This window comes from Falco peregrinus, chromosome 14 (genome assembly GCF_023634155.1).
Source record: "Falco peregrinus isolate bFalPer1 chromosome 14, bFalPer1.pri, whole genome shotgun sequence".
NCBI classification, from domain to species: Eukaryota; Metazoa; Chordata; class Aves; order Falconiformes; family Falconidae; genus Falco; species Falco peregrinus.
This window is the reverse complement of record NC_073734.1, coordinates 866,236-982,026: the sequence shown is the minus strand read 5'-3', so window position 1 is coordinate 982,026 and position 115,791 is coordinate 866,236. Positions and strand designations below refer to the sequence as shown.

At 51.4% G+C, this 115,791-nt stretch overlaps 2 protein-coding genes, 1 long non-coding RNA gene and 1 pseudogene across 3 annotated transcripts in view; 3 read left to right on the top strand and 1 right to left on the bottom strand.

Annotated features, from left to right (window-relative positions):
• LOC129785686 (E3 ubiquitin-protein ligase RBBP6-like) overlaps window positions 1-204 on the bottom strand; it is a 5,151-nt gene extending 4,947 nt beyond the window's left edge. The window contains exon 1 of the mRNA XM_055818986.1: window positions 1-204. This exon is cut by the window's left edge and continues 15 nt beyond it. Coding sequence (XP_055674961.1) covers window positions 1-151 — 151 coding nt within the window. The 5' untranslated portion in view covers window positions 152-204.
• A 6,970-nt stretch (window positions 205-7,174) lies between these two features.
• LOC129785685 (hydrocephalus-inducing protein homolog) lies at window positions 7,175-87,745 on the top strand (annotated as a pseudogene).
• Window positions 87,746-104,171: 16,426 nt separating this feature from the next.
• LOC129785684 (E3 ubiquitin-protein ligase RBBP6-like) lies at window positions 104,172-109,323 on the top strand. The gene is made up of 3 exons (XM_055818985.1): window positions 104,172-104,390; window positions 106,622-106,721; window positions 109,266-109,323. Exons 1-3 carry the CDS (start codon window positions 104,225-104,227, stop codon window positions 109,321-109,323), a joined length of 324 nt encoding a protein of 107 aa, XP_055674960.1. The 5' UTR covers window positions 104,172-104,224.
• Window positions 109,324-114,989: 5,666 nt separating this feature from the next.
• LOC129785661 (uncharacterized) overlaps window positions 114,990-115,791 on the top strand; it is a 1,627-nt gene continuing 825 nt past the window's right edge. The window contains exon 1 of the long non-coding RNA XR_008749830.1: window positions 114,990-115,155. This is a non-coding gene — a long non-coding RNA (uncharacterized LOC129785661). The remainder of the gene's footprint in view (window positions 115,156-115,791) is intronic.

Below are 115,791 nucleotides of genomic sequence, written 5' to 3'. Positions count from 1 at the left end.
CGTTGGTGACCTGCAGGTCGCAGTGGGTCGCCTTCAGCCTCTCGCGGCCCATGATCTGGCGCCTGAGGTCGCGCAGGGAGATGTGGGGGCCGTGAAAGGTGACCACATCGGAGTTCAGCCTGGAGGAGAACTTGTAGTGGACACACGACATGGCCGGGGCCAGGCGGTGCCCGCTCCGCGATGGCACCTCACGCAGCAGCTGGCCTCGCGGCCCCCACAGCAGGTCAGGGCCCACCGAGGGGCTGGGGCCAGCAGCGCGGGCTGAGCCCGCCGGCTCCTCCTCGCAGCCCCGGTGGGAGGACGATGGGGACAGGCCCTGGCTCGGCCTCCGCTCCCTCCTCGCACCAGCGCTGCCAGGCCAAGCTGCTCGCTATGGCAACCCAGGCGGCTCCGCATTGTGACAGAGGGGCTCAGGGGGCCACTCAGCGCCCCTGGGGGAGGGGCCTTCATCAGCCCCGCCTGGGCCGCCGGTGTCCCTGCTGTCCCCCAGCCTGTCACCGCCCCGTGCCCTGTCACCCCCCAGGGCTGCGGTGTCCCTGCTGTCACCCCCTGGGGCCTTCACCATCCTGCGTCACCTGACAGCCCTTGCGCCTGTGGGGGCTCTCCCAACAGCCCTGGGCACATCACTGCCCCGTGCCCTGTCACCCCCCAGGCTGTCACGGCCTGCTGTCCCCTCCTGTCACCCCCCAGGCTGTCACTGCCTGTTGTCCCCTCCTGTCACCCCCAGGCTGTCACGGCCTGCTGTCCCCTCCTGTCACCCTCGATGCTGCCACTGCCTGCTGTCCCCTCCTGTCACCACGCAGGCTGTCATGGCCTGCTGTCCCCTCCTGTCACCCCCATGCTGTCCCAATCTGCTGTCCCCTCCTGTCATCCCCAGGTTTTCACGGCCTGCTGTCCCCTCCTGTCACCTCCCAGGCTGTCATGGCCTGCTGTCCCCTCCTGTCACCACCCAGGCTGTCACTGCCTGCTGTCCCCTCCGGTAACCCCCAGGCCTGTCCCTGCCTACTGGCCCCTCTGGTCACACTCCACACTGCCACTGCCTGCTGTCCCCTCCTGTCATCCCCAGGCTGTCACTACCTGGTGACATAAGCTACATAAGATAAATAAGAGAAAAGAAAAAAACCAAAACGAAAACCTGCTTAGGTGAACACCAAAACACCCATGACTTTCTCAGACTCTTCACTACCCCACATGTGAGTCAAGGGACAGGATCTCCCAAAGGCTCTTTTGCAGGCACTTCCTGAAGACACCCCCACCCCCCACCCCACCCTGCTTTTCTACAAGTGCACAAAGAGGTGAAGAAGAGTTTCATGTTTAAGTTAAAGGAGGCAGTTTCTGAAATTAGCTTAGGTGAAAAAAACAAGGTGGTGTACTCATGGATTTTCTCCTCTGCAAGGCCATGAAGAAAACATGAACCGCAGTCCCCAAAGGCAAAGGAGCAAACTGAGGGAGAGCAGCTCATCGGCGCCTTTCAGAGCTTCAGCAGTCTGGGGAAATGGGAAAAAAACCCCATACAAAGATAAACAGCAGCCAAGAAGCACTTTTATAAAATGCATATTGGGGCCTGTTCCAGACCTCAGAATGACTTTCAATATTGCTTTGCATGACTATTAGACCAAGGCCTAAAGTGGCGTGATAGCTTCTGCTTGCCGGGGCATGAGAAGATCACTCAAATGAGCGACACAGTAACAAGTAAACACCAAAGGCAACAGCGGAGCTTACCATTTCCCTCCACTGGCGACCAGCTGTGCAGTAAACCAGCTTAACCAGCCTCCCTAAGGATGGCTCTAAAGTCACTGAAAAGGAAAAAAAGAAGGTAAGTTCCTAGCCTGGAATGCAAAGGCACCATCTTGGCTCCCAGGCAGGTGGCACTGATGGCCCAGCAGGGTCATGTCCCCACGTTCCAGGAAAGATAAAAAAAGTGCAGGACGTGTTTGTGGGGTGGGTTTGATGCATCCTTTCCGTTTGGTGAAAGCCTGAGGAAGGATGTACCCCACGGTGGGACCGGTGGCACTTTAGACCTGAGGTTAAAAAAGTGCTGCACATCAGTGACACTGCCCAAGCTGCTTTCACCACCAAACAATAAAAGATTTGCTTTCTCCAGTATGGTGGGAATGATGCCATAAAGTCGGTCATGGAGAGAAACCCTCTAAGCCTTGCTTGCAAGTTTCAGAAGGCAGGCATTCTTTATGGCAGTGCTGGGAGCACGGGGGAATGTTTCCTCTGAGCGTGCTCACCCAGTTACTCGAGGGCACGCACTATGGACAGCAGAGCACTTGCACACTCATAGCGCATTACACATGCATTTTCAGTCAGGCACGGGGTGGGTTACAAGTTTCTTGCTTTAATACAAATGAGCACACACCCTCAGACAGCACTGCTGAGGTTTTTTACTAGCTCCCCATGCTCCCCAAGCGGGGCCTTGCCCTCTCTCGGGGGGCTATCTGAGTCAGAGGTCGTGATCTCCCCCCACAACAATTACCTCTGCCCGACTTCCAACCAACATTCTGCGGATTGCAGCACTCTATCGGCTTGTCTCCTCCTGTGGCCACAACGTCCTCACCCAGAGGCTCTTTCTGCATCACTGAAGAGAATGGAGTTCTTTTCCCCATCCATTCTTTATTCCCCATCCTTCCCAAGGCTGACTCCCTGGATGCAAAGTCCCTTAATTTGTCACTTCTAACAGCTTTAGAGAGTCAGCTTGGCCTAACCTTTGTGCGCAGGTGTGTTTAACGTAGAGCTAAACACCAAATCAGTGTGGTAACTGGGGAGCTCAGACATCTTGTCCCTTTGCCGAGCCAGCAGCCTTCCCTTAACAGAATCCCTGGACAGAAACGTATATACAGTGGAATCTATACGGTGGCATCAAACGTCCGCCCAGACACCACATCCGTCCCTAAAATCCTTCCCCCCAAACAACCCTGAAAGACTTCCCTTGACCCCCTCCTCCACCCTGGCTGTTCCTGAAATCATCCCCCACCTCCACCTCCCCGCCCTGTCCCTAAAACCTTTTCCCCCAGACCCTGGTCCAGCCCTCCCCCACCCTCGGCCCGTCCCTAAAATCCTTCCCCCAGGCCCCCAGTTCTTCCCTAAAGGCCTCCATTAACCCCCCGTCCGTCCCTAAAACCCTTCCCCCAGGCCCCCCAATCTGTTCTCTAAATAACGCACACACCCTCAACCCCCCCCACGCCCCCACCCCCGGTGTATCAATACACACACACCCACCTCCCCCCAACCCCCACCCCCCCCACACCCACTCCCACAAACACACATCCTTGCCCCACCCCCACACACCCCGCTCCATCCCTAAACACCTTCATCCATTCCCACCCGTCCGTCCCTAAACCCCTTCCCCCCCGCCCCCTCCCCTGCCCCCGTCCCTCTGTCCCTGGCACGGCCCAACTGCCCAGCACCACCAGACCACTCTGGCCCAAACACCGTAAGGCAATGGTTCCCACCTGCCAATAGCAAGTCGAGGAACATTTTTTTTTCTTAAATAGAGAGAGTTTTACTTCATACGATGCCGACTACGCCAAATTATGTTTTGCTGACTGACTGGATACACAGCAAAGCTGAACTCTACATCAAATATAATCAAATCTATCAAATCTATCAAATGATGGAATATATCAAACGCAGTTTCTTATATTACAATAAAAGAAAATAGCATGCAATATGATAAAAGGAACCAGTAGCAGTTACTGTGAGCAATATGATAAAAGAGCAACAGAAGCGAAGCATCCAATTGTTATTCCAAAGTGTTAACATGCCTAAGGAAAGGAGACATCACCAATTCCCACCCCAATTCCCTTCGGCTGGGAGCCCCCTTGCAGCTGGTGCCAGGAGTCTCTCGGGAACTGGGAAATTCCCCTGGAGAAGGTGCCAGGAAGGAATTCTCTTGCTGCTTCCCACCGTGCATGGTAGCCATGTGAGGCACAGCGCAAGGGTACTGCTCCCTGCTTTCTGTGGTGAGAAAATTGACACAGCACTTTAGAACTCATACAGAAGCAAAAAACATGGCTTGGGAAAGTGCAGGGCTGCTCCCCTGGAGAGGGTGCCAGGCAGGAATTCTCTTGCTGCTTCTCACTCTGCCCTGGCAGCCATGTGAGGCACAGCACAAATGTGCTGCTCCCTGCTTTCTGTGCTGAGAAAACTGACCTCTTTTCAGTGGCAATAATGCACAGCCCAAAAAACTCACCTTGACAAAGTGCAGCAGTGCTCCCTGGAGAAGGTGCCAGGCAGGAATTCTCTTGCTGCTTCTCACCGTGCCCGGGCAGCCATGTGAGGCACAGCACAAGAGTTCTGCTCCCTGCTTTCTGTGGTGAGAACATTGACCAAAACCTTGTGCACTCATGCAGAACCAGAGCTCACCCTGTCAAAGTGCAGCACAGCTCCCCTGGAGAAGGTGTCATGAAGGAATTCTCTTGCTGTTTCTCACCGTCCCCGCGCAGCCATGTGAGGCACAGCAGAAAAGTGCTGCTCCCTGCTTTCTGTGGTGAGAACATTGACCCTTCAGAGTTGCAGTCGTTAAGAGCCAATAAAAATCATCTTGGGAAAGTGCAGCCCTGCCCCCCTGGAGAACATGCCAGAAAGGAATTCTCTTGCTGTTTCTCACCGTGCCTGGGCAGCCATGTGAGGCGCAGCACAAAAGTTCTGCTCCCTGCTTTCTGTGGTGACAAAACTGACCTCTCACATTTGCAATCATGAAGAGCCAAAAAAACCCTCACTATGGGTAAAGTGCAGCACAGTTCCCCTGGAGAAGATGCCAGGCAGGAATTCTCTTGCTGCTTCTCACTCTGTCCTTGCAGCCATGTGAGGCACAGCACAAATGTTCTGCTCCCTAATTTCTGTGATCTGAAAATTAACCCCTCACATTTTCAATCATATAGAGCCAAAAAACCCCTCACCTTGACAAGTGCAGCACGGCTCCCCTGGAGAAGGTGCCAGGAAGGAATTCTCTTGCTGTTTCTCACCCTGCCCTGGCAGCCATGTGAGGCACAGCACAAAAGTGCTACTCCCTGCTTTCTAAAGTCAGCAAAATTGACTGTCCACAGTTGTACTCATGTAGAGACAAGACTTTCTTACTCAAAAGCAAAACCCAAGAAGCCACGTAGCCTTGGGAACCCCCTTGTCCTTCCGTGTGGCTGGTGACTTCCCATGGCTCTTCCACAAGGCAGGACAGATAACCACGAATTTGGAAGCCCACGTTAGTTCAAGTACACTGAGTCCTCTGACAGTCACTACTTAGGGGCCAGCGGTCCTCTCACCCCTCCACAGATCTGCCTGTTAGTCCTCTAGCAGTCATTCTCCATGGAGGGACCACAAGTCCTCCACACCTACCTACCAGCTCACCAGAAATGAGTCAGACCACGCCAGAAGTGACACTGCCTGACCTGCAGGAGATCTATTAGGCCAGTAACGATGGTTTCAAGACAGAAAAGCCCACCACCATCCACCAGCACAGCAGAAAAACAACCAGAAGAAACATCATACACAAACCAAAGGCACCCATCCAAACCCCACAAAGGCAAAACAGCTGAAAAAGGCACTCTCCGCAAAAAAAACCCACCACACAGATCACAAGATAAGATAAAAATGCCATAACCCCAGGAACACAGGGCCAACAAACACAGATTCTGTCCATAACAGTAACACACTTTGACACTAACTCGCTTGACCTCTGACATACTTGACCTTGTTGCCCCCAAACCACAGCACATCGTAGCCCTAAGGCAACACAAAACGGAGCACAAAGCCCCTGAAGATCTCCGCCAGGGCAAAAGCAAAGCACAGAGCCACACAGGAGGGTGGGGTTGGAAGGGACCCGTGGAGGTCCTCTGGGCCAAGCCCTCTGCTCCAGCACGCTCGCCTCGAGCAGGTTGCTGAGAACTGTGTGCCCTTGGCCTTTGAAGATCCCCAAGGACAGAGACTGCACAACCTCCTTGGGCAACCTCTGCCAGCATTTGATCGCCCCGAGGGGGAAAATTTGCCATTTCTATCTCTCCTTTCACTGTACCGCATTCCAGAACAGCCATGAGATGACAAGCTCAGGCTTGAAAGCCAGTGCTGTGGCTGGCCTGAAATTCTGTCCCCCTTTTTTTCATCCACTAGTAGCTAAAGGAGGACAAAGAAGGATTTCTTTCAAAGGAGAACTTCTCTTTTCCTCTGTCCTTCTTCTCTACCAGTGATCTGGATTCTGAGTGCTGTGCCACTGTCCTAATGGCTGGGATAGGGATACTTCTTGTAGGACAGGGAGGAGGTGACAGTGGAGATGATCAGGCTGGGGAAGCTGAAGGAAAACGCAAGCAACTGGAGTTGCCTGGAGCAAGAGTGGCCAGCTTCCGAGCTAGGTCACCTCGTGTCCTCAGCTCCCATGCAGGAGCTGAACCACACACATGGACTGCAAAGCAGTGTGACCCATAGAAAAAAGTTTGCTTGGCTCGGGATCGCCCAGGGGCATTTAACTGCAATTCCGCCCTTGTCAGCAGGAAGGAAACATGCCCTGCAAGCACACACTGAGGCACGACACCTTGCCCGGGGCTAAAGGGTACCTCAGGAGACCTACATGGGACCCCCCAGCACCTGGATTGCTGGCTGGAGGATGGGTAGGTCAAAGGACCCTGATGGGAGCCCTGCAGGCTCTCATACATTGGACCAACGGGCACCTTCCCTTGTCATACAGAGCATCCTCTCGGATGCTCTGGACAGTTTCTGGTAGATCTCTGGAGAAGAGCTTCTCCCCAGGCCTCTCCCATGGGCTTGCTCACCCCCGGAGCCCTTCCCAAGCACAGCCCCAGCAGGTGGATGCAACCGGCGTTGCAGGGAAGAACAAGCAGCACGCACCACAGTCAGCACTGCGGGAAAGCTGGGACCCCAGACACCCACCCAGGCTCTCCAATCCCAGCCTGGCCCACAAGAGTGCCTTTATCTCCCTTTCCCAGAAGTGCTGAATTCCCCTTCCAGCATTAGCCACTGGACCCACGCTGCTTCTTGCTGCAGTGTACAACAGCCACAAGAGAATTTTCTAGATGTCTCTGATTTCCTGCATTTTTCCTGAACAGGGCGGGTGTGTAACTCTCTGAATCACTTCTATTTGAAGCAAGGCATTGCTTAGGGTCAACAGTGAAACGAGACACGGGCCATCAAAAGCTGACTACTTTTCCCCTTCTTTGCCATGGTCACGGCCTACCCCACAGACTCGCCCCTGGCCGTGTCGGCCACCGGCTGGGTGAAGGTCATGGCTAACAGGGCAGGGGCTCCTGTGTGGCGCTCACCCAGCCCTGATTGCCAAGGGTGAAGCCTTAGCACCCAGGTGGAATAAAGCCTTCCCAAGCAAGGGTGGTGCTCCAGGGGCACCACAATTCCTGCCGAAGCTCACCACACATTTCATTTCCCTGTGGCGCCTGGCAGGACACGAGCGGCTCTTGACTGCTGCTAGTCCCCCCGTCTTTTGGTAAAAATGGAAGTTTTTCCTCCTGCTGGGCCTGCTCCAGTTCCAGCGCCTTGGGGCCTGAGGCCTGGCACGGCCTGTGTGCCAGAGGCCTTCCGACCGCTAGGCCGGCCTCCACCAAGAGGAGTCTGCCTCAGGCCACAACGGTCACCTCTAGGAAAAACGGCTTCTTTTATCGAGCAGGGCCCTGCCCAAACCCCAGGGCAAAGCGCTGGCCGCAGGCGCAGGGAGGTGGCCCTTGCCCCCTGCCCTGTCCTGCGCGGGGCTCCCCGGGGCGAGGCAGGCCCGGCCATACTGGAGAGGGCCCCAGCCCCGCCCCGCAGGCCCCGCCCACTTTCCGTTGGGCTCAGACCGTTGGTCACGGGGAGCCCACGGCCACCACAGGCAGCAGGGCAGAGCCGTGCTGGCACGCAGCGGCGCTGGCAGGAGGCAGCCTCTGGCCCAGCAGCGCTGCCACAGCACCAGCACCCCGCTTCCCAGCCTCGCCGTCGCCGGCTGGGCCCCCTCCTCGCTGCACGGCCAGGGCCCTCCTCTCCCGGGCAGGATGGGCCAGGCCAGCTGCTGCTGCGGCTCCAGGTGGGCTCCCCCCGGGCTCGGGGACACGCGGGCACAGCTGGGCCACGCAGCACTGGCGTTGCTCATGCCCGCCGCTCTCTGCTCTGCAGGGAGGCTCTCAGCGACGCCGAGCCGGTGCTGAGCGCGGACGTGCGGCTGACCCGGGGCCGCAAGAGGAGCGAGAGGCGCCTTCTGCTCCTCCACGAGGAACTGGTGGTCGCCAAGTTGCGGTAAGACCCTCAGAGCCCAGATCCTTGCCCCCAGCCCCGGCCCAGGGACACCCTGGCACCAGCCCCAGGCCCCGGCCCCTCGGTGCTGGAGGCACCAATGTCCGTCCCAAGGGCAGGTGGGGGACAGGGCTCTGCGCGTGGGGACCCAGCCCAAGGAGCCCCCCTCCAGCTCAGTGCCCGCCTCTGCTCTCTGCAGACATGGCACCAGCCTGCGCCCACAGCTCCGCCTGGCGCTGGACCAGCTGTGGGTGCTCAGCAGCGGGAAGGAGGCTGCGGGGCAGGATGGACAGGAGGAGGAGGAAGGCACCGATGAGGACAGCACCTCTGTCATCCTCGCCTGGCCCACCGGCTCCTGCATCGCCACTTTTGGGTGAGTCGTGGTCGGGCAGCAGAGGTTCCCAGCCGTGCCCACGCCATCCCATGAACACAGGCCTCTGCCTTGCGTGCAGAGCTGGGCAGGGAGCAGGCAGCTCGCTGGCAGGGAGGGAGGGATGTGGGATGTTTCCCCATCCTGCATCCCCTGGTCACCTTTTGGTCCCCAGAAGGGAAGGGCAAATGCAGCCGCTCAGGCAGGACAGAGCGACCCAGGGCTTGGACAGCGCCTCTGTCCTGCCCCACAGCACAGGGCTGTGCAGGCACCCACCTTTGCCCAGGGCTGGGGGCAGCAGGGCCTGACGCTCTCTCTCCTCTCTATCTGCAGATCCCAGGCACTGAAGGAGCTGTGGGTGGCCACGCTGCTGGGGTAAGCCGGGGGGATGCTCCAGGAGAAGCTGGATGGACGGGGGAACACAGCCCCCAGCTGGGGAAGGTGCCCCCGTGGCTGGGAGCAGCTCTCGGGCACAGCTGCCTGACAAGAGACAAGAGACGGCTTGGGGCTCACCCAGCTCTCTCCCTCTCCCTTCCCGGTGCACAGGACACCAGAAGGACGCACGGGAGCCCGCGTCACCCATCTGACATCCATCAAGCTCCTGGAGAAGGAGCTGAGCCGCCGCCACGCCGTGAGTGTCTCTCTGCTCTGGCCCTGTCCCCAAGCACTGCTCCTGCAGCCGAGCAGCAGAGCCATGGCTGCTCACCTTCTTCCCCTCCTTCTCTCCTGCCCAGTGGAGGACACTGCGCACCAGGAGCCTGGAGAGGCTGATGGAGGCACAGGCAGAGGTGAGAATGGCTGCCTTGCACCTGCCTCTGGCTGCGCCGGGATGCGCAGGGATTGGGGTGACCTTGTGCGGGAGGGACAGAGGGTCTGATGGTGCCACTCAGGGAGCAGAGAGTTTTGGGAAGCCAGCAGCACGCCAGCACGTTCTGACTGGTGACACTGGGAGGAACCCTGCCACATGGGGAAGAGAGCCCGGGAGGGCAGAGGGTCCCAGCTCTGCCACGCTCAGGCTGCTGGTGGCCCTTTCTGCTGCGGGGCTGCTCTCCAAGCACAGCCCGATTCTTGGTTCTTGCAGGCTCATCCCAAGCAAGGGCCTGCGACGGCCCCATCTGCAAACGCAGGGGGACTTTGCCCCGCACCAGGTGAGTTTGGGAAAGCAAGGCAACCTCCTGCAATGCTGTGCTCACTTGTCCCGAGTGTCGCCATGCAGGTTGGGCAGCCCACGGAAGGATGTCACCTGGACGGACAAGGACAACTGCTGGGCAGTGCCTGCTGGATATGCTTCTGCGGGGACACGGAGCCTCTGCTGCTGCCCGCAGCTTGCAGGAGGGCAGGGCGAAGGCTGGCACAGGCTGACCCCGTGGCACGATGGCTCTCAAGAGCCTCTAAGTCAACACCTCCGAGCCACAGCCGCGGTTCCAGCTGCTGCCTCCCTGCCCATCCTGCCGCACCACACAGCACCGTGCTGCCGGCAGGGCAGCGCAGGGCAGGGCAGGCGCTGGGACCGCTGGCCTGGGGTCTCCATTGGTGGTGTCTTACTCTGTTTTCCTCTGCAGCAGGAGGGAGCAGCAGCGGGAGCAGCACCAGCAGGAGGAGGATGGGGCTGCCCTGGCCCTTTGCCCTGCGGCGCACCCCGGCCGCTGCCCAGGCGCCAGGGCAGGCGGGCTCCAGCTGCAGCAGGGCGCTCTTTGGGCAGCCCCTGGCAGCCCTCTGTGGGGAGGACAACATGCTGCCCCGGCCCATCCAGGTAAGCCAGCCTGGACAGACGGGGTCCCCAGCCATCCCTCTGGCTGCTCTGGAGAGGGCCTGCGTGTCCCCAGCAGCTGCGGGGACAGGGCACTGGGCTCTGCACCCCCAGAACCTGCTTCTGGTCCCAGACCCTTTGTGGCGCTTAGGCAACCACGTCTGGGGCAGAGCTCTGGTCCTTGCCACCGCTTGGTTCTTCAGCCAAGCAAGTGGCCTCCTGCCTCTCCTGCAGGAGCTGCTGGCTGTCCTGCACCAGCAAGGACCAGCAACGGAGGGGATATTCCGCAGAGCTGCCGGTGGGACAGAACTTCGGCAGCTGCGCGAGGCCCTGGACCGCGGCAAGGACATCGATGTAGGAAGCCAGCCTGCGCTGCTGCTGGCCGTCATCTTGAAGGTGAGCACTTCTGACGTGCAGCTGGAGGAGCTCCTGGCTGGCCTGCAGCGTTCAAAGGCTCACCTGCAGCCCTTGGCATTGCAGGACTTCCTGCGAAGCATCCCCACCAAGCTCCTCGTCGTCGACCTCTACGAGGACTGGATGGCAGCCATGGAGAGGGCCAGCAAGCAGGCCAAGGTGGAGGAGCTGAAAGCGTAAGTGTGGGCAGCAGCCTGCCTGGTGAGCAGGGACCGGGAGAGTTCTGGGACCTGCCTGCAAAGGCACGGGCTCCTCAGAAAGCTGTCTTTTCGGGCAGCTGCAAAGCTGTGCAACATGGCCGCTGGCTCCCACCCGCCTGGGGCCAGCTGCGGGGACGGCTGTGGGCACCCTCTGCTTCATCAGCCTTGTCTTCCTCTTCCCTCAGGGTGGCCAACAAGTTGCCTGCGGCCAACCTCCTCCTCCTGAAGCGGCTGATGGCCCTGCTGCAGCACATCGGCCACAACGCAGCCACCAGCAGAATGAGCTGCAGCAACCTGGCCATCTGCGTCGGGCCCAACCTGCTGAGCCCACCCAACGAGGACCTGCTCCCGCTGCAGGCCATGCTGGCGGTGACCGAGAAGGTACGCCCTACCCAGCAGCCAGTGCTGCCTTCCCGGCCCATCGGAGCTTGGCTGTTGCGAGGTCCCTGGCTGCCTCCTCCCTTGGGCCAGTGCTGGTGGGCTGGGTGCCTGGAAGAGCAACCCCCAGCCGCAGCCGCCTGCGCAGGCGAAGGGTCAGCAGTGGGAAAGGCTGCTTGACACGTCTGCAGGCACCTGGCTTGAGACCAAGGCTTTGATGTCTGCAGGTGAACGTGCTGGTGGAGTTCCTCATTGAAAACTGCGGGGACATCTTTGGGGAGGAGGTGGCCGGCCTCTCCCCTCCATCAGCCGAGGAGGTGCCAGCACCCATGGACAGGGGCACAGGTAGGAGGCGGGACTGAGGCTTGTCACAGACACTGGGGCTTGGGATGCCAGAAACCTCAACGCTGACGAGACAAGTGGTGTAGGGCTCGGCTGGGCTTTGCTTAGGTGTTCTTGACTTCCAAGAAGTCGCGCTGCTGCACGTGCTTTTGCTTTCCAGAGCTGCGGTGCGAAGAGCAAAGTGGCCCTGCAGGCACAGCAGAGACCCAGCGTCCGGCAAAAGCCTTTCTGGATGCAGCCGCCTCTGTGCTGGACATCGACAGCGGAGCTGGGGGAGACACAGGGGCAGGGCCCAAAGCGGCAGAGGTACGGCAGCTCCACAGACGCTGGGGCAACATGTCTCAGGTGGGACAGTAATTTCCCAGGAGGCCAAGCAGCCGCTGGGCCTCCTCCTGGCAGCCGCTCTCTTGTGCCTTTGGGGTTCCTCCTCTCCCCCCAGAGTGGTGCGTGCTAAGGAAAACTGGAAAGGCTGTTTCTGGAATGCACTTCATTAAGTGTGATCTGCTTCATCAAACAAAACATACCTACAAAATACCCACAAAAGGACAGAAAGGAGTAGCTGCCACCTTGAGAGGGCTTTTGCTCAAATCCTACTCCGTCGCAGCTTCATCAAGTCTAGGCTGCGTTGCCTGGACTGTGCAAAATGTGCACGATGCAAAGCAGCATCTCCTCTGTAGAGCTCATACAGCAATTTGGCAGTCAGGCCCTCACTACCCCAGGCTGTCACTTGCCACCCGTTACCTCCCAAGTTTCTGGTTTAGGCACCTCCAGATTTGCCTCCAGGCACCCCCGAGGGCACGGCAGAGTCCCTGGCACGCCTGCCACAACTGACCAGCCTGCCCCAGGAAACCAGGTAGGAAGAGCTCCCCTTGCCTGACCTGAGAGCTCGCTGCAGGGGCTTGGGGCTTTCCCCATCTCATCACGCTGTGGGATGGAAAGGTTTGCAGGCTCCCACCAGGAGAAGGAAAAGTCAAGGAAAAGGAAGAGAAAAGAAGCCTGGGCAGAGGAGAGGGACAGCCAAGCACAAATAAAAAGGAGAAGAGAGGAAGCGATTTTGGGGACCCAAACCTGAGAAAATGCAGGAAGCTGCAGCACGTCAGGAAGGCCAGGTGCGTACCACGCGCTGCTGCCCATCTTTCCCAGCCCTGAACACGGCCCTAAGTCAGCCCAGCTGGCTGGCAAGGGCCGGCGAGGGCTGGTGCTGAGCAGGGTTTGGGATGAGCCCCACGGCAGCTCCCCGGGGGCTCCCCGTCGAGCCCTGCTGCGCGGCACAGGGGCACTGTCAGCATCCCTGCGCACGCACAGCTCCCTAGGGACATCACCCCTGGGGAGAAGGCACCGGAGCCGGCCTCGAGTGGAGGCCAGCAAGAGCTGTCCCTTCTGGGCCATGAGGAATTCCTCGGAAACAGCGTCCCCCAAAGAGGGGGGAACCAAATCCTGCCTCTTCCTGCCTCTGGGGGCTTATCAGAGCTTTCTGACTCTGTCGTTGCAGGTGCCGACTGATTTTCACCGGCTGAACCGCTGTGACTCCTGGGCCCCTGCAGCTGCTGTTGACAATAAAAGAATCTTTTCCCTCTCCTGACTGTGTCTGCCATAGGGTCTTGTGGAGTGGGGAGCGCTTGTGCTGGGGTGGACCCTCGGGGAGGAGATTGGGATGGTCCCTTGCTCCAGCACCCTTTCCAGCGGGCATCGGGGCTGAGCTGAGGGGCTTTAGGAGGAAAAGCAAAGCACAGAGCCACACAGGAGGGGGGGTTGGAAGGGACCCGTGGAGGTCTCTGGGCCAAGCCCTCTGCTCCAGCACGCTCGCCTCGAGCAGGTTGCTGAGAACTGTGTGCCCTTGGCCTTTGAAGATCTCCAAGGACAGAGACTGCACAACCTCCTTGGGCAACCTCTGCCAGCATTTGACCGCCCTGGGGGGAAAAATTTGCCATTTCTATCTCTCCTTTCACTGTACCACATTCCAGAACAGCCATGACATGACCAGCTCAGGCTTGAAACCAAGTGCTGTGGCCAGCCTTCAGGGCCAGCAGGGACCGGGGGCGAGGGGAAGTGTTTTAGGGACGGACCGTGGGGGCCGGAGGGAGGGATTTGAGGGACGGACGCCGAGGAAGGCCTCATCCCTGCAGCGATGGCTCAGGCTCAGGGCAGGGCTCTTCTCTGGGTGCCACGGGGTCGATTGCAAAGGACCAGGCCGCCCCACGCAGGGAGCAGGTGCGTGCCGGGCTGCCAGGGGCCCTGCCTGGCTGTTCCCAGCCCAGCCCCGGCTGGGGCCAGCCCTGCGCTGCAGCCCTGGGGCCGAGGCGCAAGGAGCCGGGCATTGCTGAGGGTGCTGCACCCTGCCGGGCCCCGCCGCCGGCTGCCGGCTGCCCTGGGCTGCCCCTCGCTCTCCCCAGCTCTGCCTGCTGCCAGCGCCGGGGGCACCGCCACGGGGCCTGCCCCCTGCCCACAGCTGCCCTGACCCACAGCTGCAGCTGTACGTGGTGCCCACATCGCACAGCTGGGGCGGGGGGTGGCAGGTCTCTCTGGGGGCAGCCTGGGACTGGGGGCAAAGCCAAGCCCATCCCTCGCTTGTGATCTTTGTCCCCAGGGAGAGCCAGTGCAGACGTGTGCTGCGCTGGGGAGTGTCCCGCGGGGAGGTGACGGCCGACTGCAGAGCAGCACTGAGACCCGCGCGACAGCAACGGCAGCCGGTGGCCGCAGAGCAGCCCAGGGGAGCTGGTTCCCTCGACGGGCCCCAAAGCAGCCTTCCTCAGCCCCTGCTTTTGGTGACATGTGGAGCAGCGCGGGGATGTCTCTCAGGCTTCCAGGCCTGAGGAGGCTTTCCTCCTCAGGGGCACTGTCAGAAATCCTGCTCCCAGGATTAAAGCACCCCTCCCCCCATGGATCCGAGGCTGTGTGTCCAGCCCCCTGGAGCTGGGTACAGGTGCCCTGAGCGGTCTCTCAGGGAGGATGGGGCCACCTGCCTGGTGGCTCTGACACAGAAATGATGAGCTGAAGCCCTGTGGTGGTGGAGGGCTGGCTCAAAGCCTCCGAGTGCCTCAGCCTCTCTGCCCAGGAGCGTTTATCTCAGGCCCTTTTCCAGGGTGTGAAGACGCATGGCGGTGTTGTCCTGGTGCCTCCATCTTGTTCTCTCTTGAAGGTTGTGATACTTGAGGTCAGGGAGCACCTGAAAGCCCTGGCGGAGATCTCCAGGGACTTTGTGTTCCATTTTGTGTTGCCTTAGGGCTACAGTGTGCTGGGGTTTGGTGGCAACAAGGTTATGGTATGCCAGAGGTCAAGCGAGTTAGTGTCAAAGTGTGTTATTGTTATGGACAGAATCTGTGTTTGTTGGCCCTGCGTTCCTGGGGTTATGGCATTTTTATCTTATCTTGTGATCTGTGTGGTGGTTTCTTTTGTGGAGAGTGCCTTTTTCAGCTTTTTTTTCCTTTGTACAGTACGGATGGGTGCCTTTGGTTTGTGTACGAAGTTTCTTCTGGTGGTTTTTCTGCTGTGCTGGTGGATGGTGGTGTTTTTTCTGTCTTGAAACCATCGATACTGGTCTAATAGATCTCCTGCAGGTCAGGCAGTGTCACTTCTGGCGTGGTCTGACTCATTTCTGGTGAGCTGGTGGGTAGGTGTGGAGGACTTGTGGTCCCTCCATGGGGAATGACTGCTAGAGGACTAACAGGCAGATCTGTGGAGGGGTGAGAGGACCGCTGGCCCCTAAGTAGTGACTGTCAGAGGACTCAGTGTACTTGAACTAACGTGGGCTTCCAAATTCGTGGTTATCTGTCCTGCCTTGTGGAAGAGCCATGGGAAGTCACCAGCCACACGGAAGGACAAGGGGGTTCCCAGGGGTACGTGGTTTCTTGGGTTTTGCTTTTGAGTAAGAAAGTCTTATCTCTACATCAGTGCAATGGTGGACAGTCAATTTTGCTGACTTTAGAAAGCAGGGAGCAGCTCTTTTGTGCTGTGCTTCACATGGCTGCCAGGGCAGGGTGAGAAGCAGCAAGAGAATTCCTGCCTGGCACCTTCTCCAGGGGAGCAGCGCTGCACTTTGCTGAGGTGAGCTCTGGTTCTGCATGAGTGCAGAAGATTTTGGTCAATTTTCTCACCACAGAAAGCAGGGAGCAGAACTTTTGTGCTGACTCACATGGCTGCCAGGGCAGGGTGAGAAGCAGCAAGAGAATTCCTTTCTGGCATGTTCTCCAGGGGGGCAGGGCTGCACGTTCCCAAGATGATTTTTATTGGCTCTTAACGACTGCAACTCTGAAGGGTCAATGTTCTCACCACAGAAAGCAGGGAGCAGCACTTTTCTGCTGTGCCTCACATGGCTGCCCGGGCAGGGTGAGAAGCAGCAAGAGAATTCCTGCCTGACACCTTCTCCAGGGGAGCAGCGCTGCACTTTGCTGAGGTCAGCTCTGGTTCTGCATGAGTGCAAAATGCTTGGGTCAAATTTCTTACCACTGAAAGCAGGGAGCAGAGCTCTTGTGCTGTGCCTCACGTGGCTGCCAGGGCAGGGTGAGAAGCAGCAAGAGAATTCCTGCCTGGCACCTTCTCCAGGGGAGCTGTGCTGCACTTTCCCAAGATATATTTTTTCTTTTGGCTCTGCATGAGTGCAAAAACTTTGGGTCCATTTCCTCATCACAGAAAGCAGGGAGAAGAACTTTTGTGCTGTTCCTCACATGGCTGCAAGTGCAGGGTAGAGAACAGCAAGAGAATTTTTTCCTGGTACCTTCTTTATGGGAGGAGTGCTGTACTTTCCCAAGGTGATTTTTTGGGCTTTTAACCATTGCAACTCTGAAGGATCAATTTTATCACCACAGGAAGCAGAGATCAGAACTTTTGTGCTGTGCCTCACATGGCTGCCAGGGCAGGGTGAGAAGCAGCAAGAGAATTCCTGCCTGGCATCTTCTCCAGGTAAGCAGCGCTGCGCTTTAAGGTGATTATTTTTTTTCTGTGCATGATTGCCAATGAGAAGAGGTCAGTTTTCTCACCACAGGAAGCAGGGAGCAGAACTTTTGTGCTGTGCCTCACATGGCTGCCAGGGCAGGGCGAGAAGCAGCAAGAGAATTCCTGCCTGGCACCTTCTCCAGGGGAGCTGTGCTGCACTTTCCCAAGATATATTTTTTTCTTTTGGCTCTACAGGAGTGCACAAACTTTGGTTCCATTTTCTCACCACAGAAAGCAGGGAGCAGAACTTTTGTGCTGTGCCTCGCATGGCTGCCAGGGCAGGGTGAGAACAGCAAGAAAATTTTGTCCTGGTACCTTCTTTATGGGAGGAGTGCTGCACTTTCCCAAGGTGCCTTTTTTGGGCTCTTAACGGTTGCAGCTTTGAAGGGTCAGTTTTGCTCACCACAGGAAGCAGGGAGCAGAACTTTTGTGCTGTGCCTCACATGGCTGCCAGGGCAGGGTGAGAAGCAGCAAGAGAATTCCTGCCTGGCACCTTCTCCAGGGGGACAGTGCAGCACTTTGCCAAGGTGACTCTTTGGGGCTCTGCATGATTGGCAATGTAAAGGCGTCCAGTTTCTCACCACAGAGAGAAGGGTGCCAAACTTTTCTGCTGTGCCTGACGTGGCTGCAAGGACATGGTGAGAAGATCCCAGGTAGGAATTCTCTTGCTGTTTCCCACCGTGCCCTGGCAGCCATGAGAGGAACAGCACAAAAGTTCTGCTCCATGCATTCTGTTCTGAGAAATTTGACCTCTCATACTTGGAATCATTCACAGAACAAAAAAATCACCTTGGGAAGGCGCAGCGCTGCTCCCCTGGAGAAGATGCTAGGAAGGAATTGTTTTGCTGTTTCTCACCGTGCTCTGGCAGCCATGTGAGGTACAGCACAATATTTCTGCTCCCTGCTTTCTGTGGTGAGAAAACAGACCCCTCACATTTGAAATCATGCAGAGCCAAAAAACCTCACCTTGGCAAAGTGCAGCGCTGCTCCCCTGGAGAAGGTGCCAGGCAGGAATTCTCTTGCTGCTTCTCACCCTGCCCTGGCAGCCATGTGAGGCACAGCACAAAAGCAGAGCAGTACGTAATAGTAGGTACTGGAGTAAAGGGAGCGTGGGGGAGGAGGCTGGAGCTTGGCACCCTGCTCTGGCACATGTGGGTTTCCTGAGACACGTCAGGAATTGTACCCCAGCCCTGGGTATATTTCCTCATTGCTTTTCTGAGGTGATGGTAGCTGTTGTGTCCTGGCGCAGCTGGTTCCCCTGCCCAGGGTTGGGGCGTTCATGCTCTGAACCCACAGTCGAGGTGCCCGAGGCGTCTGTGCCCTGAGCCTGGAGCAGAGGGGCAGTTGCAGTCTGTCCTTAATTTCTGGGGGGGGTGAAGGGCTCTCTGAGGTGGGGAAGATGGAGCTCCCCGTGCAGCAGCCAGGGGTGGTGGCTGGAGGTGGGCTGTGTTGCGGTTGCTGTTTTGTCCTGCCCCCGCAGGAGAATGTGGCTGCTTTCTTAGTTCTGCTGCTTTCCTCCTAATGCAGGAGGCTGGTCCCTGCAGGCTCCAGGGAAGTGGGGCTGTGGAAGTGCCTAACTCTGGGGCTAGAGGGTAGGGGAAGCTGCTGGACTGGTATGGGGGCATGCAGACTGGAAGCCCTCTGGAAATAACTGGTGTGGGCATGATGAGCAGGATTAGTTTCAAGTGAAGTGAAATTATAGTTAGAAAATTGAAACAAATAATCCAGTTACTCTCAAGACCCAGTAATAAAGCACTGATACCCAGATTAGTGTTGTATCATCCCCATTAGATTTCTCTCTTAACGAATAGTTATTTCTGGCTTTCAATCCGAGCTCCAGCTGCAGCATGCCCTTGTGTCCGTAGGACCGTGCTGTTCTCTCATGTTCCCGGCAAGGACAAAAGGAAATGGCAACCCTGTTGTTCCCTGAAACTATGAAGGGCCTGGTACCGTGAACATGCGCAATGCTGTAGCTGTTTCGGGAGTAATGAGCTGAAAGTATTGCCTCGTTTGCAGGATGTGGGTCAAACTTGAGGGGAAGGGAATGGTGGTCTTTGCATAGAATGGTGTCTAGCTGTGTACAGCAAGTCCACATGAAGAAAAATGATGTGGAACAGGAGGAAGCAGGAGGGGGTAGGATCTGTGATTTTTTACTTATTGTCAGGATGTAAAATAATTTTAGGGTAGAGCTGGGTTTGAGGCCACTGGTCTTTCAAGTCCCAGAAAAAAAAAGAGGTGGGGACATCCATCTGTTCCTTGGTCCAGTTAGCCAGAAAGGGAGGGGAAACGATTTCTCGTCCAAAGTAGTGCTTAGTAAATGCTGTACATACTCACCTTTGACTTTTGTCGGTGCTTGAGACCCACTTTCTGGGGGTGTTTTCTTTCCCTTTCTTGCACACCCACTTTTTGAGAGACAGATGGGGAGGTTGTCAGCAGGCTGGTGATAGAAGAAGGATGGCCCATGGACCTGTCAAGCCGTGCTGCCTGCAGGATAAGGATGCTTGAGAGGAACTGCCATTAGGATAGCCTGAAGTGGCCAAGCTGTCACATCTGTTGTATTTCTATTTGAGCTAATTGCTCATGCGACTTTAATGGTTTCATGCTTTTATTTCTGCTGCTACAGCTTTTCATGCCTGTAGGGAGCCTAGAGTTTGGGTGTTAGTAAGTGAAAAATAAGGCCCTCATTCTCCATGGAGAAAGGCTCTTGGGCATGGTAATTTCATGCCTGGAAGGAGTCATATTTGCTGGATAAGTTTTGTAACCTAACCAAATTAGCTTTGAGAAACCATAGTTGTTAATCAGAGTATTGAACTCTATGGTCCCTTAGTTAAAAACATCACCAAGCTCCTTGCACAAAGGATGGGCGTTTGGTTTGCAAAGTAGGAGAGCAGTCTGATTTTGATGCTTGGGGCAGCAGCGATCCCTGGGTTTAAGGTTGTTCATAATAGTCTGAGCACTTAGTAGGGTCAGGCACAAAGTCACATCGGGTCAGCTGTTTTTGCAAAATGAAGCAGTGAAGTGACATTGTTCCCACCAAAAAACTTTTAAAGAGTAATAAAGGACAGTTTGGGTATTAATAGAGATTTGGATAATAATTCCAGCAAATAGTTCCAAAATACATGGAAGAGGGGGAGAAGATGAGAAGTGGCAGCAGTCTTTGATGTGTGTTTGTGGCTTGTGGGACTGCGCCCACAGCAAAAGGCTGTTTTGGAGTGTTTGTTCTGGGCTTTTACTTCTATCAGTCTTAACTCTGCCACTGAAATAGGGTCTAGTTATGAAACAGGGTGGGGATGCCGGCTGCCCTCCAGTTATGAAGGAGCCACAGCCCGGAGACACAGCTGTCTCCTTTGGGTCTGCCATGGAAGGGGATGCTGGGTTTTCCAAGTCCCGTTGCTGTTCCTTGCAGGTCAGCTGAGGCATGGCCACTGGAAAGCCCCGCTGGTTCACGGGGTCCTCCAGGATGGCTGGTAGATTCCCGAGCCAAGTGGTAGTGCCTCGTAAGCCGAAGCTAGCCAGAGGGACAGAGAAGCCTGCAACTGTAAGTACCTGCTGCGGCCAGGTAGGAGCTGTGTAAGGCTGGAAACTGCCCCCGCGTCCTTCCTCTACCTGCCCCTCCTGTTGTCTGGCAGCACTGTGAAGCTGGACACCACCTCCCCGTCTCTCTGCTGCCATGCTTCTGTCGGAGGTGGTGACCATGGTGCGCTAGGGGATGGACTGTGTGCTGCTTCAGGGGAAGTCCAGAGTTGTGTCTGGATGTGCCACTGGAGCCATTTAAATGAACGTGCCGGGCATTGCACCGGAATAGCTGAAGCGTGAGCGTGTGCTTCTCTCCGCCCCCTTTGTGTGGGCAGTAACGTTTTGTCACCTCGGGATGCTTGCCAGCGCTGCTCTGACCATACCTGCCCTCCAGGCAGCTGGGCACGTGGTGGGCTGCTCAAACTCTGCTTGAAGGTTTCGAGAGGTATGGCTGGTCCCAGATGGAACAGGTTCCAAAACAGCTGTTCTGTCCCGTATCCTGTGTGGAGCACAGATCCAGCGCTGCAGACAGCAGCGGAGTCAGGGCAATTCCTCCTCCCCATCCTCAGACAGCCCTTTGCTGACCAGAGCTCACTTGGCTGAAGATGACCTGGTGCTGAAGCTCTGTCGAGGAGATACCTTTGCATACTTCTGTGGAGGGGTCTCGGAGGCCCAAACAGAGAAAACAAGTGCTAATTCAAAAGAGATAACTAAAACTTGGAGCCATTCCTCTCCACCTCAGTCTTGGCACAACACTGATTTTCTGCTTTCCTGACTCACCCAGCAGTGACATCTCCACATGTGTGGTGGTTGTGAGCGTTGTGCAAGGGTGGAGTTAAGGGATTTCTGGTAACTCCTCCCAACCTTTTTCAAAGGTCACTGGCTCACTCCGGCCAAACTGGAAAGGAAACAAATGCCCGAAGAGCAAAACCCCCAACATGTCACATCAAATCACGAAGGAGAAGCTAACGGGACAAAGCTACTTGTTTGGAGCATGTGTATTGCACTCTCTATCATTAATTTACTAATGGTAAATATTTCAACAGGTAATTATGGGACTTCCAGGACTATCCTAGCGGCTATGATCACAAATTATTCATCGGTGGCTCTTGAAGGAGAAAAGCCTTTCTGAATAAAGGCAGTTCTGTAGCTCTTGCTGGTGTTTTGCATTTCAGCTGACTCCCTCTGCCCTCCTGAAGGAGATGTCTCTTACCACCAAGCAGAGGCTGGCCAGCACTCGGGAGATGCGGCGACCCCAGATTATCCAGATTCTAGACATGAGCGAAGCCTCCCATCGTAAGGTAGCCTTTTCTTGCCCTTTTCCTTGCTGTTTGATGTGACGTTTGAAGAGAGCGCGTGCTTGTGACAGGCTTGCCTCCAGCTTATCTAAATGCCTTGGTGACTAAGTCCTGTTGTTGTTTCAGACTGCTGCTGGTGTGGAGTTCCTTCTGCTGGGGGAAAGGTAAAACATTTTTCCCCAGTGAGATGTTGAAGTCCTGACCTGCGCTAAGCCCATATAAACAACCTCTGTTGAAGTTGGTGGCTTTTGCTGGAGGTGAGCTACTGCGGCTAAAGCATGATACTGGGGGAAGGCTGGGGCGGGCCACAAGGATGCAAGCTTGCAATTTCCCACCTTCCTGCTGAAATAGCCAGCCCTTGGTTTGGTGTAGTCTCTGTCGAACACTTGGGGTCATAGGATGCCCTCAGTGGTGGCAGCGTTGGCCTTTGAGGGCTGAGGGCCTACGGTAACTACTCAAGGTGTAGCTAAAGCAATTGCATGAATGCTTTGGGTTGGAACAACGAGTGGGACCCGTACAGGGTGTTAGATTTTTCAGGCTGCCAGGTACACAGGGGAATGGCCCTGGGCAGAGGGGAGTGGGTGTGCTTTATCTGGATCAATGTTTATTTACACGTGTGTTTAAAGCTGCTTTTCTTACAGATCTGCTTAGTATAACACACGTTCCAAAGGGGTAGATGACTGAGGTAGGCTGTTGAGTGGAAAACTGCCAGCGAGAGACCTGTAGCAAATTGGTTAAGGATTGCCCTAGACAGCGCGTGAGGTTGGGAACGCCTCGGACGAGCGCACACAGAACTGGCCGTGTGCTGTGGCCGCTGGCTTCAGCACGACCCTGACTCCTGTGGAGAAGCAGGAGACGTGCCTGTGTCTTGTGAGTGTGAAGAGTTCAGCTGGAAGGGGGGAGGCAGAGCAGGGAGGAGTTTTCTCAAAGTAACGCCTCGGCGCTGTAAGCATTTGCTGTTTCTGTATGTTTTCAGACCTGCTTCTGTAGTGGTATTAAAGAAAATGGCAATAATAGAATATAATGAAGCATCCATTGAAAGCTCGTGGGAAAAGGAGATGCCAAGTCCAGCTTTACTCAGATTGCCCAGTGATGCTGGGAAAGTACCTGGAACTTACCACCTCATCTGTCGCTTTCTTAACGGCGGTGTTCCTTTCTGGCCTGTCTTCTCTTCTTCCTGGTTTCTGGGCTGTGTGTCAAAAAAGAGATTTGAGGATGTGTTGGGCTCGGTCTCTGTGTCTCAATGTAAAGATGATCCCCAAATTGTTTCCCATGGGGTCTCCTGTAAATTCTTGGCTTTCCCTTGCTCCACGAGTGCTTACAGCTCTTGCAGTGAGTGCTCTGGAGCTGTGTGACCGTGTTAGCCCAGGGCTCTGCCGGAGGTAAGTGCTGCCTTGCCTGTTGGAGAAGGCGACCCGGAGAAACACCTGCCAAAAGAGCTGCTCGCTTGAGCCTGCTCTAGTGTGGCCCAGAAACTTTTGATCTGCTCAGAACACAGGTGGGTGAGCTTCTGTTCCCCTAGCGTGAGCTGGGCAGGCGTACTCACCAAGGGACTGTCCTTCACTGGAGGCCAGTGTTGTATTCTCTCACCGATGAGTCTTTCTCCCCGCGGCTGAATCTCTCTGCTCTCTTTTGCATCTCCAGTTCTCGGCAGTTGCCCTGGAACAGAGCTTGTTCCGGCCTTTCCCATCAGAGGTGGTATTTCAGAGCTACGTCCCCGATGAGGTCTATGAAGTGCCACTGATTCTGAGGAACGTGGACAAGGTAAGTGCTGGGATGTGGAAGTTTAACCCTGTGCTGGAACTGGAGAGCAGTGTCATCCGTGCGGTGCACAGCACAGCCAGTCGCCTGCTGCAGCACAGCGCATCCAGAATAAAACGTCTCACCGCCTTTATTTTGCAAGACGGTGGAAATCTTGCCATGCTGAGGTTTCTCCCCCTGGTTTTGGCTGTGTGTTGGTGGTACCTAGCTGAAAGGAGCTTTTCTGGTCAGCACCTTTCCCCGTGGAAGCCCTGCACGGGTGGGAATGTTGGGGGCTGTACAGTTCTTCCCTGCCCTCGTGCTTTCCCTCGAGTGTGCACCGCGTCCTGGTGGCTCCGTGGTTAATCTCAGTTTCCACAGGGCCCCTCTGCCTCTGGGTGAGCTGCACAGAGAGCTGAACGGGCTGTCAGAGCTCGGGGTGGGGTCTTCTCCACTTTATGCTGGAGTAAGTTATAATTAGTGGTAACAGCGCTTCAGGAAAGGTGTTTTGAAACAGCAGTGGAAGCAGGCTGATTTAGCAGCAGCAGCGGGAGGCCTTTAGGTGCCCCTTCAGGCTCCTGCTAAGCTTAATTGGGTTCTGCTCAGGTTTTCCTGAGACAAGGTGATGCTCTGCTTCCCCTTTGGAGAGCCACGGCCTGTTTGGAGTAAAGTGCCCTCAAAGGTCTCCACCTTTACTTGAAAAGAACGATCATTTTGAGACTTCCCAAGAAAGTTGAGAATGGAAAAGTTGAAAAATGTCAGCAGTTTTGTTCCACTGTCAGGAGGGAAATTGGGACCTTTTGAACTTCAGCTGGGGAAACGTTTGCTGGAATGAGGCATGTGCCAAGGGCAAGCTGGTGGGAAAAGGCAGGAGGGAGGAAAGGAGCTGAGCTTGGTGTTCTCTCCCTGCGCACTTTCATACACGCAGGGGTTTCTCTTGATACATAGCAGTAAGTGCACGGGCAGTAGAGACAGGTCAGAAAGAGGGGTGTAATTAAGGATACTCTTCTGTAATGAAGAAGAAGGGGTATGCCTGAGGGCAGGGTGGGATGGGAAGATGGAAGTGTGCACAAGAGACGGTGAATTCGCCTCCTTTCCAAATTTCCCTGTTGGGGAGGGCAAACAGGTGGACAACAAAAAAAAGCTGTCGAGGCATATTGCAGGTGGAAGAACAGCAAGTCCAAGTATCTCCTGAGATAACAGGTTGTGACAGGGATATGGGTGAAAATGGAAGACCCTTTGGCAAGGAAGGATGCGGGTGTGCTCCCTCAGTTATTCCGGGAGAGTACTGCACCATTCCTGGTCTGGCATTTAACTTGGGAACATTGATAAGATGCAGCATGTGTGCCTGCACCCGGGGGATGCCACTGGTGTGATCTGCGCTGAATTTTGGGCAGTCTTTGCTGTAGGTATCCTCGTCCCTGATTAAAATGTGCCTCAGTCCTCACTTTCTCTCTTCCTACTCTCTGCTTCATTCCCACTGAGTCTTTGGCTTCACCTGCTCCATTATCCATGCAGCACTTCAAAATGTTTATCTTTGCCAAGTACCAGCCAACAGGCAAACAGTTAATTTGCTCTATTCATGCTTCCTCAAGTGGAAAAGATCATCTTCATTAACATTTCTGCCATTCCCAGTAAATGATAATAAACTTGTACTGTGTAAAGCTGCACCTTGGGATTTACGTGCCCTGTGAAGGGGGAGGCAATGTGTGAACTGTGGTTTTTTTCCCCAAACAGTGTAGTTTTGAAGCTAGTTAGAGCTCAACCACTGGAGAGCATGGGTGTAAAAGTGAGATAAGCTCCAGGAAAATCTTTGGTATGTTTTAAATACAGAAAGACAGAGAGGATAATCCTGCGAGGGTGTTATATTCTGAATTGGTTGGCTTTTGGCGATGTCCTGGAGAAAAGCAACGTTGTGCTCCGTCTCAAGTTTTTCGTGCCAGTTTCCCACATTCCTCTGAATCATACTGAGTTACACTGCATGGTAGCCTGAAGTTGTCTGCCCCATAAAAATCCAGCTGACAGCAAAATATATTCCGCATAGAGGCTCTGTAATCATGCAACTACAGAAGTGCTGTACTATATACTTCCTGCTCTTACCTGTGTTGTAAAATTGCTTTTCTATTTTCAGGCTGTTCCTCAGCACCCTCAGATGTTCTGGGTGGCTTTTGCTGAAGGTCTGAGCCACACGTGCTCCCCTTCTAAGGGACATGGTGACCAAAATGCTTGTCTGCACTGTGAAGTTGGCTCCTGGAACTCGCTGCCCCAGGACATTGCTGGGTTCCAAGGGCGTTTGGAGAGTTCAGGACTGCCTTGGCCACGGGTTACCAGGCTCGGGTGGGTGGTGCAGAGTGAGCCTCCATTTTTTCCAAGCCTCATGTGGGGTTGTTGTTGATCCGTGAAGCTGCCCACCAGTCCAAATCACCTGCTTCAGACTTTGAGATTTGGCGCTCAGGGGTTGCTCTCTATGTGCTAGGAAAATGCCTGTGTGCTGTCTGTGTGCTGGTGGTGCCCCAGAGGGCAGAACCGTGCAGCAGGGTGCCTGCAGGGACTGCTGGGGGTGGGCAGGGGTCCCCAGGGATCTGGCTTGCCTGCGCTGGCAGCTGCCTGGCTACAGTCACAGGCAGCAGGAGCCTCCGGAGAGCAGAGGTTGGCTTTTAATAATGAAACCACCACCAGGCAGTGCCAGTCATGTATCTCGGGGCAGAAAATGCCTTTGAAGCCCCTAGTTGATAGGCACAGCCTGGGGGGTCGCCTGGCTTTCCATCACTTGGCCAGGTTGCTGGCTCTCATCCTCTGCATCAGCCTTTCCTTGTAGCATATTGTGCTTCTCCCTTGCTTCTTTCCAGCTCCCTTTGGATTTTCCCAGCCATCTCTCTGTTTCTGGGGTTGTCTCTTTGTCTTCCTGTGTTTCCTCCTTTTGCTCTTCATTTGCTGCTTTTATTCCCAGTAAGGCCACAGTATCTGTGGTCCCCTCTTGCTGGTCTGCCTACATGACTGTAGCACCGCAGCTTGACTGCCCCGCTCAAACCCAGCACGTTAAAGTGAATTTCTTCTTTCCGCCAGGATTAACACGTACTGTTTGGCGTTCAGATAATACATGCCCCTTCTAGGGGCATGTCTGCCTGGATGTGTACGGGCAGAAGCCAGCAGATTCTCTGGGCTTATTGAATACACGGGTGACTTGATTCAGATATTATACCGCCGTGCTGCTGGTGTCTTCCCTGCTTGGCCCTTCCTTCATCGCCCTGCTGCCTCTGGCCTCGAGCTGTTTTGCCCAGGCAGAAGGGATTAATGTTCACTCTTATGTGTTACGTGCATGTACCTCCAGAGCTAAAAGTGCTTTGTGAAGGTGGTATCACCAGGCCTCTTCTCCTCCTGTTTCCACAAGCTGCAAGATCATACTTTCCTCTCTTTTCTGCAGGTTCCTGGGCTGGTGAAGGTCATCTTGGAGAGCTCACCTTATTTCAAGCTGATCAGCCACCATGCTGTGTGCCGCAAGGTACTGCCTGGCATGCTTGCGACTTTCCGCATCGTTTTCTCCCCTGATGAGAACAAGGTGAGACTGGAGGTCCCGAGAGGTGTGTGCCTTCAGTGGGAGGTGAACCTGCGGGGCTGGGTTCAGAACAGGGCATCTGCTGTGGGTTTTGAGGCACTGTCCTGGTTTCGGTGGCATTGCACTGGATCTGCAGCTGGGGGAAACTTTTCCTGTGGTGAAGATGATGCTGTCATAGGCTGGAGGCTCTTCTATGCTTCAGACTGTGATTATCCTTTGGTGCTGGAACGTTTAATGCCATGTCTGTTGGCTTCAGGGATAAGAGTGCACTGTGTGGTGGGGTGGCCTCTCATGGTGTTGGTTTCTAGTATCTGACTATTGCTGCATAATTACGGGTTTGCTCTGATAATTATAAATACAAAAGCCTGTTTGCATAAATACAAACCTGTTGTTTGGAGGACCCAAAGCTGAGCCTGATCAGAGTGAGGACCACCACCTTTGAAAACTGGAGTTGCTTCTTGAATGCATATCGTGTTGGCCGCAGTAGTGAGACGGCGGAACGTTCTGTCTGAAGCCGGCACTTTTCTTGCACACCGGTCATAGCCCATGCCGTGCTGCGAGGTTTGCTCTAGGCTGTGGTCAGGCAGCCTGCAGCTGGTCACATCCTGGCTGGCAGCAGCATGCGATGCCACCGCAGCAGGGACTGACGAGCTGTGCGTTCCCTCCCTGTGCTTTCCTGGGCGTTTTCAGGGGAAGGCGCACGTGGGACAGTAGGGAAATGGCAGGGAGGGGTGCTGGTAAGGTGTTTAGCCATCGCACCTCTCTACTCGATGTTAGGGGCTTAATTATGATGGAAAACGCTAGGGGAATGGCTAGATCCAGAGAGCTTTCCCCTTTCCCATCTGGCAACCAGTTCCCTGCCTCACCCTGGGCTGGAGCGAAGGTGATGCTTTTTCATACCCTCTGTGTTCCAGCCTTGCCGCTGTGCTGCCCCTGAGGATACTTGCCCGCCTGTGCTCCAGCTGTGATTCTAGGGGAGAAGATGCGCTGTGCTCGTGGCAGGGAGCCAGCCTGGCCCAGACACGCTGAGCTCCAGATGTCTTTAACCAGCAGGAGGCTGGTGTGCTGCAGAGGACTGAGGCATCTGGAGCGCACACAGGAGTGAAGGGGCAGGTAGCATCTGCAGGCAGAGTGTTAGCCTGGAGCCTTTGGGCAGTCACGCTGGTGTGGCTGTGCCTGCGTGCATGGGGCTGTGGTTGCTGTGTCAGCTGGCACCTATTCCCTGCCCCGTGTGCCATGCTTTTGCTCGGAGGTTGGAACATCGGTGCTGTGGCCCTGGCAAGTCTGGCACTGTGCCGTGATGTGAAGGGGCGGCGGTGTTACCTGGAGGCTTGTTAACGCAAAAGGGTTTAGTACCTGGCATGGAAGGGAGGAAGCCCTGCAGGGGAACACAGACAGACAGGCTGACTCTTTACACCAGCACTCTGCTGCCTCTTGGCACAGTTCTTTGCGTGACTTTGTGGGTGATGCAAGGTGAGGGGGTCGCTCTGAGCCAGCTGGTGTTTCTGTGCCAGGCCAGAGGTGCAGGCTCTCTTTGGGCACAGCTGTTCTCTCATCTTCTGTTTGCTGCTTAGATGTAGTTGAACACCCTGTCCTATCCTCAAACAGCATGGCTGTAGCAAACTAGAGAGGAAATGCCCTGTGGTGCCTGGCTCCCCATGCTTGTGAAATGATCTGTTGCTTTGCGGAGGGACTGAGAAATTGTTTTACGTCATTCGTATGGAAGGTTAAAATGATGTTGGCTTAGGGCAGTTCTCCATACTGCCCAAGTGACATAAGAGCTTAATCTCACCGAGGTAGGCTTTGCAGGGGACACTGCTTCCTTTAAAATGTGATTGACTAGTATTCATGAGCATTCATTTTTGGGATGGAAGTAAATCGGTTCCCATGAAGGGCAAAGAGCTGCTCTTCAACTACAGAGAAGCAGCAGAGCAACACATGAACATCACCCCAAATAGAAGTAGGGTGAGGTAACTCCCAGGAACACTCATGTCCAGTACTTTGTCCCTTGTCTTGCCCTTGAACTGGTGAGTGTGTGGCATTAGGGAGCTGTGCCAGCGAGGTCCTCTGCACAGCTTGAGCGACACCCTGGCGGTTTCTGCCGACCTGGGTTTTGTGCTCCTTGCAGGGCATTGGGAGAGGGATGTGGGCTGCTTGGTGAGGAGCACATGGGGACTCTACAGCAGAACCAGAATGTTGTATAAATCGAACTTTTTGTCTCGTACTTGATGGAGTGTGAGTCAGGAAAGTGCCGGAGTGCTGTCGCTCAGCTAGAAATGCATCAGTAGCATGGTCAGGATGTGCAGAGCACCTTGAAAAGCCCTTAGCCAAGAGGCAGGCTTTGGGAGATGGTTCTGTAAAGCCACCTGTGTTGGGCTTGCAGTTGCTTGCCTGCAGAGTATCTGTGTGTTAGTTGTGGAAGGCTCAGGAGTGCTGCCTTTGAATAACTCCTACATCTCTGATACTGCATGATCCACAGGGACTGTGGGTAACCCAGTGAAGTGGGGTCTGGGTCTTCCTGATGAGGAGCCGGTTTGTGTCATTCTCTTGCTTTGAATCTGTTCTTCCCTGGAGTAAGTCTGACTTCAGTGAAGTCACTCCTGATTGAAAGGAGTAAAATTGTGCCTCAGCCCTAAGTAATAGGGCCATGTGAGTTGTTAGTGGCTGAAATGCCACGTAGCCCTTTCTTGGAAAATGAGCAGTTTCCTACTGTCTCGCAGTCATTTGGGAATGTGCCACGTGGTCAGACTGTCAGAAAAGGAATAGCTGACGCGCCTCTTGGTTTATTGGCACTTGCGTTATAAATGAACTGCTAATTTTTCTGCTGGGCAACATTTCCAGTTTGTTACTCTTGCTGCTTCTGATTTGCACGTTTCTGTTTTATGGCTCCATTGTACAGCGTGGGTGTTCTCGTGCCAGCCCCTGTTCCCGTGTGTTCTTGCGTCATGGTCTGACGGCCTCTGCTGAACTGGAAACCATTGTGGCACTGACCGGCAGATAAACAACAGACAGAAATACTTCCATTTGTGCGTCCTTCAGGCTTATTAGTAGTTTATTGTAAAGGAAGAAGGAAGCAAGAAGCACATAAAAACATAGCAGAGCTTATTCTGTGTTGTCCTCTTGCTCTTTTCACTGTAGCAGTGCACTGTTTTCAGGCAGTGCAAGTTCAGGCTGTGAGGTTTGTGAAATTCATTGCTGATGCTCAGTGGAGACTGAATTAATGCACATTGATTACTCTGAAATATGACAGGACGGTGAGTTATTGCATGACTGAAATGAAGTCCTTTAAAATTCAGCCCAGCCCTGCTAGATGTTTTGTTGTGCACAGAAGCTATTCCAAGAATACTTTTAAGATGACTCTTGTGAGGAGGAAAGGGGCAGAAGACCAAGGCAAATGGCGCGGCGCCACAGGAACCTGAAGCCAAGTGACTCATTTCAAAGACTCCTGCGAAGCGGCGGCTGAGGGGGGCAGGCGCAGGGGCACCCCCTCTGCTGCGAACGGATCTTCATCCTCTGGTCTCTCCTCTGTTGTCACGGCCCTTATTTTCCAGCCTTTTTTTATATCAGGGTTTCAGCAGGAGCTTTCCCTGCTTGGCTTGCTGTGTTACCTCATGCTACAAGGATCTTTTCTTTGCAAGTTGGCTGCTGCAAGGAATTCAGTGAAGCATTTGGGATAGGTTATGCAGGGAAACTGACATCTGAGTTTGGGGTTCTGGGCAGTTAGGCTTGATATTGCTGCGACAGTAATTACTGTTAGCCTGAGTTTACAAAGAGCCTGAAACAACACCCAAGACGAGCAGCTGCTTCAGTCTCAGTGGGTGCCAGTTCAGACGCCAGTGGTGATACCTGGAAGGCCAGAGCTTGTAATTTACTGCTTGTCACAGGGGAGCACGAGAAGGGGAGCCATCGTACAACTGTCTGTATCTTCCGTGAAACTGAGAGGGGAGTTGTATGCAGGATGAAGTCGTATTTTCATGAAAACCTATAGCCTGAAGCTGTGTCTAAACACAGCAAACTTTAAAGCATAGATGGGATGCAACCCCTCTGTCATCCAGGCACGTTTATTTAGAAACCTGGTCTTAAACAGTCTGCTAAGGGTTTGCAGTTGCGAAGCAGAACAACATTTTGAACTGGTCTCAACTGTGCCCCTAGGCTGCAAGCAAGTGCGTAGCAGGGTTAGTGCCCTGGTAACACGAGGCAGTGCTGAAGTAGAGACTTTGCAACCTGTTGCCCCCAAGGGAGGGCAATTCAGCTTTCAAAAGCTTAAGGGACCATGGGTTCACAGTGGCACAAACAGCCAGCTTCTGCCTAGCACCCCTCTTGCCTTGGGTTTCCCCCTGTTTGGGCTGGCGCTGCATTCAGCCTGGTGCAAGGTCCCACGTTGGTGGGGTGGTAGAGCGTGGCTGAAGGGTCAGCCCGCTCTGAAGTGCTGAGTCAAGCCTTGCACGGGATGCCATGTCCCACGGTGTCCCTGGAGAGGGGGCTTGGAGCATAATGTGCATCTGCATGAATGGCGAGAGGCATCTTTCTCTCTCAAGGTCGTGGTTGTCTCTGTGAAACCAAATCCTTGTTGCTTTAGCCTTGCCCTCAGGTCCCTGGAGAAATCCCTTGTGCATTGCTGTGCAGGTGGTCCCAGCGCCCCTCACCAGCAACGGAGCTGGGAAGGCTGCCTGTGCTTGCTTTTGGGGGGGATTTATTTCTTGGGCTCTTAATTGCATTGCTGTTGATCCATTTGCTCCTTAGCAATGACAACACCTTGACAATTACTTCCTTTTACTTGCTCCAAGTAGCTCCAGTTGTTGAAGTTCCTTTTTTCTTTATCCTCCTGCTGATCTGAACTTGCATCCTCCTCTGCCTACCTGGCACCTGGAAGAGGGAGCTAAGTAAATATGGCATGCCAAGACTTAATAAGGCAGGTAGCTTTCAATTGGCTTTGCAATGCCTTTGTTACAGTAGTGTGGCCAAAAGAACAACAACAACAAAAGCAAATAACATTCTTCATTTGCTAATGAGTTTCTGAGGATCGAAACAGTGCAGGACGTGAAGTAGCCAGATAATAGGTGCTTTAAATTCATATGGGCTGCCCATAGCTTTTATTTTAGAGGGCTTAGGCTGCAAGATTGAGTACAAAATTGCTAACTCAGAACGACTTGCTGAAGATGAAACGCTTTCCTGAAATGCGGTATTAAATCATGCAGGTTGCTTGCTGCAGTTCCCTTCCTAGTATTTTACCTTCCAAATAGGAAAAGCAAAAGCCCTTCTGCAGTTTCTAGGGTGAATATTTGAGATGTCTAGAAAAGGAGATTATTCTTTTTGTCTTGGATGGGGCAGCATCTGTATTGACAAGCTTAAACCCCAGCTGAGCAGGTGGTAGGCGAGGTGCTGGGTGGTGGGTGAGGCGCTGGCTGTCAGCGCTTGCGTTAGAGCAATAGGTGCGTGTCTGTGCCTGGGCTGGCTGCCTTAGGGCCCTTCCAGGAGGGGATGGGGACAGGAGCAGGAAATCCCAGCTGTGGGGGAGTCTGGATCGGTTCTGCTGAAGGGAGTTTGCTGCTGTATGCAATTCCTAAATCATTAAAATCCTAAAGCGCTTGCTGCTTCAACAGTGATAAAAATATCAAATTTTAATTAAAAGCACTGAGGAAAAAATCAGGGCAGCCAGTGAGTGACGAGAAGCAGAGTTTTTATCAGCTCATCCATAAGAGCGCTGCTGGGGGTAATGGCTCCTGGCCCTATGGCAGCAGATTTACCACTGATTTCAGTGGGGGCAAGGTGATAGTTCCAGCGCAGCGATGCCACGCCATACATCTGGAGACTGCTCTGCTCATCTCTACAGTAACATGGTTTTGGTAATTTGATTTGCCTTCCTGCTGCTAAACGCCAGACAGCCGGGGCGCGGGGGGGATTGCCTGGCTCTGTTCTGCAGAAGGCAGTGGCTGGGACTGCACAGCCGGCTTTGCTCTGGTGGGGTGTCTGAGTGTCCCCCGTGTGCAGCTCCCGATGCCGCCTGCCTGGGGTGGGTGTGCTAACCAGGCACGCCGTCACTTACTCCTCTAGAACAGACCTTACAGAGGGGTGTGATTACGGCATCAGCCAGAGCTGTCTCCTGTGCCCCCTGAGGCTGGGTGAGATGTAAAGGGAAACGGAGTTCAGACACAGGAAGAACTAACACCCTTTAATTCTAGCGCAGAGGTGGCATAGGCTGCTGAGGGCAGGGGTGGAACTGTTAGCGCTTTTAGGTACTTGTGAAACCTCTCGCAAAAACAGTTTGGGTCTGGAGCTGAGCCAGCTCTGGTGTGGGGAGATGGATCAGGTGGCTTTTGAAGGGTGCGTGTCCCCAGCCTTGGCCCTATAACGCTGTGAGAAGGGGCAGGAAATACAGCCGTACCCTGCACTGCCCTGACGCTGCCGCAATTACCGTGTCCAGCTTGTGAAGTATTTCACCGAAGACTGACCATTGACTATGCATGTGGTGAAGTCCTTTTGAAAGTGTACCTGAGCATCCCCTGCCAAGCTTCAACGAGGTCGCCGCGTTGCTGGCACTGGAGTTAGTGCTGTGGCACAGCTGGGTTCTCAGTGGTGCTTCCAATAGTCTGCAGTGGCGATCGAAGCAGGTTGCGTTAGTGCTGTGATCCCTTGCGTGAAGAGACTGTTCTGGTGTCTCAGAATCAAAGCATCAGATAATTGTGGTGCTTCCAGCTTGCTGCAAAAGCAGGTGAATCAATGGGGTTGTTTCTCCTTTGCAAGTTAACGACCCTGTGCAAGTCATGCTACTGGAATGAAAGCTCATGAAGGTAAAAAGTACTGTTGCGTTACTGAATGATACTGCTACAGCCATAGAAAACAGCAGCTTTCCTTCTGCCGTGGGGAAAGTACTAAAAGCATTGTGCTGAGATTGTTTCTTTCCCCGCAGGATTATTTCCACGAGCTCATCTGCATCACAGAAAGGGGAGAAGTTTGTTGTGCCTCTCCGAGCTATAGGTGCCCGAGCTATCCTGGACTTCCCCGACCAGGTGAACTTCTCAGCCTGTCCAGTCAAGTACAGCACCCAGAAAACACTGCTGGTTCGCAACATCGGTAACGGGGCGGCCCGCTACTGCATCAGCCCTCAGAGGTAGGGAGCTCATCTCTTTTTGTGCAAAACACTGTTGTGTGATAATACAGTTGGTAAACAGCGACAAAAAGGAGCCAGAGCGTGTGAGCTGCTGTACTGCTGCCGTGGCTGGAAATGGGCAGGGCACGTGGGGTTTGCTGTTGATTATAGTGTTTGAAGCATGGCGCAGCCTCTGCTAAAACTCTGCAAGCTGCAGAGTGGAGTTTTATAGTGCAACGGTGTCTTCAGTGCACAGTCGTGCAAGACTGATTCTGTTAGATTGAACGAGCAAATGTAGGAAGGCAGCTGGACTGCCCTCGGGCTGTGTAAGATCCTGCGTGGCAGACGACAGCTCTAGGAGCTCAGTTCCTGAAGACCAAAGGCAGTGTTAAGAAATGGGCAAGCTCTGAGCTGGTGGAAGAGACATTTAAGAATTTATCATCAGCTTTACCAGCAGTTTGTCTATAGTAGCAAGTGCAATCAGAGATGATAGATCAAAGCAACTGGTATTGAGACCCTGACAAAAACCCTGTGGGGTCCAGAACCTGGTTTTCCAGTAGGTTTGATCTGGTCCCTGGGATCCACTATTCTTCATTAGAATGAGCTCTTAAGTGGAGATGAACTGGCAGCGGCTTCAAACCTGCACTTTAGCCCCAAAGCAGAATGCCGATGGGCGCACAGGCAAAAGGTGCAGCAAATGCCTGGCGCGTGGGTTGGGAGCCTTTTCTAGAGCTTTGTCTCTCTCAGATCTCCTGGAAAGTGCTCTAGCATGCTGTAGTAGCTACCAGCAACCCCCTTGATCTTCAGTACCTTCTGAAGTGGTTATGTGGCCCTATTGACCCAATATACCCATTCCCTGGGAGGCCACAAGCACGTGGCATTTCGGCAGTCTCCTGGTCAAGCGCCTGATGTGTGCTGTGTCGTGGACAGCCTGTACTGTTCCTCTTGGTCTGAGAAGACAGTCACTGGTTTTCCAGTTTGCTGAACTGGAGAGGGTAATGCGTTTTGGAAACTGCACCTGCAAGGAAACCACTTCAGCTGGCTGGTAGTTAGCTCCGTGTTGCTTGGTCCCAGAGGTTTTGGTGTAGGAGCTGAGGTCCAGAATGCAGCAAAGACGTGCCGTCTGCCTTAGTGCACCTGAGTTGCTTCGGTTTCTTCCCCAGGAAAACAGGGGTCAAGAGAAGGCTCTTTGCTCTTTCTCCTGGGAAATGCGAAGGTCCAAGAGGCTTCTACCAAAGCCTGGCAAGGCTGTTGAAGCAGGCTTCCAGGATGCTGTTCAAGCAGGCTGCTTCTTTTCACTGTGGAAATACATAGGCAGGAACTTGTAAATCCCTGTACAGCTTCCCTCTGGGATTTCCAGATCTACTTGTCACCACCAAAACAAGTACCCAGTCGTGTGTAGCATCTCTTGGCAATGTCCTTGCCAACTGTTCTATCGCGTGATACGGCGTACGTTGAATCCTGCTTGATCTGGATTTTATGCTGAACTTCACCAATTGAATGTTTCAGTCCTGACTTGCAACAAAGGGATGGGAAGCGTTACGAAAGCTTTATTTCAAACTACACAAGAAAGTACAATTCTGAATAACTGGATTGCGTGTGCGCAGAGATCAAAAGCTGGTAAGATTTCCCATGTCAGCCAAAGGCATCAGTCATCTCTTCCATTTCGTTATGAACTTTTGAAAGCCAGTCTGAAATTTCAAACTGATGATCTTTGAATATAAGCAGCGTTTTATTCTAATTAGGTCGCCCCCACTTTCATTCAGATTTCTTTTTTAAATACTCTGAGGTTCCTGTCTTTCTGCTCTTTTATTTTTTTTTGCTTTAAGTGTTCAGCGAAATGTCATAATGAATTCCTCATTGGGAACTTTCTTAAAGGTTGAGTTCCTCTAATGCCTGTCTGTCTACCATCTGCCTATATATATGCACAGATGTATAAGAAATAATATGAGAAATTTGGGGAACACGTGAAATGGAATTGGGCTGCTGGAGAAGATAAAATCCTAGAATAACTTTGGAAGAGACCTCTGGAGATCATGTGAGCAAACACAGTGCTCAAAGCAAGACCAGTGTCTAAGTTTGATCAGGTGTGCACTCAACACGAAAAGTAAGACCAAGTGATACCAGCCTTCGTCTTTCCTTCTCAAGGCTGTGCAAAGCCTTGAGATCCCAGCATCTCCCTGTATGTGCTGTGCTCCAGCCCCTAAGCTCCTCTTCTGTAGAAAGGCTTTCGTGCCCACCAGCCTGCACTGCCAGGGATTCTTCCATCCCAAATACAGGTTTTTGCATTTTCCATCCCTCGGCTGCATGCGGTTCTGCTGTGTCCCCTGAATAGCAGCCCAGCCCTCCAGTATCTCGACTGTACTCCCCCAAGCTTGTATCCTCCACTCAAAATCCGAGTGCTCCCCACTCTTGACCAGGTCACCACGTCCCCTTGCAGCCTGGGAGCAGAACAACCACGTTCTCCCTGTGCGATGAGGCCATGGTGTGCCAGGAGTGGTTTCTCCAGCCAGTGCTGGGGACTGCGCTGGGTGACACTGGGTTCCCTGCTGCTTGTGCTGTGAGAAGTTGCTCAGGTGCCTGCCCCGAGGTCCCGGGTGAGCTCAGTGGCTCCAGCAGCCCCAGCAGAAAAGAACTGGCCTCCCAGCTGGCATGACAAGTTGGCTGGAGAGTCTCACCAATACACTGCTCCACAGGCGAGTAGGTCATTAGCTGTTAATTGTCTTTGAACAACTCTACTTACAGAGGCTTTCGCGGGAGAGACCGTTTTCCTCCTCATGTCAGGGGATTAATTTCCCTGCGTTAGAGGCTGTGACCAAGGCTGCATCATTATTAACGACAGGGGAAGTTTTTAGTTTAATGTCATTGCATTCTTTTGAATGACTCCCGTAATGATTGTTCAGCATCACAAACACTTAAACCTGTGCTTTGGACATTAATGCGTGATGTTTCCTGTCCTGGAGAGCTTAATGTGTAGATACGAGACGCAGTATTTAAGAGTTATGGCATAGGTGGTAGGAGTGCCAGCCTTACAGACTTACATTCAGGACTGTTTTAGTCTCTTCCTATTTAGTGGAGAACTGAAGCAGCTTTAGTGTGTGCTTAACTTTTGCTGAGTACGGATGTAGTGTTGTGTTAAAGCCAACATCAATATCACATAATAGTTTTGTGTGCCGCTATGTGTAAGCATGCGTGCACGTGAGAGGGGGAGGAGGCTTAGTGGAGTAGAAGGGAAAGAGAGATCAAAGTTTGTGGACCATCAGCTGGCCTCTGTGTCCTTCATTCTCTCTCTGCACAACTGAGACTTCTTAGTTGCTGCAACTTCTGTCTTCTGGCCTGGGCGAATTCAGGCTCTTGCCCCTTTGCAAGGCAGCCGCAGGCGCCACAGTTTCCTAGTCCAATGCGCTGCTCGTATCACTTCTCTCTGCCTCCTTTCTCAAAATTCCCTTGGCATCAAGTGTAACCTACCAGCTTTCACCTTCAGTGCATTTTTCAGCCCATCTCCAATGCTAACCTTTCCTCTCGGTCAGTACTGCGAGCTCTGCTCTTGCAGCGGGTCACTTCATAAGGACATTCCTTGCCTCTTACAACTTTATCTAAGGACTTGTGTGGTGTATTTTACTCCACGGCAGAGCTCTCAAATGAATCCACGGGGCCAATTCAGCATCCTTCTGCTGTTGCTTGTTCAGAACTCTCCCTTGCCGTGGTATCTACCAGAAAACATGGACACGTTTTGACTCCTCTTTCGTAAAGGGTGTGTGTGTGTGTGTGTGTGGGAACCCTGACACCAAAGCACTCCCCATTATGCAGCTTGGCTCTGTGCCTGTCCTCCCCCTGCATGTCCATACCCAGCTGTTCACTGCATAGTGTAGTAATAAAAAAAAATAACAATAGTATAAATATAAAAAGTCTTTTCCTGCCGTTCTCATTGTTAAGGCTGGTTAGTGAGTTTCTTCTCCACGGCATTCACGGAGATAAATGTCATTCCAGTACATTTCAGTTGAAAATGGTGCCTGGAAGCAGATCTCAGTGCAGCACTGCCTTTTCCTGACGTTACACTGTGCTGTGCTGTGCTATGGGTTAGAGAGGATCTGTCTGAGAAGGTCCATTTAGGAATGTCCCATCAAGCTCTGGAAGCTCAGGAAATGATCCTACATGGCACAGTGCCAGGAGCCGCCTTGCATCCCTCCCTGCAGTACCCATTATACTACATGGAGGTGTGGGGCTGGAGAGTTACCATGGGATGTACAGGGATGTGACAACAGAGCCTACGTGCAGGGAAAGAGGGAAAGAGAGAGCTTGTGAGATGCTGGCTCTGTGCAGGATTTTTTCAGTATGGAGATGGAGTCTTGGATGCTTTGACCTAACAGACTGTGTTTACTGGAGTGGTTACAGTGCTCGACTTTGGCTTTTATACCATTACCAAAAAATTACGTATGCCAAGATTAAGTGATCTTTGGGGTTTTTTTCCTGCAATAGGTCTTAGTTGACAGAGGGGGCAATTCAATCACCAGTAATTTTACTGTCGGTCTTGGGGTTGGAGGCAGCTTTTAATGAAATCAATTCTCAAACTCAGATGATTTTATAATGCAAATTAAGGCACCAGAGGAGTAAAGGGGTTTTGGTTGTAGAAGAGAAACATACCACGGGACGAAGTATGTTGCAGCCTCGTTGCACGCTGCACTGACTAAACGTATGGTTCCAGGAGGAAAGGCAGCGCGGTAGTCGGGAAAGCCTGAGCCACAGAACTGTCAGCGTTGTTCACTTGTCAGTTGGTTGCTAAATTGTCAGGAGTATTTTGCCCGTGGTATCCTCATGGGATTTAACTTTTGCCCAGCTTGGGGAGCTGATGCCTGGTGAAAGCAAGCAAGATGTAAACGCCAAGACAGATCACAATGAAATTGCTTACTAATCTGGTGTTGTTCCCTTTCTGAAGGGCAATTACGGGCAAGATCTCAGCAGGTTCTGCTGGGAAGGTCTCCCTCAGATTGGTGCGGCTAGATGAGTTTATACAAGCTGGGGATTGCAAGGCACCGTTGGGAGATCTGGACCTGTGAAAGTTTAGATGTTGTACATCAAAGCAAACGTACAAATGGACGTAGTTGAAAAGCATGTCAGAAGAAGAGCTATTAATAAACCTCCAAACCTTATCTTTCCTGTTTTGTCAGGAGCAGTAGTTATTCATTACAAGGGTAGATCTAACAGGACAAGAATTACCGTAAAGAACAGCTCACAATTAATGGCTAAAAGGCCAAAGTTTAGCCTGCCAGCTTCATCTGTTGGCAGTGGTTTTCATGTGGCTATTAGTGTGTCAGGGACGTTTCCTTAGCATCTCTTATCTGTAGGCTGCAGGGAACAGCTTAGTGATGTGGACTGAAGTTCAGAGTTCAGGTGAAGCACGGACCTTACATCCCTCTGGGTCTTGGAGAAGCAGGTCTACGTGAGGGATACCAAGCTCCTGCTACATCAGGAACCAAGTTGTCCTGTGGGTACAGCGTGGGGTGGGAGGCAGGAGGTGCGGTGTCTGACTTGTGCTCTGTTTCTCAGTCCTGAGAATGAGTCCTGACCTCGGTGGGATCCTCTTCTCTGGTAATTTGAAGATGTGAAGGTATCTACTTTCTCAGGCATCCCCTGAAGTCATCCTCAGGAGTGTCATTCCCATCCCAGCTATCTGAGGGCAGGGGTATGCAGACATGGGGATGGAGTAGGAAGGGCATGGGATGGGAGGTAGTGCTGAAGTGTGGCCCTTAACCGGCAGCTTTTCTGTTCTGGCAATGTTTCTGGTAAAAACAACAAACTAAAAGAGGTGGGGGGGAATTTTTCTGTGCCTTTCCCACAGCAGGCAGTGATCCCCGCCAAGCACCAGCAGAGCCCTGCCCAGTATAACCAGGCACAACCCCCAGCGCAGGTGCAGGGCCATGTAGAGCAGCCCGGTTCTGAGGCTGGCGGCGCCTTGGCTTTCCTCCTCCCTCTCAAAAGCCTCAGGTCCAGCACGTGAACATTGCGGGCCCAATGCTTCCCCATTAGTCACTGGCGATGTTCTTGCTAGTCGTGATGGGAGCAGGTCAGGCCCCCAATTGCATCAGTGTCTCCTTAATGAGCAGGAACTCCAGCAGTTTCATCAGCTGTCACTGCTTCCATGAGCGAAGCGAAGCTTGCGCATGGCTCCATTTTTTCTCATTATTTCTGTGGGCTGCACTCCCCAATCACTGTAAAACTCTGCAGAAAATATTTTTAAGGTGACAAATTGACCACCAGCAAAGCACTAAATCCAATAACTTTTGCTTTCTAAGTGAGGCTGTACAAGAGCCACAAAGCCCAGCTGCTGTTATGCAGAAACACGTTGCATCTGACTTTTCCCTGAGCATTAAAGGACTGAATTATGTGTCTGTCAGCTGAGAGCTGTTTACCTGGCGACAAATCATAATTGCTCTTGTTAAATCTAAAGTACACCGGCACATTTTCATACTATTTCCCACACATTGCACAGAATTTCTCTAGTAGGCCAAGCAAACAGTTACCAAGCCTGGATTACAACCCAGAGCCCCAGACTGCATTGCTTGTGAATACGCAGAAAACCTCCTGTTGAAGGTGCCTTGATATGCTCCTGCTAGCGGTGCTTCATTTAGCTAGAGATTTAATTGTTCAGGCTGTAAATGGGATACTCCTTTTGTGTCTTGTTTTCTTGTTTCTGTATCACTCTAACCTGCCTTTGCACTCGTACAGATTTTTCTTTGCTTAGAACAGCTTTCATTGAAATGCTGATAAAATGTGCCCTTTCTGAGGCAAAACCAGGATGCTTTCAAGGTAAAAAAAAAAAAAAAAAAGAAAGATAGATTAATTCTGCCATTAAAGTCTAATTATTCTCCGGTCATTCAAGAATAAACTTCTGTTCTCCCTGTCTGATTTCCAGGCTGTAATCTCACTGGGGCAGGTATTGCCTTGACATTTGCATCTCTTGAGGTTTATAGGTGGCAGGAAAAGACGGATTCCTGAGGAACTCAGTGTCAAGTTGTGCATGCAAATAACTCTTGCCATCTCCGTGCCCTTCAAAAACCCTCCTCCGATCGTATCGCTAGCAGTCAGACTCTTGAGCCTTGCTGCAGAAAACTGGATGCAGGGTATGGGGGAGACGAGGTCATTTTATCGCTTAGGATCTTCTGAGGGCTGGAGCTCTTCAGGAGTTGGGTCGGTGGCTCAGTTCCTGGCCCTGTATGTTCTCTTTTTCTGCTGCTGACTGTGGTTTCTTGGCCCCTTGCTAATACAGGTGAGCTGGAGTGAGCTGGACGGCAGAAGGAACGTAGTCCCCAAAGGTCCCACAATAATCCTGATGTGCCTCTCCGTGTTGCAGCCCTTTCTCTGTTGATCCCTCTGCTGGGACTCTTGGGATTGGCGATGCCATGCAAGTAACGGTGGACTTCCACCCAGAGAAGACTGGTGATTATTCCAGGCCCCTGACAGTTCACTATGACACAGGTAAGGTCTGGGCACTGCATGGTGCCCAGTCTCTGCGTCCTTCAAAACAGAGACCTTTCAAAGCAGAAAAATGTTAAGCTTGCTTTGCAGACTACTTCTAAAACCTTTTCTTTCAAAACCTCTGTATGTTTCGGTGCTTAAGTGAGCAGGTAAGGGGCAAAGGCTGCGTGTGCCCTCGTTCTGTGTGGCTGTGTGCCGGTCTCTCCCTGGGGGATGCTGGTGTCGGCTGGGTGCTCTCCACCCAGCACCCCCCATGACTGCCATCTGCCATCATTCCCTGTTGTCCCGGTCACCTTAATTGCCTCTCCAGGTGTATCTCCCCTGTCCCGGCTTTGCCTCAAAGAAAAGTGACAAATAGTTGGTGTTTAGGGGGCTTTTAAAGTGCATCCCCTCAAGCAGGAATGAGGTTTTTTGGAATCGGGTTTTGCTGGGAGTTGCTGAGTCGGAGGCGGGAGGAACCTTGATTCTCCGTTACGGTGTGCATATGCACGTGTGAAGCTTCATTCCTTGGCGGTGCTATGTTTGAAGCGCGACGTGGGAATGCGTGCCTCTGTCAGACTCGCTCCAATGCCGCTGTCTCTTACACATCTGTCCCCTGCACTGCTTCTACGTTGTTTTGCCGCAGAGCCTTGTTCTTTCTTTTTGCCTTCTCCCACAGCTCACGACATCAGGACTAATGCAGCCAGGACTTGAGGGCTCTTGGGATTTGGCAGGAAGAGCTCGCTGCCTCCCGAGATAGGTGTAACATTTATATTAGGCTAGGAGAAGCTGAGGTCAGGCCACAGAAACACCATCAGCTTTACGCTTCACTGAAGAGTAAGCGGGGAATATCTTTAGGAAAAGGCGCCATGTTAGAATGCTTCTGTCGGCCTTGGCTCAGCAGGGGTATGTTGTGGTGCCGAACGAGGCGCTTCCTCAGTTGCGTGAAGGCACTTGGCGTGTGTTTCCTCTCGCCTGAGAGGGAGGTTTGGTTTGTCCCTGTTCCTCAGCGTTGGTCCTTGGAAGTGTGGTGTCCTAACCGAGGGGATACTGTGTGCTGCTTTAGCCCGGCAAAGAGCATTTTAGTTGTCTTGGGTTTGTGGAAGTTACAAATGCTCCTGTATCTTCCAAACACTTATGTAGCCTCACGACTTATTTCAGCTTTGTCTAATGTTTTCCAGTTATTGACATATTCACGGAGAATGGTTGATGCTCACTCAGAGGAGCTTATTGTTTTGGGTAACAGTTTCTAGGACGGGTGACTGAAATATCAGCTAGGGAAGCACAAAAACGTGCCTTATTTGTATGCCTATACAGAATCTATAGGATAAAATTCAGAGGGCTAGAATTTCTCTGGGGCAGATGAGCAGTGACAGTGGAGATTAGGGCCGTAGGGTTTATACTTTGTGACGGAACAGAGTGAGCGAATAATTAGGGCCAGGATCTTCGTGGCTTGCTTTGAAAAACCTGAGAGTCTTGTTCTTACTGAAACAGCTGGTTCCCCCATAGTCAATCTTTGCAAAAGTCATTTGTGTGGGTAGGCCACGGGGATAAACTCTCTGCTGGCTCCGAGATGGGTGTTTTCCCAGGAACACGTGCAGCTCCCTGGGAGATGAACCCAGGATTTCATTCCTGCCTGCCAGTACAATGTTGCAGTTATTTTGAAATAAACTACGAATTGCGAAGGAGAGCAAGGGGATAATGAAGGGATTATCTCTCTAGCTTTGAAGCGTACAGGTAAGTGAAAGGCTGCTGAGATGAATTGCTAAAGTGAAGCAGAAACGTGTAATCAATCAGTCTTTTGAGGTGTGGTGCAGAGTTTATTGCAGGAGTAGTGCAGAGCACCAGACAGCGTTCCCTGACCTCGCGTGGCGAGCCCTGGCTAATGTGTCCGGCACCACGGCAGGCTCCCTGTGACGCGCGTACAGAAAGCAGCCGGGTTGCTCTTTCAGAGCCACCAACGGAGTGTTTATTAAGAAACAGAAGTGCTAAGAGCAAAACAGCAGTTTAAGGTGTTGGGAGGCGTTTCCCTCGCTTGGCTGTGTATCAGTACTGACTTGCTCGCAGGCAGCAGTCGTTCTCAATGGATCACACCCTTCTTAGGGTGACTTACGCAGGATCAGGTGAACGTTGCTTAAATTTCTGCTGAAGCTGGGTCAGATCTGTCCCTAGCATTGCTTAAGCAAGCATGGAGCTCTTCCATGTGAACAAGTCACAATTTTTCCCTTAGCGTATGATTTGGTTGATTTAAATTGTGTGTCTTTTGGGCTGGTTAGGAGCACAGGTACTGTCCCCTGGATAGACTGTGTGTGTGGTGGCGGTTCTGTTGCTCCAAATTTATGGATGAGTGTGGAGAAAATGTTTGCTGCTATGAGCGTAATGATTTACAATGAAAACTTGTCCTTCAGTGCTTTACATGCCTAAACTCCTCCTTTTCGCCTGTGTACATGTGTCTGGGTGTGAAAAATCCCAGCTCGTACTGAAATGAGGGTGACTTGGGATGTTCTGGGCTCCAGCATATCCCTGTCCAGCACCTTAACATCAGATTATGGTACTTGAAAGGGTTTCTGAAACCTGCGTGCGAAGCACTCGTACAGCTTTGGAAAAGGTTTCAATACCACTGAAAGTCCTGTCGGTCACTTGGCCTTTCCCAGATGACGTTCAGCCCACCCTGTGTGGACCGTGTGGATGTGGGAAAATAAGTTTATGGAGGTAAGTCCTAGTCTCAACCAATCCAGTATTCATGAAGTTTTGATATTCTTTCAGCTGTCAAGTCCTGCTCATGTGAGATGATGCCCAAGCTGCTTGCACTGAGTGCTGCTGATTGTACACCAAACCCAGCTTGCTGCAGTAACATTTATTGCAACCTGGCAGCGTAGCACCAGCTTGGTGTGGGAAGGTGAGCTTTGCTCAGGGACACGTGGCTGAGGAGATGCATGACGGGTTCCCAGAGGTGTGCCAGAGGTGCAAAGCAAATCCACCAGTCCAATGCCATCCAAAACAATAACGTCTACGGCAGGTGCTCCATGCAGGTGAAGAAGGCTGCCAGAGACAGGAGGTGCCGGCGAGATGCTTGGAGTTGTGGAAGGAGAATTGCTTCTCTACTCAGAGCTCCCTAAATGCTGACTCACATTAGGCTCCTGTCTCCAACGAGTACTAGTATAGTATGATGAGTGGTCTTCAAGGTGTAGGACCAGATCCTGTGCCTGTATGTGGGTGCCTCCAGTGCCCACTGGCCCTTGTGGCAAGGTGCTACAACACGCTTCTAGCCCAGGGGATCTGTGGTGCGGTATTGAAATTCCTCTGTGCAGTTTTTCCCCATCGGTTGCTGCATCCCTTGGCATCTCTTTGTCAGCACAGAAAACTTCAGTAATTAGCAAAGCACCACTGAGCTTGTGCGTGGCCGACGGACGCTATGTATTGAGATGCTTTTATTGCTGTCAGTAATAAAAGTAGTGATGCGGATGGCTCTCTTTCAGTAGCTCTGTGAGTCTAATGCAGAAGCAAAAGCCTGGGGCAGGATCTCACCCTCTTTGAGGGGGGAGATCAGAACCCATACCCATAGGAGTATTTTAGGAGACAGCACACCCAAGAGGAGGCAGCCCTCAAGCAGAACTGCCTATTCCATTACTCTTCTGTCTCCCCTTGGTTCAGAGCCCCAAAAAGCGGTTTCCCCAGAAGAGAGGTAACGTGTGTGGCTCAGGAGTAGTTCTCGGTGGTTTTAGTCCTGCTGGAAGCCTCCAGCCTTGTGCTAAAAGCCTGCTGAGGAACCGTCTAGGTGTTTGGCAGATGAATACCCTGTTTTCCCTCAACTTCCCACACAGCTTGCAGGAGGGCTGACAGCTGCTGAGCAGGAGCTGTGCTAAAGCAAATCTTGGCTTGTTTGCTGTGGATGGCAGACCCAGGCTCAGAGCATCCTTTGTGGTTCTGCACGCCCAGGGCACAGATGGGGGAGTTCAGCCTCGGCTCCTCAATTGCTTACTTCAAGGGCAGGTAGAAAGTGCGAGCAGGGTCTGATTCTGGCTCCGTGGTTGTTAATCAGAGTGAGTTTTCCTGCGCTGGCTCAGTTCCTGTCCCCGTAGGAAGTGGGTGAAGTCATGTCTCCCCTCCTGAGCCCTGGGCAGCAAAACTTGCTCTGTGCCAGATTCAGGTTATTCCTATATGGCAGGAGAGAGCAGCTAAACAGACTTCTTCAGTGCAGCACGCTGGGAGCTGGAGACAATGTGGAGCAGAGCTTGCCTTGCCCTGGGTCAGGGAGGGGTCTGGCTGCCTTGTTCCCCCGCCGCTGAGCTTTGCTGCCTGGCCCTGGAAGCAGGGGGTCCCCAGCACCGTTTCCTCCCCATTGCTGCTTGCTAGGCGTGGGGCAAATGCCAGCAGCCTCGTAGAATCATAGAATGATGGAGGTTGGAAAAGACCTTGAAGATGACCAAGTCCAACTTAACCCCGGATTGCCAAGCCCACCACTAAACTGTGTCCCGAAGCACCACATCTGTGTGTTTGTCAAACGCGTCAGGGGTGGTGATTCCAGCCTGCAGCGTGGAGAAGCAAGCCCTGCCGGAGCCGTCTCCTCCCTGGCAGGCTCCCGCCAGCCCCCCAGTCCCGAAGGCTGGCCAGCAGCTGCTGCTTAGGCTGCCCGCACGCGGGGGGCTGCTGCAGGGGGGTTTGGTACTGAGCACCGGAGAGCTACTGGGATGTGTGGTTTGGGTTGGTCAGTAAGCGTGATGAGCTGGCCTCAGATCTTCCCCTTCCTCTAAGCCAGCACCAACACTTGCACGATAGACAAGATCTCCTTAGGGCAACGTAAGCATAAAAAATAATAACAAAAGAATTTCTTGGGTAGATCTGGAAGAACTGGCTGGGGATCACTGTATTTAGTGCGGCAGCAATGCTCAGGGTGGCAGGGGATGTCAGAAGAGGATCTGGGTCTTCTGCCCTACGCAGGACGGCCTGAGCCACTGCCCTGAGGTGCCTCTGCCCTTCTCGGTCTAACCACAGGCAGCTTCTCTGTGCTGCAGCAGCCTCTGGAGCTGTGAATGATAACCGCCAGCTTGAGAAAGCACCGAGGTTTCATCACAAATGGGGGAAAATGAGGCATGAGATCACAGGAAAAATCAAGGCATATGAAACACGATTAATTAGGGAGCTGATGTGGAGCTCTTCAGTCACCTGTGGCACGACAGAGAGTTTGGTGTGGTGTGTTAGAGCCATTTGGGTTTGGTGAAGATGACGGTAACTACAGAACCGGGTGTGCTCGGCTGGCAGCAGGGCAAGCACAGCCTGTGCATCTCGGCCGCGGTGGGAAACTGTGGTAGGGGCTGCATCGCGTTGCAAATGGGCCGAGGGGAATTGTCAGGGGCGCTGCTGACTGCTCAGCTCCTGCACAGATCAGCATGGGGTTCCCAGCCGGGAATGTCGGTGTGTTGGGGTGCTGAATCCCTTTCTTCAGCTGAAATTGATGCTGGGCTTAGCTGGATCAGCTTACGTTGGTAAATGAGGCCACCTCTGCAAGGGCTTGGCGGTGTGTTAGTGGCCACTGTACACACGCAGGAAGCTCATTAAATCCCAGCCCTACGTGTTTATTGATGTTTGAGGCTGAACACCTGTGGGCATCTCAGCTACTCGCAAGAGTAAAACATTACCTTGCTGTGATATTAGTCTGTGGTTTTGTGTAGACTTTGGAGAAGACAACCACCTCTGCATGCCTCTCTTCTCTTTCCTTTAAGAACCCCCTTTCTACCGAAGGTCCTGTCATCTTGCCAGGCTGGCACTGCCATCAGTAGCTTCCAGGAACTTGTTTGAAAACAAAATGAAAATCCTATTGGCTTAGCCTCTAGATCAAGCCTTTGTCTTTTCTCTCTGCAAACCCACGGATGGATGTGGATAGGCAGCAGGGTTTAGCTGAAGTTCAGCCCTTGCTGTGTTGCGTTTCACGTTCCTGAGATCACTCAGATTGCTGAGCCCTTGCGGTTTGTACTGACTCCAGCCAGAGCAGAGGAGGCTCAGGACTTGCCAAAAGTCTCAGTTTTGGCTGTTTTGTTCATCCCCAGAAGCAGACTTCCATGTGACGCCGCCTATCCCATTCTTAGCCTGTGAAGGATATCTGGAGAATGTAGTTTTCATCTCTTTGCAGGGCATCCTGGACTGCAGCTTGTCTCTTCTATCATCAGTGGAAATCACTAGTATGTTCTTAGGTGCCATGAACCCTGGATGCGTTTTGGGGCAGAACTGACCATTCATTAGTCTCCTTTCCTGGTGGATCAATCAGCGTTTGCTGAGAAGCAGAAGAGTAGCTTGAAGGGTGATTGATATATGAAGTGGCGTATTAAGCATGTCTTTGCCAGGCAATCAGAATGAAGGTTCCTGCCCTGTTTTTCCCCATGGGCCAAAAGCAATGTTTCAGTGATCAGCAACCCCAGCGTATCATGGCTGTAGTACCAATAATGATTATATATAGCCCACGGCATCCTGGATATGCGGCAGCGCTGTCTTGTGTTATCCAACAGTTTCATTGTCCTTTCAGTCCATTCTGCGAGGCTCCGTCACACTGGGCAGCACAAAGGCTCTGTGCTGGCTCCCAGATATTCCTGCGCTGGAGTATTTCATCCTGTAAGAAAGCCAACAGCCCTTCCTAAGCACAGTGCGGAGGAGGTAATGGGGAATCCTTTGGGTGCTCCATTACAGGAGGATGCACAACAAGGAGCCTGGTGGAAAGCAAGGTGACTCCTAAGTGCAGGAGAGCCGTCTGAAGAGCCCGCGACCTGTCCCGTAGACGCTGTGGCTGGTCATTGCTCTCCATCTGCCTTTTCCTGCCCATCTGTTGTCTCACGGTGGCTTGCAGTGCTCTGGGGTAGCAGATCCTTTCCTTGCGATGGGCTGCATGGGCTCAGAGGGGGCGTTGCTGGGGGCTTTAGCTGTTGACAGCATCAGCTGTGGCAGCAGTGATGATTAGGGTGCCCTGAGCTTTGTTGTAGCCTGGGCAATGGTCCTGTAGAAACCCCTGTGCTGGCAGCAGTTATTTAATGGTGAGGTTTATAAACAAGCTGCTCCTAGGGCTGGAGTAACTAGCACGATGGTTTTAATGATGTCTGAAGGTAGCTCATGAGCACTGCCTCAGAGAAGCACTTAAAAATGACTGTCGCTGCCCTGTGTTTTGCTCTAGTGCTGGAAATACGAGCGTGGGGACTGGCAGGTGGCCTTTGTCAGAGACCCAGCACACTTTGTAGGTGATGCCATTAGCTTCCTGACAGCAAAACAGCTCAGAGCAGCGCTCCTGGCTCTGACCGAGGTAGCTCTGTGGGAGGTGCAGCCAAAAGCATATGGTGGGGAGGGCTGGATCCCGCCGCAGGGGACTCCTCTCGCTTTCCAGAGATCGTTAGCCTGGTGAAGTGACTCCCTTCTCCGGTGGTGAAGTGGTACCAGCAGACCTTTGCATGCTGTTTGAAAAACCAGAATATGCTGGTGATGGTGAGGCAGTTGGGTATCGTGATAGTAGCAGGAGCAAAAGAACTGCTCAAAGGGTCGATGTGGAGGTACAATGACACTTCTGAGTGAAGAGCTCGGCTTTCGTTGCTTGCTTGTATTTTCAGTGAAAAAGCAGCAGGACCTGTCTCTTTTAGAAGAGGTGAGAGCCAGGCGTAGTTTTCTGACAAACTGGGCAAATTAACTTAAACTTGCTTTCCCTGTTACCCAAATATTCTGAACCTGACTGTCATGCACTCCTAAAAAGGTTTAAAATCCAAATTCAGCGATGAGGGAGTTACAGGGATAGAGGGAGAATATTACGGTGAGGACGAAAGGCAGCAGAGTGCTGTTTTGTTTCTCTTCAGTCTAATCCATCTGGCTACCAGCTTCCTAATATTTAGAGCAGTAATCGATGGAGGAAGGTACTGGCTGTTGAATGCTGGGAACGCATTCTTCGTAAAACCTGAAATTTGTTTTGAAATCTTGTTCAAGGGTTTGCTTAATATTCGGAAAGATATTTTAGCTCTTCTGTAAATTCCCTCTCCTCCTGCACAACAGGCCCCCCAGAGGATGACCCAGTGCTGGGTTTCTTACTTTCAGATAGTTAAAAGTTACCATGATGTGCTAAGATACCGGTGGCCATAGCCATGCAGATGGATGCTGGAATAAAACACGGTGGTGTTCCCGCTGTCTCAGAGAGCATCGCTCAGGAGTGCACAGCCCAAAGCACCTGCTCTACTGCTGTGTAAGAAGCCTCTCTTTTAATTTCAAGTTCAGGTGTTGCTTTGTTCAGGTTGCAGAGTGAGCTGTGTCCTGCTGTCTCTGGGAAATACGTCAAAAGCGTGTAAGAATGAGAGAGCTGACAGCCTGTAATAAGATCATCGTGTTGTGTAAGTAACGATAGGGCAGGTACGTCTGGATTCAGTAAATGTGCTTTCATGGCAGCAAAGCGTCCCAAAGCACAGACCCATGGACATTACCCCATCAGGTGAAATACCTAGGGCTACATTGCTGGTACAGTACAGAGATTGTTTTGTTGTTGTTTTTTTCTTTTCCTCCAGACTTATATATTAAACCATCAAGAGTCTTAAATAAATGTCACATCTGATTTGGCACCCAGGCCATGAAGCCTGCAGCTGCCCTGGGCCAACCCTGACAGCTCTGCTGTGTCAGTTTATCTGCCTGGCAGAAAGACCTGCTGCTCCCTCCTGACTCGCTGGCGTCTGCACGCTCTCGTCTGTACCGGGAGGTTTGTGGGTTTACACAGTCAGCACGATGCCAGATCCTTCTCTCTGTGGTAGAAGGTGCTCCGGCAAAGCCCTCCAGCCTTCAGAAGCGTCCTCGGTGCCTGCAGCCGGGAGTGTAAGTGCTCTCCAGGAGAGCAGCGGTAGGGGATGCTTAGCAAAGCGTGTAGAAGCAGGCAGTGCATATGCTTTCTCCCTCGTGGGCCTTGGAGGCAGCATTTTTCTGTGCTGGAGGCTTTATTCATGTCTTTGTTTAATCGCTTCTGATGGTTTTACCTTCCAAGCCTTTGTCCAGTTGCTTTGTGGATTTATAGCGATGAGCGCCTGTAGGCACCTATGGCAGTACGTTCCAAAGGAAGGAATATTCCTTGGAAAAGTACTAGTACTACTTTTCTCTAATTTTGACTAATACCATTTCAGGCCCTCAGGTTCCTGTTTTACAACAAATTGTGACAACTTTTTCCTCGTTCACTTTTTCCCAGGCCATTCATACTTCTACAAACCTACCTATCTCCTGTGTGGTTTCTAGGTTGAGGAATCCTGTTCAGTCTTCGTATAGAAGCTGCTCTGTACTTTGGAGAAGGGCAGAAAGAACGATTAAATTTCAAAGGCTTCAGGTTGGTTTTTAAGATCAGAACTATACCCATTATTTCAAGACCCACCTGGCCATGGGTTTAGACAGGGAGATCATGATAGTTTTCGTGGAGTTCATTTTGCAGTACTTTGTTGTCTCGTAGAGCATTTTTCATGTCATGTTTCCATGAACCCGAGTTGTACATGCTCAAAGCACTGTGCATGTCTCCCATTTCTTGGGTCCTGCTTCCTCTGCTTGCCAACGTACGCCGAGGATTCAGCGGAGGGGGGAGGCAGTGCTTATAAAGCACACCTGCCTCTGTAACGCTTCTGAACCTCAGTTATTTTTCTACGCTAAGTTGTCCGTTCCAGAAAGCAGGCTGTCCAGTCATTGGAGACGTCGCTGTTTCTCTCGCAACATAACTCATCTCTGGCCAAGAATCCCTCCCACTCCTCCTGGGCTCCCTTAAGAGCAGAGAAGTTGAGGTTATACAGGCACGAAGGCTGAACTCTCCATGTGTGGAGGTGAGGGAATGGCTGCAGAGATCTGTTTGAAGGGTGATTCATTCCCAACCTCCCTCCAAGAGAGGGGCTCTCTTTCTCCTGGCACGGCTGTGATTCGCCGCATTGTGTCTGCCTTAGGGTTTAAGGAGTCCGTGTAGGACACCGCCAGCTCTCCCCCGTGCTGTTGCGTGGCCGCCTTGGAAAGGCAGGTCCATCCCCTGGCTGCCTTGCTGTAACCCGTGCAGCGAGGAGAAGGCTCTGCCTCGGCAGGGGGATGCTCTCCAGGGATGGCCGGGTCGCTGCCCTTCTCAGCTGGGGCTGGCTCTGAGGCTTTAAACACGCTCCACAGAAGTGCCATTTCGACGGAGAATGTCTCGTGTTTGTGGTTTGCTTCTCACCTGGAAACCCTCACCTGCAACAGGCAGAGTAGGCTCGGTGCTCAAGTTTGAGATGGTTGACTCCCAGGAGTTGCTTGGTTGGGAAGAATGAAGGTTTGGAAGCTCTGGCAGTGAGGGACGCTTTGGTGGGGGTCTCTTCTGGAGGGTGAAGTGCTGGCGGGTGCTCCAGCAAGACTCCAGGCGTTAATCGGCTGCTGTGTGCAGCCAGGGGCTCTCTCCTCTTCGGTCTGAGGTGGAAAGCAAAGGCGTGCTCGCTCGGGTTGTGGGACAGCTTGGGAATACTCGGTGCAGACTTGCACGCTCAGGCACAGGCACCGACAGGCTCCAGGCAGAAGAAATGGGCTTGCAGGGCTGTGATGGGCAGGTTGGCGTGGGCCGTGCCCCACCAGTCTCGTTCCGACCTGTCTGCACAGACACACAGCAAGTGAGGGTGCTGCTGCTCCAACACAGTGAAGTTCTCATCTGCGTCCCATCCTGCCGTGGGCTGTCACTTTGCTTGCCTCCCTCTTCTGCCTGCATGCCCCAGGCACCTTGGCTTGTTGGCAACAAGGGATCAGGAGAGACACAACCCCGGTGGCGTGCTTGCAGGAGACTCTGGGCGAGCCGTGACCGAGGTGGGACTCCTGAGAGTCACCTGAACGACTCAGATGCAGAATTCCCTGGGACCCGAGTGGGATGGCAACCCAAAGGCCACCTGGGCACATCTGAAAAAGTCCCCCCTGTAGACAGGGTCACCTTGGGGATAAATCTTCACAAGCCCACCCAGAAATAAGGTGCTTAAGGTGGTGTCCAGGACATCCTCGTGCTGTACACATGCAGCTATCAGGCTGTGATAAAGGTATTGATCTGTGGAACTGCTAATACAGCTAAAGGCTGTGACACTTCTGTTCCCTGTGGCTTCCTCTGTTCCTTGTACTCCCATCAGCAAGGGCGATGAGCAAAGTCTCGCTTTTGCTTTGTTCCAGGTGAAGATATTCACACAAGCCTTCATGGAGCCGCTGAAGATGTCAACATCAGGCTAGACAGGAACTCCTTGACAGCTGGGAAGACCTACATCACGCTGTCAAACCACAGATCCGTGGTCATCCACAATCGGAGTAAAGTCATAGCCCACTCCAGTGGAAGGCTTTTGTTAGTCAAGAAGGGGAGGATCAGGAGAACCTGAGGTTCGTTGGGAAGATTCGTTTCAGTAAGACAGGCTGCCCAAGGGTAAAACTAACGTACGGCCTCAGAGGGATGTTGGTGCTTTTTTGAATGGCGTAGGACAAGTAAACCATCCACGACACCAGGGTGTCCCCCCCTGGGCTTCAGGGTAATGGAGCTCAGTGCTTCCCATTCCGGTTCCATCCATGTTCCAGCTCATGTTTTGGGGAGGAAAGGTCGCATTTCCTCGGAGAGCAAATTCCCGTCTGTGGGAGCCCTAAGTCAGTGAGGCCAGGTCCCTGGGCTCGCAGAGGGTCTGTGAGGCTGAGGAAGGTGTCGGCGCTCCTTACCTGGGACTGCGTTGAGCGGTAGCACCTAACAGCTGCAGGCAGCGTACCTGTTGTGATATTCACTGCAGTTTCTTCCCCTCCAGCTTTGATAAGATGGCAACCTTCTTCAGCCTTCTTGTCCAGTAGTGCGCAGGGCAGGGTGCTTTGCTGGCCCCGAACGTTGAGGCCATCCGGCTGTAGGATGCTGAATTGCCTTGCGCTGTCCCGGCTTCCAGCACAACGAGGTATCCCTGCCCCTTCTCCGGGGCTCGGAGAGTTCGGAGGTGGAGGGTTCTGCGGGGAAGGCAGGGCAGCACAGGACTTGGAAGTGCCTTTGGGCGTCAGCACCTGTGTCTTCGTGGTGCTGAGAGGTGGGGCAGGCTCTCCACAGGGTGTCTCTGAAGCTTTGAAATTCCGTTTGGGGCAGCAGGGAAACACTTCTAGCCCAAGGGGATGCACTGGAAAAGACACTTAGAAGCTGGGGTGATTTAGGGAGTCCTTGTGTGCCTTCTCAGAGTTGAATGGCTGTAGGTGTATAGGAGTTAGTCTGAACCCAGAGCTGGTCAGGAAACTGCCTTCAGCTGGAGAACTTTTTGAGGGCTTCTGAGCAAATAAAGTTCAGTGTAATTAGGTCAGAAATGCCTTGAAGGCCAAAACTAGTTTTCCACTCTTCTCTGTTTTTAATTGCGCAGTGTGTGACTTCTGTGCAAGATCAGTGTGTTAACAGAAAAAGTCTCATGACCTTCTCTTAGTACGTCCCTGCGCCATTCTTTTAGCATCTCTTCCCACCTGCCTATCTCAGATGGGACCCTGAGTGATCCTCTCTCCCCTCAGAAGCAACCAGGTTTCCCCACAGTTAACTTCAACCCATTTTTTTCCAATGGCACTTGATCTTATGCCAGCTCGTGTTCTGTACTCTGAGCAGAGTGCTTTGTTCTTCCTTACTTGCAGTCTTAGGGGTGGTCATAGCTCCGAGGCCACTGTCCTGCTGTAGCAGAAGCTTTTGAGATGTCAGAGCAGAGAGGACTTTTACAATGGGAGGAGGCAGTTCAGCACCCTGCGCTTGGCTGTCACCCCAAAAGACCTGGATCATCACAAGGTCTACCCAGGGGTTTGCTCTGTCTCCCTCCTGCAGGACTTTCTGGGATTCAACAATGGAATTATTGTCTGTTGATGAAGGCTTAGTTGAGGGTTGCTCATCTTGGTGCCTGGAAGCCCCCCTCATGCACAGCGCTGTAGGTCAGCCGTGGAAAAACATTTCTCATGACACTCCACAGGGAGCAAGCCAAAGAAAGTATTTTTGGCACTGGTGACAGCATTTGCCCGAGGCTCTGTCTGCGTGCTGCTAGTAATGTCCATGGCTGTGTTTCCTTTCTAAATGTATTGGAATTTAGCTGGGTGGTGATTGCGGTCCTGTTTATACCACGTTGCCCTGATGTGCTGTGTATGGAGCCTTCCCCTCATCCCCCTCGAGTAGTCACCTGCTGGTCCTTGGTGGCCAGGGGACTGGAGCGTGAAGGGGGCACATCCACGTGCCAGCTGGGAAGCAAGTGCTCTGCAGCAGTGCTCCCTTCTCACCTCTCGGTTGCGAGCTTTAAACACTAGAATGATTGCTGCTACAACTACCGAGTGAGGGAGAGGTGACCTGTGTCAAAGCTCTGTGGAGAAGGCCAAAAAGAGAAAAATGTTGAAGTGGTTCAAGGCTGGATGTAAGGGTTTGCATTCAGAGATGCTGGTCCTGCCTTCGTTATTGGGTGATGCTAGGCAAAGTCCCTTCACCTCTCGGGGCCTCTGTCTTCATGCATATAAACCCATTAATTTCACTGAAGTGATGCAATGCCTGAAAGTCCGTGAGTTGGCTTTTCAAATGCTCTGGGGTCCTCTGCTGGATGGCAGTGTAGGCAGTGGAGCAGATCTAGTTTGCTTATCCCTGCCAGTCCAAAAGGGAAGGTAAAAAAGAGTGATGCTGGTAACCTGCAGCTGAATCCCAGCTGCTCTCCCCTTGCCAGCGAAGCACTGCAGTGTGTGCTCCTTCATCTTCATCCATCTCCCCGAGCACCTCTACGGGAGGAAAAGCCATCTGAGGGTGTTGGTGGGTTGTCCATTAGTCGTGGCAGTAGCTTTGAGCCAGGAGGCTCTCCTGAGGGCTGCTAGCTTTCAAAAACCTCCTCTTAGCTCGTGAGTGTGGCGTAAAACTACCTGCCGTGCCAGCGAACAAGTGATAACCTGATCTGCTTGGGACCCCGTGGCTTGGGGTCAGCCCCTTGCTGAGCTGCTCCTGCTGTTCCTCCCCCCGTGCGTGGCTGCTCCTGCGCTTACGCGACAGTCTCTGCAAATATGTTGTTTATTAAATGATCTGCTTGGTTTGTGTCTCCCCATGGCTGCAGGCGCTGTCGCAGGCTGCAGAAGCAGGAGGAGAATGAGAGGGATTCTTTTCTCAAGCAGCGCGCAGTGGACCCCGTGCTCCAAGAACGCCTTTCCCTTCTCTCCCGTGCCTTCCAGAACCAGAGGGCAAAGGTGCGAGAAGACTCTATGCTTTTCTCCAGTGATATTTTTGCCATTGAGCCGGTGGTAAGTGATAGCTGAGAACCTCTCTTCCTCCTCCTCCTCCTCCCTGAATGAGGTCACTTGGCAGATACCCGCGTCAGCGTCTTGATGTGCCGAGAGGGAAGACATGAGGTTTCTAGTGAGGCTGGGAGAGGTTGTTGCAAAAAGCGTTTCTAAACAGTGAGCTCCTGGCAGGCGGCGAGAGCCTGCCTAAAGCTGAGCTCTGCTGCAAGGGCTATAAATTAAGGGCACTTCATAAGTGTCCTTACAGTGTTCAGGGGTACTGATTATTATATATAAGGGCAGGCCTTACACGTAGCGTATGGGGATTAACCATGGGCATTAGTTCACCTATTGAAGAATGAAAAGGTCCTCTATGGAAAGGAGGCCAAGTTCAGCCCGTTTAATCACGGAAAGACCAATCCCTTCATATAATCTGGATTTATACCATGTGTGACTCTCCCTCCCAGCATCGTCTGTGAGCCTGCACGCAAGGCTGGCAGCTTTAAACGAACTTTTTGAGTTTCATTGCAGACTTGGAGAAAACTTTTTGCTTTTGTGTTTGCGCAATCAAAACCTCATGTCCTTCAACGAAACAGAGCCCTGACTGAGTATTTGCATGGTCTGAGATGAAGAATGCCTGCTGCCTGAGCAATGCAAAATCCCTTCTCATCCTGTTGCAAACGCTAGAATAATCTGAGCCTCTTCTTTCTTTTGTAGTAGGTGAAACGATTATTTTTTTTTTAAGGAAGGGGATCTTGTTCTCTTCTTGGTTACTCCTATAGCCCGAATGAGGCTGAGAGCCCCCCATGTGAGCACAGCTGCAGTTTCACACCACTGCAGCTGAGAGCAGCATGATGGGACCAAGAGCCTGTGTCAGAGCAGCGGGGGTATTGCAGAGAGCGGGAGCCGATCGCCTGAGCTGTGCCAGCTGGTTTTGGAGCATGTCCCAGGGCTCCTGCTTCATTACAACTGGGCTAGGTCTCCATAACGAGCTTAACCTGCTCTTGGGCTCCTGAAGTGCATTAGGGTGAGGTCCAGCAGCCTGGCTGCCCGCTGAGTCCTGGTGCTCCGTGTAGCGCTGTACGGACCCAGAGTGTAGCCTGGCCTCAAGTCTCGAGTGGAAACCTTTCCTGAATGGCTGTGTTGATGTTACAGTTGGCTTAGGACTGGGTGTAAGTGGGATACTACAGGAGTCGTTCCCCTCCTGGCTGGTTCAGCATTATCAGTCTTTAGATTTCCATTAATTCCATGATTTATGGAACAATGGGTTTCACATTCATAGTTTTGCTGATGTCTGTCTTCCCCCCTGGCGTACGGGTGTCTTCACATCAAATATTAGTCTTTTTTCCTATCAAATGTAAAATCTAAAAATCCACTGCTGCTGACTTCCACAACCTTCTCCCCGGTGAGAGTCCCGTAACTTCTAGCGTGGACAGAGACCCTTCTTGCAGCGCCGTGTAAATCTGCTGGAGGGGCCCCACCAGAGCTGGGACCTTGCTGCCTCGGACCTTCTGGCCAAAAGCGGCGGCTGCTCTTCTCACCTATCACCTGTGGTGCCTGGGAGCACCCTATAGAAAGAATCAAACCCTTGGAACAAGTGGCTGGAGGTTCCCAGAGGTTAGGAGGCCGCTGGAGGGACGATAGCCTTGGAAAGGCTCTCTGGGCAGGGTGGCTTTGCAGGGTTTGTGCAGCAGCTTTGCTGTGTAAGCGGGCCGTTAGCTGCCAGGGGTTGCTCTCAGTGGAAGCTGCAGCAGGCTGTTTCAGCCTGTATAAGGTTAACTTGCTGATGAAAATAATAAGAGAAAAGAGGAGGAGCGGTTTTGCAGTCAGCCTGTGACCATGAACGTTTTGAGCAGCCGTCCAAGCCTGTGGGAAACAAGCTGTTCTGTAACTCTGACTTCCTGAGTGCGTCTCAAAGTTGATTTATTTTTGCAAAGACGCATGGTATGTCAGCAGAAGCATCTGTGGTAGAAGCCCAGGTGGCTCTCAAAGGACAAAGTCCTTGCTTTTTGCTGCACCTTCCCCACCACAGCTTAGCTGTAAGTCACAGTACAGACACGTGGGAGCTGACTCCTTGGAAATGGAAACCAGAGGAAAGGGAGGAAAAGGATTTGTAATCATTGCTCTTACCTTGACAAGTCATCACTGTCTTGTCATTGCCTGGTAGCAACTCCTCAGTGCCACGTGTCAGCTCTGAGCCGATGGAGGTGGTCTTCAAGATGTGCAGGTTACGCAAGTGCTACTGCTGTTGGTGCAGAGGTTGGGCCAGGAGATAACAGCGATATTTGTTCCTGCAAACGTCCACCTCAGCTGAGGTGCCCAGCTGGTCCCCATCCAAATGAGAGGGGACTGCAGAGCACTTTGGTTTTTGGCAGAAGGCGCCATCTCCAGTGGGAGCTATGGTCCATCCCTCCGCTCGCTGTGGGTTCGGTTATTGATGGGAAGGGGCAGATACTGGCTTTGGCGCTGCCTTTTCCCTGAGTGCCCTGAACTAACAGGATGCACTTTGGGGAGTCACTTCAGTACTTGTGTTGCCAGCTCTGCCTTTGGGGGTTTTGGTGTGCTTTGAGCAGTGATTTCCTTTCCATGGATCACCTTCTCCCTCCACCAAACAAAGCAGGCCGACAGTTGGTGGTGCCCCGCTTTCCAAGACCAGCTTTTTCCTTTTCAGGCTGGTGGAGGCTGAGGAGATTTGCATTATTTAGGGGCTGAGGGAGGGGAAATAGGATCTGCATCTATTTATGGTTGGTCTCCTTATTGAGGTCACTTCTGTAGCGGTGAGTCATGGTGTGCCGTCCCCTCGGGTATCACGTTGGCATATGCTGTAGCAAAGCCAGGGCACAACAGCAGGAGTTTTTGTGCTGGATCATCATACATCCACCGTCTGTATTTTATGCCACCTGCCAGCTGCAGCCTGCCTGAGGCTGACATTAAGCCAGCAGTGTTGCAATATCGTGTTCACAGCACTGCATAGTTGCATTTCTGTCCTGGCAAGCATCCACGGTAGTTTTCCATGATCTGACTCAACTGCCATCTTACGGAGAATATGCTAGCCGCGGCAGACCGCTGGCTCCTGCCGTGTCCTAGGGCTGGTACGCCTATGTAGCAGTAGCCCGCAAGGGTGAGTAGTGAAGTGTATCCTTTTAACCAGCAATTCTTTCTTCCCCGTGGGGTAGCAGGAATGTGAGGAACCTTTCCAACAGCCTATTTTCATTTCCCAGGAGAAATAGGTCACAATATTTTCCAGTTTTATGGTCTGACATACAGCAGTAATGAAGGGAGAAATGACAAAGGTTTCCCAAAACAGTCATGTCCTTCACAAATTTTTTTTTAGCCACAGAATAGTAGAATAATGTGTAACTGATGATTTCTTCTTGCCCTCTCCCTTTGAGTCAAACAGTCTGGCGTGCAGCTTCACTGACAATACAGGGAAGCTGATTGTGGACGTACTGCCTGAAGTTTCTGTCCAAATACGTTGAATCCTGGAGAATGGTGATTTCATGTCAGAAGCTCAAGAGGTTTGAGTCTGTTAACTGCTGGTGCAGGTTTTCTTGGGAGTGAGGATATGAGTGCAAGGCTCCATCAGTAATGCTGCGTTAGGATTGTTGCAGAGAGCTGTGCGGGTGCATATGAATGGATGGGTTGTGTTGCTTGTCCGTAGGCTTGTCTCCTCTGATGCCTTAGAGCAGTCTCATCTGACTGTGCCTTGGGATCCAGCAGCACCCTGGGTGTAGGGAGATATGTCCCTTACCAGGATCTTACTGCACCACTGACTGGCTTCCTGGAGCATGGCAGGACATCTGGTGAGTTATACAGCGTACAGAGAGATGCCAGCAACACTGCAGCAATCACCGTGGTCTCGGTGGTGTTGGGCAAATCATCCCGCTGGGGCCTCGGCCGCTGGGAATAACACCTGCAGGGACCCATCGCCACTCCCTCGCTGTTTGAAGATTTACGCTTGCAGGGTTCTCCCAGGTTCTTGCTGAAGCTGGATTTTTTTTGTGCAGCGGAAGTTCACCATTTTGGTGTTCGGTTTGGGTTATTTTGAGCCAGGATCACATTCTAGTGTCAGAGAAATGCCACGTGGGCACTGACCCAGCTCCGGTTCCGCTTCCGACAGCAGCGGTGATGCAGGAACGGGAGGAGGCCAGGACAACTAGGGCTTTGTGTCATGGGCAATGTCTCATACCCCCTGTGGAGACCTGCAGGCAGCTGGAGCAGATTGCAAAGCCCTGATATTCCTCTTCTGCCAGTTGTTGCCTGCAAGCAGAGGGAGGCTTGGACAGTGAGCCCTGGCCGGGGTAGCCAGCCCTGACGGGACCTTGCCTTTGTTTGTGAGCTGGTTTACAGATCTCTTCTGCAATGATGAAGGCAGGCATGGTTTTCTTTCTTTCTATCTTTGTAACTAAGAATGGAAAAATCCATTTGACTTGCTAAATCTCTTCTGATCTGAGAAGACGTGTTCACATGGCTGTAGTGACACAGGGATATAAGGGAAGGTTTGGAGGGAAACCGTATCTTTTCTTTAGGTCAGCTGGCACTTCTGAAGAGATCCTTGATATGCCGAAGCCAGCCAGTTTAGTTCCTTTATTATAGCCCTAATTAAAAAAAAAAAAAAAAAAGGCAAGCCTTTACCGGGTGCTAGTAAAGGTAAGGGACTTAATTTTTATCACAGCTGCTTCCAAAGTCTTACACATTTTGTAAGTGTTGTTTGCTCCTTGCTCATCATTGATGCTCTAAATAAAGGCTTACAGGGCTGTGGGTGAAAACAAGAAACGTAACGTTTGAAGGTAAATGGTTTGTTGTCTCCTGTCTTAGGAGGGAGATGTCTGGCCAAATTCTTCAGTTGAAATTTACGTGATCTTCAAACCCTGAGAAGCCAGAGTGTATCAACAGTCTGCTGCGACATCTCAGGTACAGCTCCTTTCTCCTCCTCCTGCTACCCACAGCAAAGGCGAGGCACAAATACTCTTCCAGCCCAGTTGGTTCCCACGGAATTCCTGGGAAGAGCCGGTGGTCAGCAGGGCAGTGCCAGCACCTTCCTGCTGTCCCTGTGGCTCCCAGCTGGTCTGTGCAGAGCCAGGGCTTAGCGCGCCTGGCTCCGACCGCTGATCCCAGAGCAGCCAAGCAGCGAGCTTTCATACCATGCATTCGTTGTGCTGCAAGGTGTTTGTAAAGGCAGAGAGGTACTCGCAGAAGAGCTTTGGTGGACGAGCACTAAGCCCCTATAGACCTCCAGGATGAGCCTTTATTACGTGGATGCACCATCGGGCTCCTGAGGCGGTAGGAGCTGAGTGAAACGTGCTCCCTGCCCCTGGGTCACCTCCCGCTCTCCAGGCGCTGCCAGACCGTAGTGGCTGAGCCCTGCTGAGTGCAGGGTGTCTGTGAACGTGCCACACGTGTGCTGCTGTCCCTGCGTGGGAATCGTCACCTCGTGGCTCAAGTCTCTGCTTCATCTGGGTCGCGTGTTACAGGGCTCGCTGTCCTCAGCAGGGTGAGCACCCTCCCCATAAGTCAGAGTGCGAGCAGCCTGCTAGACAAGCTTTATGCTCCTCCCGGCTGCCAGAAGTGCTGTCAGGTCTTTTTCTGGGAGCGGTTATCACTGACCCACCGAGTTATGCCGCCTTTGCCCTTACAGAGGTGATGGCCTTGCTGTGCTGGCACGGGGCAGGGAATGCTTGCAGCAAGCTCCGTGGTTCAGGTTACCTTGTCCTTCCTCTCCGTCCGTGTGGTGCTGCTTGAGGTGTTTTTCAGGAGTGGGAGGTCCCTGTCAGATTTCCATCCAGGGAACGCTCTGGTTTTCCCCATCTAAGAGGAAGGAGGTGCGAGGCCCGTGGTCCCCAGCAGCCAGGCTCCCGTTCTGGAGGGTGCTGAGATCACTAACCCAGCTGCTTCGAGCCATTCCTTACTGCTCCAAGCTGACAGATACAAAGGCCATGAAACAGCTTTTTATTGATACGGTAATTGCGCAGGGTTTACTTGGCAAATGCCACCTACAGTAATTAACCAGGGCTCGTGTTAACAAACCGCCTTCCTGGCCGCCAGCTGCAGTTGTTAGAGCTGTGGAAGGAAAGGGTTGATTTAAAAAGTTGCTCCCAAGGGAATCCTGGCTCAGCGCTGTGCTCCTGGCCCTGGGATTTTTGCTGTGGTGGTGGGGCTGTCCATCACTTTGCTGCAGGGATCTCCAGGGGTTGTGCCTGGAGAGCTTTTGTTGTTGTTGTGGCAGAGAAATAGGAAAATTACTTACATGCAACCTGGGAGTTACAGGAAACAGAGCTGGGCAAGCGATCGGTGTTTAGAAAGAGGAGCCTGCTCTGGAAAAACCCTCGTGGTCCCTCAGGAGATCTGAACTCTTCCATGGGCCCCTTGGGAGAGGACCTCAAGGAGGTCACCTACCCCCCATCCCTCACAAAACAGAGCTGAGCCGCTGTATCGTCAGGGTGGAGACTGTCCCAGGGTGCAAAAAGAGTTTAAAGAAGAAACCCGTGATCTTTAACTAGGGAGTCATTAATTTTGCTTCTTGACGACTCTGAGCAGTGTGACTGCCTTCCTCGTGCATTTGCATGCCAGTCACAGATCCCTTTGGAGGACGATTTGCAGACAGCGTGTGCCCCTTGCAGGGAATATTTAGAAGCTTTGCCCTAGTGCAGCACTGTGAAATTGCAGTTGGATCTCGAGCCCCACGGGGAAGTGGCTGGCCTCCATGTGTGTTTTTGCAGTTGCCTCCATAAATCGCTTAGCCGAACGCTTCTGGACCAGGTGATTTACAGAACTCATCAGCACTGTGCAACTTGCAAAGCCAGCGGTTAAGAAGTGGTTTGAAATTTGTTTTGTTTAAGCTCAAAATGAACTTTCTTAGTTATTCATGCAAATAAAGCCATGGCTCTTGAGTGCTGGAAGGAAGCACGTGGTGGGGGGGCTCAATCACCTAAAATTCTTTTTTTGTTGTTTTTTTCTGGATATGGAAATGTACTGGGTTACATCTGATTTCTTCCAAAACCCATTTCTAAGCCGCTTTTGCAGGGAGAAGCAAAATCCTAAGTGCTGATCCCTCCTTCACTTGCCGTGTCCTACATCGTGTAAAGCTGGATCTCTGTGTTGATGTGGTTGGTTGAGAATCACGTTCAAAACCAACCTCAAAACCTGGGGACGTTCCGTGGGCAAAAAAACGAGTGCCAGAAAGCAGCAGAAGTTAGGGACTTGGGAAACAGTTCTGTGCTGTTGGGCCACCCACACCCCTGTTTCTTTGAATGCCGAGTTGTAATCCCTCCATGATGTGCCAAGGTGTTAACCCGACTGAGATCCGAATTCTCACTCCACAGAACCAGGTGTGGCTTTGGGACTGAGGACAAGGAGGCTGCGGCCCCTCCATGGCCTGGTCCATGTGCTCTGGGACATGCTGTGGTGGGAGCATCACACGGTCCCAGCCCGGGGTACCCAGGCCTTGGCCAGCGGCTGGGTGCTCCTGGAAGCCCCAGCTGCTAGCGAGGAGCGGGACATACTCTCTTTTTTCTTTCTTTTTCTCTCGGCTGTCCTGAATGGTCTGTATTTTACTCTGCTCCTCCTCCTTTCAGGAGAGCACTCTCTGAGGTTCACCTGGAAGGAGAGAGCGTAAAACTCCCAGGGTTTCCTAAAGTTCCAGCATCAATGTAGGGGCAGAAGAAAGGATAGCTTCCGCAGACCTTCCAGGAGAGGCTGAGGGCCTGCTGCAGAAGGGAAAGAATGGCCACTGATTTTTTTTGATGATAGTGGCCGTGGGGCATGCCTCACCCATGATTATGGGCAAAACTTGTCCCTTGGAAATCTTTGTCATTTCCTAAGAGCTTTGATGGTTTAGAACATCAAGTTTTTAATGAAAATTAGGCCACATGTGATGCAAGATGGAAAAATCTTCTGAACAGCGAGCACCCAGTACTGCCTCTTTTCGGGTGTCTGTGCAATAGAAGTACACAGCCCTCTGATGCGTGCCTGAGCTGTGAAGTGTAACTCATCTCTGCTGTCAGCTGGGCTTCGGCTGGATCCACTGAAAAACCACTGAATTCAGCACAAGCTCCCTAGCTCTTCCTTTCTGGCTTTGGACGTGATCAAACATCCCCGTGCCACGGTTGCAAGCCCAAAGTCAGGGATCACTGAAAAGGCTGTTCCAGGAGGGTTTTTTCCGAGTTGTGATCTAGTCACACGTGGGCTGCTCTTTGCAATAAGAAGTTGGTTTGGACATTCTGGAATGACTAAGCAGCAGACTTTTATAAAAAAAGAAATCAACTTTCAGTCCCTAAGCTTTAGTTAATGGTGGGTGTCACACAAAAGGAGCTCAAAGGATAGAGGAATAGTTTTGCACAAAAGCCACAGTGACGGTTGTGTACAACTTCTGGGGCTATCTTCTGGTCCTTGTGCTACTCGCTTTCCGTACAAGAGTAGAATGGGATGGCAGTGTTACCGAAATCTCGGAATGAAGAACTTATCGACACCAATGTGATGTAGATAAGCAGACATTTCTTTATGGACGGCCGGGTGCGTGAGCGAGTCCCCTCACGATCGACGCACACCATGGTTCAAAATCATACACCTTATATAGAACTCATTCATACATATTCATTAAATATCCATGCATAATCGTAAGATTTCCCATAAATCATTAACATACTCTCGTACCCGATTCTGCGCAGTAAAGGTTAGAAAGGTCCGGAAATGGGTCTGGGGTACGATTTGGGTAGGTGGTATGTGAGTCGGTGGTCTCGATCTCCCCCTGCCAGAATTACCTGCCACTTGAGGTAACTGTTTCTTGGCCGGCAGCTATGGGTTGCTTCACTCGACTCTCCCCAGTTCACATAAATTCTCATTTTGACATGTTAGTACATCCTCCTAGGTTACATATAAACAATCATCTCAAATCTTAAGTCTGTTATCTAAGTTCTAAACATTCCTACTAGGTGATTCTGACCAATTCCTCCGGCCTTGGTACGGGGCTGTACAGAGGATTTTCTATAGCCGCTTTTTACTATAACTATAAGTTTCATTAAAATATATTTTCTTATCCTCTTATATTTCTATTACATGATTGATTTTATAAAATCAAATAATCAATCAAATAAAGTCAATCTTAACTTATTAGCAAATCTATAACATTTCCCCATCCTCTTATGTTTCTATTACATGATTGATTTTATAAAATCAAATAATCAATCAAATAAAGTCAATCAATCTTAACTTATTAGCAAATCTATAACATTTCCCCCCTTTGAAAGTGTTGAAAATCATTATCTCAATACTTTCACATTATTTACATATCATTTGTTTCAACATATTTTGGTGGTGGGCTATACCTTGGTGGACTGGTTGGTACTTCTCTCATGATCATACGATTGATTGCAATTCTGTTGGTAAACTGCTTCTTCAAACATGCATATACCAACATGATCATCAAAAGGACAATCAGTAACAGAAACAAAGTTTTGATTAGGGATTGTATCCAAGAGCTCAAGTTCCTTCCTAATTTGTTAAAAATTTTCCCTAACCAGTCTTCTGACATATCTTCTTGAATTGATTCTGTTTCTTTTTCAATTTTATCTAATAAATCCAAATCATGTTCGACATCTTGTGTGACGTTTGAAATGGGGATGCAACAGTGGTCCAGCTTATCTTTGAGATATCCACATACTCCATGTTCTTTAAGTAGGAGCATATCTAGTGCCATTCTATTTTGTAAAGTCATTCTAGAGGTCGCCTGTAATTGTATATTCAATTCCTTAAACCCCTTTTTGGTAACGTTTGCTAATTTTTCCACTTGACCAGTTAACTTATAAAGCCATGCTCTGTTTCTATATGATGCTATAGGATTTAAAAGTGATTCAATTGCCCAGCCAATTTTCACTCCTGTAGATGGTTCATTCCAAGTATCATCATTTGTCTCAGATCTCTTTGTTCGTTTCAGTTCTAAATTTTCTAGAGATCCTCTAAACGGTGATTTCTTCCAAATCGGACACAATGTTGGCACGCCTAAAGTTATTTGTTTCACTTTACCATCTAATGGTAGATGAGTTGTCCAGGTTCCATCACTCAATGCCCAAATTAAATGTCCTGGACTTTGAATAGTAGATTTTCTACAACTAAACATAATTCCTCTTCTGGGTATATAGGCGCTAGATAGATTGAGAGTATTCTTAAGACCTCGACAAAAACAACCATATTTTAAAGCGGCAGCCAAAGGAGGGATTCTTTGAATTATTAAGTCTGCATTGCTACAATCATACACTTTTTCACATTTCCACCATGGCACTATTTTATTCTCCTTTTCTCCCAATGAAGTTGATCTATCATTGACCCAGGGTAATACTGAAAACACTTTTCCATCCCAGGTAAAACACCAAGGAGTTTTTGCCATATACTGAAAATGGGAATATAAGGTCATAGGCCAAACCGAATCCCAAACTATTTCCTTTTCCTGTAGGGTTCGATTCTTTTTCTCACATTTTGTCTCGGTTATCCATACACTGGTGTTTGTTGTAGCCATTTTAGGCTAGTAACACCATCCCTTGTTCCCTAAATCTCCATATAATCCCGGTTTAGCTACAAATCATCCTTTACATTCCCAAATGGTTGAATATACTGGTGATTCTTCCCCAACTTTAACCTTTTGCAATTCCCAAGTTTCCCTAGGTTCTTGTTTACAATCCATTGTCTCATTTTCATATTCTAATTTGGTCAGATTCATGGTTAAGATTCCCCATGGAATAGATTCACCTACTGCCCTCGGTATTGGTAAACAAGCAGTGATCTGCATAACATTTTGTAAATTGGCAAATCCTTTAATCAATCCTACCATCAAATTTTCCTCAGCCGTTTGTTTGGGAATTTCAATCACTTGTTCTGTCTCTATTTGTCTTTCATTCCTGTCCACCAAGTCAGCCCATGATCCTGCCAACACTACCAACCCAAATGGAATCCAAAGAACGATCATAACCTGATATGAAAAATTAGACATTTTTCAAAGTCAAATTTAAAGTCTTTGGGTCACGGTTGATAATCTTCCATGGAATAGGTGCTTTCTTCACTCGAGTATAATGGATCCAAGCATCCGATTCTGCTATCTTGAGAGCCGTAAAAGTGGTTAACAGTACTTGGAAAGGTGCTTTCCAACGTTCCTGTAAAGGTTCAGAGGTCCAGGTCTTCACATAGACATAATCTCCTGGTTGGAAATCATGCACTGAATTTTCCAGGGATAAAGGTCTATTCCAAATTACTGCACTCCGAATTGCAGCCGGAGTTTTTCCTAGAGAAAGCAAATAGTTATATACATCCTGCTTTCCTTTTACATGTACGTTTGGATTTGGTTCTGGAGACTCATATGGTTTTCCATATAATAATTCATAAGGACTGAGTGAGGTTCCACTCTTTGGCTGTACCCTGATACGTAATAATGCCAATGGAAGCGCCTGAGGCCACTTTAGACTGGTTTCTTGACAAATTTTACTTATTTGTCGTTTCAAAGTTTGATTCATCCTTTCCACTTTCCCACTAGATTGGGGTCTCCAAGATAAATGTAGGTCACAATTAATACCCAATACTTTGCTAACACTTTGGACTACTTCAGCAACAAAGTGTGGACCTCTGTCAGAAGAAATTCCAATAGGAACTCCAAATCTCGGAATTATTTCTTGTAATAACCACTTCACCACTTCTTTTGCTTGTGTGGTGCGACAGGGAAGGGCTTCTGGCCATCCTGTAAAAGTATCAACCCCTACCAGGATGTACCGGTACCCATTTTGTCTGGGCAGCTCTGAAAAATCTACTTGCCAATCATCTCCAGGTTCTACACCAGATTTCAGTCTACCCATTTGAACCTTTTTCTTAATCACTGGATTATTTTTCAAACATACTTCACACTTTGCAGTTACCATTTTAGCTATTCCCAACATCTTAACTGATATTACTTGTCTTCGTAAAGATGTTACTAAGGCTTCTGCTCCCCAGTGACATTCCTGATGTCTCGTTTGAATGATCTCTCTCATCACAAGAGGTGGAATTACTGCCTGTCCATTAGGGGTTACCCACCATCCCGCTAAGTTTTTCTTAGCATTTAATAACGGACTCAATTTGTCATCTTCCTCTGAATATCTCGGGTTTTCCCTAGGAAGGGTTACTGTTTTAGAAGGAATTATTGCCATTTGCAATGCTTGTTTCTTTGCTACCTTTTTTGCTGTTCTATCAGCTAAATTATTCCCAGCTATTAGTTTTGTATTCCCAATCTGGTGTGCCTTACAGTGCATGATTGCTACTTGATCTGGCTTTTGAACTGCTTGCAATAATCATAAAATTTCTGTTTGATGCTTAATGTTTGATCCTTGAGAGGACAATAACCCCCTCTCTTTCCACAAAGCTCCATGGACATGCGCTACCCCAAAGGCATATTTTGAACCAGTCCAGATACTTACTTTCTTGTCTTTGCTTACCTCTAAGGCTCGAATTAAAGCGATGAGTTCTGCCTTTTGGGCTGATGTGGTACTCGCCAATGCTCCTGCTTCTATAACTGTAGTCTCTGTTGTTACCGCATATCCGGCGTATCGGACTCCTTGTTCCATGAAGCTGCTTCCATCAGTATACAGTTCCCAGTCTGGTCGCTCCAGTGGTACATCCTTCAGATCTTCACGACTGGAATAAACATACTCGATGGCAGCCAAGCAATCATGTTCCAGTCGTCCTTCTTCCTGTATGGAACTTAAAAATACTGCAGGATTTACCAGGTTAGTTGTCTTTAGAATCACATCATCCTGTTCAGTCAGTACTACCTGGTACTTCATCATTTGGCTGGGAGACAGCCAGTGTCCCCCCTTCTGTTCTAGGACAGTTATCACCATGTGTGGGACATAGACTGTTATTGTTCTTCCCAAAGTCCATTTCCGAGCTTCTTGTATGAGCATCACTGTTGCTGCCACTGCTCGAAGGCGGTTTGGCCACCCTCTACTCACTGTGTCCAGTTGTTTAAAGAAATATCCGACTGGTCGTTTCCAGCTTCCTATCTTCTGAGTTAACACTCCCAGTGCAAGGTGTTGCCTTTCATGTACAAACAGCTGGAAATCTTTGGTTAGATCCGGCAGTCCCAAGGCAGGTGCAGACATTAAGGCACGCTTCAACTCTACAAAAGCCTTTTGTTGTTGTGGGCCCCATACAAAGGGAGAGTTCTTTTGGGCCTCGTACAGCGGTTTAGCTATTAGCCCATAGTTCATGATCCAAAGGCGACACCACCCTCTCATTCCCAAAAATGCTCTGAGTTCATGAATGTTTCTCGGCTCAGGTATACCACAAATAGCTTCTTTGCGATCTTTTCCTAATTGTCGTTGTCCTTTTGAAATCTCAAAGCCCAGATATATCACAGTCTGGCAGGCTGTCTGGGCTTTCTTCCTGGACACTTTGTATCCATTTAGTCCCAGGAAATTCAAGAGGTCGATAGTCACCTGTATACAGGTAAGTCTTTCTTCTGTAGCAATCAATATGTCATCCACATATTGTAAAAGTAAATGCCCAGGTCTTGATTTATCCTGTTTCCACATTTCAAGTTCCTTTGCTAATTGATTTCCAAAGATAGTTGGACTGTTTTTAAATCCTTGGGGTAATCTAGTCCATGTCAACTGCATCTTTCGCCCGGTTTGAGGATTTTCCCATTCAAAAGCAAACAGTTTTCTGCTTTCTTTTTCCAAAGGTATACAAAAGAAAGCATCTTTTAAATCAAGCACTGTAAACCGTTGATAAGTGTCCCTCAATGCTGTTAACAGTGTATAAGGATTTGCTACTACAGGATAAATATCCTTAACTAGTTGATTTACTGCTCTCAAATCTTGTACCAGCCTATATTCACCCGAGGGTTTTCTGACTGGTAAAATAGGAGTCTTATACTCAGATTCACATTCTTCCAAAATGTTATACTCCAAAAATTTATCACTCAATTTCTTCAATTCCTGTCTCACTTCCGATTTGATTGGATATTGTTTAATTCTCACTGTTCCTGCGCCTTCCTTCAAATCTATTTTAACAGGCTCTGCTAGTTTCGATTTACCAGGAATATCTGTTTCCCATACAGTAGGGATCACTGCCAAATCCACCTCCGGTGGAATTTCTTGTTCCTTTACTCTTTCTTGTAGCATCAAGGTTTCTCCCGTTTTTGACTCGGGTATTTTCAAGAAAAGTTCTCCTTCATCAAAAACAATTTGTGCATTTAATTTAGACAACAAATCTCTTCCTAACAAGGGTATCGGACATTCTGGTACATACAAAAATTCATGTGTAATTATCTTATTTCCAAATTTCAAATCTAGGTGTTGTAGGAATGGCCTGGTTTTCTTCTTTCCCTGTTGCTCCTATTATATTGGCTGGTTTTGTTCCTATTTTTCCTTTACATGTATTTAATACCGAAGATGTCGCTCCTGTATCTACTAAAAATTTAACTTCTTTATCTCCCAGCTAAATTTTAACCAGAGGTTCAGCTGGGTTCCCTCCGGTCCCCTTCAGTCGTCTAAAATCATTATCTTGGCAAGGTCGTGAGAAACACTCTTGTTTCTAGGGCAATCCTTTTTCCAATGTCCTTCCTCTCTACACAAAGCACACTGATTTACTCCTAAGGGGGTATTAAATTTCCGATGGCCACAGTGCATACAACCTCCCCTCCCATTAAATCCTCGTCCTCTTCCTCTGCCCCTTCCTCTGTCTACCGTTCCTGTCATTACTGCCAATAAATCTGTTCTCCTTGATTTTCTTTCTTCTCTTTCTCTGTTGTTATATACCCTCCATGCGACTTCCAGCATTGTATTCAAACTCCTTGAATTCTCTCCCTCCAGTTTCTGGAGTTTTTTCCTTATATCTGGTGCCGATTGCCCCATAAAAATCAAAGCCAGTTGCATTTGTGCTGCCTCTGTTTCCACTCTCAAATCAGTATGTTTTCTGGCAGCTTCCTTTAATCGTTCCAAAAATGCTGAGGGAGATTCATTTTTATCTTGTCTTACTTCATATAATTTAGACCAATTCAGAGATTTAGGCATGGCATGTCTAATCCCATATAAAACCCATTTCTGATACCGTCTCAGTCTTTCTCTATGTGTTACATTATTTGGATCCCACTGCGGATCCCCAGATGGAAAATTCTGTTCTATTGTTCCACCTGTAATTCCACTCATCACATCCAACTCTGCCTGAGCTTTACCAGCTTTTAATACCATTTGCTTCTCTGTATCATCTAACACATTATCCAGGATCACCTGTAAATCATTCCAGTCTGGATTCTGTGTTCTAGTTATAGTATCTGCCACCTTGCCCACTTTTTCAGGATCTTCTCTATAATTTCCTGCTGCCTGCTTCCAAGTCATCAAATCCATAGCTGTAAAAGGTACTTTCACTAGACCGGTCCATCACTACCAACTCCCCGTCGCAGGGGAGCTATAGTCTGTGTCTGTTGCCGAGTTCTCCGTGAAACAGGAGTATGAATTACAATCTCCGATAATCTCTCTTCCACATCTCCTGTTCCACTGCTATCCGGTTCAATCGCCTGTTCTCGTGCCCTAGATTCTCGACCCTGATTCCTTTCTCTCCTAAGAGGGGATATATCTAATTCTGGTCCATCATCACTCTCAGTGACAATCTTTTTCTTTAAACAACCTTTCCCGATCTCACAAGTTGAGCAACTGCAGAATAGTATTATAATTCAGTGTTCCATTTATGGGCCACTTTTCCTGATTTTCCAATGTATACAGAGGCCACCAATTATTACAATACTCAATCATCTGGCTTTTTGGCAAATCCTCATATAAATCTCCCCAATGTGCCAATAAACATCCCAATGGAGAATTTTTCGGGATTTTATCATTTACAGCAAGATTACGCATGCTTTTACTTTTAAACAACCGAGTTAACTTAGATGCCATGGTATAATCACTCACAGTACAATACACAATTATTCAACTCTGTCTCCCCGATCCGCGGATCCACGCTCCACACTCGCTTTCGTGCTTAATTGCACGTCTCACCCTTACAGCCACACTCACACTTTTCCACAATTGTTACTTCAAACAAAGACATAAAACACAATATTATACACTTCTTAATTTTCTTCTCGATACACAGACACAATAAACAATTCTGTATCAGAAGAAAAACCCCTCCTAACTTCTTGTTAGAGGCACTACCTTAGAGAACACTATAGCATGTAGGTTCTCTTGTTTCCACTTTTGTCCAACCCTGCAATAGCTTTCGCTTATGTCTTACGGGCAGGCGCCTAGGCTTCCTCTTCCACAAGGATCCTTATAGTCCAAGCCTGCGCAGCTTTCACCGCGTCTGACAGGCAGACTTACTCAGTGGGACTCAAACCCACTGGTGGGTCTCCAACCCACTCCTTACCATACACTTATTATAGTGGGACTCCTACCCACTTACTACAATTACAAGAAGAAGTGTCTTACCAAAATCCAGGGAACGTCGCGAAGAGCCTTACGGATCGGGGATCGATGGGTATCCCCGAGAAATCCTCGGTGCCGGCTGGAACCGATCAGGTCCCCGGCTCCTCCGGTCTCCTTCAGCGAGGTCCCATCTGGGTCGCCAAAACTGTTACCGAAATCTCGGAATGAAGAACTTATCGACACCAATGTGATGTAGATAAGCAGACATTTCTTTATGAACGGCCGGGTGCGTGAGCGAGTCCCCTCACGATCGACACACACCATGGTTCAAAATCATACACCTTGTATAGAACTCATTCATACATATTCATTAAATATTCATGCATAATCGTAAGATTTCCCATAAATCATTAACATACTCTCCTCCCATACCCGATTCTGCGCAGTAAAGGTTAGAAAGGTCCGGAAATGGGTCTGGGGTACGATTTGGGTAGGTGGTATGTGAGTCGGTGGTCTCGATCTCCCCCTGCCGGAATTACCTGCCACTTGAGGTAACTGTTTCTTGGCCGGCAGCTATGGGTTGCTTCACTCGACTCTTCCCAGTTCACATAAATTCTCATTTTGACATTTTAGTACATCCTCCTAGGTTACATATAAACAATCATCTCAAATCTTAAGTCTGTTATCTAAGTTCTAAACATTCCTACTAGGTGATTCTGACCAATTCCTCCAGCCTTGGTACGGGGCTGTACAGAGGGTTTTTTATAGCCGCTTTTTACTATAACTATAAGTTTCATTAAAATATATTTTCTTATCCTCTTATATTTCTATTACATGATTGATTTTATAAAATCAAATAATCAATCAAATAAAGTCAATCAATCTTAACTTATTAGCAAATCTATAACAGCAGGGGGACCTAAGCCAAAATCTGAGCTAGAATTCAGGCACTCTAGGCTGCTCCAGTGGTTCAAGAAAGGCTTCAGACTGAAAGATCCTGCACTATGCCATCTTAGCAGACTTAAGGAAGAAACTCAGCATCCTGGAGTTCAGCTGTAAGCCTTGTGGTCTCAGTTGCCTTTGCAGCAAGGGGTATGTGTGTTAGCAGTACACTTAGAGCTTATCTGGTTTCAGTAGCGAGGAGGCTGGTTTTCCGTAACTGCTCAGTATGCTTCAGGTGGGGCGTCTTTACAAAGCTGAGCTCTTGGTTTGATGGTGGGAACAGGTGAGTGCTGCTCTCTGGAGACCGTAAAGCCCCGTCTTAACAAGGCGCTGCTGCAGGCAGTGAGCCCTGGAGCACCCCGGTACGGAGCCCTACGTTAGGCGCAGGTGGTGGCTGAGATGCTCTGCCTGCTTGAGGCAGCGCTCGGGTGCGCGTGTCGCTGTCAGCAGGCTGCTGGGGTATCGCTGTCAGCAGGCTGCTCTGCCTTGCTTGGGCTCATACTTCTCAGCTCCTGTGCGGTCGTCTCCGATTGCAGCGATACAGACAGCAGATTTTTCTCTCCGGCTCTGTTTTGTGAGCTTTGTGCCTTCTCTGAATGGATTTCAAAGCTCGTTTAAGTGCATGGGAAGGAATTCAGAAATCATGTTTTATATGCAGCATCACTTTCTGAGGGTGCAAACTGATTGCTAAGTTACAAACCAGCCCAAGGGCTCCGTCAGAAGTTAGAAACCAGCCGCAAAGTTGATCTGCTGAGGGAAGAGAAGGGTCCCGTATCTTCTCGCGGAGCATCTAGTGCTGGTGCCACCCAGCCCGGAGTCAGGGACTGGCTCTGAGGCTGCCTGGAAAGTCCAGGCGAACCGAAGGAATTCTGTACTGACATGGCAACCTCTCCCCAGGCCGTGAGACCAGGCTGCCCCTGCGCATCAAAGGGAGCGGCATAGGGCCCCAGCTGCGCTTCAGCTTTGACCAGCTGGACATCGGGAAGGTTTTTGTTGCGTCAGCCCCCAGCTACGAGGTGAGCAGTGGGGCTTGCTGGGGTTGGGGTGGATCCTGATGGCCCCTGGGGCAGCAGTGAGCTTTGTGCACCTGCTGGATTTCTGGCAACACAGGCAGTTATGTGCACGCATTATTTGATGTAAGTTAAATGTGGGAGTTTTTGCAGAATCTGGATAGTTTTGATGGGGTCTGAAAGGTGTGTATGTTGTCCACAAAGCCCCGATCCCTGCGTTTTGGCAACCTCCCTTTGAGACCAGCTGGGAGGCTTCATGCAGAAAATCCAGCCCTTGACACATGATAGCAACACCGGGTCAAAAAGGTCAGGGTCCAGAGGCTTTTGTTTCAGCCCTAGATGCACTGCGCCCTGGTACCCTGGCGGTTAAAAAGCAGCTGGAACAAAGGGGTTGTGTTCCGACTCGAGTCCGTTGCAAACACCTTTCAGTGAAGCGCAACTTGCTGGATCCTGGCGCCGGAGGGAAGCCGGGCAGCCTCCCCGCGCAGAGCTGCCCGCGCAGGCACCGGGAGCGCTGTCCCTGCTGAGCAGCCTCCTGCCACCCTTCAGACCTGGTGCCCCTCTGGCTCTATGAACAGAGCAGGGCAGTTCTGGAAATGAAGCAAAGGAGCTTTCTGGGTATTTGCCTCCCCCCGCCGATGGTGGCAAGTTTTCTCAAAAAAAAACCAACCAAAAAAACCCCCAAGATACAGCAACTGGAGGCGGTAGAAAATGAGGCAGTACATCGTGCCAGACACTTTCAAAAGCTTGACTGTTGCAGGGAAGGACACGTTAAGGTGTTTTCTTGCCAAAATATTGTGCACTGTATGTATGCATTTTTTAATGCTGATTCTTTATTGATTCTATATATATCAATGTGTTGGTTTCATTACTGGAGAAAATGTGAATAAGTAGATGATACTCCAAGTGCTGTATTAAGTAGCCAGACTGGAGGTAAACTTCAGTGTAGGATCCCTAAGTGCAATTTGTAATTAAGGTGTAAAACATATGAGTAGTTTCCAAGTTACCAGTGCAGAATTTGAATACAGGAATGTTTTCAACAGCAGCTGCAAAATTAAAAAAACAAGGGCTGTACCTCTGCTTCTGTCTCAGTTTTTCTGACAGGTTTTGCGAGGACAAAACTTAGGGAAAATAACTGCCAAGCAGGTAGATAAGTCCACAGAAATGGCCGGATTTCACCTGCAGCCTTCGGAAACTGTAGAGCTTTGCTTTGGGTAGGTTTGGTGACCACCAGTGTGCTGATACTCACAGGCAGGTGTGGGCATTTCTTGCTGAATCTCAGCAAATGCTGCAGGATTGTGTAGCTTGTTGGAGCAGTAAATAATGGTAAATTAGTAGATGATGGCTGTGAATATTTATGAAAGAGATTCTTTAGAGCAGGTGGAGCTGCTATGCCCCTCCCTCTCATCCTTTCTTGACATGTCTGGTTGAGCAAAGACAAAGAGACTCTCAGATCAAAGAAAAGAACAAAATGCGCCTCACTGACGTACCCTAGCAGAGTCGGGGAGTGCTGCTGAAGCTGGTTATGGGGCTGTCCCGAGGTATTTTCTACATCCAGTAAACTTGCTGGCTGTAACGGGAGCTGAATGTGTTTTGCCCTTGGCAGGACTGGGCTCATCTGGAGCGGGAGCAGTTAGGTGACGATTCGCTGTAATGCTGCGACCGCCCTTTGCTGCTCTTTGGGGCAGGTCTGCATCGCCTTGGTGATGCTGAGCACATCCTCAGCCCTGCAAGTCCAAGCGGACTGCTCTGTGTCAGTGGAATAAACCCAGAGTGACTCTGTTTATGTGAAGTTATCACTGGGTTTTTTTGCATGCAAAAACCCAAAGGCAGAAACTGTCCTGTTGTGTTTTCTTTGGCTTCAGCCAAGCAGCAGCACACAGCATCTTCTGCCTTTTGTAGAAGTTTAATTAGAAAACAAATCAGCCTTCTGTAAGGAAAGAAGATTCCTCATGTATTTCCATTTTGCTTTCTTGCTGCTGCAGGTGATCCTGTTTAACAAAGGAGTCATTGATGCCCCCTCCAAGTTGGTCCTTCCGGCGACCGCTCTGGGCTCCTGCTTCTCCTTTCTCCCCCAGGAGGGCATCGTTTTACCAGATGTCCTCCAAGTCATCCAGATCTCCTTCAGTTCCACCGCCCTGGGGCAGTTCACAGAAGGATTCCGGTTCAGTGTGGATGGGTCCCCTGAGCCCGTGACCTTGACCGTCAGGTGAGGAGGGTTACAGGAGCCTGGGGGGTGCCTCCACAGTAATTCCCACTGCAGACTCCTCTCCTCGAGATGGCATCTGCCTCCTTGCTTTCTGTCTTGCCTTTGTTCCAAGGACCCCTGTCCAGCCCTTATCTCTCATTCTCCAGCCCCACAACTCAAGCTGTTTGTTTCAAATGCTTTTGAGATGCCCACCCACCGGGGCAAGCCGAGCCTCCCTCTTCAGGGGGGGTTGTGCACTGGATTTAGTTCTCCAGGGAGGGAAAAACTCCCAGTTCTTTTGAGTGAAGGTGAGCTGGCTGGTGGGACATGGGGCTGCAGAGGAAGGAACAGCGGTGGGAGTGCAGGTGGTTCCTCTCCTACCTTGTGCTCCTTCCTGCTCTGCGAGGACCCCGATCTCCCTTCAGAAGCACTATTGGAAGATGTGGCTGTTGCCATAAAGACTGCCCTCTTCCCCCGTTCTCTTGCAAGCTGCGCTGTTACCGGCTGTAGCGCACAGGGCTCTGGGCTGGCTGCTTGGCCGAGCCCTCTGGGCAGTCCTTCAGGTCTGACTTCCTTGAGCACAGCTCCTGTGTGCTCAGCAGAAACGGCAGTTATTTCCCCCCTCGCTGCAAGGCTCACCCTTGGCAGTTTCCCAGTGTGAGACCCAGTTGTGGCTGGTTTGGAGGCAGTTTTCTATTGTCTTTTGGCAAGTGCTATTACGGAAAGCATGTCTGCTCCCTTTGCTCCATCCAGAGTAGGATGCTGGGGCTTGGCAGGTTAAGTCTGATTACGTGAGGTCCTTGGAGAGGGAACCTCATTGCCAGAAGGGATTTGCTACCTAACTTGTTCTCAGGAACGGATTCAGCTCCAGGAATCGAGAATTAGCATGGGATTGAAACTCCTGAAAGTCAGATTTTGAGTGCTTTTTGATTGTGCAGTCAGAAGATGCCCAAACCATAGGTGATCACTCTTTGCTTGGAAACAGACCTGACGAGGTCCTGAACGCTTGTTCTTTTGCTCTTTAGAAAGGGATGCTGGAACTGGGACACCACGGGTGAGTGCAGGTCCCTCCTGCGGGAGGCTGGGGTCTGTACGAGAGACCCGGTGGCAGTCCTGTGAATAAAACTAGGAGGCACGGGTCACTGTGCTCCTTGATCTGTATTTGTTTTTTTCACCAAGAGGCAGAGCTGGCATTGATTGGCATCAACCATGAAATTAATGAATGTTGTGCAGCTTCAAGTGCTGATTTCAGTGGATGTTGGTGAGTTTGGGAGTTTGGAACCTCTCTGAATTTAGGGATGGGCGGGCTGGTGTGGTGGCTTCAGGACACTCATGTTTGGTGGTGCAAACAGTCTTGCTCTTGGATGTGTCAGCCGGTGCACTGGTGACAAGCTGATACTTTCCTCCAAGATTCCGCCATCCACTGTGTAGAACTTGTGCTGCGTTTCTCAGTAGATGTCTGGGGCTCCTGTGGATTCGTGCCTCAAAATCCTGCACGCATAATGGTAGTGTGGAATAAGGTCTGAGGAAGATGTCCATATAGGCCATGGAAAGGCCAGTTCCAGCAAAGAGATACCAAAGCAGGGAACCTGTGGCTGAGAGGGCTAGTTACAATGAACCTGCTTCTGCATGGACAGCTCTGCCCGTCACATGACAGGTGGGGAAACTGAGGCACAGAGCCATCACTTGTTCAGGGTCCTTCACTGGGCCAGCAGCAACCTGGGGGTGTACCCTGCCTGCCCTGGTGCCCTGAGCCACCTCAGCAGCTGCCACCTGCTGACCACGTTGCTTTGGCTGCCTCCTGTGCACAGGGATGCTGTGCCGAGCGCAGGGGTGACGGGTTGATTTGAAACCCACCGTGCTGCTGAGACCAGCTTCTATCCGTCCCGGTGGTAACGAAAGCCGAACACTTTGCAGTTCTTTTTAACCAAGCCAGTTCCTCCTCTGCCTTTGTCCTTACAGGGGCTGTGTCATCGGACCGACTTTCCCTTTCCATGTACCTTCCCTCCATTCGGCGACGTCTCCTTTGGTGAGTGTGCCCTGGGCTTGGACCGCTGGTGGGGAGGTCTGTGCCTTACTGAAATGAAGCGCTTTGGGAGCGTCTGTCACTTGTGTTCCTCCACAGCAGCCTTCAGGGTGTTAGAACCAGGGCTGCCGCTTGCTCAGGTGGTATTTTGCTGCCATGAGATCAAACAGGACCAAAGGAATAGAAAGTCAGGATTTTCCTGGTGCCCTCAGAGCCTGCTCAGCCCCAACCTCCCAATCCTTGGCGGCAGAATGATGGTGAAAGCCCTTGTCCCAGAAGGGCCCAGGGGATGGGGCTGCAGGAGAAGGGAGTTGGAGCCACACGCTAGCCTGTGGCTGCTCAGGGTGAACGTTCCTGTTGCAAGGCGAGGACACCACTTACCCACTTGACCTTTAGTGTGAGCTGTTAATTTGTGCTGTGAGGGCTCCTCGTTATCACCTGCCCGGTAATAAGCCCAGGCAGTAGCTCGGCATTGGTTTGGGCAGTGATGTCTCCAGAGATGTGGGCTCCTTCTCCTTCCCCAGCCGAAGCACTGCTCCACTGACGGAGCCGGTGGCTGAGCACCCAGAGCATCTCCACTGAAATGCAGATTCTGATTCTCCATCTCGAGTCTCAGAGAAAAGGCTTTGTACTGAGATGATCTAAAGTTTACATGTGAAATCAATTGGGGATTGATTGAAGGGCCATGATCATTCTGTGCCCAGGATGCCTCTGTGGTTTCATGCGGTTCGTGGACTTTCTAGGAAATCTCAATACTTTCCCTGAGCCACTTCCCCCTCTCCCTGCATCACCACTCGGCCACTTCTCTGCTTCCTTTTGAATAAATAGACCCACAAGAAACGCACCGGCAGAAATGCGGTTGTGTAATAGGAGATTCCTCCTACTTTAATCTGATTTCATTAACAAGGCCTTTTCAGCTGAAGGCAGCTATTGTATTTTTGCTTCTTGTCACTGTGCTGCTGGCTGTTGTCTGCATCTGGTGACTTCGGTCCCATTTGGGGCTGTGCAGTGGGTCAGTCGGTGCATGTCCTTTCTGTGCCCCACCCCCGCCTCCCTGCCGGAGTAATTGCTGGCGGTGGGCAATGGTCACTGCTGCTGGGCACAGAGGAACTATCTGCTGTGTCTGCGGGTGGTTTTCCTCCCTGTCTTTATTCAAATAGCACTTGGTAAGCAGGGCATGGGAGGTGTCTTCTGGCAGAGCTGGTGTCCGCTCCAGACCAAGCTGCGGGCTGGTGTCCTGCCTCTGCAGAACAGCCACCCCCTCACCCAGTGTGGTTGTACCACTGGTTTTCCGTTGTGGAAAGCAAGTGTCAGAGCTGAAGTGATGTCAGGCTTTGTGGGCAGTAATCAAAGGCAGTGTGGATGTGATGTCCCCGTTTGTTAGGTAAGGTGAGACACAGTTCCTGCTCATTTCTAAGGAAGCATCAGGTTTGCCTGCAGTGAGGTGGGCCGAGTTGTCATGTGCTCAGTCTGGTTGCCCAGAAACAGGAGATGCCTTAAGGGTCCTGCCTAGAGAAACTGCATTAGAGTGCAATGCATCATGTTGTAGTGCCCGGTCTCATCCTTTCTTTTCCTTACATGACAATGCCCTACTTTCATATATTGAAAACTGGGGGAATGTTCATGGAGTTAATGGGGGATTTTACAGACTGAATTTTCAGAATAAATGCTCTGTCTGGGTGCACACTGATCAGTGAGAAAGAGTTGGGGCTGGTTTGGGGGCAGGGGAGAGAGGTCCTCACAGGTAGAGACAGCTCTTCAGCACCAACGGCACTGCCCATTGCCAAGGAAGCAAGCTGTGCCATCCATGGAAAAAGCAACTTCAGTCACAACTCACTCCTCCCTGAGCTTCTCCATTACCTCTCATTCACACTGAAAAGAGATAAACAACAAGCACCGGTCTATCCTAACAGGAGAGTCACACCAGGAATCACGGGATAGCCGGGGACTTGACTGATATTTGTCTCACCTTCCCAGGCTTTCCTCGCACCCTGCCGTGTCGCCTCACTAACACCTCCTTGGTTCCCATGACTTTCAACCTTCGCATCCCTGGCGAAGGCTCAGGACAGCGCAGCGTCACCAGTTTTGCTCAGATATCAGACAACACTTGCCCGTCCTGGAGAAAGGGAGCCCAACATCACATCAAGCCAACTGAATTCACCATAATGCCCTGCAAGGGGACCATCCGCTCCCAAGGAGCCCTGGGTATCCAGGTATGGCACGAGCCCGGCCATACGTGCTTCAGCAGGTGGAGCTGAAGCTTCACTGGTGCGCAGGAGGGCTGTAGTGCTGCTGGCTTTGGGCATAACGCAAGTAAGAGATTGGTGTTCGTGTTAGGTTTTTGTGAGCTGGGGTACTCTGGGGCGGAGCACCGTTTTGTTTCCAAAGTTGTAAGCCAAGGATCATGTACCCTACGGTCAAGCACAGAAGCCACGCGTGTGTGTCTGAGCTGCTTAGAGCAATTTGATTTAAAGTGGGCCGAGGAAGGATGGGGACAGAAGGTGACTGTTAAAAGAAAGATGTCATTGCATAAAGCAGTTTGCTATTCTTCCCGGTCTTATCTTTCCTCTCGTGTGGAGCAGAATGGTTGCATCCACTGCAGCGAGGACTGGAAAAGCTCCAGCAGCCATGAGCTGCACAGCTGCTGCTGGGCCACGTTTTGCCCTCGGCTTCCCACTGTAAAGCTGGCCTCATTCTGTGAAAGTCAACAGATTTCCTCTGGATTTATGCTGTTGTAGTCGAGAGTAAAAATTGGTCCCAGTGGCAAGTAGAACATGAATTGTGCTTTAATTTAGCTCACATATGCCCTGGTATGCAAGGCGTACTTAATAAATCGGATATCGCCAGAAGAGTTTTGTTACTCGGAAAGACAGTGGTCTACACGTGGACCAGCAGGAGAACTAAGGCAAAATACCGCTCCCTTTCCTGAGCGTGGGTGAGAGCCAGAGGACACCATGCGTGGCTGATGGCTTCTGGCAGTGATTAAGTATCTGACGCTCTTCTCCTCTACCAGGTCACCCTGTGTTCCAACACGGTGAGGCGATACGAGCTGGCGCTGGTGGTGGGCGTGGATGGTGTTGGCCAGGAGGTGTTGGCGTGCCTCTCACAGCCAGGTACCGGCGCTTTCCTTGCAGCTGGCCACCTTTCCCCGCGTACCCATGCCCAGCACGCTGCCTGGCGTGGGGTGTCCTGGCTTCAGCTCCAAATGAGAAATGTTGCTTAACGAGCTAGTTCTGCCCAGCTCGCTGTGAGCACAGCCGTGCTTTGAAAGCAGCCCATGTTGAGAGGCACCTGTGCTCAGTGCTCAGGGCCATGCCTCTGTCTTTTTTTTTTTTGGTTTATTTTATTTTTAAGGGAGCAGTGATTATATTCACTATTGGCCTGTTGTCTGGGACTTGAGGAGTAATGAATCTCCAAAGGACTGCCCCTGCTTCTCCCTGCAAGCGGTGGGCTTGTGCTGGGTTGGCCCAAAATGCAGCATTTGTTTGGAAGGCGGCGAGCAGCCTGCTGAAAGCTGGGGTCTGGCTCAGTTAATGAAGGCGTGTGCAAATGGGAAAGGGGCTTACGGCAGGAGTGGTGAGGGGAAACTAGTCCTTGGTGTGGCAGGTGAGCTCAGGTTTCTCTGGTTCTCTTGAGCATGAACGTTCCCAGACTTAAGCCAAAAGCTGCAGCCACGTTCAATGCCGTTGCGCCGCAGTGGGTGCCAGTTTAATGACGAGAGGGACGCAGTTCGCTGGTGCTGTTCCCTCTCCCCGGCAGAGTCACCCACTGGGTGCCTGGGCTGCAATTTTGTAAAACGAGTGGGAATGGGAAGAGTCAGTGTGTGGGCTGGTGTGTGGAGGACCCAGGCAGCTGCAGGAGCTGGGAGAGGCTGGTCACCCACTGCGAGAGGCAGGCGGTGCTGGTGCCCTCCATCGCGGGGGCAAGCGGCTGAGGTTTCAGGCAGGGCGAGAGCGGTACGGGAGAGGAGGGAGGTGCTTTTACTGAGATGCGGGAGTCTTGTTTTCCTTGAGCTTTGGGGAGCGCTGGTCCTCAGCGGGAAGGCTCCCGCAGAGCTCGTGCCTTGCTGGGACTGCGGGAGGGTCCTTGCCGGCCTCCTGGGGCAAGGGAGGGGCAAAGCTTGATGAGAGAGCACTGGGGCAGGGCACTGGGCAGCCTCTGCCACGGGAGTCTGGGGCTGCCCCTCCTTTACAAGAGGCTGTTGAGTAAGAAGTTAGAGGTGATCGATTGCCGTAGAGGTAGGAAATGTCTATCTGGCAGAGACAAATGCGTTGTGTCTGTTTCATGCTGTTTGGGGAGTAAACAACTTCTACGTTCTCTCAGTGTCTCTAATTCCCTTTGGTCATCTCTTCACCCGGATGTGTCGTTCCTCCGCTGCACGTGCTCAGCCCTGTTCTGACATTTGGACGGTGCTTTCTGAAGTTCCCTTGCGAGTGGATGCTGACCCTTGTGAACGACAGCGATCTTCCAGGCTGCTATGGAGTCCTTCCTCAGGCTTGGCGTCGTGTTCGCCTCCTGCCCTCAAACGTCGTTATCGAGGGGTTTATTAGGAAAGAAACGGGGTTTGGATAAGACCTTGCTGTTTTATATTCAAACCTAAAGTTTTGGAGAGAACGGGAAGCTACCTGAATATGAACTTCAGGAGCGGTTTGAACTCTTCAGGAAGCAGTTTCAGTTCTAGTCTTTGGGGTGCTTTCAGGCAGGAGAACTTGGAGGGTTGTGAAAAGCTGCTGCAAGGAGGCCGCCAGCACCGGAGTGGGCGTTTGTGAGTGCAGCAGCTTTTGGACCCTGTGAGGATGCTAATTAGGCCCATATAAATCTTGCTCCTTGTGTTGCGCCTTTCTGCTTTCTCCTAGGGATTTTTAAAAATGTGGGTGAATTGCCGTTGTGGTAGATGTTAAGGAGCTTGGAGTCTCCTCAGAGGTCACTCTGAAGTTGTCTTTGATTCTGTCCCTTATAGGAGCACAAGGAGGATGCTGCTGTGTGGTACTGCAGCCCTGTGCCGTGTGGGATTATCCAGCCTCACAGCTTGGTGGAGATCCCGTTGACGCTGGAAGCCCAGGCGATAGGAAGGCAGGACACTGTGGCTAGTGTCTCAGTGTTTGGGAATGAAAGATCCCCGCTGGTGAGTGCTAGGCGAGATGCGTGCCTTTGTGTGACTCATCTTGGTGGGCATAAAGTGTACAGGGGTTCTGCCAGGGAAAAGGAGAACGTGACAATACGTGGCTGGTGCGGACACGGAAAGAAGGGATTCATGGCATAAGTAGCAGCTAATGCCTAGAGAAGGGTGGTGTCCTCTTAGGTGGAAATCTAAGTGTCTGAGATGGTGTTTAATTACGGACGTGTGAGGCGGGATAACAAGCCCAGTCTGAAACCCAGAGCAATTCCTGGGTCTCTCGCTCTCCTGCGTTACGAGATGAGCAGCAACCGCTGCTTCATTAGAACTCTTGTTCGGGAGCGCACGGGGACATCGCTGAATACCACTAAAGCAAGAGCGGTGTAAGAGACCGTGCTGAAATGATGATTTCTGTAAAGCTGGATTTAAGCTTTCCTGAAAGTCAGGTCCATCCCGCCTGAGAAATATCCATCATATCTCTTTGCCAAAAGCCCCAGCCAAAGACGCATGAGACTCCACACTGCTTGCATCTGGAGCACAAGCTTTTTTTTCTTTTCTTTTTTTTTCCCTACCAAGCTTGAAAAGGGGTGAGGCAAAGCATTCCTGGACTAAAGGCTCCTACAGGACATTTGCATTCAGGCATATACAGCAGCAACAACAAAGTGTAGGCAAGAGAATGTTGTATCTGGTGTCCTGGCTTCCACTGGCTGAAATCGAGAACAAATTTAGTTAATTAAACTTTAATTTAAAAGGATACTAACTTTTGAAGCAGCTGTTTTAAAATGTCTTGTCCTCTCCCTGAGCACGGAAGGGGATATCAGAGGATTCCCGAGAACGTGAAGCTTTCTGTAACAGAAAGGAAGGCTGACATTTTGAAAACAATTGCAGGGATATAAACTTTTTATAAACCAAATTGAAACGATGATGCCAAATCCCCTGGATGCCACTGATCATCTCAACCCTGGCTGCTGGGGGTGTGCATGTAAACCAGTCAACAGCAAGGCCAGGCAATGCAGGCTTTGCAGGGAAGTCTCAAGTTTGACAAAACAGTTGCTTGCAAACAGAAGGCATGCTTCCCCGAAAGAGGAGGGTTTCTCCCCACTGGAATAACCAGTTGTTTAAATGTCAGCTGGATTTTGAACTACAGGTACCTTGAAAAGCTTTTACCCTTGGGCTAACAATTTATAAATTGAAAGTTGACCTTACCTTAATCTTTTCTATTTGGACGTGAGCGTGTCAATGTTTTGCCCAAAGGGCGAGCATTTCAGCTGGAGAAGCGTAGCTGTGCCTAAAGAAAGGACTAGATGCGTTGCATTTTCTATAGGTCTGTCTTCTGGTTGCAGTGCAGTTCCAGTAGTTCCCTGGTAGCTGACGCACCCAAAGCTTTCTGGGCTGGCAGAAGAGCTGGCTGTCTTGTTACGTGTCCTGCGCTGGTGGCAGATCCTACCCGTACGGCTGCAAGTCTGACCTTGGGAATCGCTGCAGTGTGTTCCAGTAGAACTTCAAAGCTCGTTCTTGCCTTAGGCTGGGGTGCCCAGTGTCGATGCCTGGTCTTTACCACCGTTTCAGGCGGAACGTGGTACAGATCGTTCATCCAGGTTGTGCAGAGTCCCTCCACAGCTCCGTTGTCGGGTATTTGGTTTGCAGGTGACCGTGTGCCCGCTCCAGTTTGGCGTGTGGCATCTGCATGAAGGAGCTGGTAAATCCCAGCGCTGGCGTTACTGGTGCAAGGCAGCCTCGTGTGCCGCGGGCAGGGGGTTTGGCAGCTGGCTGCTGTCGGAATAAGCGGGCACTGGAGCACAGCTGTCCGCCAGGGTCAGATGCTCGTCGTTCCTAAGTGATCAAATGTGACATGACCTACCTATTGACAAAGCCAGCGGTGCTGGGGGGGGCGGCGGCTGTGTCTGTAGCTGTGGCAATATTGCCGATGGCAGAGCTGCCATCGCTTCTTGCTGCCTTTCCCTGTGCCATGTTGCCTGTAACGCTGTTGCATGGCATTTTCCTTGTCCCTTTTAGAACCCTGTAGATGAAGGGGTAGCGTTTCTGAAGCCCTCTCCTTGGTGGTGAGGATGCGTGGTGTTAGTACACAGGCTGACAGAAGGCAGCTCTCCTGGGCATCCTCCAGATGTTGTTCCGCTCATCCCCAAAGGGCTCTGCCCTGCCTTTGCTGCTGCTGTCCCGCTGTCACCGGGAAGCTGAGCTGGCTGGCGAGGCGCAGCTCTTCCCTGCAGCTCCTCCTTCCCGGGAGCTTTGGGCAGCATCGCCCAGACGTGCATCATCGTGCATGGCTTCAGTTCCTTATTTTGGAGGCCCCAGCCTTGGTAGGTGAGGTTTTTGGCTCTTAGTTGCACGCAGCAGTGCCCTGCCAAGGGATGAGCATTTCTGGATGCTGCTGCTTCTGGCTGAGTTGGGCTGGTGATTCTGACAGCGGTCAATACCACTTCCTTGAGCCAGACATCATTAAAGGTTTTACATCGTGGAAGCTGGTTTCTTTTTCGGTTAAATCGTACTCTGTGCCCTCCAGTGAATCATACGGCGTCTGGTCAGTGTTGGGAGTTCTATGCATTCAGATCCTGTTGAAGTGTTGAGGTGTTTGGAACCAGTGAAATCCACCGCAAGAGTGGACAAATTCTCGTTGTTTTTAATGATGTGGGAAGGTGGTTTAGCAAAGGGATCTGTGTTCCTCCTCCAGTAGTCTGTGCCAGTTCTGCAAGGAGAAAGCTTTTGGTTCTGACTGTCAAGAGAAAAAACACCACTTGAATGATGTAATGAATAATTAATGCCTGTTATTCATGCCATACCAGGAATACACATAAGCACACATCAGAGGCCATAACTTGCACGATCTCTGCTCTGAAGAGCCTGCTTCGCTTCTGGCTTGTGCTGGTTTTCAGAGGTGCATTTTTGGGAATGTCAGAGAAGTAACTGTCCAAGTGTCGCTGTGCAGCAGCATCAGCAGCGGTCAGGGAGGTTTGGGGCAAGGCTGAGCGGCAGAAGGAGCGGGAGCAGGCACAAGGCAGAGAAAGGAGAGCTAACTGTGGAGGAGGTCTGGAAAGGAGAGCGTGGGACCCAGGGTTTCTCTGTCCCCTGAGAACGGGAGCTTGTGGCTTTCAGATGGGGTCACTCCCGAGCCTGCACTTGCCCCAGGCCTTCTGTTTCAGCCTTGCAACACTGAAAACTTCCAACAGCCGTACTTATCGCCCAGTCGAGGAGGACACTTAGAGCTGTCTCATATTTTTTAACTTCCCCTGCTTTTCTTTTTTCTTTCCTACCTGCTTCCTGGAGCAGAATGTGTCTTTAGTGAGCATTGGAGAAGAACGGGTTGTCTACGTGCATCTGAGTGAGATAAATTCCAGCAGTATTGAAGTCCTACAAGATGCGTCCAAAACTCTCCACCTCTCCAATCAGGCTGTCATCCCTGCTTCCTTCTGTGTAGAGATGGTAAGTATCTGTGGGGCTATTTCCCAATGAAAATTGACTGGTCTGTAGCAGCCTGTGGCCTGATTTTTACATGCAACGTTCCCATATTGCTGTCTCGGAGAGAAAGCAAGATATTCCGTCCCAACGCAGCGAGAGGAGCCTGGCTCTGGGGGCAGTGTTAGCTGGGGCACCCCTCAGTAAAACAGACAGCTTGCATAGATGTTTGTGCAGAAATGAGTCTGGATCATCTTTACAAGTTTTCCCTCTGTTTTCTGGGTGGTATTTAACGGAGAGTCGTGTCTTTGGAGCTCTGAGATCAGGAGGCCCCTGTGGCCCTTTGCTCCTGGAAGGGCATGGATTTCCCGACGCTTTCCCCATTAGGTCTGCGTTTGCTTTGTGTCAGACTGCTGTTTGTGACAGAGTCTGGGGTGTGAAGTTTGTCCTCAGCCTGCCTGTGGTGAGGTGAGTTTCACACCCGCTGGGGGCCCAACCAGCTGTGGTGTTGCACAAACATGTAACGGTAAGGGTTGTGTAGCTACAGAGCGTGTGGGCTCCGTCGCGTTGCAGAGCATCTCCGGAGGCCAGCCGCAGGGAAAGGCCGTTGAACTGATGGAGGCTGCAGCTGACAAGCTGCGTGGCAGGAGGAGGTTGGGTCGCTGCCCTGGGGGGGGGCAGGGCTGGTGCAGCCAGGGAGGGCTCCCGTGCAGACGCTGGGTGGGATGTGCCGCTCACTGGAGGTGGGATCTGTGAGGGGCTTAAAAACAGGGTTGGGGGGAGGTTTGTTCTGCTCCATGCTAGGTGGGCTGGATTTGTGGAGCTGGTTCACCCAGGCCTGGCTCTGTGGGCTTGGTTGGGTCTGCGGGTAAAGCATCAGGCAGCGTGCGAGAGGCCAGGCTCAGCCTCCTGGGCCAAGGGGGAGGGGGGTGAATTTCCTCCTTGCTGCTTTTCCAGCTGTTTGGGGGACAACAGTAACCTCCAAGTGGGGGAGGGATTCCCAGGGCAGCTTTCTTTGAATCCACCATGAAAACCCGCTTTCCATCTGTGGCGAGAGCAAGCCACCAGGGATGGCTGGTACTGGTGTTGAAATGATGGGTTTGCATGCCTGTCGCAGGCAGTGACCCGCAGAGCTGTTCGGGTCCTGCTGCCCCGGTGCAATGCCTCCCTCCTCCCCGGGCAGCTCGCGGTGTAGCCGGGGGGCTTGCAGGGTACATCTGCCCCTCCGTTGCCTCAGGGCCCTAACCCATGGGACTGGGCAATAAAGCCTGTCGTGCTTCACCGCCATCTCTGCCAGTCCTGGGGCTGATCAGTCACTAGAGCAGTAACACGAGGCGGCTCAGGGACGGTTTCTTTCCCTGCAATAAAGACGGGCTCTGCTTGAGCAGTGGCTTGGACCAGATGATCTCCAGAGGTCTCGCCAGCCCCAGCCGCTCTGTGACTCTGTGTGTGTGATGATCCCCCCTGCTGACTCCACGGGGCTGAGTTCCCCCATGGTGAGCATCTCTGCTTTTCAGGGCAGCTGCTGCTCTCATGGAGACGTGCCAGGAGGCAGGTCCTGGGAACCTGCTCCATCAGCCGCTTCACCAAAGGCTCTTCAGACAGACTCCGGGCACGGTGCTGCTGAGGCTGCCTGATGGGAGCAGCGCGGGCGTGGGCGAGATGTGCCCGAGCTGCGCCCTGGCCCTCAGCAGCTGCCTGCTCTGCCGCTCTTTTGCTGCCCCAGTTGAAGTTTTGCCCTTGGCTGCCTTACGCTGCCTGGCAGCTCCTTGACGGGAAGCAGAGGGGACTGAATAATTGTGGAGATAAAGCCTGAGATGCAGTCGGGTGTCAGGGTGACGTGCACGTGTCCACCTGAGAGCGGAGCAGGCTGCGCTGTGCCTTAGCCCAGCTGATGGGTGACACGGGCATCCTTCATTCCCCCGTGTCCCTGAACCCAAGCCTTGTGTCCTCTAAAGCGCCAAAGCCGCTGCTCTGGTTCCTGCTTGGAGGTTGCTGCAGGGTGGTGAGCCGTCATTTCCCTGTCTCCCATTTGTTGGCCAGTCTGCAAACGGTGGCTGTGAGGCTCAGAGATCATGGTCTCCAATTGAAAGGGCGAGTTATCGACTGAAATTTTCACAGGAGCGTTGCATCGGGAATGTTATGCAGACTGACGGACAGCTTGACAAACTGAATGAGGTTAATTTAAGGGGCGGCAACAGGGCAAACGAAAGGCTGGTGTCTTGTTTGAAACAGAAAAGGAAAATGCTGTAATGCAGGTGGCCGTGCTGCCACCCCGGTGGTACTCTTAACCCTCGAGTGATAATTGCTCTTCCTGTTAAGGCAAGCTTGCTGCTGGCTTTGTGGGAGACAAGATCATTACCTGAGCAAGCCAGCATGATTTGTGGTGAACTTCACTTTGGGATAGTGACTTCAGGAATTCCTTGCAGTCCCCCTCAGGCACCAGCTTCCCTGTACCCCTCTCCTCTCTGCTGGGTGAGTTGTGTCTGTTCTATTCTCAGTTGCAGGGAGCAGCAGGGAGGGAGTATCTCTGCCACCAGAAGAAAATAAGTAAAAACCCGCCAAATCTGTGTGTTGAGACGGGGCTTTTTGGGTTGGAAGAGGGGTGTAGGGACTGCATACCTGCGTCCTCGGTTGGCTTATCCCTGCTTGCCAGGGTGTCTGCAGATCTGCGACCCTTGGGACCAGTGTGTCGTCCTGTGCTCACACTGTCAAATCCTGTGTCTGTCGGGTGTGCTTTTCCCTGTCAGATTGCTTTCCCAGCTGCCAGGCAGCCCAGCGTGTTAGGGAATCCTCTGGATCCAGCAAGGGGAGGATTTGTGTCTGTCTTGGGTAAAAAAAGACTGGAGGAATGAGTCAACATGAAGGAGCTGTTGCAGCTTAGCTGGGGGCTGATGTAACCTGCTGACAAAAGTGGCTGTTTCTCCTCCTTGCTCCATTGTCATCTTCTTTTCCTGCCTCCCTAAGTGCCTGATTTTTGCCGTATTGACAAGTGCCAAAGGCTTGTTATGGACTGATGGAAGTGTTTGCTCTCCCTGCAGAAAGGAAAAAGCATCATTCTTAGGTCATTTCCTACTTGTTCTTTGTCATGCTGTCTTCTCGGAGATGTTTTATGTGGCTGCTAAGGCTGACATCTCTTGGCACCACAGAAGGCAGCTGCATGTCACGTCTCTGTGATCAGGAAAGAAGAGACAGGCCTAGGGTGTAAGTTTTCTTAATCAGTGGCAGCTTTTTTCTGCCTGCATAACCCCCGTGCTGGGTCTGTTATGTGCTGCCACAGGGCGCAAATGGTTTCCCAGCGCCTTGTAACGAGGGAGGAGGCAGAAGACCTTCCTTGGGATTTCCTCTTCGCATGACAGTCGTAATGCGGGGTCCTGTCTCCTTCAGCCTGGTCCCTGACCTCCCTGATCCAGAGCCCTGTGCTCCAGGTGAAGCTCGCTGCTGCCTGGTTTCCAGCAGCGGTCGTACAGCCAGCTGCGTCGTCTTCAGGAGGGTGCCTGGTGGCTCAGTGCAGATCCCCTTCGGCGTTCCCAGGGATGCGCTGCTGTCACATTCAACTGGAGCTGACCTTGCAGAAGAGACCAAGTTTTGTTTGTTTTTTAAAAAAAGAAAAAAAGCTGTAACTATTTGTCTTGTCACTGGGATTCACTGCAGATAACTGATTTTTCAGGCAATGTATAAAGGCTCTTGGTCAGGTGTGGTGTAAGCAAGGGCAGAACACGCAGTTCCCATTCCCATACTGGCTTCTCCCCTCTAGCACACAATTTTTTTCATTTACTAATTTAATTGTTTATTACCTCAAGCCTTTGGCGACACTGCCTTTATTAACAAAACGGCCATATGGAGAGACAGCAAAACACGGAGGAGATAAACTTAAAAACAGTGCCGATGAGGGGATGCTGCTTTAGTGATTCTGTTCCTTGTTCTGGCTGACGGGCAATTCTGTTGCTCTCTGAGCAAACCGTGCAGGCTGGGGGCAGTGAAGGCTTTGAAGAGCATGTCAGCATTGACTGCAGTTCTCCCCAGCTGCTCTCACTGAAGTCGGAGCAGACTTGAATTGGCAAGAGGGTGGTTTTTAAATCTACTGCAAATTACCACCCCCACCCCCACCCCCGCCCCCCAAAGCAGCTGAATAATTAGCCAGCGGGTCAGTGTTTGCTCCTAGTGAGACAGAGGCAGACAGTGCTGTGCCCTTCAAATGGTATCTGCAGTGCTATTTAGAAATTAGGGTTAAATTAACCTTCCAGGGTACGGGCAGCGCTAGCCCTGCATATGTGGCCTCTTCCAAGGTGAGCAGAACTTTTGAAGATGCGTAGGCTTAACTCTTTCCAGAGCTGTCCCACCAGAGCCTCATGGTGCTCCAACAGCTGACCTTTAGAATTAAACCCTTGGTTTGGGTTTAAAGGCTGTGTTGCTTATACAGCAGTACCAGTTTCTGATTTCCACCCAGTTTGGTTTTGCCAGAGCTGTAGGGAGCTTGTCATGTCGTGGCTGTTCTGGAATATGGTACAGTGAAAGGAGAGACTGAAATGGCAAATTTTTCCCCCCAGGGCGATCAAATGCTGGCAGAGGTTGCCCAAGGAGGTTGTGGAGTCTCTGTCCTTGGAGATCTTCAAAGGCCAAGGGCACACAGTTCTCAGCAACCTGCTCGAGGCGAGCGTGCTGGAGCAGAGGGCTTGGCCCAGAGGACCTCCACGGGTCCCTTCCAACCCCCCCTCCTGTGTGGCTCTGTGCTTTGCTTTTCCTCCTAAAGCCCTCAGCTCAGCCCCGATGCCCGCTGGAAAGGGTGCTGGGGCAAGGGACCATCCCAATCTCCTCCCCGAGGGTCCACCCCAGCACAAGCGCTCCCCACTCCACAAGACCCTATGGCAGACACAGTCAGGAGAGGGAAAAGATTCTTTTATTGTCAACAGCAGCTGCAGGGGCCCAGGAGTCACAGCGGTTCAGCCGGTGAAAATCAGTCGGCACCTGCAACGACAGAGTCAGAAAGCTCTGATAAGCCCCCAGAGGCAGGAAGAGGCAGGATTTGGTTCCCCCCTCTTTGGGGGACGCTGTTTCCGAGGAATTCCTCATGGCCCAGAAGGGACAGCTCTTGCTGGCCTCCACTCGAGGCCGGCTCCGGTGCCTTCTCCCCAGGGGTGATGTCCCTAGGGAGCTGTGCGTGCGCAGGGATGCTGACAGTGCCCCTGTGCCGCGCAGCAGGGCTCGACGGGGAGCCCCCGGGGAGCTGCCGTGGGGCTCATCCCAAACCCTGCTCAGCACCAGCCCTCGCCGGCCCTTGCCAGCCAGCTGGGCTGACTTAGGGCCGTGTTCAGGGCTGGGAAAGATGGGCAGCAGCGCGTGGTACGCACCTGGCCTTCCTGACGTGCTGCACCTTCCTGCATTTTCTCAGGTTTGGGTCCACAAAATCGCTTCCTCTCTTCTCCTTTTTATTTGTGCTTGGCTGTCCCTCTCCTCTGCCCAGGCTTCTTTTCTCTTCCTTTTCCTTGACTTTTCCTTCTCCTGGTGGGAGCCTGCAAACCTTTCCATCCCACAGCGTGATGAGATGGGGAAAGCCCCAAGCCCCTGCAGCGAGCTCTCAGGTCAGGCAAGGGGAGCTCTTCCTACCTGGTTTCCTGGGGCAGGCTGGTCAGTTGTGGCAGGCGTGCCAGGGACTCTGCCGTGCCCTCGGGGGTGCCTGGAGGCAAATCTGGAGGTGCCTAAACCAGAAACTTGGGAGGTAACGGGTGGCAAGTGACAGCCTGGGGTAGTGAGGGCCTGACTGCCAAATTGCTGTATGAGCTCTACAGAGGAGATGCTGGTTTGCATCGTGCACATTTTGCACAGTCCAGGCAACGCAGCCTAGACTTGATGAAGCTGCGACGGAGTAGGATTTGAGCAAAAGCCCTCTCAAGGTGGCAGCTACTCCTTTCTGTCCTTTTGTGGGTATTTTGTAGGTATGTTTTGTTTGATGAAGCAGATCACACTTAATGAAGTGCATTCCAGAAACAGCCTTTCCAGTTTTCCTTAGCACGCACCACTCTGGGGGGAGAGGAGGAACCCCAAAGGCACAAGAGAGCGGCTGCCAGGAGGAGGCCCAGCGGCTGCTTGGCCTCCTGGGAAATTACTGTCCCACCTGAGACACGTTGCCCCAGCGTCTGTGGAGCTGCCGTACCTCTGCCGCTTTGGGCCCTGCCCCTGTGTCTCCCCCAGCTCCGCTGTCGATGCCCAGCAGAGAGGCGGCTGCATGCAGAAAGGCTTTTGCCGGATGCTGGGTCTCTGCTGTGCCTGCAGGGCCACTTTGCTCTTCGCACCGCAGCTCTGGAAAGCAAAAGCACGTGCAGCAGCGCGAGTTCTTGGAAGTCAAGAACACCTAAGCAAAGCCCAGCCGAGCCCTACACCACTTGTCTCGTCAGCGTTGAGGTTTCTGGCATCCCAAGCCCCAGTGTCTGTGACAAGCCTCAGTCCCGCCTCCTACCTGTGCCCCTGTCCATGGGTGCTGGCACCTCCTCGGCTGATGGAGGGGAGAGGCCGGCCACCTCCTCCCCAAAGATGTCCCCGCAGTTTTCAATGAGGAACTCCACCAGCACGTTCACCTGCAGACATGAAAGCCTTGGTCTCAAGCCAGGTGCCTGCAGACGTGTCAAGCAGCCTTTCCCACTGCTGACCCTTCGTCTGCGCAGGCGGCTGCGGCTGGGGGTTGCTCTTCCAGGCACCCAGCCCACCAGCACTGGCCCAAGGGAGGAGGCAGCCAGGGACCTCGCAACAGCCAAGCTCCGATGGGCCGGGAAGGCAGCACTGGCTGCTGGGTAGGGCGTACCTTCTCGGTCACCGCCAGCATGGCCTGCAGCGGGAGCAGGTCCTCGTTGGGTGGGCTCAGCAGGTTGGGCCCGACGCAGATGGCCAGGTTGCTGCAGCTCATTCTGCTGGTGGCTGCGTTGTGGCCGATGTGCTGCAGCAGGGCCATCAGCCGCTTCAGGAGGAGGAGGTTGGCCGCAGGCAACTTGTTGGCCACCCTGAGGGAAGAGGAAGACAAGGCTGATGAAGCAGAGGGTGCCCACAGCCGTCCCCGCAGCTGGCCCCAGGCGGGTGGGAGCCAGCGGCCGTGTTGCACAGCTTTGCAGCTGCCCGAAAAGACAGCTTTCTGAGGAGCCCGTGCCTTTGCAGGCAGGTCCCAGAACTCTCCCGGTCCCTGCTCACCAGGCAGGCTGCTGCCCACACTTACGCTTTCAGCTCCTCCACCTTGGCCTGCTTGCTGGCCCTCTCCATGGCTGCCATCCAGTCCTCGTAGAGGTCGACGACGAGGAGCTTGGTGGGGATGCTTCGCAGGAAGTCCTGCAATGCCAAGGGCTGCAGGTGAGCCTTTGAACGCTGCAGGCCAGCCAGGAGCTCCTCCAGCTGCACGTCAGAAGTGCTCACCTTCAAGATGACGGCCAGCAGCAGCGCAGGCTGGCTTCCTACGTCGATGTCCTTGCCGCGGTCCAGGGCCTCGCGCAGCTGCCGAAGCTCTGTCCCACCGGCAGCTCTGCGGAATATCCCCTCCGTTGCTGGTCCTTGCTGGCGCAGGACAGCCAGCAGCTCCTGCAGGAGAGGCAGGAGGCCACTTGCTTGGCTGAAGAACCAAGCGGTGGCAAGGACCAGAGCTCTCCCCCAGACGTGGTTGCCTAAGCGCCACAAAGGGTCTGGGACCAGAAGCAGGTTCTGGGGGTGCAGAGCCCAGTGCCCTGTCCCCGCAGCTGCTGGGGACACGCAGGCCCTCTCCAGAGCAGCCGGAGGGAGGGCTGGGGACCCCGTCTGTCCAGGCTGGCTTACCTGGATGGGCCGGGGCAGCGTGTTGTCCTCCCCACAGAGGGCTGCCAGGGGCTGCCCAAAGAGCGCCCTGCTGCAGCTGGAGCCCGCCTGCCCTGGCGCCTGGGCAGCGGCCGGGGTGCGCCGCAGGGCGAAGGGCCAGGGCAGCCCCATCCTCCTCCTGCTGGTGCTGCTCCCGCTGCTGCTCCCTCCTGCTGCAGAGGAAAACAGAGTAAGACACCACCAATGGAGACCCCAGGCCAGCGGTCCCAGCGCCTGCCCTGCCCTGCGCTGCCCTGCCGGCAGCACGGTGCTGTGTGGTGCGGCAGGATGGGCAGGGAGGCAGCAGCTGGAACCGCGGCTGTGGCTCGGAGGTGTTGACTTAGAGGCTCTTGAGAGCCATCGTGCCACGGGGTCAGCCTGTGCCAGCCTTCGCCCTGCCCTCCTGCAAGCTGCGGGCAGCAGCAGAGGCTCCGTGTCCCCGCAGAAGCATATCCAGCAGGCACTGCCCAGCAGTTGTCCTTGTCCGTCCAGGTGACATCCTTCCGTGGGCTGCCCAACCTGCATGGCGACACTCGGGGACAAGTGAGCACAGCATTGCAGGAGGTTGCCTTGCTTTCCCAAACTCACCTGGTGCGGGGCAAAGTCCCCCTGCGTTTGCAGATGGGGCCGTCGCAGGCCCTTGCTTGGGATGAGCCTGCAAGAACCAAGAATCGGGCTGTGCTTGGAGAGCAGCCCCGCAGCAGAAAGGGCCACCAGCAGCCTGAGCGCGGCAGAGCTGGGACCCTCTGCCCTCCCGGGCTCTCTTCCCCATGTGGCAGGGTTCCTCCCAGTGTCACCAGTCAGAACGTGCTGGCGTGCTGCTGGCTTCCCAAAACTCTCTGCTCCCTGAGTGGCACCATCAGACCCTCTGTCCCTCCCACACAAGCTCACCCCAGTCCCTGCGCATCCCGGCGCAGCCAGAGGCAGGTGCAAGGCAGCCATTCTCACCTCTGCCTGTGCCTCCATCAGCCTCTCCAGGCTCCTGGCGCGCAGTGTCCTCCACTGGGCAGGAGAGAAGGAGGGGAAGAAGGTGAGCAGCCATGGCTCTGCTGCTCGGCTGCAGGAGCAGTGCTTGGGGACAGGGCCCAGAGCAGAGAGACACTCACGGCGTGGCGGCGGCTCAGCTCCCTCTCCAGGAGCTTGATGGATGTCAGATGGGTGACGCGGGCTCCCGTGCGTCCTTCTGGTGTCCTGTGCACCGGGAAGGGAGAGGGAGAGAGCTGGGTGAGCCCCAAGCCGTCTCTTGTCTCTTGTCAGGCAGCTGTGCCCGAGAGCTGCTCGCAGCCACGGGGGCACCTTCCCCAGCTGGGGGCTGTGTTCCCCCGTCCATCCAGCTTCTCCTGGAGCATCCCCCCGGCTTACCCCAGCAGCGTGGCCACCCACAGCTCCTTCAGTGCCTGGGATCTGCAGATAGAGAGGAGAGAGAGCGTCAGGCCCTGCTGCCCCCAGCCCTGGGCAAAGGTGGGTGCCTGCACAGCCCTGTGCTGTGGGGCAGGACAGAGGCGCTGTCCAAGCCCTGGGTCGCTCTGTCCTGCCTGAGCGGCTGCATTTGCCCTTCCCTTCTGGGGACCAAAAGGTGACCAGGGGATGCAGGATGGGGAAACATCCCACATCCCTCCCTCCCTTCCACCGGGCTGCCTGCTCCCTGCCCAGCTCTGCACGCAAGGCAGAGGCCTGTGTTCATGGGATGGCGTGGGCACGGCTGGGAACCTCTGCTGCCCGACCACGACTCACCCAAAAGTGGCAATGCAGGAGCCGGTGGGCCAGGCGAGGATGACAGAGGTGCTGTCCTCATCGGTGCCTTCCTCCTCCTCCTGTCCCTCCTGCCCCGCAGCCTCCTTCCCGCTGCTGAGCACCCACAGCTGGTCCAGCGCCAGGCGGAGCTGTGGGCGCAGGCTGGTGCCATGTCTGCAGAGAGCAGAGGCGGGCACTGAGCTGGAGGGGGGCTCCTTGGGCTGGGTCCCCACGCGCAGAGCCCTGTCCCCCACCTGCCCTTGGGACGGACATTGGTGCCTCCAGCACCGAGGGGCCGGGGCCTGGGGCTGGTGCCAGGGTGTCCCTGGGCCGGGGCTGGGGGCAAGGATCTGGGCTCTGAGGGTCTTACCGCAACTTGGCGACCACCAGTTCCTCGTGGAGGAGGAGCAGGCGCCTCTCGCTCCTCTTGCGGCCCCGGGTCAGCCGCACGTCCGCGCTCAGCACCGGCTCGGCGTCGCTGAGAGCCTCCCTGCAGAGCAGAGAGCGGCGGGCATGAGCAACGCCAGTGCTGCGTGGCCCAGCTGTGCCCGCGTGTCCCCGAGCCCGGGGGGAGCCCACCTGGAGCCGCAGCAGCAGCTGGCCTGGCCCATCCTGCCCGGGAGAGGAGGGCCCTGGCCGTGCAGCGAGGAGGGGGCCCAGCCGGCGACGGCGAGGCTGGGAAGCGGGGTGCTGGTGCTGTGGCAGCGCTGCTGGGCCAGAGGCTGCCTCCTGCCAGCGCCGCTGCGTGCCAGCACGGCTCTGCCCTGCTGCCTGTGGTGGCCGTGGGCTCCCCGTGACCAACGGTCTGAGCCCAACGGAAAGTGGGCGGGGCCTGCGGGGCGGGGCTGGGGCCCTCTCCAGTATGGCCGGGCCTGCCTCGCCCCGGGGAGCCCCGCGCAGGACAGGGCAGGGGGCAAGGGCCACCTCCCTGCGCCTGCGGCCAGCGCTTTGCCCTGGGGTTTGGACAGGGCCCTGCTCGATAAAAGAAGCCGTTTTTCCTAGAGGTGACCGTTGTGGCCTGAGGCAGACTCCTCTTGGTGGAGGCCGGCCTAGCGGTCGGAAGGCCTCTGGCACACAGGCCGTGCCAGGCCTCAGGCCCCAAGGCGCTGGAACTGGAGCAGGCCCAGCAGGAGGAAAAACTTCCATTTTTACCAAAAGACGGGGGGACTAGCAGCAGTCAAGAGCCGCTCGTGTCCTGCCAGGCGCCACAGGGAAATGAAATGTGTGGTGAGCTTCGGCAGGAATTGTGGTGCCCCTGGAGCACCACCCTTGCTTGGGAAGGCTTTATCCCACCTGGGTGCTAAGGCTTCACCCTTGGCAATCAGGGCTGGGTGAGCGCCACACAGGAGCCCCTGCCCTGTTAGCCATGACCTTCACCCAGCCGGTGGCCGACACGGCCAGGGGCGAGTCTGTGGGGTAGGCCGTGACCATGGCAAAGAAGGGGAAAAGTAGTCAGCTTTTGATGGCCCGTGTCTCGTTTCACTGTTGACCCTAAGCAATGCCTTGCTTCAAATAGAAGTGATTCAGAGAGTTACACACCCGCCCTGTTCAGGAAAAATGCAGGAAATCAGAGACATCTAGAAAATTCTCTTGTGGCTGTTGTACACTGCAGCAAGAAGCAGCGTGGGTCCAGTGGCTAATGCTGGAAGGGGAATTCAGCACTTCTGGGAAAGGGAGATAAAGGCACTCTTGTGGGCCAGGCTGGGATTGGAGAGCCTGGGTGGGTGTCTGGGGTCCCAGCTTTCCCGCAGTGCTGACTGTGGTGCGTGCTGCTTGTTCTTCCCTGCAACGCCGGCTGCATCCACCTGCTGGGGCTGTGCTTGGGAAGGGCTCCGGGGGTGAGCAAGCCCATGGGAGAGGCCTGGGGAGAAGCTCTTCTCCAGAGATCTACCAGAAACTGTCCAGAGCATCCGAGAGGATGCTCTGTATGACAAGGGAAGGTGCCCGTTGGTCCAATGTATGAGAGCCTGCAGGGCTCCCATCAGGGTCCTTTGACCTACCCATCCTCCAGCCAGCAATCCAGGTGCTGGGGGGTCCCATGTAGGTCTCCTGAGGTACCCTTTAGCCCCAGGCAAGGTGTCGTGCCTCAGTGTGTGCTTGCAGGGCATGTTTCCTTCCTGCTGACAAGGGCGGAATTGCAGTTAAATGCCCCTGGGCGATCCCGAGCCAAGCAAACTTTTTTCTATGGGTCACACTGCTTTGCAGTCCATGTGTGTGGTTCAGCTCCTGCATGGGAGCTGAGGACACGAGGTGACCTAGCTCGGAAGCTGGCCATTCTTGCTCCAGGCAACTCCAGTTGCTTGCGTTTTCCTTCAGCTTCCCCAGCCTGATCATCTCCACTGTCACCTCCTCCCTGTCCTACAAGAAGTATCCCTATCCCAGCCATTAGGACAGTGGCACAGCACTCAGAATCCAGATCACTGGTAGAGAAGAAGGACAGAGGAAAAGAGAAGTTCTCCTTTGAAAGAAATCCTTCTTTGTCCTCCTTTAGCTACTAGTGGATGAAAAAAAGGGGGACAGAATTTCAGGCCAGCCACAGCACTGGCTTTCAAGCCTGAGCTTGTCATCTCATGGCTGTTCTGGAATGCGGTACAGTGAAAGGAGAGATAGAAATGGCAAATTTTCCCCCTCGGGGCGATCAAATGCTGGCAGAGGTTGCCCAAGGAGGTTGTGCAGTCTCTGTCCTTGGGGATCTTCAAAGGCCAAGGGCACACAGTTCTCAGCAACCTGCTCGAGGCGAGCGTGCTGGAGCAGAGGGCTTGGCCCAGAGGACCTCCACGGGTCCCTTCCAACCCCACCCTCCTGTGTGGCTCTGTGCTTTGCTTTTGCCCTGGCGGAGATCTTCAGGGACTTTGTGCTCCGTTTTGTGTTGCCTTAGGGCTACGATGTGCTGTGGTTTGGGGGCAACAAGGTCAAGTATGTCAGAGGTCAAGCGAGTTAGTGTCAAAGTGTGTTACTGTTATGGACAGAATCTGTGTTTGTTGGCCCTGTGTTCCTGGGGTTATGGCATTTTTATCTTATCTTGTGATCTGTGTGGTGGGTTTTTTTTGCAGAGAGTGCCTTTTTCAGCTATTTTGCCTTTGTGGGGTTTGGATGGGTGCCTTTGGTTTGTGTATGATGTTTCTTCTGGTTGTTTTTCTGCTGTGCTGGTGGATGGTGGTGGGCTTTTCTGTCTTGAAACCATCGATACTGGTCTAATAGATCTCCTGCAGGTCAGGCAGTGTCACTTCTGGCGTGGACTGACTCATTTCTGGTGAGCTGGTGGGTAGGTGTGGAGGACTTGTGGTCCCTCCATGGGGAATGACTGCTAGAGGACTAACAGGCAGATCTGTGGAGGGGTGAGAGGACCGCTGGCCCCTAAGTAGTGACTGTCAGAGGACTCAGTGTACTTGAACTAACGTGGGCTTCCAAATTCGTGGTTATCTGTCCTGCCTTGTGGAAGAGCCATGGGAAGTCACCAGCCACACGGAAGGACAAGGGGGTTCCCAAGGCTACGTGGCTTCTTGGGTTTTGCTTTTGAGTAAGAAAGTCTTGTCTCAACATGAGTACAACTGTGAACGGTCAATTTTGCTAACTTTAGAAAGCAGGGAGCAGCACTTTTGTGCTGTGCCTCACATGGCTGCCAGGGCAGGGTGAGAAACAGCAAGAGAATTCCTTCCTGTCACTTCTCCAGGGGAGCCGTGCTGCACTTGTCAAGGTGAGGGTTTTTTGGCTCTATATGATTGAAAAGGTGAGGGGTTAATTTTCTCACCACAGAAATTAGGGAGCAGAACATTTGTGCTGTGCCTCACATGGCTGCCAGGGCAGGGCGAGAAGCAGCAAGAGAATTCCTGCCTGGCACCTTCTCCAGGGGAGCAGTGCTGCACTTGGACAAGGTGACTTTTTTTTGGTTCTGCACCATTTCAAAAGTGATGGTTCCGTTTTCTGACCACAGAAAGCAGGGAGCAGAAATTTTCTTTTGTGCCTCACATGGCTGCCCGGGCACGGTGAGAAGCAGTAAGAGAATTCCTGCCTGGCACCTTCTCCAGGGAGCACTGCTGCACTTTGTCAAGGTGAGTTTTTTGGGCTGTGCATTATTGCCACTGAAAAGAGGTCAGTTTTCTCAGCACAGAAAGCAGGGAGCAGCACATTTGTGCTGTGCCTCACATGGCTGCCAGGGCAGGGTGAGAAGCAGCAAGAGAATTCCTGCCTGGCACCCTCTCCAGGGGAGCAGCCCTGCACTTTCCCAAGCCATGTTTTTTGCTTCTGTATGAGTTCTAAAGTGCTGTGTCAATTTTCTCACCACAGAAAGCAGGGAGCAGTACCCTTGCGCTGTGCCTCACATGGCTACCATGCACGGTGGGAAGCAGCAAGAGAATTCCTTCCTGGCACCTTCTCCAGGGGAATTTCCCAGTTCCCGAGAGACTCCTGGCACCAGCTGCAAGGGGGCTCCCAGCCGAAGGGAATTGGGGTGGGAATTGGTGATGTCTCCTTTCCTTAGGCATGTTAACACTTTGGAATAACAATTGGATGCTTCGCTTCTGTTGCTCTTTTATCATATTGCTCACAGTAACTGCCACTGGTTCCTTTTATCATATTGCATGCTATTTTCTTTTATTGTAATATAAGAAACTGCGTTTGATATATTCCATCATTTGATAGATTTGATAGATTTGATTATATTTGATGTAGAGTTCAGCTTTGCTGTGTATCCAGTCAGTCAGCAAAACATAATTTGGCGTAGTCGGCATCGTATGAAGTAAAACTCTCTCTATTTAAGAAAAAAAAATGTTCCTCAACTTGCTATTGGCAGGTGGGAACCATTGCCTTACGGTGTTTGGGGCAGAGTGGTCTGGTGGTGCTGGGCAGTTGGGCCGTGCCAGGGACAGAGGGACGGGGGCAGGGGAGGGGGCGGGGGGAAGGGGTTTAGGGACGGACGGGTGGGAATGGATGAAGGTGTTTAGGGATGGAGCGGGGTGTGTGGGGGTGGGGCAAGGATGTGTGTTTGTGGGAGTGGGTGTGGGGGGGGGTGGGGGGTGGGGGGAGGTGGGTGTGTGTGTATTGATACACCGGGGGTGGGGGGCGTGGGGGGGGTTGAGGGTGTGTGCGTTATTTAGAGAACAGATTGGGGGGCCTGGGGGAAGGGTTTTAGTGGCGGACGGGGGGTTAATGGAGGCCTTTAGGGAAGAACCGGGGGGCTGGGGGAAGGATTTTAGGGACGGGCCGAGGGTGGGGGAGGGCTGGACCAGGGTCTGGGGGAAAAGGTTTTAGGGACAGGGCGGGGAGGTGGAGGTGGGGGATGATTTCAGGAACAGCCAGGGTGGAGGAGGGGGTCAAGGGAAGTCTTTCAGGGTTGTTTGGGGGGAAGGATTTTAGGGACGGATGTGGTGTCTGGGCGGACGTTTGATGCCACCGTATAGATTCCACTGTATATACGTTTCTGTCCAGGGATTCTGTTAAGGGAAGGCTGCTGGCTCGGCAAAGGGACAAGATGTCTGAGCTCCCCAGTTACCACACTGATTTGGTGTTTAGCTCTACGTTAAACACACCTGCGCACAAAGGTTAGGCCAAGCTGACTCTCTAAAGCTGTTAGAAGTGACAAATTAAGGGACTTTGCATCCAGGGAGTCAGCCTTGGGAATGAGGGCGAACAAAGAATGGATGGGGAAAAGATCTCCGTTCTCTTCAGTGATGCAGAAAGAGCCTCTGGGTGAGGACGTTGTGGCCACAGGAGGAGACAAGCCGATAGAGTGCTGCGATCCGCAGAATGTTGGTTGGAAGTCGGGCAGAGGTAATTGTTGTGGGGGGAGATCGCGACCTCTGACTCAGATAGCCCCCCGAGAGAGGGCAAGGCCCCGCTTGGGGAGCATGGGGAGCTAGTAAAAAACCTCAGCAGTGCTGTCTGAGGGTGTGTGCTCATTTGTATTAAAGCAAGAAACTTGTAACCCACCCCGTGCCTGACTGAAAATGCATGTGTAATGCGCTATGAGTGTGCAAGTGCTCTGCTGTCCATAGTGCGTGCCCTCGAGTAACTGGGTGAGCACGCTCAGAGGAAACATTCCCCCGTGCTCCCAGCACTGCCATAAAGAATGCCTGCCTTCTGAAACTTGCAAGCAAGGCTTAGAGGGTTTCTCTCCATGACCGACTTTATGGCATCATTCCCACCATACTGGAGAAAGCAAATCTTTTATTGTTTGGTGGTGAAAGCAGCTTGGGCAGTGTCACTGATGTGCAGCACTTTTTTAACCTCAGGTCTAAAGTGCCACCGGTCCCACCGTGGGGTACATCCTTCCTCAGGCTTTCACCAAACGGAAAGGATGCATCAAACCCACCCCACAAACACGTCCTGCACTTTTTTTATCTTTCCTGGAACGTGGGGACATGACCCTGCTGGGCCATCAGTGCCACCTGCCTGGGAGCCAAGATGGTGCCTTTGCATTCCAGGCTAGGAACTTACCTTCTTTTTTTCCTTTTCAGTGACTTTAGAGCCATCCTTAGGGAGGCTGGTTAAGCTGGTTTACTGCACAGCTGGTCGCCAGTGGAGGGAAATGGTAAGCTCCGCTGTTGCCTTTGGTGTTTACTTGTTACTGTGTCGCTCATTTGAGTGATCTTCTCATGCCCCGGCAAGCAGAAGCTATCACGCCACTTTAGGCCTTGGTCTAATAGTCATGCAAAGCAATATTGAAAGTCATTCTGAGGTCTGGAACAGGCCCCAATATGCATTTTATAAAAGTGCTTCTTGGCTGCTGTTTATCTTTGTATGGGGTTTTTTTCCCATTTCCCCAGACTGCTGAAGCTCTGAAAGGCGCCGATGAGCTGCTCTCCCTCAGTTTGCTCCTTTGCCTTTGGGGACTGCGGTTCATGTTTTCTTCATGGCTTTGCAGAGGAGAAAATCCATGAGTACACCACCTTGTTTTTTTCACCTAAGCTAATTTCAGAAACTGCCTCCTTTAACTTAAACATGAAACTCTTCTTCACCTCTTTGTGCACTTGTAGAAAAGCAGGGTGGGGTGGGGGGTGGGGGGTGTCTTCAGGAAGTGCCTGCAAAAGAGCCTTTGGGAGATCCTGTCCCTTGACTCACATGTGGGGTAGTGAAGAGTCTGAGAAAGTCATGGGTGTTTTGGTGTTCACCTAAGCACGTTTTCGTTTTGGTTTTTTTCTTTTTTCTTTTTTATCTTATGTAGCTTATGTCACCAGGTAGTGACAGCCTGGGGATGACAGGAGGGGACAGCAGGCAGTGGCAGTGTGGAGTGTGACCAGAGGGGACAGTAGGCAGGGACAGGCCTGGGGGTTACCGGAGGGGACAGCAGGCAGTGACAGCCTGGGTGGTGACAGGAGGGGACAGCAGGCCATGACAGCCTGGGAGGTGACAGGAGGGGGACAGCAGGCCGTGAAAACCTGGGAGGGGACAGCAGGCCATGACAGCCTGCGTGGTGACAGGAGGGGACAGCAGGCAGTGGCAGCATCGAGGGTGACAGGAGGGGACAGCAGGCCGTGACAGCCTGGGGGTGACAGGAGGGGACAACAGGCAGTGACAGCCTGGGGGGTGACAGGAGGGGACAGCAGGCCGTGACAGCCTGGGGGGTGACAGGAGGGGACAGCAGGCCGTGACAGCCTGGGGGTTACAGGAGGGGACAGCAAGCCGTGACAGCCTGGGGGGTGACAGGGCACGGGGCAGTGATGTGCCCAGGGCTGTTGGGAGAGCCCCCACAGGCGCAAGGGCTGACAGGTGACGCAGGATGGTGAAGGCCCCAGGGGGTGACAGCAGGGACACCGCAGCCCTGGGGGGTGACAGGGCACGGGGCGGTGACAGGCTGGGGGACAGCAGGGACACCGGCGGCCCAGGCGGGGCTGATGAAGGCCCCTCCCCCAGGGGCGCTGAGTGGCCCCCTGAGCCCCTCTGTCACAATGCGGAGCCGCCTGGGTTGCCATAGCGAGCAGCTTGGCCTGGCAGCGCTGGTGCGAGGAGGGAGCGGAGGCCGAGCCAGGGCCTGTCCCCATCGTCCTCCCACCGGGGCTGCGAGGAGGAGCCGGCGGGCTCAGCCCGCGCTGCTGGCCCCAGCCCCTCGGTGGGCCCTGACCTGCTGTGGGGGCCGCGAGGCCAGCTGCTGCGTGAGGTGCCATCGCGGAGCGGGCACCGCCTGGCCCCGGCCATGTCGTGTGTCCACTACAAGTTCTCCTCCAGGCTGAACTCCGATGTGGTCACCTTTCACGGCCCCCACATCTCCCTGCGCGACCTCAGGCGCCAGATCATGGGCCGCGAGAGGCTGAAGGCGACCCACTGCGACCTGCAGGTCACCAACGCCCAGACCATGGAAGGTGCGTGGGGGCGGCGGGCGCGGGGACCGGGGACCGGCCGGCTGGCGATGGCGCAGGCGGCCAGTGAGGCGGTTGGGCCACGGCCGGCAGCGGTGACTTGTGCTGGGGCCTCAGAGCTGCTCTTCCGTGGTTGTGCGCTGGCAGCTGCCGTCAGGGCTGTGTGCGCAGCCAGGCACAGCAGCGTACGGGGTCCGTGTGCGACACCGCGCGTGGAAGAGGTTTGGTTTCTGGGAACCCTTCTAGCTAAAACGATAAGGGAATGTGGGACAATGCCTTGTCATCACAGACCTGCCAGATTTCTTTGAAAGCCGGCAGAGAAGGCTGAACATGATAGAAAAGGAGTGGGTGGCTAATTTAAAGGGGAAAAAAAAGTGGGTTTGGTGACTGAAATTTGTCTTCAGCTACTTTTACTCCACCGCATTGGAAAAGCGGTGCTTGGCTGCTGCAGAAACTGCTCAGTAGCAACGTTTTGGATCAAGAGTGTATCTGTGAGTGAGAATCTATGCAGACCCTGGAAAGCCATCTTGTAGACGAGTGTTCTGTCTAAAGTATACTTGGCATTTCTTGCTAATACAGCTTCTTTGCTGCACCATGCTACACATTCATTCAGATGCTATTGAGCATCATTTCTTCATTTCTTTCAAACGGTGCATTTTTGTCGTGGTACTGCGTGTTCAACGGTGTCAGGGCAGTACTGAAGTTTTATGGCAGATCAGTTATGGTGAATATACCTAGAAATGTTCTTAGAGAAACCCTAAGTTCTTTTGAATCTGAGAAATGGTGCTTGATTCTCAGAGACGGTAATGGTTTTGTATTACTTAGTGTGCTGTTTCAGTTTGGTAATCTACCGTCTGGCAAAGCTTGCATGTGATTAAAGACTTTGGAATATGACTTGTCAGAAATACAAAGACTTGGAAACCATCTCCATTCCTTAAACATTCAAATTTTATCGGTTGGGGTTTTTTTTTCTTTTTTCCTGTGGTTCTGTGACATTCCCACAACAGTCTTGTCTTTACAATGTGTACTCATAGGATTTTTTCCTCTTCCTCTTTGATGTATTAAAACTTAAACAGAATAACATGCCTGCTGCGGTAACTGTAACTTTGGCTCCAGCCTTTCAAGTGGTTGGACCTAAAGACGCTGTTTACCTACAGATAGGTAAAGTAGGTTCAGGAGAGTATCTGTGAGCAGACTTAACAGCACGGTGTTAGGGGTCTTGGGGGTGTTACGGGATCGCGTGTCATATACAGCAGTAGAGACAGACATGCAGGTAGAGGCAGACGTACAGGTTGTGACACAGATGCTTACTGGAACTTTTGTAAGGGTGTTTTCCCCGTGAAAATGCAAAAATCCCCCAGCGGTTGTCAGAGCAAAGCTAAGGAATACATTTCGGTGTCATTTATGTGTATGCCAGATTTTGGGGTTTTATACATAACCGTGACTTTCCGTTTTTATTGGACAGCATCTACGTGCTTAAAGTCACCTTCAGAAGATGAAGGAAAGAACTAGGCCTGGATGCTCTGCCTAAAGGGGGTTCTTGGAGATCCTCCCTGTGGAGATATGGTAGTGGGTTTTATAACTTTGTGCAGGAGTCCTGACTAAATGTTGGCATGATCTTGGAAAGACCCTTCAGTGAACCTTGAGTGAAGATGGCCAACTTGTTCAGAGTTTTCCGAGCCGCGTGATCACGGAAATCTCGTAGTAGAAGCAATGCTAATAGAAGCTAAAAGTAAACAGGATTTTACACATCACTGGGGGGAAAAAAAAGAGATGGTGGACTCTTTTTGAAGATGGTGGGAAGGCAAAATGGATGGTTGGGATGTGTTTTAAAAGGTGGGAGGCGGGGTGGGGGTGTCCTCTTCCGTGCTCGCTATTATAGAGACATGTTCTAGGGTTTTGTAAGCTAACAGGAGCAAAAGCAATGAAAGTTAGATCAGGAAAGAGCCTCATGTTTTAGCAGACTCTGCTTTAGTGACTTTAGAGACCATTTTGCTGTTGGCATTGAAACGATTCAAAACAAATGGAAAAGATTTTGCTGCTTGTGTTTGACTATCAGACCTGAAGATTTCTGGAAAGGTACCGTGAGTGTGTGGACATGATAAAAGCATGACGCTGTGTGTAAAATGTTGCTTTTCTATCCGTAAAGGGTTCCCTGAAGTGCTATGTCATGACATATTAATATCACTCTTACGAACTGACTGATGCTTTCTCTGTATTGATGTTGTTTTCAGAATACACAGATGACAATGCCCTGATTCCAAGGCACTCATCGGTAACTGTTAGGAGAGTCCCTGTTAGAGGAGTTAAAGCTACCGGCAAGACAGACCTTGGGTAAGTAGCCATAACGCGTTGTGTTCTTTGGGAGGGGTTTCAGTGTGTTCACCTTCTTTGTGGCTGTTGGTTTACGGAGGCATTCCGGTTGTCTCTTTCTTGTTAAAGCTGCTGTTAAATTGTGTTGTGACAGGGCAGATTTGAATGTATCTGTCCCAAAGCAGACTTAGATTTTTCAGCCCGCTGGGACGTGGCATTCAAAGTCCAACAGTGGTAGCTGTTCAGACGTTTGAATTGGGTTTGTTCTTGGGGTTGGTTTTTCTGAGAGTCAAGTTCTCCGTCCTGTTTCCTCTATGCAGAGAGATTCCTTATTTTATGCTTTTGCTTGTATTGCTTTTAGAGTAAACGGAGAGACACATTGCAGTGTGAACTGGTAATTGGTTCCCATCTGCCAGCAGTCCGAGTCCCAGTGTTTGACTGCTTCCTTTGTTTGGGGGCGGGGGGGCAGGGTATTCTTACACCCCAGAGGGGTGGGGGTGGCGGGGCTGCATGCTGTCTCCAGAGGAAAGACTGAGAGTGGCCAGCTGGCAAACCGTGCGAACAAGAAGTTTCATTCTTAAGTGATTCCTATTAGTTTCCTAAAGACAATGCCTGTGTCGGGCAAGAGAAAAAGAGCAACGTCCTAAAGCGTATTGCCTTTTGTGCCAGGACGGTGAAGGAGCAGTTGATCTTTTCCAAACCTGAAGCTCAGAAAGCAGTTGAGCACATTCCCAAATGTTAGTAGTTACCTTTCTAAGTTTGATTTCACCCTAAGCTGCTCTCTGTGCTCCAGGTATTATTGCTGTATTCCTCAGATTTATGGAGGACAGAGAATCTGATTACAATTGCAGATATTCAAATGTAAGCCTGACTACAGCATTGTTGCTGTCATCGATGTATTCGTCCAGTCCAGTTCTGTATCAGCTGCGTCAGCATGGTTTGAATGGTCATGTTTTCCAGCCTTCTTCAAGACAGACCTCTCCTCCACCATTAGTAGATATTATTGACTTGTGGTTATGCCGTGTCTTTCTAATGTTAGTTCTCAATAAATAAAGTATACCGGCGAGTTTCAGTGTGTCTCAAACAAACAGTACAGCAGCATCCTAGTACCCATGAAGCATCTGCAAGCAAACCCCCCTGAATTTATGTGGCTCTCCTGTAAGCTTTGGGCATATTAGTGCTTTCAGGCACTGCCAAGAGTTTCTGGATGCCACAGCACTGTGCTGCTAAGCATGGCCTTGTTTGGGGGGTTAATTTAGATCGGGATGCTTAGTGCTGTCTTGTCAATATAGCCTCCATTTCTGGTTGGATGACACCCTCTCCTGGTGTTGGAATGCTGCCCTAAAATGAGAGGCTAGGTGCCACTAGCATCAAAGATCCAAGAAGCACCTGCACGTGGGGATAAGGGATGAATGCCGCTGCTCTGCTAAAGTTGCAAATGGATCAGGCAGGTCAGCTTTCTATTCCTTCAGCTGGAACCATTGTGGAAACAACTGGTAGAGTTGTTAATGTTTGGGAATGGTGAATGCATGCTGTCATGGTGGAGAGGCCTTCAGGAATGTGTTAGTCACCTTGTAGTATCTTCCTCAAGGCAAGTGGATGAAGAAACCATGGTGTGGTAATCTAAAGCTTTTCCTCGCGCTTCCTCATCTTCAGGAGGTACGTGGCTGTACTTGCGAGCCTGGTGGTGGTGTAGCAGTGGCAGGAAGTATGAGCCTTTCTATTTGTGCAGGACTTGCACAGCAGCCTTTGGGTTGCCTCTGCTCGTGGGACGCTTTGGATGAGGTATGAATTGTTTGTTAACTAGATGGGCGGTTGCATGTTTGATTCATGAGTAGCATGCAGGTACAGACCAATGAGTATGTGGAATCTCGGCAAGGGCTTGTGTGTCATAAGTGTTCCCTAAAATATTGTAGCATGTTCAAGATGATCTTAAAGGAAGTTCTGGTAATCAAGACTTTTTTTCTTACTTTTTTAACACAGGCCTCCTCGATCTCAGAAAATCCTAGGAACTGCTTTCAGGTGATGTTTCTACTGCTATTTGTAGTCACTTTAGGCTAAGTATGGTAGGTACCTGAACACAGTGCTTGGGCTTCCACCAAGAAACACTTTTCTACAGACAACTGTTCTCGTTTTGTCAGAGGAGTGTAGAAACCAAAGTGCTCTATCTGGTACCTATTTGTGGTAGTGGGGCTATACAGATTGCCTGAAGGTGCCTTCGTATTTGGATGGCTGACTATTTAAGAACAGAAAAATGTAGCACAGTCTTCACAGTTTTGGTACTTAGAGAGCAGAAAGAAAATATCTGAGGACTTCTCCTTGCACTGCTGTATTCTGTATCTTAGAGTCATTGGGGGCAAAGAAGGAATGGGATTTTGGGTTTTATTTCAATTGCACTGAATGCACCAGGAGAGCACACTTTATGTATAGAAATAAATTTCCATATTCATAAGACTACCAGTACACAATGTTTTGATGTTCAGGTTTTATAAACTGTTTTCCCTGCTTTATGTTGGTTGCGAGTGCTTTATTTTAAGTTCTGATCATCTTTCTTTCTTCTTCTAGAAGTCGAACTGGGCCAGCGAGTAGAACATCAAAAGAGGTATGTAAAAACACAAGCTGAAACTTTTTGCTACATGCTGCACCTAATTCTAAGAAATGTAGCCTTGTACTAATTTTTTAATGTATATAAAAATATATAAAATATATATGTTTTATATATAATATTTATAATATATATATCTCAAACATACTTTCCAGTGAAACATAGTGTATGCTGTAAATCCAATGTATTTGATTCAGCATAGTGAAAACTGAGCAATGCCAACATTTGCGCGGTTCTAATGTGAATAATGGTATTTGTGCCTAGCAACGCATTGCATTTCGTACTGAATAGGCTAGAATATTTCTTGTGTGACTGTGTGTTGTACCGATAATGTATGCTCATTTTTAGAGCTTGTAGGTTCAAGGTTTGCACCACTGAACTTGGTGCCACTCTTCAGTACGCCACCACTTTGAATTTACATTTGGAAAAGGGGCAGCATTTTTCTTCCGGTCAGAAAACACTGTTGTTCTGCTGCTAAGACATGAATAAGTAACTCGAGGAGACACTTGACTAGTAATGGCCTAGATCTCCACTTGGCCCTTGGGGGGTATGCTACGTGCAACGATGCATTTCAAAATAGCCCTCATAGTACAAACATTACTTTGTGGTGGTGGTTGGTTTTCATCTGTAAGTATAACTGCTTGTTCTTCACTAGAATGGAGTGAGGCATTACATGAGCTCTAGGTCACTGGATCTGATCACTTTGTAAGCTCTTAGGATAACTTAATCTAGAAATTCGTGAACTTGGGGTCTAATGAAAGTAAATGAAAGACAGCGCAAAAACTATACTGCATTCATGAATCATACTTGTGTGCATTTAGTAAATGATGAGCTATTAACTGATTAATTTATAAACTGCACTGACAATGTTTCCTGTAGTGACACTTCCTACTCAAATAAACGGAAATAATTTTTTTAGATCCTTTCGAGCTGCAAATGGACAGCTTCCTTAACCCTCCGTCTTTTAAGCAGTTGTGAGCATTTGACAAGGGTCCCCCTCTGAGGTATTCTGAGCAATAGGTTGATCTCAGGAGGGGTTGGTTGCTTTAGTTTCTTCTCATTAACAACGTAGGCATACTTAAGCTGTTTAAGGTTTGGACTTTGTTTTGAACAAGTATAAATTCCACTGGCTTGGAGGTGGCTCTTCCAGTGACACTCAGAGGATATAGCGCAGGCTTTCATACAGCAGTAGGGGTGAACTATTGCTCTGTTTTGATTGTAGAACTTGAGTATGTGTTTAATTTTTCTGAATAGATTGGCGACCCTTCCGCACCTCTTTCTCTGGCCCAGCTTATTAAGGTATGCTTAGATGTACTTGCTTGTGAAATCGTGTTAAAAAGAAAGGGGTGGGTGTGGGTGTGTATCCTTGTATTTTCAAACCTTACACTGTGCTCTCTAGCTGGATAACTGCTGTAATATGAGCAAAACATTAATTGTTAATAATTCAGAGTGTTTCTCCTAACTTTAAAATATTACTTTGATACTATCCTGTAGAGAGTAGTTCCCAGCTTGGGAAGATGGAAGGGGAGCACCTTATTGGCCTCAGTGTAATGCTGCAGTGTTACTCATCTGCAAGACACAAAGAAGCAGCACTTCAGAAGCTGTTTACCATTTTTCATACGTCCCGCTCATTGTTCATTGGAAACTAACACCATTTTTACAGCAGGATTTAATTGGCTGTAAGTCATGGACATTTCTAGGGCCTTTGCAACAGCCGGAACAGACGTGTTTCTGGAACATGGACAATTGCATGGCTGTTTTTGAATTTTCAGTCATTACAGTTACAGATCCATTCTTTGAATGGTGCGGGACTGCTTGAATTGTGGCATACAGATAGAGGACGACGCAACCTAATTTGTTTACATGCAGACTGTGAAAAGTGTGCAAGTGCACCTAATTGTTGATAGGACTGTGCCAGTGTTTATGCGAGGCACATCAGCAGACGTGACCGCCTGAAAGCATATTTTGTAATGGAACTGCTTGTATTTTATGCTCAGCAACGTGTAACGTTGTCTGGGGAAACACTAGTGATTGCACTTGGTGAAGAGGCGCAGTGCTAGCCACAGAAGTGATTAAAAGCATAGTCTTTAAAGTTACAAAGACTAGAGAAGGCAGGGCCTAACGCAGAGGAGCTAGTTCTTTCCTCTGAAAATGAAGGCCAGAGCTCATGTCCAAGAGAAAGAAATCCTTCCCACTGGGAACGTCTTCCCTCGCTCGCTGCATTTATTTATTTTCTTAATAAATTTAATTGTGTTAATTAACATTTTGCGGCAGGGTGGGGGTGGGGGTGGAGGTGTGTGCAGAATTAGTTTGGGAAGCAGCCACCAAAAGACATTGGTCTCCCTCAGGGCTGTCCCTTGGTTCTGTAAAGTCATGTGAAATTTACTCTAAAATGTGGAAACCTGTCCAAGCTTTTGAGAAATTCAAAGATTTCAGAAATACGGAGATAGGTAACAAAGCAGCTCCGAACTGTTACCCTAGCCTCTTTAGTGCAGGCTGGCACAGGAGGCAATGTGTAGTAAGAACTTTTCTGCTTTGTTATGACTATGTATTGAATGCCATATTTGAATGGTGGTCTGTTCCTAGAAATGTGTTGTGGGTTTTGGATGTGTTTTGTAAACCATTTGGGTTCAGACAAATCAGTCAAGTGTCTATAAAAGTTCTCTGCAAATGTTACTGGAAATGATTTCATAGATGGAGATCTGGATTATGTTCCTGCGTATATGGAACAGCTAGATGAAATAACATGTGGAAACTAGTTGGTTGCTTTCGTGAGTGAATGCGTGTAAAAAGGAAAACATGAGCAGTTGGTCTGTAGGATAGGTGCTTGAAGTTCCAAATAATTTACAGTCACCCCCTTTGACCCTGCTTGTATCTGGACTAGTGTGTAATAGAAACATTTGAAGAAGTACTGTGTAAAAAAAACCATCTGGCTTCCATAGTTCAAAGATCTAGTTCTGCGTAAGGTTTATATTACAATTTGCGTGTTAAAAGGACAGTGACAACTGGAAAAAAATTGTAGTTCAGTCACTTCCTATGAAGAAGCGAGTGGCGGTGGGGGAGGGGGCGGAACCGTGCGGTTTGGACTGCCTACAGCACATGATGGTCAGATGTCTGCTGAAAAGAATCTTTTCTCTTGCTGAGGGATTATAGAAAGCTTGATTCCTTTTAATGCTTCTGGGTCTGAAGCTGAATTTCAGCAAGCAAAACCAACTGCCACGACTCTGAAGTTGTGTGTCCTTTTGACACTGCAGAATGTAAATACTGCTACTTGCACACATCTTTCTCAGTTAAATGTACCATGGCTAGCTTCTTTGACTAGTCTGGAGCTTAAAGACCAGCTTCAAAATGCTGGCTGGTGGGCTTTTTTCTACACATAGCTTCAGTCCGCTTGGACAAAACTTGGATTGGCTTCACAAGTCTTTATGTAAGGTACAAAGAGAGCCTATTTGTAGCCTAATGTGTGTGTCAAATAACCATTACCTGTTAAACAGACTGCCAACCTGGCTGAAGCCAATGCTTCCGAAGAGGATAAGATAAAGGCGATGATGATACAGTCCTGCCATGAATACGATCCATCCAAGTAAGTATCAAATGTGATCTTCAAAGGTTATGGAAAAAGTATGGAGATGTTTCTTTTAAGAAGAGAGACACATGCATACCTTTTCCTTTTTTTCCCCAAACCTTCTAGTTACTTGAGGGAACCCTTGGATCTGCCTCCACCATCATCCAGTTGCTTTTGCTGTGGAAAACCTGGCCACTATGCCAAGAACTGCCCGGTAAATAGGGTAAGATTGGGGCAGGCCTCTGGTGTTACCGAGCTCTTAGGGTTTTTTACCTTGGCATTTATGTGACAAAGACATGAACACTCCCAGTAAGAATTGTTTCTCTCGGGGCAAAATGTTACATGGCAATGTTGCAAAGCCCTCCCAAATTCAAGGGAAACTTGGAATTCTAAATGTGAAACTTTTTTTTTCTCTAGGTCACAGACATTAAAGATGTCCATAGATCTTTCTCAGTGAACTTTCATACATATTTGTAACTATTTCAATAGTACTGGAAATGTTCCTGGTTCTAACTCTTTCTAATGACAGTTCAAAGTTGTTGGTATTTCCTCTAAAAACAAGAGGTTTCTGTCGACCCCGTCTATTGAGTATCTGTCAGTTTTAACTACAGAAGCCTCTGGCTGAATATTCATGCCGTTTAACATCAGTCCCTGAATGTACGTGCAGGAGGGATGAATTCAGCCTTCCTATATAGATGTGAATGTAAGTTTCCGTGGGGGCTGATTTGGAGACCCTGAATTAAGCTCTCACACGTTGCCCAGGGGCTTTGGAGGGGGAACAGGTTTGTGCCTCTGCTCTGAGCGGACGGTGAGCAAAGGGCTGTTTCACCCTGAAGGGTCCTGAAGTTAAGCCAAAGAATGACGACTGGGTTCAAAACTCTGCTCAAACCTGTGGTACGTCCTGGCTATGCTCGCTGGGGAAAGCAGGAGTTTGAGTCGAGCAGCCATTATGTTAGGTAAAAGGAGGGGATTAAAGGCTTTCGCTGCTTAAAATTATCTCTGAAACGTCATTTTAAGTGTGCGTCTGAAGAGGAGAGATGTCTGCATTTCTGTTCTCAACAGGACAAAAATGTGGAGCCTGTTCGCAGAATTAAAAGGAGCACCGGAATTCCAAGGAGTTTCCTGGTGGAGGTGAAGGATCCCAACACAAAAGGTGCCATGCTGACAAAGGCTGGGAAATACGCAATACCAACTATTAATGCGTAAGTATGGAATTAATCGGACCGACCAAAATGCGAATGAGAGCAACCATGCGTAAATGTCTGAGTGGCAATGCAGCCGAGGTGGCCAGCCTCTAATTACGAGGGAGGAAGCACTACCGTCGTATCTTAACCTTAAAATCTGCAATACTTTCCCATATTGAAATAGAGTAGTCCTACTGTTCATGCCCCGGGAAGCTGGCTGACCTTGGGGTGTGCTAAGAACCTGTATTTCTGCAAGGCATTTCAGTAGTGTTTCCAGCTGGCATCATTCTCTCTGAATGCTCATTTTGCTTCTGGTTTATGTTTCAAAGGCTTCTTGCAAAATTTAACAAATAGCCCTTGGACTGAGATTTCCTCCTCCTCTGACTTTTAACAAATCTCATGTGTGAAACGGGCTGAAGTGTTCCTGTTGCTATAAACTAAGAAATTACTGCTGTGTGCTGACAGGAGTGGCTGTTGGAAAGTGCACTCGGTAGCACTTCCCTTTTTCTGTCATGGATCTCCTGTTGTAGAAGCTGTAGCACAGACTTCTTTCATTTACAAAATGAAATTACTTGGGGACGAACTTTACCCTGATCCAGCAATTTGCACTTACCCTCTGGCAAAGGAGAGGTGGGATTCCTTCCCCCTGCTCTCTAGCTGTCAAGCAATTATTTTTCTAGTCTGAGCTCATTTCGTAGTTGATCCAACGGATGGGAGAGTTCTGCAGAAGGAAAAATGTTCCCCCCTCCTTCTTCTTCTGATAGTGTGGCTCTAGAGAAGTCATTTAGCGTAAACGCCTACGTTGTAGAAAGCCAATGTGGAGTGAGAAGACTTCCATCTATTACCTTTGTTTGATAAAATCCAAAGCTTGGAAAATTTTTCCTTTCCCATCTTTCACTTTTTTCTTTTTCCTTCCCCACCTGCCCTCCAGGGAAGCTTATGCTAGAGAGAAAAAGGAAAAGCCACCCTTTTTACCAGAGGAGCCCTCCTCCTCCTCCGCAGACAGGCCTGTTCCAAACGAGTTGTTATGTCCCATTTGTAAAGATCCAGTGACGGATGCAGCGCTTATTCCATGCTGTGGAGCAAGTTATTGTGATGAATGTAAGTGCGTAATGTAATGTAAGGAGTAAACTCCCCTCCCGTGTTTTTTAATCCAAAACACCACATCAGATCTTCTGAAAGCAGGAATAGGAGATCACCTGTGCTACCAGGTCTATTTCATACTTCAGTACGCCCGGAGTAGGAAAGGCCTCTTCTCCGTAATGGGGGGGGAAAAAAAAAAAACCCAAAGGCCAAAGAGCTTTTTTCCCTTTCTGTGTATCTAATCAAATCTTCTTCACATGCGGAAGGTCGAGTACGAGAAGACTGCATAATTGTGCAGGTGAATACAGTATTAGATATGGAATGCACGTAGTTTGTCCACAGCTCTTTCTCTCATACACAACTATAGAGCCAGCTCTGGTGACTGACTCTGGTCCGCCACAAAGAGGCAGTCGGGCATTTAATCTACATTCTTTGCCACAGGAGTTGGTTAAACCTTCAAAACTCGAACCGACTCATGGCTTTTTGAGATGTGCTTCGTTCATTAGCCTTGATGTTGGTGGCTTCTTGCTGTACTCGGTAGTAGAAAAAAGACTAGTCCAAACATCAGGACACAGCCCACTCTATGGTCTTCAGCTGTTACAACAGGGAAATGTCAAAACTGTATAGCGATTTGCTGCATACTGGGCATTTTTT

What these genes read in the sequence shown, in the direction of transcription:
- LOC129785684 (XM_055818985.1), top strand. Translation starts at nt 104,225, where the DNA reads ATGTCGTGTGTCCACTACAAGTTCTCCTCCAGGCTGAACTCCGATGTG. An exon ending in CAACGCCCAGACCATGGAAG is followed by an intron (nt 104,391 to 106,621) that starts GTGCGTGGGGGC and finishes TGTTGTTTTCAG; the next exon opens with AATACACAGATGACAATGCC. An exon ending in ACCGGCAAGACAGACCTTGG is followed by an intron (nt 106,722 to 109,265) that starts GTAAGTAGCCAT and finishes TTCTTCTTCTAG; the next exon opens with AAGTCGAACTGGGCCAGCGA.